This window comes from Haemaphysalis longicornis, unplaced genomic scaffold (genome assembly GCF_048455015.1).
Source record: "Haemaphysalis longicornis isolate Haplotype H1 unplaced genomic scaffold, Haemaphysalis longicornis Haplotype H1 scaffold_1, whole genome shotgun sequence".
NCBI classification, from domain to species: domain Eukaryota; kingdom Metazoa; phylum Arthropoda; class Arachnida; order Ixodida; family Ixodidae; genus Haemaphysalis; species Haemaphysalis longicornis.
The window spans coordinates 356,110,478-356,253,672 of NW_027526203.1; the positions used below are offsets into that span (position 1 = coordinate 356,110,478).

The 143,195-nt window shown below is 47.6% G+C and overlaps 4 protein-coding genes and 1 pseudogene across 11 annotated transcripts in view; 3 read left to right on the forward strand and 2 right to left on the reverse strand.

Annotated features, from left to right (window-relative positions):
• The first annotated feature begins 5,907 nt into the window (after nt 1-5,907).
• Nucleotides 5,908-9,097, forward strand: LOC144154955 (heterogeneous nuclear ribonucleoprotein A/B-like). Of its 5 annotated transcripts, none has more exons than XM_077686109.1 (7): nt 5,908-6,162; nt 7,261-7,319; nt 7,404-7,531; nt 7,593-7,745; nt 7,911-8,172; nt 8,266-8,379; nt 8,793-9,097. In XM_077686109.1, the coding sequence occupies exons 1-7, from the start codon at nt 5,981-5,983 to the stop codon at nt 8,876-8,878; spliced, it is 984 nt and encodes a 327-aa protein (XP_077542235.1). In that variant the 5' UTR covers nt 5,908-5,980; the 3' UTR covers nt 8,879-9,097. The 5 variants fall into 5 exon arrangements, with proteins under 5 accessions (XP_077542235.1, XP_077542236.1, XP_077542232.1 ...); XM_077686110.1 differs by having other exon boundaries at nt 8,281-8,379; XM_077686106.1 differs by having other exon boundaries at nt 5,909-6,162; nt 8,266-8,472.
• LOC144154956 (E3 ubiquitin-protein ligase RNF181-like) lies at nt 9,038-27,576 on the reverse strand. Of its 2 annotated transcripts, XM_077686111.1 has the most exons (6): nt 27,268-27,576; nt 27,124-27,174; nt 26,950-27,032; nt 25,485-25,594; nt 17,836-17,910; nt 9,038-9,148 (listed from the first exon to the last, which is right to left on the reverse strand). In XM_077686111.1, the coding sequence occupies exons 1-6, from the start codon at nt 27,345-27,347 to the stop codon at nt 9,089-9,091; spliced, it is 459 nt and encodes a 152-aa protein (XP_077542237.1). In that variant the 5' UTR covers nt 27,348-27,576; the 3' UTR covers nt 9,038-9,088. The 2 variants fall into 2 exon arrangements, with proteins under 2 accessions (XP_077542237.1, XP_077542238.1); XM_077686112.1 differs by lacking the exon at nt 17,836-17,910.
• Nucleotides 27,577-27,759: 183 nt separating this feature from the next.
• On the forward strand, nt 27,760-65,778 carry Jmjd5 (Jumonji domain containing 5). Of its 2 annotated transcripts, XM_077686103.1 has the most exons (9): nt 27,767-28,149; nt 28,223-28,395; nt 36,159-36,287; nt 39,344-39,507; nt 42,384-42,519; nt 47,782-47,832; nt 58,821-58,967; nt 60,703-60,795; nt 65,505-65,778. In XM_077686103.1, exons 1-9 carry the CDS (start codon nt 28,014-28,016, stop codon nt 65,667-65,669), a joined length of 1,194 nt encoding a protein of 397 aa, XP_077542229.1. In that variant the 5' UTR covers nt 27,767-28,013; the 3' UTR covers nt 65,670-65,778. The 2 variants fall into 2 exon arrangements, with proteins under 2 accessions (XP_077542230.1, XP_077542229.1); XM_077686104.1 differs by lacking the exons at nt 60,703-60,795; nt 65,505-65,778 and adding an exon at nt 60,288-60,443 and having other exon boundaries at nt 27,760-28,149.
• A 31,403-nt stretch (nt 65,779-97,181) lies between these two features.
• On the forward strand, nt 97,182-115,755 carry LOC144159990 (peptidyl-prolyl cis-trans isomerase-like; annotated as a pseudogene).
• Nucleotides 115,756-118,638: 2,883 nt separating this feature from the next.
• The window catches only part of LOC144154957 (tolloid-like protein 1), a 68,332-nt gene continuing 43,775 nt past the window's right edge, over nt 118,639-143,195 (reverse strand). For both annotated transcript variants that reach the window (XM_077686113.1, XM_077686114.1), the window contains 6 exons: nt 129,857-130,120; nt 127,146-127,271; nt 125,831-126,115; nt 123,597-123,734; nt 119,570-119,806; nt 118,639-118,803 (listed from right to left, as the gene is read on the reverse strand). In XM_077686113.1, the coding sequence (XP_077542239.1) occupies nt 118,700-118,803; nt 119,570-119,806; nt 123,597-123,734; nt 125,831-126,115; nt 127,146-127,271; nt 129,857-130,120 (1,154 nt within the window). In that variant the 3' untranslated portion in view covers nt 118,639-118,699. The remainder of the gene's footprint in view (nt 118,804-119,569; nt 119,807-123,596; nt 123,735-125,830; nt 126,116-127,145; nt 127,272-129,856; nt 130,121-143,195) is intronic.

Here is a 143,195-nt window from a genome sequence, read left to right on the forward strand (position 1 = left end):
TTTCGTACAATGCCATCTCGAGATAGGAACTCTTGGGGAAGATGCCTTTTCGTCGCACCTCGACCGTGTGAACAAAAGCCTCGAAGCGGTGACCGGAAATTGGCGTTGAAAGCGGTTCGGAGGCTGGTTTCAACAATGTTAAACTTGTTACAGCTGTTTAGGAGTCCGTGGGGAGGTATGTGCCACCTGCACATGTGTATAATCCCCTGAAGCGCTGCTTTTTTTTGGGGGGGGGAAGCGGGGCGGAAGGGGGGAGAGGGAGGGGGGGGGAGTGGAAAAGTCAGCGTGACTGCTTTGAAGGGCTGATTTTGTACATATAAATGCGAGGACAAACACAAAAAGCTGCAAAACTGCAGCTTGACGAGGTGTTTGCCCCTACGGTTGGCATGGCAGAGTAGGAACAGGAGTTTAAAGCATACACACAGGAAACAGACCGAAAAAAGTAAATCTCGCCTTAACATGTCGATATTACATACAAACATAAAAGAAAGCATTAAAAAGCACTATAGCTCACATTTTGTAAAAGAAACTTAATAAATGATATACATACACGCATATAGACACTCATAGATACATGCATGCATATAAAAATTACAGAACAAAACGGAGTACACAGGTACATAAAAAGAGAAATATTGGATATGTACGGAACCTTTGTACACACAGAAAAAAAGACAAAACTTGAAGAAAAAGCCATGTTATATACAGGTATGCATACACTCATCAATATCTGCACTACAGAAGTATCCACATAAATAAATACACACAATATTGGCAAAAGCAGTATACGGTACTTTTTATATGCTCCAGTGCACAGGGAATGAAGGCAATGCTGCTAAAACCCTTGAAAAATATTGGAAGTAATTTTGGCCAAACCCAGGTCGCCACGAGAGACAACGCTTGATATATTATTAGTTAAAAATGTTTTATGTTCAGCAGTAAACGTTTCTTTAAATCTCGCTTAGAAATTGTATTTTTAGCTATGCCACATTTGGCTAGTTAAAAGGCGGGCAATTCGGAATTGCAACCTATCATCGCCATAATTCGTTCTTGAAAAGGGCATGAACCATGTACTCCTTCCCCTTATTTCGTGCGGTACGTCCAACGGTTTTCTTTAAACTACATAGACTTAGATAAGCGGCACCGTTGTGTTGCAAGCTATTTTTATACTTTGTTAGAAGATTAAAGTTGTAGATACATTGGACAGGAAGCAGATTATACTGAAGAAATAGTTCGTTGGTGTGAGAGTCATAAGGTACAGTTGCAATATGTCGAATGGCCTTTTTCTGAAATAAATGCAGCTTATTAATATTTTTTGTGGAAGTGGTTAACCATACGAGGCTGCAGTAATTGATGTGAGCTGTGAATATAGCATGATAAAGAATAAGTTTAATATTAGATGGAACCACATGCCGGAACCTACAAAGCACCCCACACGCTTGAGATAAATTAGTGCAGATGTGATCGACATGAGCATCCCATTTTAAATGTTCATTTAAAACAATGCCTAATGTTTTTGTTTCACAAACGATACAAATCTTTTCAGATCCAATATACAAACTAAGGTTTCTGTCTACAGATCTTTGAGCTGGTGAAAATAACACTGCTTTAGTTTTCTTAGTATTTATTTCTAATGAGTTCACTTTAGTCCATTTGTGAAGCTTTTTGAGGGTTATATTTTCTAAATGCAAAAGCTGAGTAGTATCACACGATTGAAAGAAAATGCTGGTATCATCTGCGTAAATAATAAAGTGTGCAATGTCAGTAATTTCTACGATATCATTGATAAATATTGAACAGCATTGGCCCTAGAAGGCAGCCTTGCGGAACTCCAGCCCTTACTTCTTGGGAAGCAGTGGTGTTCCTTGATGGCTACGACCTGTTGCCGGTTACTTAAATACGATTGCAAAAGAGTAAAGGGAAGCCCCTGGAACCCATAATGTTGTAATTTTTCAAGCAATGTTCAATGACTAATTCTATCAAATGCTTTGTAAAAGTCTATAAATGTACCTAACGTTACCTTCTTTTCTTCAAATCCCTGGATTATTAATTCTTTTTGCGTTAGTTAAGCAAATTCCGTTGACATATGTTTATGAAAACTGAACTGTTTTGATATGATAGATATATACAGATATATATATATAATGATATAATACAGGGGCGTTGAGGTTGGGTACTTGGAAGTACAGCTGTAGTTGGGCAGGGTAGTGGAGAGGTCTGTGTGACCACGTCATGGTGTGACCTACACGTTTCAACCCTTTAAACGCAGCTGAAGCGCTGTTCTGGGTGGGGGGGAAACGGCGAGGAGCAGCGCACCCCGCACTTGTTTCGAAAACAGACCTGATACCACAGCAATTTTACAATGTAAATTTGGGCACAGAAAACATGTTGGTTCTCGTCATTTGGATTTCATTACTCCGCGTTATTGTAAACAAAGCACTGGCTTTAAAGGGCCGGGAAGGCTGGTCTACGGTCATCATGTCACCCCTAAAAAAGAAACATCAGGGTATAAAAGCGCGTGATCTGTTATAAGTTTGATTCCAAGTATATTTTTAACATAATTAATGAAGTGTGACGGTATATTGTATTGCACTGTTCACATGCTTGCTTTGTATTTAATTTATTGTTTGAGCCTGTATATTGTTATTAGCTTTGTATAATTTCTGGAAACATTATTATTTTCTATATGTAAACCACATTTCTAGTGTAACTTGACTAATCTCCCCGTGTACAATTGTTTTGTATACTTGCTAACTTAACCACTCCCTTCTGTAGCGCCCTCAGAGCATTGAAGGTATTGAAATAATTAAATAAATAAATAAAATTAGCCGAACTTCTCGCAAGAAATTCGAGCACACTCGCCCTGTTCCGTAGCCAAATTCTTTTTTTTTTGGGGGGGTGGGGGGGGAAATACCTTTCGTCAAAAGGCGAAGCATAGCAGGCGGTAACATCACTTTGACGTTCCAAAACAAGCTCTTAATGCGAGTTTTCCGTGTGACGAATATTCCGGCAACACAAGAATTCCTCGTATGAAATGACCTATGACGACTTGGCATTTCTGACCAGTTTACCTGTGACGAGTTGGCCTATGACAAGTGGACTTGTGACGAGTGGGCCTAGACCCTATGGAGCCAAGCCTCAAAATTTGTGCGTTCAGGCTTACGTTTTTCTGTCCCCATTGAATTCCAGTCTGACTCTACACAAACACTTCTGTCTCCAAATATGCAGAACTTCAACAAGGCCCTACCTTTCAAAGACAAATAATGAATTCACATGGTTGTTATTTTAGTAACCTGATAAAAACATGTAGTACCTCCTTTGTACAACACAACTTAAGCATGCAGTGTAGCAATGGGAACAAAAAACTTTATTCAATTAGGCCACTTATAACACTACGAGTGAACCAGGTACGATTGTGTTGACACATCCCAACATTGCAATCCATTCCTTTTCTCAAGATTCTACTCCACAGTTCTTGCCACCAGAATTGGAATTATCCCCTGCAGGGCTTCAACTGGAAATATGCACAGTGTGAAATCTGAGCGAAACTTTTTTCTTAGTTATTGAAGCATCTTTTCTGACCTACTATCGATTTCTCTAAAACAGTGTGGCACTTTGCTAAATCAAGGGACCTTTGCTGCATTAGGGGTGGCTCATTCACAAAAGACGATATGTGCTTAGTGGACACTGCCTTTTGTAGATGCAGTAGTGCAATGCTTAGTGCACAATCCGGTGAAGCCAGTTAAAAAGCCACTTACTGAGGAACATGACGTTCCACACTGACATACTCGATAGGTTGTAGGCACTGATAAAGCAATTTCTAGTTAAAAACTCTAAACAGTAACGCAATGACTGCAAAAACAAACTCTTGTTCTTCCCAGTTTTGAGCTTCTCAATTCTTCATTTGAAATAGGCAGTCTACAAAATAAATTCGCACTTGCTTCTGTTCAAAACAGCGAGTTTTGAACCCCACACGTGCGGCAGTAGGAGCTTGGTCACACCCATAAACAACTGAAAGCACGTCGCGGACATTAACCGCCGCGAGATCAGTTTTGTAAACACAAAGCCGACAACTGGCCAGCTCTTGTAGCACGGCGTAGAGCACACACACACACTAGACTCGGAACAAACAAAAAGAACACCGACAACACAAAGGACCAATTGACTCGAGAGCACATGTTCATGACAGCTGCATCGAGAGAAAAACGCTTTCTTTCAAGGGGGCATTAATTGTTAAATCTACTGGGTAAGTCACAGAAGTGACGTAGAACGCAAACGCCTCGAATTCAGCAAAATGAAGAAAAAATATGCTTCTTCCCGTGTACGCGGCTTTGATGTTCGGCTACAGACGCTGCCCGAGCCGCGCAACACTCGTACTACTTTCTGTGCTACGCGATGCGCAACGGCATGTAGCGGAATGATGGGCTTGGCTGAATGACTTTTATGTGCTTGAGAACTTGTACCACTTAGGGCACGTATGTATACTGAGAAGCGACCAACGCAACTTGCTTTTCCGCTGTCTAAACGCTGCTCGCTACACGTGAAAGACGCGTACCCGCACTCGTGCAGTTGTCAAACGGAGCGAAGCGGCTATTGTGCACGCATTTTCTCAGCAAAAAGAAAAAAATGCATTAACTACACGTATGTGAGGACCTGGCAGCGTAGTGGATCGTAATAGTAAAAGTTTGTTAGTGTCAATGCACTCGCGACGCGTCTTACAGCGTTGCCTTTGTGTCGGCGTGCCTACATCTGTCAACGCAGGTGTTGGAGGTGCTTGCCGGCTGCTCATGGCCGAGACAAAACGCGATGAGAAATCAACCGAGTTTTTATGCTGCGAAGGTTCGATTAAAGCGATTAAAGCCCCCATGCAGCGCATTAGTCGGCGCGACTTGAAAAGCTGCCGACGCTTTGGTTAGAACGCGACCTTCTAGTAACATTTGTTTTCAATGAGCTCTCAAGACTTTTAATACATCATCCATCACGTGGCGATTCAATCTTGGGCGGGAAGCGCAGTCGGGAGCGTGTCGCCGTCAAAAGTCGGCTGACAGTAGGGTACGCGATCAGGCTGCGTTCCCTCATTTCAAATGGCGGCGTGCTACCTTCCAAATTACGCAGTTCGAAGTGGTCGCGTATAAACTGCGCCATTTCACGCGATACGACAAAGCCGTATCACCTGCAGCCTTGTAAACCCATGAAAAGAAGGACTTATGTGCCCCGTGCTCACGCTTCTTTTGAATTAAAAGTGCCGGCGATCAAACGAAAAAAAAAAATCGGAAACGCCGCCCATGGTGCCAAGTGCACACAGTCGAACATTGCTCCGGACGCTCGTTTCTCATCGTTGAAAGTGTACGGCTACCTTGCCAAGTACTTTTACCTAGTTGCGTGCTATGAATTTTGCAATAAACAAGATGACCTCAGAGATTATTCAAGAATACTGTCGTAAATTCGGACGACTTTTTTTACTCGCCGGGTGATGCCGGCTTTTGTTGCTTGCGCAGCACGCGTACAGCGCAACATTTTGAGTTCGTCACGGCGTGAGAGTTCGAGGCACGCTTTAGGCGCTTTTACAACGCATGTTTCGCACTTTTAAAGTACAAAGTGACTCTTTTAGCATCCGCTGTCATCCGTCGGGTTACCGCAGCTAAGCGTGCTGAATATGAATCAGCGTGGTCTGGCAACTAATAATACAAGTATTCCGGGAGTTTTCTCTGCTGCCTATTTAAAACTCTAGCTCAAATTTCGAACAAATGTTCACAGACATAAATTTTGGTAATTTTTATTAGTCAATTTCGAACTGACTTTTGATAACACCAAAAAAAATAAAAAAAGTGCCGGTAGGACGCCAAAAATTTCAACCAATGAGCTTGGTCGCTGGTGTCACGTGACCAAGTACTATATATACGAGGGAGACCGGGCAAGACCCTTCTCTACCGTGCGGGCGTCGTCCAGTTCGTGTGCGTAGTACGTGAGATAGCTCAAAATGGCAGACGGAGATCAGCAAGGAAACTACACTGAGGGCGATTTTTCCGCTGATGGACAGTACGGCGATTATAATGAAGGCCAGTTCACAGACGGCCAGTACCAGCAAGAAGGTGAAGGCAATGGGCAGACTAACGAAGCCGCCCAAAATGGCTCCGACGGGAAGACGAATGAAGACGAGAGGTAAATATAGCACTTTGGCACATGCTCTCTGCTTTGTGGAATTTCTCGAGGCTTGTGATCACTGTTTTGGCGCCTAGAACATTGTAGTGATTTTGTGCGTGTTGTAAGATGTGCTAAGTAGATGCCTTTTCGAGCTTGTCATACATGGCGGCGGTCGCCCCCCTTTGTTCCCTCTTGAGCGTTAGCGCCATTTTGTTTCAATCCTCAGTAATCCTTCAGCCAACATTGCCATCCGTGCCTATAAGTCTACCCCGGTGGCGGCGGTTGGTGGCACGATCGTGGTTTGCGAAGTATTTCGTAAGTTTTGTGTGCTTTGCGTATTTTGTGGTCGAGTAAATGTCGTCGCCGGTATCGATCGGCATTCCCGCCCAGCACACCCCAGTGTACTTTGATTGATGCATGCGGTGCTGCAGCCCTGCTCTTGCTGATCTCGTGCTTGTTCGTTCATGAATTAACACATAGTGTTAAACTTAATGGATTCTTTGCAGATAATCGGTGCTGCTATCTGGAGGTGTCCCCGAGTAGTGTTAACGTAACGCTCCAATATCGGCCGGAGCGCGGGGGCCCGTGTCTACGGTGTAGGGCTCGCGCTGTGTCGCCCCTTTCGATGGATGCTAACGCTGCTTTCATTTCCGACAGGTGTGCCCAGCTCGTCACACCAGGAACTTGATGCGCAGCGCTGGCACAACGGTACATTTGCTGAGTTTCTCCAAACTAAGCAATGTAATCTGTGCTACATCTTCAATGACTTCAAGCGCCACTAGTTGTGCGCCAAGTGTTTTTCTCTCCCCTTCTCTCCCACATGGAGGATTTAGCCCAAGTAGCTCGTCCTTACCCCTAAGCAAGATAAAGAAGAGTAAAGCCCCACTTGCAGCGACCCAATCACTAACTGCAATGGCCACTCTTAAGTGTTTTCAATTTGCAGTTGCTGCCTTTTGTAAGCTTCCTTTGTTGCTGTAAAGTCTGCAGTGTAAGGCGAGTGTATGTATGGCTTGTGTGGTCTGCCAAGTGTAATTTTAAAGGTAACGTAAGTAGACCCATTTTCCTCATGCTACAGTCTTTGTTGTTCGTACGAGCTGGCAATATGTTGAAGCCTAGCAATTCTCTCTTTTCTAGGAAACTTTTTGTCGGAGGCATCAGCTGGGACACTGACAACAGTGAGTGGTGTCAAAGCTTCGTGCACCCGAGTCTGTTCGTTGCTTGCTAGTGTTGACGGTCCTTGTGTTGTGCGCTCTGTGCAGAGGACCTTCGAGAATACTTCTCGAAGTTTGGCGTCGTGGTCGATGTGAACATCAAGACAGACCCCACAACGGGCAAATCGCGAGGCTTCGGTTTCGTCACCTTCAATGCCAAAGATGCGATTGAAGCGGTAAGTAAACAATTCACTGCCCACTGTTCCATTTGTGTGATGCCTGTTCACATTCTCGCAGGTGCTCAAAGCAACACCACACACTGTGAAGGGCAAGCAGATCGACCCGAAGCCGGCGAAAGCGCGGCCTGGCATCAAAAAGATCTTTGTCGGCGGGCTGGAGTCTGACATGCCGGAGGCCGACATCAAGGCCTACTTCGAGAAGTTTGGACCCGTGAGTTGACACTTTTGCGTGCTGAAGTGTCGCTGTGCACAGCTGCAGTGCATTAAGCGCTGTCTGGCCTGCAAATCGCTGCAGCTGTGCAAAGCTTCCAGTGGTTTGTGCGAGCGCAGTTGCATGTGCTGCGATGTGCGTGGGTTGATTTTTGTGGTCGCGCAGGTGGAGAATGTGGAGCTGCCCTTTGACAAGGCAAAGAACCAGCGTCGCCAGTTCGCGTTTGTGACCTTTGAGCGCGAGGACTCTGTTGAGCTGGTGTGCCGGGAGCCCAAGCAGAAAATTGGCAACAAGGAGTGCGACATCAAGAAGGCGACCCCTAAGCCCGATGCCAGAGGCATGCGGGGCGGCTGGGGTGGTGGCTTTGGTGCTGCCGGTGGCCGTGGAGGACGCGGTGGTGGTCGAGGTGGCCGTGGACGTGGAGGAGGCAAGGCTGAGCATTTTTTGTTTGGGCCTCTCATTTTGAGGGGTGGTTGGTCTCGAGTGCAGGGAGAAGTTGATTTTGTTGTTTGACACGCAGGTTATCAAAACCAAGGCTGGGGCAACCAGGGCTACGGCGGTGGCGGCTACGGAGGCGGCGGCTACGGCCAAGGTTATGGTGGCGGCTATGGCCAGGGCTACGGTGGTGGCTATGGTAACTACGACTATGGCAGTGGCTATGGCGGAGGCTACGACTACTCCGGGTGGAACTATGGCGGCAACCAGGGGGGTTACGGAAGTGGATACGGTAGGTAGCTGGGGGAATTTGCCGGATGAGACTGTACATTTGCTATTTGTTGCCGCCAAGTTGCTTGTTTTCCCCTTTTGCTGTGTAGTTGAATAAATGTAGCCACCCCCTGTTGTTTTGCCGGCACTGGTGCCTTACTCGGTGGTGGTAGGAGTGCACAAGCAACTTGTGGTGTAGTCAGTGCTCCCTAGTGCTTCTCAAACCACTGTTGGGGCCAGTGTTAAAGCGCATCGGCAGTTGGGGTTATGTTTTCGCTAGGCGCTTGTTTTTAACGAGCTGGTGGTGGCCCCCGCGTTAATCTTACTTTCTGTTGTTTGCAGGCCAACAACAGAGTAACTACAACAAGACGCGCCGCGGTGGGGGCGGTGGCGCCGGTGGTGGAGGCTACCACCCCTACAGTCGTTAAGGGGGAACATGTAAAGCGTGATGACTGGACTCCATTGTGCCGTCTCATTACTACTACCCTCATCTTCCATGCCACAGCCAGATGATGGATTTTAAAAGCAGTAGCATCATTCCTCCCTTCTGCCTCCCCCTTCATCGAAGAAAGCAACAAAACCACTGATCTGTACATAGGACCACATTTCTTTCATTGTGCCAGTAAAAACTGATTTAGTCATCCAAACATGGAGTTGTGCAGTTCTTCAAGGGCCTCTTGGCGCTGCTTCATTCGTTCCTGCAAGGGAAAGAAAAGCGGCACGCGTTAGACTAGACCGCTGGTGTAAATAGCATCTGTTCGATGTGCCTTGATACGAGCTCCCACATATTACTGGGCGTATTGCCTCTCCCCTCCCCCCGCTGACTAGACCACAATTGTTTTGTGTTCTACTGCCATGCCGTTCTCTCCACTAGTCCCCGTGGCTGTAAACATGTGGGCCCTGTTGCTTCAAGGCACGTCGGATACCAGCGGTCCTGTAATGCATGCTCAACGGGCGGTTACTGGGCTTAGACATTGCTTGTTGATGGGCCCTGCGAGGGAAATTGTTTTGCGAGAGCTCAAGCAAACTGAACCGGTTCAAGCAGTGCTAACTAGCACTCGTGTCTGGGAAGAAATGCAAGTTTTGGGGTAGGGGTGGGCTGACTGGTTCCTCCAACTCTTCCACCTTGTGCGATTGACTTGGTGCTGCTGAATGCTGTTTGCGAGCTCTCTAGGTAGATCAGTTTGGTCTTGTTTTGACCAGTGGATGGTTTCTGCCCAGTAGAGAGTTTGTAAAAGTGGTTCAATTTAGGCGAGGTGAATCGGCAGCTAACCATTCGTGCAATCTGGGGTGCAAACTAGGTAGTTACCCTGCCTTGTGCACTTCACTTTGTTGGCCTAAGTACATACTGAGGCGTGTGAAGTCTAGTGGAATACTTGGGGGGGGCTCTTACATCTGCACTACCTTTATTAATAGTGTAAGCGGGTGTGCAATGGGGTTTTGCTGATAGCTGGTGCACAGAAGTGTCCAGGTCGCAGTCACACCAGCAAAGTGCCAGGTCAGTACGAAGTATGGCAACTAGTAGTGGTGCACAACACGCTTGTCTATATCAGTGTTGTGTACTTCTGCTTCAGCCAGAGTCATTCGGAGTGAGCGAAGCACTGCATGTCTGTTTCAGCAGGCCAATTTCTACATTTTTCCGGTATAGCCACTTCAAGTATAACTTGCTGCTCTAAAGAAGTGTTGTGCGCAACTTTCGTCTGCAATGGCGAGTTCTAGTTATGTGAAAACAGCCAAAAGTTTTTACAACTGCCACTCTGGTAAGGCTGGGAGTACTAAAGCTGCTGTGATGTAGACTATTCCCTCTGCACATTACAAAAGTATATACTGCTGTGCTACTACGCATGTGTACTTTTTTTTTCTCTCCATTTGTGATTAGTTCGCTGCATTTCAGTCAACCAAATCTTCAAACTTGAACAAGCAGTTTGTACGTGGCAAAAATGTGAATTGCGAAAAAGCTGCAGCTGCCCAACATTGCAGTCAAAGCTAATGAAAATGTTTCTGATACTTCTGAAGAAGTGAGGCAATCTGATTTTTAGGGGGGGGGGGTTAGCCTGGTGTGCCCATTAAACCACGAGATGGGTGTAGTAAATTGATCTACACCTGAGCAATAGCTATACATGAGAGAAATGCATGGCTACGTGTCTCGGGTGGCAATAACAAAGTGACTGGAAAGTTCACCACCTATAGGGCACCAAATGGTGAAACTTGGTTAGGAAGTTCTTCCACCATTTTTGTAGCCATGAGTCGCCGCATTGCTGCGGTCATGTCGCAAGGAAAGCGGAGCTGTTATGGCTCTATATCCAGGGAACCATACCTTCGACTATTGGGCCTCACTGAAGGAAGCTAAGGATTTAGCAGTGTGTGCTAAAATTATTATTTGGTGGCTGAGAAATGTTGCTGCAGGGGAACATGGGTGTCACAGTGCAGTAGCAGGCACATTCATTGAATCTTAAGTGAACCAGAACGATGTATTCAGTGGGGAGTGGTGCTGTTATCACTGAGAAGTGGCTTTTGCGGAGCGGACTTCATATTTCTATCTTGCTACACAACACGAAAAACTTTGGGAAAGCAAAACCGAGCTCTGGCTTGGTGCCATTGTACACAAAGTTGGGAATCTCTGCTCACAGTGAACCGTTTTTTTTTCCCCCCCAGCGATGAAACGGACTGCAACTGGGCTACTTGTGCTAACTGAACCCCTGGGGCCGAATTCTTTAAACACTGGCGTTGTTTTGAAGCGGCGCGGTGCTGGCACGCAAATACATGTATTCTTGGGTTGGGGTGTTGCCTGGAGGTGAGGGAAGCCAAGAAAATCACGTGGGGAGTCCCAGAGGGACAAGCAAAAGGATGGAGCAAAGCAACGCCATAAACGACTTGCTCTGACCAGCATCGTTTAGAGCGGCGCTTTGCTCCAGCCTCTTGCTTGTCCTGGGACTACCCACATGATTTTCTCGGCTTCCCTTACCTCCAGGCAAGAAACACCCCAACCCAAGAATACATGTATTAGCATGCCAGCACCACGCCGCTTCAAAACTACGGCAGTGTTTTAGAAAATTCGGCCCTTGGTGTTTCCATTGAAAGCGGCAGGTGCGATTTGTTCGTAACGCAACATAAAAAGCTCTCGCGCTATTACGAATGCCGCTCAAGACATGGCACAGCCGCTTACCACCCTTATTAGTATTCGCCTTTAACTCTTTGATTCCCCCCCTCTTTTTTTTTGCACTGCAGCTGTTAACTTTTTTGTTGCTGCAATAGAAACTTTTATATTCAGAACGGTACGAGCTTAAAGAGTACTGACACGAAATTTTTGTGTTCATTTTTTTTCCACTGCTATGCGTGCCTACCAGCCCGCTAATCATAGAATGACACATTAGGCAGTCGAGCGCAGCATAAATATTCATTTATGGCGTTTATTTGTGTGAGTTTCGACAAAACTAACGCCGAGCAGCCGCCATGATGGGAGGTATTGCGTGATGTTGCCATTCTTGCTGTACCGCTGCCATGCAGACAAAATCTCGGCTTTGAAATTTCGTGTCACTACTACTATGAAGGGGCCATGCAGACAAAACGCAAGTTCAATTCGTTCGAAAGTTGCCTCATTAGAATCGTAGTGACACCACTTTTAACATACGCTTCGCTCAAATAAGCTAAATAATTAGGAAAAAGGGGAATGACCATGCGACCTACTAGCTCGTTTCCCGCAACAGAACCTACGATGTCATGCGGCAGCTGTTCGGTTGGCTGAGGCCGCCAAATGCAAATTAGATGGGGCTTACAAGCTTGTCGAACGATACTACACTGGCCAATTGGTGTAAGCGACTGTCTTGCGTGACCATACTTGCTGTGCGAGCACCATGTTTCACGAAATGATTATTTTCTACCTTAATAAAAACTAGCCAGGTACAAATATGGTCAAAAAGCAAAGGCAGGAAATGGTCCTTCGCAGTAAGGTGACACCATGGGGCTTACAAGCTTGCCGAACGATACTACACTGGCCAATTGGTGTAAGCGACTGTCTTACGTGACCATACTTGCTGTGCGAGCACCATGTTTCACGAAATGATTATTTTCTACCTTAATAAAAACTAGCCAGGTACAAATATGGTCAAAAAGCAAAGGCAGGAAATGGTCCTTCGCAGTAAGGTGACACCATCTAGGTAGAATAAAAAGACTACGGAATCGGCTGCAGAGCGGTTCTTGTGATGTCATCGCAGATGTGAAAACACGATTTGGTGGGAGAATGAAAATGTTGGCTTAAATTGATTAATTTCTCGGTGAATAAAGCATCATTTGCTTCTGGACAAGCGCTGGGGGCACTATAAAATACTAAATCTTTTCAATAAAATGAACTTGTATTTTGTCTGGATGGCCCTTTAAGCTGACAGCCCTTAAAACTTTAAATTTGTAGATGACTTTGTTGGCATCAGCCAATTGCAAAAATTAGATTTGCAGCGCTACAAGTCGAGTGTGGGAAAGTAGCTGGTGATTTGCCACCCTTTCCGATGTTTTCCTTATTGTATAATTTGGTTGAAGTTTGCGTTAAAACTGGCATGGGTGCCATTCTGAATAGGCAGTTTTTGAAATTGTATGTTGTTTTCACGCTCGCTTTAAAGAGAAAAGTAATTTCAGTTGTACATCAATAGTCTTCCATAGAGCCACTAAATAAGCTAGTGCCTCTAGTCTTCCCCAAGTACCTCCTGGGCTTGGCGGACTAGACAGTTTGACACGGTAATCTGGTTAATTACGGGCAATTTCATAGTTACCTTAAATTTCACTGGTTTTGGAGGGAGTGAAAGTTTGTCTTGTGGACAAGTCCTGCTGTACTCAAAAAAGTACAATGACTTGTAAAGCTGGGAATTTTGAGCTTTTGTAACATAAGAAATTCTGCACTGGACAAGCCATAATGCTAAGTGCGAGCAAATATATGTCCCCACTTATTGCAGGTCACTCCACTCGTTGCTAGCACTGCCAGTATTAAAGTTAAAAACGGCCGTATGCTTACGCTGTTAGATATGCACACGTCCACCTAGAAGGATAGTATTTTGATGAACGCTTACTCTAAGCCGAATGTGCCTTTTCCAAGTAATGCGAGGGTTCACATTCGGAATGGCTTTCCTTTCTCATATTGATTGGAAGTAGTCCGAGGGCAGACTTCTAAGCTGTCTGTTTCAAAATGTCCAATTAGAGCGATCCCTCAGTGACTCCGAGCAAACAAAATGATATGACACAAAACAAGCATGGCTTGTTGGTTGGTTTCTGTGCATGTCGGAGGCCCCATAGTTAGAATTACATCACAATTGAAACAGACGTGAAAGGGGCATTTTTGGAACAGACAAAACAGAATTCTGCCTCCGGAAGATGTATCAGCCAAATGTGTAACTGCTGAGAAAACGTACCAATGGTCATACAGACATTACAGGGTACTGCTGTATTATAAAGTTTATTGCTTAGTCAGGTACTTCTGTGATCTTTTCAGAGTTTAGCAAACACGGTGAAGGGAAGGCCGTAGAGTAGCTGAAACCCCCTTAAACAAAGGGCAGCTGGCTAATAAAAACTGCTTGCAATGAAGCGTCGTGGGCTTGCAATGGCCTGCTACCATGGCTCTTGATAAAGCATTTTTTTCCCTGCTATGCAGTGCGATGCTCTGGAAGCATTGCAGACCGCGGGCAGACTAAATATGCCGAGTTGGCAGTACTCTGGTCAGCTGTGCTTGTGCTTGTATTTCGCACAAAACTGAAGGGCCTCAACAGACCTCCTCCGGATCTGCCCGCGTGGCAGACTGATAAGTTACAGCAGACAATAATCATTAAATATAGTAATAACTATCAGTAATTTATGTGTGTTCATCTTCTCAGGACTTGGGGAGCATATTTGTAGTTACTACTATGGGAAGTGTACGTCATTTGGTTGGAGAGGGAATAGGATTCAAGACCTTTTCTATTTTCCTTCCATCTACACAGTGAATGCAAAATAGTGGCCTTGTGGTGTCTTAGCTAGCAAATTGTAAGAGAAGGTGGAGGAAATGGCTAAGGCATCCTTGCTTCTCTGATAATAAAAGACCTGGAAAGCACCGTACACCACTTTTGAACATCTGACAGAAGGGAGCTGCTTGGCGGGCTCCTAAAAAACTAGAGGCCGAGAAGGGGGTGGCCTTTGGCGAGTGCCAGTGCTTGTAGCCCTGGCCATTCAGTAACTAATGACAACTGTTGCTCTCTGTCTCCAAATGACAATTTCACTCCCTGCACTGCAGTTAAAAGAAAGTGGACATTCTGAGGCAGCTTGGTAGATTTTTTGCACAGGCAAGCCAAATAAATGGCAATGAAGTAAAATGTTTGCTTCATCAAAGCGACAAGAATAGAGCTTGGTTGTTGTAATGGGTGACACTTCTGTACACTTAATATATTCACCCTCTACCTAGTGACCAATATGCAAATCCTGCATGACATGAGAGAAAGAAGCTCGTTTATTTGGCAAGGTGCATGCATTCCGTAATGGTCCACTTTTCTGATTGCTTTTGAGGAGTGCACAGCTTTACTGGAAGTTATGGCTCCACTAACAACACTTCAATGTGTATCTGTAATTCAGTGTAATGGTGGCGCCATCCACATGGAGAAATTCACAAAGGCTATCTTCATTCATTTATTGGGCCGACAATACAAAAATGTAACTCATCGGGACTGGGATAGCATTTGCTTACATCGCCGTACAATGTCAGATCGAAATCATACATTTCAGGACGCTGTCAAGCCGCAGAGGTGGCGTTGAAAGTAAACCAAGCATGAATTATCAATTGACACAAGACTGTCTGGCTGCAACCGGGTGCTCTGTTTACTTTTGGCAGCACCTGTACTGTAATACTTCCAGCTTTCCGCAATAAGAGAAGTACTGCACGCTTGATGCCGATACTTACCCCCGTATTCTGAGTCCCTCCTCCACTCGAGCCTCCGCTCGAGAGAACCCTTGAAAGCGAGTTTCGGTTTCATAAACTAACCTCCACTCGAGTGTCTCCTCCAACGGAGGAGCCGCTCGGCGATTTGGAGGAGCCGCTCATGATTTGGAGGAGCAACTCCAAGGTGTCGTCTGTGCTACCTTGAAGCAGCCCTCCAGTACTATTTTCAAAATGGCCGCCTACGCTCCTCTCGGTTCGAGCCGGCTGTGCTCGCTCGCCTCTTTTCCGGAGCATGTATCCCGCATTGACGAGGCATATAATGAAGGTTCAGGGGATTTCCGTACCCGCACCATGAATTTGCCATGTCAGCGCATAAGGTACTGGCTGAATACGCTTGAGCACTTCAGCAAGGGCGAATTCGTGTCGCGGTGCCTCTTTACCAAATCGATCATTGCTGGAGCTGCCGAGGTGGCTGCCGAGCCAAACGCCGAGCTGCCGAGCCAAACGCCAGCAACCGCGGCCACCCACTGCTCCCTGCGTTCCGGCTGCTGGTTACGTTGCGATGTTATGGCGCCGGGACATTTCCAGTTGTGATGGGTGCCTTCGTTAACGTTTCGCCGCCGACGATACGCGTCGTCAGGCGTTGGAACTCGTAATTCGAAGCGTCGTGATGTTTTCTGCGATGGCGGGCGAGCTCAGAGATATCTGTGCGGACTTGTCTTTATCCTCGCAATGACAAGGTTGTCGCTGTCATGTACCGAAAGTCATCGCTCCGTAATGAAGGTGTCACACTAACCTATGACACGGCTACCGTAAGCTGCTTACAGTGCGTATGAAGCAGACGATCGCCGTATGGAAGCGAGCGAGCGTGTCGTCTGCTCCAAAGCCCAGTTTTTCTTTTTTATTTTTCTTCGAGCCGCCTGCGCTGCGAGGCTCCGCCCCTCTCCAAGTGCCCGTCTAGCCCGTCGCTTTGTGCTCGCCTGCTACCTCGCGCTTGCGTGCAGTCGAAGGGGGACATTTCTACCGGGTTCACCGTGGTGCCTGTAAAATTACACACGCACTAATTTGTAATTTGAACATTATGTCGGCTTTGAGCTGCCGATAGTGTCGTGAACCGAAAAGAACAAATAATTAGGCGCTCACTGTGTCGGCAGTTCCGGTCTATGATATGCGCTCGTCACGCATGGAAGCAAACCGCCCTATACCTCCAGCCCTTCCGCTGACATATCGTTATCTTGGCTGTCATCCGGAGGGGGGGGCCCTGAAACTTGTAGTAATCGATAGGATCAGAAAGGACAGGAGACACAACGGGACACGTGGAGACATGGAGCAGCATACACAAAAACAAAACAGATTTATCGTCTGCTACCGAAGTGTGTGTGCAGTGTGGCCAGACCAGAAAACAGTTATTTCTAGTTGTGTCCACCTGGTTCATGTTATTTTCGTGCTCCTCTCAACCATACAAACTAATATTTCTTAAAATAGCTGTATAATTACTTAACAAAAAATAAAAACTTTAAAAAGTTATATTTCTTAGGCGTACTTTTATGTCTTGAATAAAAAAAATTGCCATAACCTCGCCCCCAGATGCCTTTCGCTGCTCCTCCGAAACTGCGATCTCGAGGGTCCCTCCAAACGAAGGATTTCCTCGGAGGGTCGACGTCACCACGTTTATGAAATGCCTGGAGACCTCGAGTGGAGGCGTTGCCCTATCCTCCACTCAACGGAGTGGAGGAAGCACTTCGAGGGGAGGAGGGATTCAGAATACGGGGGTTAGTAATGCACATCACTAGCAGAAATGTAATGTGTGCAACATTGCCATGTTATGAAGGCCTTGCAGTGTCTCGTAAATAGCTTTGTGTAGCACAGATACCAAGTCACACAGACAGAGTAAGAACAAGACGACATCAGGGGAAACTATGCCTGCTACGGCAGCCAGGTAATGTCACAACTGCTTGACCTAGGTGGAGCTAGCGGCATCTGTCACGGGAGAAGAAACTGCTGTGATCAGCATTTCACTGGGAAGCCCTGGAATAAATTGTGACTGGTACCCTCCCTTCACTGTCACAGCTACCAAGCTTTGTAGTCTGCGTTTATTTTTCACGGACATAATACCAGCGCTGGTAATCATCATTTCATAAGATGGAAGAGTCTTTTCTGAGCACTTCTGGTAGCACTTGCATGTGAAATCAACTAAGCGTACGGGCTAATGCATATTTTTGAAAGCCTACCCTATGCTAATCTAAAAGTATGCCCATAAGACGTGGTGGATTTTTCAGCACGTGGAGCAGGACGAAAAAGACGTTCAGAGCTGCATAGTACCCCTCCCACCCTTAAAAAAAAAAAAAAAAAAAGTTTTCTAGCTACTGCTAACTACTTTGGCTTTACACCATTTGGGTCCAAGTATCCTTGAGCTTATTTGCATACTAATCGTGTATATGATCAGTGCAAGTTGGCACAATTGTTTCACAAAGGGAACAGAAAGGCCACACTTGCCTTCTGGGCCTTCAGTGCCTCGTAATTTGGGTCATCTGTAGGCAGCTCATGTCGGCACACCGGGCAAGTGTTCACCTGGATGCAAGGGATGTAACACAGCAGAGATGTAAGCAGCTGATGCGAACTGGTATTGCGTACCAAGACACATTTTTATGCTTCCCCTCGCCAAGCAATACTGAGAAATCTTAACCAACTTGCTGCCAGCAGTTGAGTACCTACTTCGTGAATTGAAAATACTTGGAGAAGTAGTGTATCGCAAAGCTAACTCCCTTAAAAGGATCAAGACTACAGCACAGAAAAGCATCTATCTGTCCCCTTCATTGATCTTGTGTTTTTCTGCACTGGAGGCTTGATCACGTCGAACCAACTAGTCCAAACTTTAAACCTCCCTTGAAGGGAGCATGCATCCCACTCTACAGAGTGGTTGTTGAGTTTTAATTTTTCGTTGCAGAAGTGCATTGTTCATGCAGACTAACATAGAATATTGCCAAATTATTCACTGAGGCATCTGACAACTCAACCCAGCTTCATCAGCTGGGTTGGGCAATTTTTAGGACCTTGGTTCAATCCTGGCACAAAACTCTTAAAGAGACACTAAGGTATAGGAACAAGTTGTTCTCTATTGGTAAATTGCAGAGTTGTGAATGCAAATATACCACTTGCAGCAAAAGCAGCAGCTAGTCAGTAGCATTAAGGGGACACTGCAGTGATTTGTGAACACAGTGAGATTACTTGTGCAGATTGGAATCCTTAGGCCACGTTTCGACCACTCTGGGTGCGTTTACTCGAATTTATTTAGTACAAAAATCAATTCGAAGGCGCTGTTTACCTTTCATCGTCATCATCCCTACAGACCGATTTGGTGATGTCTCCTGTGATGCGCAGTATTTCTTCGAGTTGGCTGCACTGTGGTGCAGCTCGCCAAACTGCTGTAGTTTCTGATGGCCCTGCCACTGGCGGGCCGTTGGAAAATTGATCACAAAATGAGAACTGCCTCGACAAGCCCAGAGGAATGTAGCTTTATTTTGTTCATTTGTAGACTGTGTTCGACTTAGTAAAATTTATTAAGTCCAAATAACTCTGGACTACCACATATGTGATACGTATATTGGCTTAAATGTTGCGCTGACTTTGCTTCAGTGAAATTGTATGCTACATATGCGTGTGCGACTGGTATGCAAATCTAAGGTCAACAAAGTTAATCTAGGTAATAAGGAATTGAAATCACCTGAAGCTTTTATCTCAAAAAGCGTAAAACCCATGTACAACAAGCAGTTTTTACGCAAGGTGAACTTGTGGTCTGGAGGACAACCACACATCTGTGATCACTTTTACTGCCTGAAGGAATTCAGTCGCTGGTGGTCAGCTATTTGTGGGTGTGCTAGGGAAAAGCTTACTGCACAAGCTTTTTTCAAATGTGCTCAGCTAAGCAGCTTGGCATGCTGCAATCCCATTAATTAAATGGCAATGTGCAACATCAAGTGGTAGTCTTCCGCTTGGCAGCGATCTATCCACTCTTGTGGTTCAGTGGTAGTGCAATGTGACGGACGCATTGCACTATGCAGGTGAAATCCTTTTTTTTTTTTCACAGCTGATTTTTTAAATTTAAATAGTGCCCTCTATACCGCACTCATGATTTTGTGCGGCAACCTTCATTGCTCCACAAGCGAGTCTGCAGACTGCGTGCAGACAGACACTGACATGCTGGCAAGTTTTTGCCGCCGCCGGTATACCATTAGTCAGTGCGGTGACATGGGCACTGGCAGCTTTCAGACACAGTGCCAAATCAGCCGACTGTTGGCCTGGTGTGAACGGGCCTCTTACGACGCAGACGAGCCAGGTGAGCTCCAAAGGGGCAGGCGATTCGCCTCTCAGTTAAGTGTCTCTGACGATGTGGAAGTCGTTCACCCACTGCGCATGCCTTGGCTTGTCATTCGGTGGTGAATGGTACGATACTTGTTTGCCGTAAGTGGCGCTGACAGGCGTATCCGACCGATTCTGCAGTCGACAACATGGCAGAAGTGCTGTATGCTGATTCCCGAGATATCAAGAATGAGCAACCAAGGTTAACGTCAGATGACAAGCATATTGTTGCAGGGAACTGAAACCAAAACTAATCTGGACAACTTTAAAAGCAGCAAAAACAGATGCCACCAACTTTTCTTTTTATTTCTTTCCGACGTCAATAAATGTTATTTGCCACGAACTTTTCTTTCTATTTTTTTTTTTTCGACTTCAATAAATGTTATTCAACAACAACTACACTCCTACACACATGTTGTAAATAATGAAGTGTTCCCTTGAACAAAAAATGACATTTACACAACTGCAAGTGTGTATGTATTAACTATAAAAACTAGTTTTTATAGTTTTATGTCAAGCGTACTTTTGTCACTCCTGTAGTTGCGCACACAACAGGTGGCACATGGTATTTTTCTTTCCGCCTTTATACTGCTTTGCAGCTCAGATAAACTATGAAAAGTATGTTTATTTAGGCTGGTCTGCGGCATATACGCACACAAACAGAAGTTTAACAAACTCACTTCAGTGTTCTTTTGATGGAGAAATGCTAAAAGTGCTTTTTCGACAATTTTTTTTTGGTGGGAAGGGGGAAGTGTGCCCTGAATATTCTCCTGCCCTTCGATTTGCAACACCACAAATTAACGGTGGACTGGGATTGGCAGAGTTTGCCCAAACACTCTTCTAAAACAGTACATGTCAATGTAAAATAATTGCATGTGGGAGCCTCTGTTGGGCACACTTTTTTTTTTTTAAAGGCCAGAACTTCAACCCTCACACATAATTAATATTTTTTACTACAATTAAAATTTGTTTTAATTTCAGTCAAATGCTTCGTAGCACCGTACAAGTACAGTCACATAATTTATGTGGGTCAATGCGCGAGCTCGAGTGCTTTGTTGTTGTTGGTGTCTGATCTTGTGTGTTAAACGGTGGCGAAAGTCTCAGGATTACTGGTGCAATCGGCTAAAAGTCCTGCTCAGCTGTCAGCGAATGCTGGGAAATCACGTGGGTACTTTCTGCTCCTTGTCCTAGGTGGTAGCACCTCCCATTGCTTGAACGACTTTATAGGCGATCCCCCTTCACGATGTTTGACGTGCTCTGCCGAGTCACAGAAAGATGCGAGGGAGAAACGGCCAGCTTTAATTATTTATTTCTAAACACAAAAGTCATTGTTTGCCATGCTTTAATTATTTATTTCTAAACACAAAAGGCATTGTTTGCCATCAAACGAAACCGAACTAGATTTGAAGGAAACCTTTCGGTTAAAGCAAGAAGTGGTTCAGCCTTTAGTGACCGTTTAAAGGGACATAGAAGTGAGCTGTAGCACCAACATATGGAAGTCTAGAATCCATAGGCCATGTTGCGAGTTCTTTAGGTTGATTTACATGCATTTTTTACAACAAAATTGCATTCGAAAGGGCCGTTCGGCTCGTACCATCCTCGCCAATTTTCTGACGTCGGCTATGACGACACACTGGCAGGTCCAGAGCGATGAACATATGATTAAGCTGTGTGTTAACACGGCCTAAAGGGACCCAAAAGCTTTAGCGGACAGAGTGGTCCTAGAGCTATTTTTTTATTTACTAACCAATTTTAATGAAAATGCACAGTATTGTGGAGTTCTTTGTGCTGATTTAAAATCTGCAATTAGATTTTTCGCAAGTTGTATTATTTTTTTAGATAATGAATCATTAATTGCCATTATTTTGAGTCAATTACAAATTACAGAATGGCAATAACCTCGTGGCTAGGCAGCAAATGACTAAAGAATACAATGTTGGAAGAACTTTCTTGATGTAGCTATTTTTGCTCATTTTACAACGCACTGAAGTTCACTCCTCCCAAGCTCTGCCAGAATTGGACCACAGGTGGTGTCAATTGAATACAATAATAATTTTCCAAAGCTTCCATTTGAAAAATCTGTTTCCAACATTGTATTCTCCACACATTTAGGCATCAGAAACAAAACGAATTACAGTTGCACCCGCTGTAGGTGCCGAGACATCCGAGGGCGAAATGCTGGCTTCGCATTGCAAGAAAAGTGCCGTTTCACCATCGACTTCTGCGCGAACTGAGCTGTAGAGTGCACTCTAAAATGCTATTTACTATAAAATATGGTGCCTTTTGACGAGGAAATTAGCAGACTGATAGAAAAATGGCTATGGATGTCGAAAATGCCATTTTTCAGAAAACGGTTTTTTGACCGTTTTTTGGCCCAAAAGACCCATCTACGTGACGGATCATACATTTCTCTCTCAGTTCTTGATCGTTGACCAATGATGCCTTGTTTGTTGTGACAAAGAGAATACTAGATGTTTAGTATTTGAGAACTGGTGGTGGCTGAGCCATCACTCGGTGGGGTGTGTTGGCCTCAGAAATAAATGCCTAAAGCTGGCATTTCTCTCTCCCGTTTCCATTACATATTTTTGCGACGTTGAAGAGCACATCACAAAGTGCCCAGAGCAGGCCAGGACACTATTATCAATTTAACTCATCGCCGCCGTCTTCCCTAGTGCCGGCTCTCGTTGCGAAGATTGCAACTCAATAAGAAAGGACTTGGTACCGTGGTGCCTAGGCAAAGTTGGTTATTGAGCCCTGCCCTCTATAGGTGGGGCTTGATGACCCCGGTGCCACTTTCAAGGATGTGCTGCTGCCTGGAAGCAGCTGCTGAAATTAAATGTACAATTTCTCAAGCGGTTGTCGACAGTTTCACTTGAAGCTGATTGTGCTGCTTTATGTATGCGTTAGTGGTAAGCTGTTACGGTGGGCTCTTGCATTCATTTGCGTGCATGCTTGTTTTGATTGCACTTATACGTAAGGTGAAACATTTCAACGAAATTCAAGCTGAAGCAAAACCCACCGCCTGGGCTCAGGCATCCTATTTTGCAACGTTTGCTAGCTGAGATTTCTGTCCTTTAAAAACCGGGCCATCTCCACTAACGAGAAACCTGAGGAGGAGCGAAACATGCAGTGTACGAGTGTATTCAAAGATTGAAAGTCTCTCGCCGCACGGTGTGCAGTGTTTGTTTCAGAAAAACACTTTTACACTTTTGGCACTTCCTGCAAGAATAAGCTGCTGCTATTACTGCAGCGAGTGGTATATTTGTATTCACGACACACTAATCTACCAACACAGGCCAATTTGCTTTTGCATTGTAGAGTGTCTCTTTAAACATGCAGCCATTGAGTTATATGGCATGACCGGGGCACAATGTTTTTTTTCTGCTGCCCATTACAGAGAGACGCCCACTGTATAGTCAAATAATGGATTTTGTGGGCTAAACTGCACAATGCAGACAGCACTTTGACACGTTCCCTTCAGTGTCCCTCTAAATGATTTGAAAAATGTTTACTCAAGCTTAAAAAAAAAAAAACCTTGTCAGACATTTTATGTGAACAGCGTCCACCATTGGGGGCCGTGACAATCAACAGCAAGCACTTTTTTACTTTAGTCAACAGAAGCCACAGGCTAATTTTATATGTAAAGAACCTGCAACTGTTAACTTTTATGACTGACTACAGTGAAAATTAACTGATCCACAATACGTTAGTGACTATACCACATTTTCAATGCCTCTGTTCAGGCTTGAGAACCTTTCTGTGGTGTCGCCAGTTGGTGTGGGAAAAACAGTGGACATCCCAGTAGAAAAATGTTTATATAGACTAACGTATGGGTATCAGCTGGATGGTAACCCAACATCTTGAAAACAATAACTGCAACACGGAACAAACACGGGGAAGATTCAAATGAGGCCTCGTGTGTGTCTGCCCTGTGCTGCAGTTCTTTCTCTTGGAGCTTAATTTCGGCCAAATTTAGTAATGCTTTCTGTGCATTCTTTGCCATTGAGTTAGACCGAGGAGAGTTTGGTTGTTCTTTGTGGCAGTAGCCAGCAGTACACAGCCGCCACGATCATCGACGCAGCTGGCACTGTGCACAAGTTTGCTTCCTTCCAGCTCCGTTTAGCACCCAGGCGGCAATCTGGGCAAGGGGGCACCACTCGATAAATAAGGTCAACTGTGAGGTGGTGAATGTCATTCTCTGGACATGCTCACACTAAAATTTAGAGCCCTTTCACTGCTGTGAAGATGGAAGAACAGCGAAGCTATATTGGTGGATACAGCTGTATTGGGTTGTTTTTGGTGACTTACTATCCGGATCGATTGAAGGCACATACACAGAACTTCCTTAAGTGAATTCAGAATTAATTTTGATATGATTTGTTTCTGAATAGTTCTGGTGAAACAACACTTACAACTGCTTTCGGTAACCATACTCCCACTGTAGACGGCCAGGTATTGGCAGCAGACGGGAATTGTGTTAATGCTTGCAACTTCACTGTGCACTAATGAATTATGACAAGTAAATGAAACTTGGCATAATGATAGAGTTGTCTTAGCAGTTGAATTGTTTTAGGGCCAAGAAACCCGCATTATATAGAGATCTACAGAGCATTTTATACTAGCTCTGTAGCGAGCCCGTGCGATTTTGTCAATGCGACCTTACAGACGCACACAATTTTTGTTAGAACCTAGTGCAAGACAGCTTGCTGTAAAATGTTGTAAGGGGGAGGCTCGCCAGTAGCCATATCGCACAGGCTATCTGAAACAAGATGACGACAACCTATGGCAAATTTTGATTTTGATTGTAGGGTTTAACGCGCCGACGCAACGCAGGCGATGAGGCGCGCCGTAGTGGAGGGCTCCGGATTAATTTTGACCACCTGGGGATCTTTAACGTGCGCCGAAATCTCGTACACACGGGCGTTTTTGCTTTTCGCCTCCATCAGAAAAGCGGCCGCCGCGGCCGGGAATCGAACCCACGACCTCGTGCTCAGCAGCGCAACGCCTTAGCCACTGAGCAACCTATGGCACATACTTTACTCAACTAAGCCAATGTAGGCTTTGCACCCCTTGAGCAAACCTCAAAGACCTTTCTTGATATTTGCTTTTCCCACTCCCCAGCTTGTAAATGTGCTGTTGCTGCTATACAGGTGTTTGTAAACTTGATTTAGTGGTAAAATGAACCTCGTTTCTTACTTTAGTGCCCTTCTGAAGGTGCAGTTTGTAATGAGCAAACTTCTGTAGTCCAATTTCAAACTAACATACACACTGATTGTTTTTATTATTTTCTAGTGTAGCAGTTGGCAGTCTTGGCTGTATTTTCAGTTTAGATACGACATACCACAAGTTCTAGATACGGCATACCACATTGTATTTGTCTGTTAAGCACCCCTTAACTATGCCAGCATTTTACAAAATGACTGAAATTGTATTCTGTGTAGCTGCCCTGCAGGCATTGAAGTCAAAGGTGTAAAACCTGGAGGGGGGGGGGGGGGGGGTTAGATTGTGTTTAGAGACAAAACTTGTAATGTCTGAAAATGACCAACCCATTGTGAAAGCAGGAAGGTCTGAATATTCGAGAACACTGGTCTATGAGCAGCCAGTTTTGCCACAACCGGTTGCCATAATTAAAAAACCTGTGCAGCAGGCATTGTTGGTTTTGGTTTGCATAGGTGGTAAAAACCCTCCACCTCAGTTTTAGCCTCTACCAAAGATGACGTTTTTTTCAACTGAGGAGTATAATCAAGTAGCTGTTAGTCTTTTACAAGTATGCAACAAATACAGACCACTTGCAGCCATGGAAGTATGCAGTCATCGTGGAAGATGTGGCAGCAGGGCATCTCCGTCACAATTTCTTCATGCCCAAACTCCTTCAAACAGATTGGGCATTTTTTCTCTGAAAAAAAAAAAAAGTACTTCACTTTACCTATAGCAACTTATATGCAATGAACTGTATTGGGTTGCATATTTAATATGCAGAATGGTGGTGTTGTCATTGTAGCCATGCTAAATTTATTGCTACCAGTAACAGCCTACTGCCATGTTTTTCTTTCGATCAAGCCACTGTGGATACAGTCCATATGTGAGGATCACTCCATGTAAGTATTCAATGTGAGTAGAATTACTGTCTCGGTGTCATTTACACGCAAGAAAACTCTGGTCTGAACCGGGGTCCTTCGTAGGCACAGCAACTGGCTTGAAAAAGTCCTCCAAATGCGTCCAGTAGTTTTGTTTTGAAGTTATGGGACTGACAAGGCAGGAGGACAAGTTGACTGCACAAGTTTATATCCAAGAACAATGCCTATTGTGTTGCAGAATCGCAAGCTTGTTGCACACAAGTTCACAAAACGGGAGCAGAGGCCGTGAAGGTCCCAGAAACAGGAAATGAGCATGTGTGCAAATAAAAAGAGGAAACTCTAGCCCATAGCAAAGTCTCGCCTGAACGCAGTAGCAAATGCCCTGTGTGGCGTGCATGTTGTGTAGAAGTGGGATATCTCTTCATTTTGAACTACAATAAATGGTGAGTTGGCTCAAGCCTCCAGACATGATACTGCTACTGCAGCAAAAGGCGAAAAAAAGGACATGCTCTCGCAGTCCCATTATAGCTTTGAATGAAGCTTTAAATGAGACGTGGATGCTAGGGCTCATTTGTCGATCAATTTTGAGAGTTCGAAACTTCTTTTACCATACAGTAGTATTCTGGACAGGGAAATAAAAAGAGGCAAACTACATAATGGCTCCAGGTTGCGCATGCTGTTCGTACGGAACCTGGAGCCTACAACGTCGTTGGTATTTTCCGATATGGGTAATGCACGAGCTGAACGGGAGTGGAAGCAGTAGTTGCGCGGCTGCGGATAGCGGGGATACTGTACCCGAGAAGATTGAAGCCAAAAATGCCTTCATTATTGAAAAGATAAGTTCAAAAATTTGTTTCCCTAACTACTAGCAGGATCCACTTTAGTATAGGTATAATCTGGTTGTGGAAGTGATACGAGGTCTGGCGGGGTAAAAGGGGGAGAGGAGCGGGAAAGAGGCGTCACTTTCGGTTTCCTGCTCGCCAGGCTAGCGGGGAAGCCCACCGTTGTACGAACATTTTCTGTTCGCGACTTGGTGTCGCGCTGGCCGAATATTAATTCGCACCATCCTGCACGCTTTCAAGACGGCCCGGAAAGGGCGCCGCAAGTTTTTGTGTCCACGAACGGCGGTGCACGGTTGCAATGAAGCGTGTGCGTTAGGTGCCAGTTTGCTTACCAGGTTCATCTATGGGTGCTCGCTTGAGTGACTGCACGGCTTGCTTAGACGCTGGCGGCTTGTGCGACTCGTTGGGGAAAATCCTTGGGGAGAGAGAGAATACATACATCCCCGCATGATGATTGAGGAAGTAGGATCGCATTACCGTTCTGATATCCGCCAGGTTATGCTTACCTATGGTACTCCATGTCGAACGTGGCTCCCAATCCAGTGTCGATGAGCAACCTGTAAGGAGATGTGTCACCAGAGTGAGCCTTGATCATGCGTACTTCTGCAAGTCATGGTACTTGTACGTCCCAGCGTACAAATCAGCCGTACCGTGCCAAGTGAAGCGCGTGGTTTGGTTCTTCGCCGGGGCCTAGTGGCACGCAGTTGTGCTCATCGAAGTAAGATGCCATTTTTACAAGCTTGTGCTAGTCAGTCAGTCAATTTAGAACAGCGTTGACAGCTACACTAAGAACGTTGCGTCGGCGCGCGGAGAGAGCGTCTGCTGCGTCTGCTGCGCGCGGTGTGCCGATGTCGTTGGCGGCTGCCTATGCCACTTCTTCCTCGTTCGCATGACTTTGTAAGTTTAATGCACTAAGCGTTTTAAAACTTTCGTGGTGGATTGGTGTAAATCTTATTTTCAATTTGAGGCAAAACATGGCTTTTGTTACAGTTAGAGTGTTCCAGAGCTTTTTGATGTAGGTTGTACGTTACCATAGCTAGGTGGCACCACCGAGATCACAGAGAAATGAGAAAGCGGTCGGAGAAAGGCCAGATGAAGCCAGTGATGAAGCCAAGCAGTGGCTGCGGCTTCATGCGCGCAGGCGCGAAAAAAAGGAGTACCAGAAAACGTGATAACTTTACGTAAAGCGCCTAAAGTGCCTAAAGTGCCTAAAGTGCCCGTAGTGCGCTGCTCTAGGTGGTTCAAAGCTGGACCGCAAACTGCACATAGTGCAATGAGCCAAGAAAATTGGTCTTGCGGTGCACATTTTCAAGATGTGACTGACATCCGTGTCTAGTGATGCAGGTCGCGAGCTTCAGTCCATTAGGCGCGTTCAAATAATAGCTAATAACCAAGCATGACTAGCTTAGCCGAGAAGTATATTGGATTGCCTGTGACATTTGTCGCGAGTGACCTCGGCGATGACGAGGAGCCCGTAATGTATCTCTTACGGCAATGTGTTGATTTTGTCAATCATCCGCACAGCTGGGAAGGTGGGTTATTCATAACCAATGAATTTATTTGCTTCTCTGTGCTTGTTTGTATTCAGTTGCTGCTACCATGCAGATATGGAAACGTTGGCGGAAAACTTCGACACTGCCAGGGCGATTTGTGATATGTCTTGGGAAATGATCAACATTGGCCACTGGAAAGACGTACCGGTCTGCTGGAGGTATATGTACAGCTACGGCAGCTTGCTGAAGGCGCTCTGCGAACTTGGGCAGGAAAAACCGACTAAGGTACGTGCCTTAATTCGTCCCTGGGCCGTGTAGATTTCCCGAGCAGTCTGGTTTCCTCAGCAGTGTTCTAAGCAGTTTGAAACTGAAAGAAAAAACATAGGGAGCTTCCCTAGAGAACTCCTGAGCTGTCTGAAAGAGCAAGCAAGTCTCCACAAGCCCATGCATGCCTCTCATATAAAGCTATAATGGGGCTACAAGAACGTGTCCTTCCTTTTTCTTTACTTTTGTTGCAATAGCAGTAGCATCATAACGTCTGGAGGCTTGAGCGAATTCTCCGTGTATGTAGCTTGAAATGAAGAAAGGGAGGAGGATCTTGGAGATCTACTCGCCACCTGGTGTTTGAGTGATGACATGCAGGCGCAGTACGAAAAAAGGGGAGAGGGGCGGGAGGGAGAGGTCTGCCTGCGTGTGCATTGGACAGCTTGTTTCAAATTGGGATGTTGGTATGGTGCCGCAGCTTTAGAGAGGCCATGAAGACAAATGCAAGTTTGGTTCATTCGAAAGATTGCCTCATTAAAATAACACTGACACCACTTCTAACGCAAACTTCACTAGAATGAGCTGTATAGTTAGGAAAAAAGAGAATGGCTGTGCGACCCACTATACTCGGTGACAACTAAGAACGGCACCGGAAGTTGCCGCTGTGCCTTATTACTGTAGCCGGATGTTTCTCCGCGCGGCGCAAGTAGGGCGTTACTGAGAATACTTTGAACATGGCGTGAGCCGTTCCCGTGATTTTTTGGACTTAATATGCTTTAAATGACTCCAGTGACGACAAACTGCGTGAGACAAGGCAGACGATATCACGCATTCATAGCAAACCCCTTTCAAAACGCGCGCGCACTGACGTCACGGGTCCGGCGCTTTGGCGGAGTGATACACTACATGAGGTGGTGCCGTTCTTGAGTTGTAACCTAGTATAGCTCATTTCCTGCTATAGAACCTATGATGTATTATGGGGTCTTGTGCGATTGGCTGAGGCCGACAAAAGCAAACGTAAGTTAGGTAGGGCTTATAAGCTTGCAGAATGAGCCACGTGCGCTTAAATTTAGTGCGTATTTTTTTTATAACAGTAAGAATGTTGGGGTTAACAATGGAAGTTACAAACGCACACGTAAACATAAGAGCACCAGCGCGCACTATGCTTGTTATAGCTACACAGCAGTCTGGCACTTAGGGGTTGTCTCACATGATACTGACCACTTGGCATAGCGACATTGTCGTACGTGATGCTGTTTGTCGAGCATACCCAATGTTTCATGAAATGATTACTATTAGCCATTACAAAAATCAGCCAGGTGCAAATCCAATCGAAAACAAAGTGAGTGCGGACAGTGGGCCTGAGCGGTATTGTTGCAGCATCTAGAGGACGGACGGTACACAAAAACAGATTTTTGTCGTTTGCTGCAGACTTAGTCATTGTACTTACCATTCATTTCAAATACGTGTTTATTCACGTGCTCCGTCGTTACTTTTTGCTGTGCTAGTGGTAGTCATCGTCATATCTATGTATATCGTCGTCTTCCTGATGCATGACTGGCGGGCCCAGATCGTTTTGTCTGGAGGCTTTCATATTTGTACCAAAGTTGAACACATCAGCACACGCTATTGGCGGTAAGCACGACCACGGGCGGCGCTGTGAAGCGTGTCTCCGTGACGTTGACTTGGCAATTGTCACATTTGTTGTCTGCTTCACTTGGGCTCGTTCTCCCTGCTATTTCTTTGCGCTCGGTTGACTTTCGATGCTTGTCCGCACCAGATTTTATGTGTGCGTAACTTTGTATCATAATAAGACTTAAAACTGCATACACTATCTCAGGGTGTCATTTCAAGTACAGCTTTTGATACCGTTCCGGAAGAAACATTGCTGGCGCGTCCCCCCATTCCTTGCAAAGCCGGTCCTGTGCGGAGTGCAAAGAGTCGGAGCTATGCGTCAGCTTTTGTACTCAGCAATCTTTCGAACAAACAGAACAGGCAGCTGCTAATAACTGACAACAGTAAAAATGCAAGACCAAAACAAATTCCAGGCCATCGGGGCTGTCGGCTTTGGCAGAAGGCATTACGATTCCTGATAACCGTAAGTTAGATAAAACAGTTGCAACTTTGCCGAGCGCTCGAAAGTATTGTATCACGTCACTTTACATTGTCATGGCATGAAAGTATGCCGACATGCACTTTGGGCCGCAAGAAATTAGGTTGAGTTCCAAATAACCTAATGCGTGTATAGGCGCGTGCTGGTTTTATACCAGGCTTCTAACCAGTGCGGAGCCTTATTGAGCAAAACGAGTCACAGGTACGGTAAAAATACAGTAACAATATGTTTGTTCAGGCCTGGAGGCATATTTTGGTACATTTCCCACAGCCATATCTTCACATATTCAGAGATGGGACAGTAAAACTACACACAAGCGGAGGAGTAGGAGGAGGAGAAGAAAACTATTTAACAGGGAAATCGAGCCGGTTAGTGGGCAGGGTCCTCAGTCCAGGACAAAAGTAAAAGCAATGTTTTTCAATTTATGGAATGCCATCCCGAGTAGGCCAGGATTTGTTCTTTACGCCCTAAAGGTTGGGAAAACAATAAAGAGCTGCTTGCACATATTCTTGTTGTACTGGAAACTGGCACGTATACTAATTATTGTATTCATTAGCGTGTATATCAAGCCTTCAACACCGTAATCATGTCCTAACTGTGCAGATTGAAAGTCACTTCGTTATGCTAACGATGGTTACGATAGGAATTCGGGGCACAAAAGCCGCCTTCGAGTACTTTGGACGTTGTTTGTGCCGTTTCACAGTGGCGTAGTAAAAACCTTTTCATTGCATTTGCATGTAAATAAACAACGTGCGCTGTGGATATGAGCCTTCTTGCCCACTACCATAAGAAAAGCAAATTTGTGAAGAAGGTACTGTATGCCTTGCAGCCTGAAGAAAATATCCACACGAATGTTGTGAGCTTCGCAAACACTCCCAGTCTTCCCAATAAGACGTTTGTAGCGGTTCAGAAAAATAATCTGTCGGGCACAATAAAAACATTAATCTGATACAAATCAACAACAGAAATAGGAGACACTCATTTTATTTCCCGCTATGCAATGCGCGTGTAAGGGTCCGCTGCTTGGTGCATAGCATTAGACTGTTGAATCTTTATAATTGCATCTAAAAATACTTTAGGGAAGCCTATGCGTTTGGATACTTATCGAGTAGTTGTGAGCACTGAACCTCGCAAATAAGGTAGAAGGGACGAGTTACATACGATCATCTTACTGATGCTCTAAAGAAGGTTGTTCTCTCTTCTCATGTGTTGCAAACTTGTGCGGGATACATGTTGAAATTATTCAGAGGTGTCAGAATCTGGCAAAATAACTGAATTACTGGAAATATGCTTTTTAATGCAGTAGAGCATCAAAGCGGGCGATTTCTAGCAGAGGCACTGTTTCCCCTCACAAGCAGAGTGTAGCAGACGACAGCGACGCGAGTCCCTAAGCCGACGTCAGAGCCAGGGGGCGCCACTCAAACATCTCACCGCCAAGAACCGCCGGCAACCGGCTTCACGAACTGGGTGTCTGTAGCACGAGGTGTCTTGTGCTCACCCCTTGAGGCACGGACACACGTGAACTGTTTTCTTGGTATTTTTTTGCAAGCACCACGCGCAAGCCTGGATGCCGGCAGGTGCTCCTTGTGAGGTGCGTGCTCACGGGCGTGGTAAAGGGTGAAAGTAATTATGACTCGGGGGATTTCTGATGCCGCCACACACATTACGGCCAGCAACAGCAGCTCTGCTGTTAAAATGACAAATCAAAAAGGGCTTTTGCCATTAAAGAAAACAGGATATCTTGTTGAAAAATGCTGCCTACAAAGCTTGTGCTGGAATATGGTTTGATAAAAAAAGGTAAAGGAAGCATCACATTCAAGCAAATGCTGACAGAAAATTTACAAGGCACAAAGTATAGTTATTGCAAAAAGATAGTCTTTAACATGGTAAATAATTATAGCATGTGTAGCTTGATTTTCAGTGTGTTTGTGTTGGAACGGAAAGTTGGATATTATTTGTTCAAATTGGGATTTTATGAACTGACGCTATCCCTTGGCTGTGAGGTATGTCATTGTGGATGGCTGCAGATTGAAGGGACTCTGAAGGCAACCAGCAAGTTGGTTTGAAACGAAAGTCTGAGCTTTCCACAGCCATTTTACCGCCGATTTGGCGCCGAAAGATGCCTTTATTGCTGAGAGATCGCTAATCAAACAGCGCATTTCCCTCCCTAATTTCTTTTGCAGTGATTTCATGATGCAAACAGTGCCTGCAGCAGCTGCTGTTTGTGTCACAATAAACCAGAAACAAGCGAGGCAGCTGTGATGTATAGCGGTACGAAGCAACTGAATACAGCACCACCATGTACCGAGCGGTTTCGTCAGCTTCGGTCAAATCAGTCATGCTTTCCCGTACTCCCAGTTCCTTAGCTGCTCTGGACGATTAAGCAAAACGTTTTTTCGTGGAACCCATGGTCACTATTGGCGCTTTGGTGAAGAGAAGCTTATTGTCCTTTTTAGGCCGTGCGACTGTTAGCGTTGAACCAGCTGCTCGTGCGTGGCCCCCACACCCTCCTTCGCATAGTGGCACCGCCGCCCATGTGGACGAAGGGCGCCCTCCAGCAGCAGCCAGGGAAGAGGTTGCATACACCAGACGATGCATACATTTGAAAATACTGGCTTTAGCCAAAATAGGCGTTCCCATGTTTTTTAGTGCAGTGAAAGCACGCAGATAGTCACGATAAAAGTGGCTATGCCCACAGCACTGCACAAGGGCTGCACAATCATATGACCGAGTAGCGCACCAGGTATTGCACCGAAACCAAAAAGTTGGCCTTAGGGGTTGCTGCCTGCTCTGTCGGCTGGGCTTCCATGATATTGTTTCTAGCTTTCTTTTTGTTCTTCGACGTTCAGGCATGAAACTACAAAAACTTCCAGTAAAGTTTTTATAAACCTGCGAAGGCGTATCGTTAAAAAATTTGTCATGCACTTTTAACCACTTCCGGTGTAAGTTGCGCAGTATGGCCACTGGTGGTAATACCTGCCTTCATGTTTTCGCTATTTTCTACCCTATTTTAAAAAAAACCTTTGTGTAAAAGTGGTATATTTGTGTACTCAGTGATCTAATCTATCGATCTAGTAAAACTTGTATTTTGTCCTCAGTATCCCTTAATTTTGATCACCTAGGGACCTTTAGCGGCGTTGAAATGTTGGCACGCGGGCAAGTTATGTTTTTGTCTAAAATATTAATAAACAATTGAACATTTACCAGTTAGGCAGGGTGATTTACTATTATTGCAGAGATTTAATTTTTCTTTAATCTAGACAGCAGCTTGTTTTGGCTCAGATTTTGCATGGGGATCATATCCTGTGGTTTATTTAGTTTTGCGCCTAGATGGGCAGCACTACCTACCCGGATGTTTCTCAGTCAAATAAAAATCTGCTTTTGTCAACCTGGGCAGCTTTTGCAGCACCCATTTTGTCTGCTGTTTCCACATGGATTAGTTGTGCCCTCTGTTTCTACAAAGAAGAAATGCAACATGGGCCTTTGTGTCGATAAAGGCAATGACTGATCTGCTCAGAGCATCGCAAATGGGGAAAACCGATGCTGCAAAAACTAATAAAGGCACTTGGGGATGTAGCACATGGCTATGCAGCCATTCAGGTATTCAGATGTGGATCTGGTCCTGGGAACATTTGGAGATTGGAAAATTACTGATACACGGAAGTCTACTTTGAGGCTTGAATGCAAAAGTATATGGCAGTGGTATTAATTTGTACACTTTATGGTGCCACTGAGGCCTCTGACAGCAGTTGTCATCTTTACTGATCAATCCCCCTGCGTGGGTATGTGGGGTTGTCGGCGGGTTTTGTCGCAACGAAAGGCGAGTTGGTGAATTGGCTGTGAGCTTCTGAATGGCATTGTCATCGTCAGTGGTCAATCCCCTGGGTTCGGTTCTCATTCCAGCCATGGTTTTTTAGTTTTTAATGTTAAACACATGAAATTTGGGGGCCATCCAATGCTCACAAAGCCAGGTTGTTCATCTGGATACATTATGCTTTCACATTGATAATTTTTGGCTTAAGTTGGCATATGTTGCACTGCCTTGGTAAGGGGCGCTTGATTCCAACTATGCAGAGAAAAATGCATCCCTATTATTTCTGAAACATTATTTTTAACATTGGGCAGCGTCACAAAGGTGGGTGCGGAAGCAAGGGGTATGAAGCTTTTGTAAAACATTTGGTGTTGGGTCAGGCTCTCCCGAGATGTTTTGGCAGGGTCGTTAAAGGGTGTATATAAATCACTACTTATAATTACGGTTGTTTGTTTTTGGGTAAAACCTGACTTTGCCCCATTTTGACACCCTGAGCATGTTTCAGGAGAATTGGGCTAAATCCGATTTCCCCCCAAACGGATGCTTTCAAAGTATTAATCTGCACAATCGTGGGCTGACGGTCACCCGTTCTCAACCAGTACTTGCTGGAAGCAATCCCCACAAACACAGCTTTCGGACTCGTTGAGCATTGGCATGTCTCCACCACTCGCTACCCCAAACTGGCAGATGCTGCACTGGCATTGCTGTGCCCAGCTAATGGAAGCTGTGCTGTCGAGAGAACTTTGTCCCAGCTGAGGTACGTTCAACGATCGAACAGGTCTCGAACGGAGACTGACTTGTTGCGCATGCAGATGATAATGTATGTAAACAAGGATGTGTAAAAACTCGATGACCAGCTTTTTCTGAATCAAATTTTTCATTTCTTAGAAGTTATCAATACTCTTTAGTGTCATCAATACTGATTAATTTCCAAACAAACGCAAAATTTCCAAGAGTATTTGCTAGAAAAGCCTGATGTTCCTCCAATTACCAGCTTGAAACAGACACCAATTTTAATGCATTCAAGAAGCTCATGACACCTTCTGATAAAATAAACTGATGGTGCATTACATAGCGCATCAGTACATTTAACCCAGAAAAACCCAAATTTTGGAATGCTTTTACAAAAAAACCTGATTTCTCCTCGATTATTAGTCTGAAAAATAGCACCCGATTTTTACCCCCAGTTTAAGAAAAATATAAAACTCGAAAATGAACAACTTTACTGATTTCACTCTAGGATAAATAAAGCATAGTTAGTGCTGTTGAACATTGCAAAAAACAGGCCGACATCGCCAGAAGTACTGGCCTGTCTGAGCAGGCGGTCCGCTTGACCGTCAAGAACAAGGCTGCTGCCGAAAAACGGGACTATGGTGGGATTGAAAAACAGCGCTTTCGAACACACGAAGGGGCGCACCCGGAGGGCGAGTCTGCCCTACACACTGTTTTTTTATGTCTCTAAATTTTACGCATTTAAATCATATTGAGATTTCAGACTCCAGAAGTACATCCGAGTTGTGAGGCATGGCGTAGGGGAGGGCTCAGATTGATTTTGACCACCTGGGGATCTCAACGTGTGCCTGAATCTTGTACACTTTGGTGCTCTTGTTCTTTTTCCTCCATCACAAAAAAATGTTGCTGCCAGGAATTGAACCTGCAGCTTCATGCTCTGTAGTACGATGCCTTAGCCATTGAGCCTTCATGGGAGGTCGGAACTTTATGGGGGGCAAAGTGGGAGTGAGGAGATTTTGTTCTCGACGTTACTTAGTGTGCCTAAATTTAGGCTGTGTCTGCATGTTTCTGCTGCTATCATAGAATCTGAAATTAAATTGTGCTGTTTGTTGTTGTTTTTGTTCCCAGGACATTCTGTACACCATTGACATGGGCCTTATTTTAGGAGCTCCCATCCTGGATGGTGTTCTACCGAAGCTTGCGAGCAAGATCCATAAAGAATTGCCGGAGCTAGTGCCTTCGAAAATGCTCGAAAGAGTTAGTAATTTTTCTCTCACATTTTAAACCGCTCCTGATTTTGTGTGTGCATATACAGTAAAGTTCCATTTACTCAAAGTGGCTAAAGCAAAAAGTAAATTTCGAGTGATACCTGGGGGTGTTGGTGGGTTGGGGGTGGAATAAGTGGTCACATATTGTGAATGTATTTTACTTTTACGACAACTTGTTAGATTATCCCCTGAACATCTTTCAAGGTGAACGGCACACAGCAGGTTGTTGGCCCTCTGAGCGAGGAAGAGGGAACAAGAGAGCTGTAGGTGCAAAGCGAGAATTTTTTATTTTGACCAATTACACTTCTGGACAGAGATCTCCAACAAACAAGCCAGATGATCACAGGTAAAAGGTGAAGGAAGAAACTGAGGGGGACCAGAAAACCAACAAAATTCTTGCATTCTTGAATTTCCAAAGAGAACCCTTCCTACGTGTATTTGTGTATCAGAGTTTGGCTTTGACTGGGGTGCCCCTAGGAGCAATTTTTGTCCTCAGGTGCAGTTTGTTGCAATGTTGTAGCCAAAATTTATTTTTTCAGGGAGGATGTTGTTCCTTTGTTCAGCTTCTATCAGAACAGTAATCTTTCCAAACACCTTGCACTGTTTGACATTAATCCACGGACGGGTCCGAAAGTGGTGTTCCTCAGAATTTTCCATGACCAGACTTTGTGTTATCCGGGGAGCATGCCCACAAACTTTTCAGAATAAGTGGGGACGAATGTATGGCATCTAATAAGGGGTTAGTTTAGGATTTGACAAAAACTTTCAAGTGAATGGGGTTTTTGCTGTGTTTTTTATAACAGTTTTTTTACTGGGTTTTTACAACGACGAACTACTTTTCGTATGCCCTCCTTGGTGTTCTTGACTGATGTGTTTTTTTTTTATTTGCTGTATTCGTTCAGTGAACCTCTTATTCCCGATTCTGATTAGCTACCATGTATACAGTGAAACCTCGTTAAACCGTACCTGATGGGGACGCGAAAAAAGTATGTACTAACCGGCACTATGGTTTATCCGAATGCATTAGGTTAAAGGAGCCATGAAGAGAAAACACAAGTTTGGTTCATTCAAAAGATTGCCTCGTTAGAATCATACTGACACCACTTTTAACGTAAACTTCGCTCAAATAAGCTACATAATTAGGAAAAACGGGAATGGTCATGCGACCCACCAGCTCATTTCCCGCAACAGAACCTATGTCGTCACATGAGCTAAGCTCTGCGATTGGCGGAGGCTGGCAGCAGCAGACGCAAATTACGTAGAACTTACAAACTACACGAACGAGCGATTTGCGCTTAAATTTAGGGCACATTCTTTACAAAGCAATAAGAATGATGGGACAAACAGTGGAAGTTACGAAAGCACATGTAAACAGAGAAGTACTGATGCGTTCTGTTGCTCGTACTGCGCCCAGCATGCTTGGTTTAGCTGCACAGCACTACGGGGCTTGGGGTTGTCTCAGACGACACTGGCCGATTGACGCAAGCAACGGTGTCTTACGTGACCCCATTTGTCGAGCGAGCACTGTTTCAGGGAACGAATATTTTCTCCCAGAACAAAAACAATTAAGCCAGGTTTAAATGCGGGCAAAAACAAACCAAACGGTTGCCACGGTATGGTGGCGCCATCTAGGTTACGGAACGTAAAGAAACGCGGGAACAAACCAACACCGCTGTACAGGGTGGAGACAACCTTTGAACGGTCCCGTGCCGCCGCAATTGGGCCAATGGGCTCAACGCGTTATTCTTTTCGTTTCCCACGAGACCTAGCAACGCGAAACAGACAATATGATTCAAACTTCTTCAGTAAACCGCGTTGCGGCGATAATTTTAGCGCGGTTTTGATACAATGACTTGCTTCGGCGGCGAGCGAGCAACCCAAAATGGCGGCGCCAGCGTATACGTGTCTCTACCCTGTACGGCGGATGCGTGAATGAAGGTATTCTAGGCTGCAGAGCGGTCGGTTCCTGTGATGTCATTTGGGACCACGAAAACGCACGATTGAGCGGGAAAATCAAAATTTTAACCTAAACTGTTTAATTTCTCAGTGAATAAAGCACCGTTTGTATCCGGACAAGCGCTGGGGGCACTATAAAACACGAAATCTTTCGAATAAAACCAACTTGCATTTTCTCTTCATGGCTCCTTTAAAGGGAAACTGAGGTGGGGATTCGGCTTAACTGCGTATAAAAAGGAACTACAGCTTAAGCAGGTATGGTTTAACGAGGCTCCACTGTATAAATATGCACACACATGCACGTGCGTGCGTGCACACCCACACACACACACCCACACATTTTTCTATTCACTTCCCCTTTGATGTTATCCATGGGTAAACGTTTTGACATTTTTGTGCAAAATACTACTGGAGGCTTGGTATGTTGACCAGGGCTCATGCTGATGAAAGAGGGGAGATGAGAGGGTGCATCAGACTACACAAGCAGTGCCAGAGTGGGCGGGTGTAAGGATTTTATCATGTCGTGGGGAGTGTTTAAACATTTTGCATTGCAGTATGCTTGGAAGAGAACAAAGCTGTGCTTGCTCTTCATCCTTTTGGTTACACTGATTTACCTTTACATTTTCTTGTTCCAGTATAGCCTTGTCACGGATGTCATGTTTTTTGCCTCTGTTAATTAAGATAAGCTTGGATGGTTTAAAAATTTTGCGTGTGGGGGGTTGTCATCTTCAGACAAAGCTGACTGAAAAGGTTGAAAGTTCTCTTTGGATTGTATTTTTCGCAGCTGTAGGGGAAGATGGAGTGTGCTTTGTAAAACGGTTGTTTGGCTGAGGTGGTTAAAGGGAAGAGGGGGTCAACGTAGGTGCATACAAGAACATAAGGGCTGCAGGGTGCGTGGTCTGATTTACTCATTGAGAAAGCCTACTGCGGCAAAGACATTTAGCTGGCGCAATTGGGAACTGCAAGGTCTATTGTGGGGTGTTGCTTCAGACTTACAGGGGATAATTTTGTGGTGGTGCTTACTTACATACTTCCAGGTGCTATTTTGACAGTGGTCGCTGTCATGCATGATTCTTGTCGTCTCACTAGGTGGAGCGGGAGGAGGCTCATTCAGCGGACCTGAAGTTTCCTGTGGCACGTCTTGTTTGTCCGTCAGTGGAACACTTTATGACAGCGTACCTGAAAAAAGAGCTACCTGTAGTCATAACCAAAGCGATGGACTACTGGCCTGCATTGTCTACACACCCGTGGAGGTAAGGCAATGCTGCCATGTGTGGGCTAACGTACGGGATAGCAGAGGACCCCGGCTAGCTTTGCTAGAGAACGCTACGCGCCGTACACTAGCCCTGCGGAATCCGAAGACTCACGCACGGGTTCGAGTACTCACATGCGGTAGACAGGCTCCGGCAATCCAAAGTGAGGCTTTATTGCCTGGCAGATACAGTGCATACACCAGACAACACGACTATCGCTCGCGGGGAGACAGTGGCTCCTGTCGCTCGCTCAAGCCGCTGGGCTCAGACCTCGATATCCGTCATCACGGCCGCGGGAGCAGGGAGGCATCCCGAGGCGACCGATCAGGGCAGAATCTCTCGGCAGAGTCCGTGGAGCCAACTGGGTTCACCGTCATCGGGGCATTCGGCGTAGGCACAGCCGAGCCAACCGACTCCGACCAAATCGCCCAGTCGACCTCCTGCCGGAGCGCTCGTTCGTCCCGCAGGTCAGCTCGGAGGGGAGAGGAGGTCTTCCCCAGGTCGGGGAGAGGGTGGCGCTAAGGGAGGTGACAAACTGGTCCTCCTTCCCTCGCGCACACGTTCGCGGCAAGCCGGTTCGGCGCGTCGCGCGGGGCCATGAAGAGGACACGACCTACGTGACGCGCCGGCTACCCAAAATGGCGGCTCCCAGCTCGCGGAAACATGTGCAGGCGAGGCGTAGGGGAACACGGGCCCCCACACATGTGAACTGTGAGAGAAATTAGTCGAAAACAGGCCTCGTGGTGTTACAAAACGTTTAGCCTTGAGACAACAGAAAGGCCTGGTCATGACCTTATTTTTTTAGGTGTTACACAGTTCGATATAGCCGAAATTTTACGATATATAAAATTGCATTGTGAACTCCTCGAAAATGATCACTAAAGTGCTCACGGCCAAATAAATACTTAAGGTTCAGAAAGCGGCGCAAATTATTAGTACAGTGCTTGCAGGCCAATAAATGTGCACTTAGGCATTAACACAAACAATTTATTTGTTTTCATTTAAAAAACTGCAGCAGCATAGCCTGCTTCTGGCAAGGAGCCACTCGCTGCTCGCGCCATTCAATTCTGTGCACCAAGAAGGAGCACAAACTCTTTTGTTTTTGTTGGATCATCGGCCCTGACATGGTGACATGCGTACCAGCAAAGGAGTTCAAGGTTTATTGCAAACATCGGCATACACTTATTCACATCTGTCGCCATCACACATGACACACTACCACAGCAAGTTGGTGACATTGAGTGGTAGCTGGGGTTACAAGCTGTCAGGCAAGCTAAGCCTGCTCCCGTGTACGCTGCCGCGTTGAAATGGTACTCGCAGGGGGTGGGGGAAAGCTTGCTGCTTGCCTCGGAAGCGGGGCTCATCTGGGCTGCAGAGTTAAATATATTCACTGCATGCCCAATCAAGTTCAATATAATCATTTCAAAATACATGCATATTTTGCAAAAATTCATCCACAGTTTGATATAGGCCATAATTTGATATATCCGTGTTCAATATAACAAGGTTTGACTGCTTTAACGTTAAAGTTTTGTGAGTTAATGCATTTATAAAGTGCTGAAGGCCTCAGGAACTTCAGAAATTAGTTGCTTACAGTGAGTATGTTAAAAAAATGCAGCATTAATTGTAAAAATGATGATAGAAGTTTTGGTGAGCTCTTGGATGTACATTTGGAGCTGTGCTCTGTTTCTGTCTCGTGCATATTGTATGCCTACAATTTGGCAGAAACGGCTTTGAAAGAAGACTTTGAAAAGCTGTGACAGACATATACGTACTGATCGGTCCTCCATGTTTGACTCCAGTTTTCGCAAGAGTTTGATTGTTGTAGCTTGCGTCCTTATACTGCAAGTGCTCTTTGTCATAGGGAATTGGATCATTTCAATAGAGCAGTGCTTTACGGATCTAAGAGGGTCCGCCAGAGCATTTCAGGGGTCTGTGAAGCTCCTTCCGAACCCTCCCCCCCCATTCTTTTGTCCCTTTGGCAAACCTTGCTGGCAATGAGAAATTGTGGCTTTGCTGTGTGACATGTACTTTCTCTGTAGCAAATAGCATCTCCAACATTTGAGTTGTGCGGCAGATGAGAGCAATGTCATTCTCTACTGCAGTGGTTCTCAACCGTTAGTGGGCCTGGGAGCTTTTTAGTGTTCCTCTTGCAAACAATACCCTCTTGCACCTAGAAGTCACCGAAGCCTGCCTTTTGTGTGTCTGGCTTTCTTGCACAGCTGCTGTGTTGTGCAAGAGGGAATTGTTTGACAATGTGACACACATCAGTGTAACAGTCAGCCAGAAAAGGTTAGCATTGAATAAATGTATGGGCAGCATTAGCGCCAGTGAAAATTTATTGTTTGACAATGGGACACGGATCAGTCATATTCATCCCGTCACTTTTCCAACACTAAAAAGCTCCCAGGCCCACTAACGGTTGAGAACCACTGCAGCAGAGAATGACATTGCTCTCATCTGCCGCACAACTCAAATGTTGGAGATGCTATTTCACTTTGACAGTATAGGACATCAGGGGCCCTAGTCAGGCTTTAGCCTCGGCTCCCCTTTCTGTACAGAAAGAAACAATAAAGAAAGAAAGAAAAGCATCGGATGTCACTCAGCCTCACGGTTCCCCGGCAGGAGCGATGGCAGTGACTGTAATTGGTTGCAACTGATTGCTCTTGTCACCTTATACAGGCTGTCTAGAGCAGTGCTGGAAGCAAAAGTGGCTGGAATCGCTCGCTTTTGTCAGTTGTATCACCAGGTGGGAACGGCCTACCTGGCCCCCTCTGTGTGCGTGAGGCAATGCTTGATGGGGCTATGCCACAATGCACGAAGATGATATGCATGATTGGCTCAGCTAACTCCCTCTTCTTTCCTTTTCTTCCTAGCATAAGGCACCTTGTGAACATTGCAGGGGGACGTACAGTACCCGTGGAACTGGGGAGCAGATACACTGATGATGACTGGTCTCAGAAGCTGATGACGCTGGCTTCTTTTGTCCGCACCTACATTCTCAAGGAAGAGGTACGTGCGGTGGTCAAATTGCTGAATTACTTATCTTGGGGCCATGCCCTCTGATGCATGGGGCAGTTTTCTATGCGATATCGGGCCAACCTCTCTCTAGATTTCCTTTCCCCGACCTGATAAGAGGATGGGATCTTTGTCCACAGTGGCTGCGATAATGGCCACAAGTGCGGGGCATTCAAAACTACCTTGAGATGGCCAGAGTTCCTCCAGTATTTTTATTTGCATTCTGAGCAGTTTTACTGGAATGGAAATTTACTTCAGCAAAATCGCAAACAGCAGTGCTGGTTGTGTCTTTTTCTTTTTTGCTGCTGCATTTTTTAACATTGATCAGTGAATTTCTCAGTATACAACAAGTAGAAAATGAAGTTGATGTCTAAACGTCTTTCGCATTCTTGCAAAGCAAGCGATAACATAACAACTCCCCCTCCTTCACCGGCTGGAGGGGGGCGGCTGGCGGGGATAGTATTGATGTATCTGTTGCTGACGAAATCGCTTGCTGCTGCTGTTCTCCTGTGTGCCAGAGAGGTTCAGCTGCACCCTTGCATGCTTTTTTAGCGCTGGTTGCACAAGGCACGAATGTGTTTAGATTTGAGTTGAATGAGTGCAGGTTCTTTCCTTGCTGTATGAGCCGGCCCTACAAGACACGTTGACTGGAAACAAGTGTCTACCGATTTTGAGTGCCAGCACTGGTCTATCATTTCATATCACCAGAACAGGTGTTTGATAAAGGGGACAGTACCTACAAGCTCTCACCACTAATTACTGTGCTCTAGAAATTTGCATATCAACAGCAGCTGAGACATTCCATTGAGTCAAGAAAAGGCTCGGTTTTGCATGCTCAAATGTGCAAACAGAGCGTGCTCCCACTGAAGGGAGGACTACTTGTTGTCTGCTTGAGATTAGTGACAAAATGTGCACCAGGTGGACTTTTTTTTTTTTTTTTGTCTTCCATGGTTTTTAGTTGAAAGGTTTGCATTACGTGCCGTAAAGCACTTCTGCTTTGTCCGCTTTGAGTGAAGCGTAGTGACAGCCAGCATTTTTTGCAATGTTATCTAATGGCTCACTCACAACTGTTTCCAACAGTAGTTTCCTGTTCTAAAAAGGTTCTTTCTCTGGGTACAAGGTTCACCATATTGGTGAATTCTGAATTACTTTGGACCACCTGAGTTCAGTTAGTGGGTTATTTTGCAGCTGCAGTGGCACCGTGAAGTGTAACAATTAAAGTAGTATTTCTTTTTTGTTGACACTGTTGTTTCGTGTTAATTCAGACTCTGGGAGCCACAGGCTATTCTCAGAATTACCTAAGTTTGTATGATCATAAAATATGTATATATATATATATATATATATATATATATATATATATATATATATATATATATATATATATATATATATAGGGCATTTATAACATGCATAGATGGACATACAAAGCAGAGTTATGGTTCTTAGCCCCCTTTCACTGATTGTCAATATGTGAATGGGGATTTGATATTTTGAATGAATGAATGAAAAGTCTTTATTGTGGAATGGCTCTTTGGCCTAATAGGGGGGGAAGAAGGGTGTCGGAGAAGAGACAGAAACAAAGAAAGAAGAGAAAGAAGTGCGTACACACATGCGTGTACATGGTATACATTTGCAATCACATGTGGCGATCGATGCCTGCCTCGTGAGCGAACGCCCAGAGGGAGAGCAGGGTGTCGCGGCTGTTGTTGTTGGGGGTGGTCCATTGATGCAGAGTGCTGATGTGCGGTGGCAGGTACTGGGCACGGAGGTCCCGGTAGCCAGGGCACTCCCACAGCATGTGGGTCACTGTTGGGCACACTTCCATGGTGCATGTGGAGCAGCTCACTATGGGGCCCTGTTCGTGGTCGCCGTCGTCGCTGTCGTCGTCGGCAGCCCCGGGCCTGCATCGGTGGTGGGCCCGCCATTTGGCGAGCACGTCTGCTGTTAGTGCGGCCCCCGCACGTGTCTTGTGGATGAGGACCTGAGCCCCCCGTGGCAGTCCTCGGGGCAGTGGGTGGTGGTTGGTGGGGATGTGCTGCCAAAGGGCGCGCCTTCGCTCCCTCTTGGCTGCCAAAATTTTGGCTCTTGGGTCGGGGTCGTCTGGTGCGGGCGTAGTCTGGGTCACCAGGGCGGAGCGGTCGTCCATTAGCTCGCTCGCCAACGCCTGTGCGGCTCCATCGCCAATGCCACCGGCGTGACCTGGTACCCAGTCCACCCTCACCTCCACTCCATATTGCTGGTACAGCACTGTGCTTGCCATTTTGATCCTGTGAGCAAGCGTGCCATTCCGGGGGGGGGTGCGGCCAAGGATTTTTATGGCCTCTCTACTGTCTGTGTAGATCACCACAATCTCCCCTGTCTGCCTCAGTCCTCGACGGGCCTCCCCACAAACCCCGTCCACTGCACACAGGATGGCGGACAGTGAAATCTGGTCTGGGCTGGGTCGGTGCTCATGCACGTGGATTTGTCTGCATGTGCCGATTGGGGAGATCGCAGCTAGCCTGGCTCTGCGCGTGATGGGGTCCCAGGTGGCTGCCGTGAACACAGAGTTCCGGGTTCTGTCAGTACAGGCAGCTGCTGCTCTACGTTCCGCTTCATGATCCTGCTGATGGCACTTTTTGGAGAGTGGTTTGGGAAGCTTGAGGAGCACATCGAGCCAAGGCTCCAGCAGGCGTGGCAGTTTGGGTGCATCGGGGGGTAGTTCTTTTGTGAGGGTGAGGAGTCCTCTACCCGCAGTTGTATTTTGCCGTCGTAGTTCATGGCCTTCATTGTGTGCCTCGATAAAGGCTTTGAGGGGAGGGAGGCCGGAGTACCTGTAGAGTTCTTCAGTCCTCGTGTGACGCGGCAGGCCAGTTATTGCGCGGAGACATTCGAGATGGAGGACCTCCAGTTGTGCGTAGTGGGTTTGGTTCAATGTGAAGCAAGCTGCTCCGTAGCATGCCTTAGAGGTGAGGGTTGCCAGGCATAATGTCCTGATGGTGCGTGTGCCGGCCATGCTTATGCTTGTTTCATCCAGCGACTTGCCATGGCTGTTGAATTGTGGACATTAAGTGAGCACACAAAAAAGAGGACATGGGGACCAGCGCAAACGACTGATAATTTACTCAGCAATGTATAAGGGCTGTCATGAACCATCACATGGCTATCACATGAGCAAAGGTCCACACATGAGCAGCATACAAATCCCACAACCGAGATAAAACTCACATTGTGTTCCGCACGTCCATTTCTGCATTAGAGAGTGACAGAATGGTCACGTGCTCCCTTCAGTTTTTAAGTATATGAGAGCCTTGCACTATCCGCCCATTCAAGAATTGTAAATTGAATATCAGTGGTTTGTTGGCTCTGGCTAAAACGTGTAAGTACAAGATCGATGAAGTGTTTGGAGAGCAGGAATGTCGTCTTGAAAGGCTGGATTCCCTGTTTCGGTTGGCTAACTGCAAGTGAAAGGCTAGTCAGAGGGGCAGAGTCAGAGGAGAATAAGACACCAACCAACCAAAAGAAAAAGAAAACTTGTGTTACCTCTAATGTGCACTGCTTGTCACATAAGCTCAAAAAGTGGCCACCAAATAAGATGTGTCCTTTTGATTCCCGGCGCAGCACAAAATGGGAAGCGGATGTTGGGCAGCTAACAAGAAGCTTGATGACCGTACTGAGGGCCATAGGGATAAGTGCTTGATACGTCACATGCTACACTTTGTCAAAAGGAACACTGTGTAATATCCCTTTTACGTGTGGGCTGCAGTTTGTCAGTCACACTGGCAGCGACAGAACCTTTAAACTGAGGAAGCACCTGTGAAGCTCAAAAAAAAAAAAAAAAAATGACTTGTTTGTAATTTATTTTAGCTTTGTTCGGCTGCGCGAGCTGCATTGCAACAAGAGGATTCTTTTTTAAAACCAAATTGGAATGCGAAAGTGTTTGAGGATCATGGCAATTTTCAGAGCCAATGGGTTTATGTATTGCCTGCCTTTTTACAAACAATGCCTCTTGCAGCATCTGTGTTACAAGAAGGTGTGGAGTTTAACATTTTCTTTCTATGAATGACGAGCTGCTGTGCTTGCACCTCACTTATGAAAAAAGGTTTTTGGTGGCACAGTTGTTGGAAGACCTGTGCATTGAGCTGGTTGCTTATCTCAGAACTCTACATGAAATGTCACTGACCCCACTGTCCTTGAAATTTTTGCTGTACTTAACAGTGCAATGGGAAAAAAAAATACAGTATGTTTTAAAATTAATTTCTATGTACTCAGCTTTGAATGGATACCAAGTGCAGGGTAAATGCAAAAGCGCTTAACCTGCACACTAAGTGATCCGAAATACAGTCGAGTCCACTTATAACGATACCGTTTATAAGAATATATCGGATATAACGATGAACAGCTATGGCACCGTCAACTTTTGTATTCTTTCTGTGGTAAAATAAACCACTTATTACAATGTTCCAGTGCCACTATATCGGATATAACGATCGAATCCGGTGATATTGTGCACCAAAAGTGCAACAGTGACGACTCTAATGATGCGGTTGCGCAGCCTACTCTGGTAGTGTCTTCGTAGGAGGCCCAATGCGTGACACAGTCCCTCGGGGACTTCGTTTCCGCCAAGGACATTTACCTCAGCTAGGTGAAGCACCTGTAGATGCTCTTGGAAAAGATTTGCGCTAGCTTCACATGCGGCAAACAACGGTGACCGACTGTGGCTTCTTTTCCGCAAATTAGTAGTACCACCACCTTGCTGGCATGCGAATAAAATGTTTTGAGCTCTGCTCCGTCTTTTTATTTTGCAACCCGCTTATAACAATTATCGGTTGTAACGATGGGATTTCCTTGGCACTTGGATATTGTTATAAGTGGACTAGACTGTAATAAAAGTTAATTCATTACAGCATTTTATTGCACCTTGTATTTATTTGTGTTTAAAAGCTTTCTTTCTTTTTTGCGTGGTTGTGTGACTGCTTGAGGGTTATTTTTTTTTTTTTTGTGGTTAAATATATATAGTGACCTTGTTCAGTTACCTTTCTGTGTGATGGAAGGAAACTCAAGGAAAATGTCAATTCACTTTGTGCGTCACTATTTGTTTCACTTAATTTCCTTTAGTATTGCATGAAAGTAAGCTGAAATGCTTCAGAATTGCTGGAGTCTGCTCAGTGACCCTGATTTCCAATATTTTCCCATGACTGTGAGTTTTTCTGTCACGGGATCCTGTTGTCCAGCTCTTGTTGAAACCGCAGCACGTACTATCATTTTTTGCAGGGCCCAGATGTGGGTGTCGGTTACATGGCCCAGCATCAACTGTTCAACCAGGTACTGTTGCCTGTTGGCTTTCTCTTCTGTCCGCTTTCATAATAACCAGGCTCTTTGTTTATTCGATGGGTGCGTGCGCACATGTGTGCATGAGCATTAGCAGTACAAGTGTATCACTCTCCCCTTCTGTGCCCTTTGAGAGGCATCATGCTGCTTGGGTTGTCAGGTAGATAGGTAATCAGCAAATGTTAAAAATAAACCAGTGAATTCTTTCTTGCATTTTGTGGCGCCCCTATGGGGACCGGGCGGCCGTTGTATGGCACCACCGTCGCTTCAGCCAACAGCGCCGCTCGTGGCGAACCGCTCGTCAGTGGAATGCCAGCAGCGGCAGCATAGCGTAGTTGTGCATGGCTTTCTGTCGTTGTACTGCGGCGTGGTTTGCAAAGCGTAGATAACTGCGAGGGCTTTTTTCAGGTCGGTAAATCTTGAAAGCGGAGGCGACCTCTACAAGGCATGCCGTGTATGTGATTTACGCGCAAACTCAGTAATTACATATAGCAGACGACGTGCAATACGCCAAGCTGGAAGTCAAGCTGGAAATGCAAGTCCGTTTCTTCGTGCAAATTTTCCGTACCTGCATGCAGTTTTGCGTGTAAAGGAATATATTTCAACTGAATTATCCTTCAAAGCCGGTGTGTGCAGCCGATCCAGGAATGCTGCGATGCTGGCCTTGGCAGTTGATGACGGAACGGCGTCGTGAACAAGCGAAAGACAAAATTGGGGGTTAGCCCAAAACAGAAGTTGTGATAGACAACGCTCCGTAACTTCATTAACTATGGTAGAAACGTGTTTAATTTCACAGATATACATTTACTAGAGCCATTAGGAATCGTTTACAGAATAAATACCGCAAGATAATAGAACGTTATTGCTTGTCATGGCACAGCATTTCTTTATAAGACTTGCAATGGTTGCTGGCTAGTTGGTTAATGGTTTTTCAAAAAACAATACCTGCGTGGCTGAAGGACGAGAGACAGGAGGGTGCCAAAAACCTGCCCTCAGCTTCACAACTAAATGCTGGGGTCGAGGTTTACAAGCTGCCACCTACACTTAAAAAGTCATGCTCTCCTCCGTCTAGCGACGATGATGGTTTATCGCAAAGCTTTCTCGTGTGGGTTTCTTTAGTTGCCTTCTCAATTTAAACTTTGCCTAGTTGAGCTTTGAATTTGGCCAGCACGCAGTTTGGTCTGTTGATCGCAGCGTGTTTTACTTTGACCCTTTCCCGTTTTATGTCGCACAAAGAAAGCTTCGCGTTCAACCATCGTCGTTGTTACACTGAGGGCTGGATGATTTTTCTGTTTAATTTTGCGCATTCACGCACCCCTCTCCAAATCCAAACTGCTTCCAGTGTGTCGGAAATGCGTCTGTGACTCATGCTGACGCACCTCTATTTGAGGCAACTGGACGCCCATTTTTGGTCTCATTACAAGGCATTACCCGGGTTGCGTTGAGGTACTCAGTAAAGAATGCTTACGCATAAAAAATACTGCCACGTTTTTTAACTATCGGTGCCAGCCTTTATTCCACATAGGGGGTAAAGCGGGAAGGGGAGGAGGGATGGTCTGTAGCTTGGGCTGTTGGGTGGTTGAATATCTTTGGCTCTTTGCAAAATGACCACTACAAATGTGGGAGTTCCCCTTCAGCTCTCAGGCTCCCATGCTGTCACTCACGAAAACCGAAGGCACAAAGCTCACGGTTACAGAAAAAAAAAATTGTAAACTGCCGCGATGTTTCCACAGCCACACGGCAATGGATCTCGCACATGAGTGCCTTTCTCTTCAAAGAACACGTATAGAGGTATCCCCCCGTTAATGCTGGCGTGGAAACCGTTGTCACTGACACCAGTGAAGATAATTTAAAGTGGTGGAAACTAGTACTACTAATAATAGTTTTATTCCCAGTCAGATAGTGCAGAGCCAGGCGCAGAGCGCGGCAAAAACCGCTCATGTCAATGTAGCCCATTTCCAACCTTAGAAGCGTCCATTAAGTTTACGTAGCCATTACGGCATCTAAGAACCCAACACATCTGTCTAGACTTCGCTTCTCGGCATATATCCGCACACAACACCACCAAAACATTCAAAGCACCGAAGCAGACACGGCAAAAACAACAGAAAGCTGCGTAGTCCAATGCACCGGCTCATTCCACTAACGAGGGGAGTGCCGAGTGGTGGCGCCACCCGTCCAGCTGCCCGGTCCCTATACCAGTAATCTGGGTGTCATGAAAGGACAGCAAACCATGTGCACACTGAACAGGGAGCAGGCACATTTGCCCCTTGCCTGACATCACAAACATTTCATGTTTTAAAGGAACATTGACACAGCATCTCGTCTGTCCTGTGCACACTGTACTGCATAATGAAGGTATGCAGTAGATGACATTGGTAGTGCATTTGTGGATTTAGTGGCATGCTGAGTAGTACAGGTGCTCTTAGGTTTCCAGTGTTCAGTCCTGGTACAAAAGACTGTTAGCTTCTAAGCCCTCGGTTTGCGCATAACATTTTGTGAAGAGTTTTGCTAAAGCTGAAGTTAGGGAAATTTCACCATATTCAAAAAATGTCTTGCCAAAACATGCAGCTGATGTCTCATTTTATATTATGTAATAGAATAAGTACCGCGTAATTTTGTGTCAGTATTTAATAAAATTCAAGTTTATAAAATTTTGGGTCAGTGTTTATTAAAATTAGTTTACTGGCCTCATCCTTTTTCTTGTTTTTAGATTGGTGTTAGGTTAACATTGTAGCAGTGCAATTTTTGTAGTCGCAATCTTCCTGAAACTTTTGGTTTGATGTGATGGCTAAAATGCAAGTATCGTATTTAAGTAGGGCAATCTGTTAACCTAATCGTGACAGGAAATGGCAAATCAATGAATAGCATGTTTTTGCTTGCAAATTTCACTAACTACAAAATGCTGGAATGGATTAAGAAACATGAATGCAGTAAGCGCAAATGAAGTATATATTGACAGCTGTCACATATCCCGAGTGTCAAAAAAACTTAAATTGTGTTCTATCAACAATATTGCAATTACTGTATTTATTTCTACTAAATTCACATGTTGCTGAACCAAAGTGGGCCACATTCAAATTTTTGTATGCGCGTGTGTGAGTACATGATCAATTTTCGAGCAGATGTTTTACCTAAAATTTGCAAATGGTTAGTACCGGTGATTGAGCCCACATGCCACTCTGTTCAAAGCAACAACAGTGCTGCTTTATGTACTTAGTTTTATACGATTTTAAGATATTTTTCTGGTGGGAAAATTTTTTTTCTGACCTGGACACAGGGCTTTTTTTATTGATCAGTACAGAAAGAACAGCCAATTGCTAAATTAACCTATAGGGTTGTTGTGTTGAGGGGGGTGGGTACAACCGGTCCTTTCATGAGCCCAACACGAGAAATAATTCCCAGAAGGTACACTGACATCCTGGCACATTACCGCTTGGCACAAAGAACCTTTCCACCTCCACATTTTAACATGTCTCGCGAAGACACAGTCATCTACAGACAGCTCCAGACGAACACATTTCCACATGGTACATTACTACATTCAATACGTCCGACGTTATACACATACAGTTGTAAATTGCGCATAGAGCCATGCACTCTCTTCCACATGGTGGGGGAGTGCCGCCACACACCATCCCTTGCCCCAAACCCAAATCCCTCATTTGAGCAGTTGGTTGACCAGCTCCAACCCGTATCACCAGCAACGTCTGGTAGACTGGGCGAGACAGGCTGCCAAGACCCAGGGCTTCCTGGACTTAAGGAGGTCCCCAACCCAACAACATTGACTGCTCCATTAAACGTTTATTCCTCCTCCTCCTGCCCTAGCTCCTGCTTGTATTTGCAGGCTGTGCTTGCAGGCCCTTTGGATAGGTCAAACTTGTACATGCAAGCAATGCTTGTCAAGGTTCGTTTCCTTGCCATATGATTAATGGGTGAGAGCTGTGTGCCATGTTTCTGAAAGGACAGCTCCAGAGAAAGCTGTGTGACCAAGATGCGTAGTCGTGCTGCTGACCGCTGTGCTTGTTCGCCCAGCACAAAAAAGTGCTTCCCGCACCCTAGTTTTACGTTGTACGGTAAAAGTATCAGTTGATTTTATTTCCTTAGTACCTATATTGACTTCGCTGACTCTTCTCCCGCCTTCAAGTGGCCTTAGATTTTCCTACTAGCGTACCAGTCAGCGAAACGTCGCTTGTGCGCTTGTGCAGCGCTCGTGTGGAGCGACCTGGACTCGGAGCTTGATACAGTGTACAAAACTAACAAAGTAAAGAAACGCCCATTCTTCCATTCACAAACGTGTCGTGGCATAGTTTCAACCGAGTGAACGAATTGCGACGACCCGTCGGCGGCCGGCGGACTAAACGCTGTACCATAAACTTTGGGCCGACTAACTTTGTCGGAAGGTCGGCGAGCCGTGCAGTAGCGCAGTCAAGCCAAGTCATCTCCTCCTGATGTCACACGAAAACGCCACAGAAAATGGGCGAGGATGCAGAGAGGAGGACAGCATTTTCGAATTGATTTTTCTACTAAATAAATTTGCGTAAACGCACTCAGAGTGGTCAAAACATGGCCTATGGACTCCGGACTACAACTTGCACTAGTAATCCCGCGATGTTTATAAATCACTTCAGTGTCCCTTTAATGCTGCCATAGCACTAGACTGATCTCACTGTCATGTACTATCGAGACTGGCCCTCTTTGTGCCCCCGTTGGCCCTTACTCTGCCTTTGTTTCACGAGGACAGGTCTCCACTGCGTACTCTCAGTCATGCACGCGGCCAGCCACTTGCTTTCATTCACTTCTTGGCTGGCTTACCCGGTTGGAAGGTTCACTTGGCGCTTCAAGCACCCCACAACCTCGTCATGGAGAGGTCGATTGTCAGTGTTTGAAGTTCTTCTATGATAAAAACTGTGCATTATATTGTTAAACCAAGGAGGTCTAAAAACAACTTCTGGAGTGGAAGTGGTGCCACACTGTTAAAGCCGGCAGCCGCCATTTTGCTCCAGGCAGAAAACGTGAAAGCGGCCACTTGGGGCCACGCAGCAGTGATGGCATTGTAGGGGTTCTCTGCTTCTCTCGTGTTAAAACGCTTCTGAACACTATGGTGATCTTGAGTATTGCTTTCGGCTGCACGAATCGTGCGATGCAGCAGGCAAGGATAATTTTTTATGGGTATGTATACGCGACTTCTGGGGAAGCCTTTTGCCTGTTGTCGGCGCAGTAGTGCCACACATATCAGAATTCATGATTCTGAAAGTGCATGGTTGCGCATTCTGCGATGATTGCTGCACTGAGCCGCTATCCAGTGACCTGCCAGCAGCTGTGAAAACAAATGGTATTGCCCTGAAAACATGTCCTAAACATCGGACACAACATCGTTACATGCAAATAGTGAGCGCGCTTTATGGCAAAAATGTTGACAGTAGCCTTTTAACACACATTAATTGCTCAGTTGGGGCCTCATCGTTGCACTGCGATCCACTCAATAATCAAATTTACGCTTTGCCAAAGAAGATCGCCAACATGTATATAAAGATCTGGCTTCGCTAATTTTCTAAAGAAATCAACCAGAAAACATGCATAGCGGGGTACAAACTTACCCCCGTATTCAGAAACCTAACTTAAGTAGAACTTTTCCCTTCGGACATTTTTCGGCGCCTTCATGCGTTTTTTGAGAACCAAACTTACGCTCAAAGGGCGCCTTTTCGCAAACTTATCAGACAGAAAAGTAAGCGCTATTTAAGTTAGCTCCCGACCTACCTTAACCCTTTGAGGGTCGAATTTTCTCGTCAATTGCGACCCCCCAGGGAGGAGGAGGAGGAAAAAACGTTTATTGCTCCCATTGAACGGGAAGAAAGGAGCGCGGGATGGTTGTCGGTCATCCATGGTGGGTGGCGTCCCTAGTCCGGGATGCCATGGCCAGCTGCAGCTCGAATGGCCCTGGTCACCAGGCCACGCTGGTTTTCCAGGACATCGCTACTCAGCAGGACCTCCCACTGCTCCTGTGTCGGTGCGATGACTTCAGGTAGTTCGGTGACGCCTTTACACTCCCACACCATGTGGTACAGGGTGTTGGGCGTCCCAGAGCAGAAGTTGCAGTCGTAGCTGAAGAGCGTGGGGTGTATTTTGGACAGCTGTAGACAAATTCATTTCCGCACGCCACCCCCCAGGGTCGATTTTTTTTATTGCTGATTTAAATTCTTCAGGTGAATCTATTTCGAGAAAAAATATTCGTAATTTTTTTAGGGTGACCATAAAGTGACGAAAAAATCGTTTGTGTTGTTACATACATGTGGTTTATTCATGAGTAACACAACAAAAATTCTGAATAAAAACGACAGAGTAACAAGCCGGCACCTTTTGAGTGAATTGAAATCAGATAGACATCAGTTTCGTGGGCACAAAAAGCGGGAAGCGCCCCGAGGACGATACCAAAACCAGCCGCTGCGCCCGCGCGCGCGGCCGGATGCGCGAGCGATAGGCGGTGCACCGCTCCTAAAAAATACAAGCCTCATCAGTTTCGCAGGCACCCTTGGTCTGTGGCAGGTGCAAGAAGCAAGAGGCGCCCGGTGGGCGTAAGGGGCCATAGGTGGGCGATACCCAGCGCGCCCCCTCGTTACCGGATGCGCAAGCGATAGCCGGCACGCCGCTGAAGTAAATCATAAAAAAAAAATAAAAAGAGCCATCGGCGCAAGAAAATAATTGTACGTGTTTCTGCAGTGTGGCAGCACATGCCAAGGAAGAGAAGTTGGCGAAAAAGGCGCATTTTCTAAACATACAAGCAATGAAGTACATGTACGCTATTGACCATTTTGAAGGTATTTGCAGAGGACGTACATGTATATCTGTGACCCTGAAAGGGTTAAGTGCGTCTTTTCCCAACCAACATTGCAGACTACTGCGATAGCTTGGCTGAGATGTTCGATTTCGCGCGTCATACGCAAGAAATTGATAAGGCTGTAAACAATAAAGCGCTTTCCGCGAGCAACAACAATCCGCGCACACGCCTGCCACCCTGACGCGGCCGTGCGCACACCGCACACCTCACACCGGCCCGCCGGCCCAGCCGGCGCACGATGCGGCCAGCGCCGGCACCATGGTGCTGCCTGTGCTCGTAGAACGACGCTGGCAGGTGCAGCTACAGTTTGCTGCCGCTTGCCCGAATAGAACTAATTGCGCAAACCAAGTTACGCATGCGAGAAAGGGGATGATGCTGTGGTGAAAATTCACGCAATATATAATCATGCGCGGTAGTAGCGCAAGCGGCGATCAGTATACTGCCGTGATGTTAAGCCTAAACTTCCCTGCTGGTACCGGCTGCGGACGGAGCTGGCTGATCCGAGCGCTTCGAAGCTGGCGCCACGGAAGTGTTCTTTTCCTATTGGCGCAAAGGTCAAGTCCTGCCCACACGCCGTGTACGGATTGGCGCATCGCGCGCTAGCCTCGTTTGCAGGAGCCTAGCGTGCCTCGAAAAGGGTGCCTTTGATAAGTACGCCTTAATTAAAAGGAAGGTTTGTGAAGCGCAAAGTGTCCTTTTCTAATTCTGGTCCTTTTCTGACACTTACGAAAGGCTTCCTTATGGCATAAGTTAAGTATGCTTTCTGAATACGGGGGTTAGATTAGACGAGTTTTTATAAATCTGTAAATGACAGATGCGAACCATAGCAGCAGCAAGCCGGCCAACTGGTCTGACTTTGTATTGTTTTGTATTTTTCTGTTTAGTTTTTAAGGGCCCGTGTTTTATTTAGATACCTCATGAACTGTATTATGATATCAGGCAGCTTGTTCGGCTGGGCCCAAAAACATGGGTTTGATTCCCGGCCGTGGCGGCTGCTTTTCTGATGGAGGTGAAAAGCGAAAAGGCCCATGTTTTTGAGATTTCAGCGCACTTTAAATATCCCCAGGTGGTCAAAATTAATCTGGAGCCTCGCGCTATGCTGCACCTCATCGCCTGTGTAGCGTCGGCGCGCTAAACCCAGAATCAATCAAATCAGTCAATGATATTAGGCAGGTCTGTGTAGGATTGCATATGCTTTTTTGGTATTGTATAAGCCTGGCAATGGCGAAGCCAGGGGGGTTACACCACTTCCCCAATAAGAAAACCTAAAAGGAAAAAGCCTCCAGGCACACATCATTTTATTTTATTTTTCCTATCTAATTTTCTTATTTTATTTTTGTATATAGTATACCAATGCGAAGCACAAACAGTGTGGATGAAAGAGAGGCCGAAATGTGGAGGAGACAGAGGGAGGAGTGCACTGCACCTTAAATTTCAGGGAGTGTTCTGACACCGACCCCCCCCCGCCTCCCCCCTCTGCTATGCCACTGAGGCCAGAGATCAAATAAAAATTTGTTTACCGCTTTATTCTTTTGCAGTGCACCTCACAAAGGGAATGTTGCAAGTGAATACGCACATACGCGAACTTCAGCTCATATATTATTACGTAAACTGCCCTGTGTGCTACATCACGTTTGTACAACATAACAAAAATATCTGGCCAAAAGTAATTTTACCAACTGTCCTGTTCCATGCGGAAATGCCTTCGCGAATGCTCACTGGTTGCATTGCCAGCGCTCAAGCTCGACTCGCTCTTGCCTGGAGCAAGTTGGCTGCCAACTGGTTTCTCCAGCTTCACCCGCTCTCGTGGGCATGCATAGGGGACCTCCACTCCAGAAGCTTTTTTTAAACCTCCTTGGTTTAAACTGTGTCATGTACTGCTGTGTAGGCTGCAGCTGTTTAGTGCTGACTACTTTTCACATTCCTCCTGTTGTCCAGTGCCTGCCATGTCGGTTTAGCTCTTGCTCTGTTGGTCACCGTAGCGTTCACTTCCCCCGTTTGGGCAGCTGTAACACTAGGTTGTAATTGTTACAGATGGCTAACCCTATGGTTTAAAAATGCTGCATGGTTAGGTAGCCAACAAGGACGTTTGTTTCTTCTGAGCTCTGTAATGCATAGTAGTAGACTTGTAATGTTCAACAACTCCAATTTTTCATAAATTCCTTAAGTCCCATTCTAGTTTACTTGTAGGCCAGCAAGAGGGAGTGGGGCTAGAGATAGCTGAATTCACAGGGGTTCAGAGAGCTTGGGGCCATTGCAAACTTGCCAGTAAACTCAAATCACTATGTATAGTTCATTTTGCAAGTTCATTTCACATAGTTCATTTCACAAGCTGCATGCTGCACTGTGGAGGCTACACAGCTATAAGATAATTTGCGTCTGACTCACCCTGGTATGCTACAGAGGCCAGCTGAAGAAAAGTGATACATGTAATAGGCATTGGAGCCTTAAAAGGGCCTTTTGATCGCCCCGCTGCGCAGGTGGAACCTCCGTGGTGCTCTGGTCTCCGTAGACTGTCACGTACGGATTAGCTGTGTAGCCCTCGCAGTGCCGCACGCAGCTTGTGAAATGAGCTATAGCACACCCTTGAATGCCGACCTTTTTCTCTTGATTCGGACTTGTGGAAATTCCTTTGGAATATTGGTGTTTTCAGCTTTGAACTGAATATGGTCAATCCTGCACATAACCCAGGCTTCACTTTTCCCCTGGGGAGGTTGGTCCCATGGGCCACAGTGTGCAGCTGCTAACATTGCTACATTCTCTTCAGGACTGTTGGGCCTTCTGGGAGAGTAGCTGAACCGTTATTTCCATTTTTAGCTTTTGGGAAATTATTACTATTCACTTGGGGTGCATCAGCTAGCATCAGGGTGTCGGAACGAAATGTTTTTCGTTCCGGTTTCTGTTTCGTTCCATAAATAAAAGTTCCGTTCCGTTTCAGCTCCGGAACAAAAAAAGAATAATGGTTCGTAACGGTTCATAACGGTTCGGGTTGGTGCAAAAAAAATTTAGATAGATTTGTGAAATTGTTGAAAAGATTGAGAATTATGAAATCTTGTTAAAAAAGGTGAAGTCATGCCTTAATATGTTATTGAAAAATATAATTTCTGAGGAACTCGTACAGTTGTGATGTTATTGCTAAAAGTTTAAAATGGTCTCTCTCATAGAACACTGTAAAACTAGTAGCAATGGATTAACATCAGTACCTTCAGCAACCCCCCCCCCCCCCCCCCCCTCCGCCCCGATATATATCCAGACAAAGGCATAACAGCACGAAAATTGGTGAATATTAATGGCGCACATCCGCATTGGAAGCGTATTATAAGAAGCGTGCCTGAAACTGTTGCTTCCGCTGCTTATGAAATGTTTTCCGCTGCACTCTTGCAACACTTGCGTACAAGTGCAACATGAGTTGTAGCTGTTTGCATTGAGTGCGGCTGTAATCTGCTGTTCGCGCTGGTAGTGGTGTATGTTCACACAAAAGGTTGTATTTTTTCCTCATTGTTTTTAGGTCTTGTTTTAGAATATTATTGTTTATTGTACATGTATCACACCCCCTAAACAATGGGGCTAATGTAGGTATTTGATTAAACTAACCAAATAAATAAATAAATAAGGCCGTGACGTCTACATCGCAGCCAGATGACCGCAGCAATCACGCGTGGAGCTCAGCACTGCGCCTATCGGAACGAACGGAGAGAGTGCGGGAGCAGGCAGGAAGCCTTCCGAAGGAGAGTGGGCGCCAGAAAGATGAAAGACGATGTTATGCCAGAGAATCAACGCAATTTTTCACCTCGCTGAATGGAAATGGAAATGACTGCTGAAATACTTGAAATTGCCACTCAAACCGAAAACCGAAACGAAATTTTTCTGGTTTCCCTCCGGAACGAAATAATTAATATTGTTATGTTTTCGTTTTCGTTCCAGCCAAAAATATCGGTTTTTTCATTTTTCGTTTCCGGTTTTCATTTCGTTCCGACACCCTGGCTAGCATGACTAAATGTAAAAATTTGCCTAAACTTGAGCACAAAATGAGGCAAATTAACGAGGTTGGTATTTGTGTCTGCGAAGAAAACACTTTCTCAGTTGAGTTGCTTGCAAACACTTTGTTTTCCTTGTGCTAACTATGACGTCTTTATTTGTTCAGATACCAGAGCTGCAGGATGACATATGCATACCAACATATTGCTGCCTCGCGGATGAGGATGAGGAGCCTGATATCAATCTCTGGTTTGGACCTGAAGGGACAGTTTCCCCTTTGCACACCGATCCAAAGAACAATCTCCTAGCTCAGGTAAAAATCCTGTTTTGAGTGATTGCCTCATCATGGAAGGGAAATAGGATTAGTGTTTGGATAAAAGAAAAAGCCTCACTACCTGGAATCTGGATGCGTTGCCATCAATGGAAACCCAAAGAATAAAAATTGTGCTAAGCATTATTTAGTCTGCAATACCATGCTAATAGAAGCTGTTAAGAATGCAGATGTAATACAAAATTTCCTATAAAAGGAGCCAGCGTAACAACTGTTTGTGCAGTGTGGTCCAGTGTTAAAGGGAACAGGCGGGTGTGGGGCCACTGCGCTCCACAAAGCTCTAGCGTTGAGAAGTGGCAGAGCTTGGAGACAGCTGGCACATGTGCACTGGCCCCATCGGGCAAAAGCAGCTGCCTGTCATCTGCTGTTCTGGGTCGCCAAGTCCGCTCAGTCTGTGACAGCTGGGAAATGTCGCACTCGAAGGCTGAAATAAAAGAAAAAAATACTCTCAATTATACCTTGAAAACAAGTGCACTTTCTTGCAGTATTCTTTGTTTCGCGATACTTGGTACTCAATAAGCTAGACCTTATTTTGTCTGCAACTGGCCAAGCATAGTCATTTTTGCCTTGCCCTTTTTGCCTTACTAGTCTTGGACTTGGACTTGGACTCAGCCACGATGTGAATACCTATTTGAAATTTTGTAGATCTTCCTAAGATGAGGTTGCATATACATATTTTGGTTCCACTATGTGACAAAGCCAGATAAAATACAAAAAAAAAAAAAAAACTCACTGTCTGTCTTCACATAAATAAAGTTCGCCTTTTGAAATGGTGTGTGCATTGTTACTCTTACATCAGTAGGACTAAATGTTGCACCTGTAGCGTACGAGGCTGCAGGTGTGTGTGCGTGGTACGTCTGTTTGATTGTGGGTCATCTGCTACCACACACCAAAATGCTTCCCAAGTATTTAAGTTGCAACTTTTTTTTACCTTAACCTCTTTGGAAAGTAACACCAGTTGTTACACTTTACAAGCTAAAATAAAATCGCCATGTTTATATCTGTGTTTTTTGCCAGTGCTGTAGGCTTACCGGTGCCAGCAACAAGGTCTAAAAAGCGTGTGACCTAGGAGTTTCAGCAGTATGCCCAACAGCAATTTCAAACTGGTATCTACAATGTGGCTGTGCCCAGGCTAATAGTGTGACAAAAGGGGCAAGGCCTAAAATGTGATGCATGGCCATTTGCAGACAATATGAGGGCTAGCTTATTGAGTACTGTCTGTCAACAAATAAAGATAACAGCAAGAAAGTGCACTGGTTTTCAAGCAAAAACGTGAGTGTGTTATTTTTATTATTATTTCAGCCTTCAAGTGCGAGATTTCCCAGCTCACCTAGTGTGGTCAGTGCACATGTGCCGGCATTTTGTGGGGTGGGGCAGCAACGCACTTGCCTGTTCCCTTCAACAGTGGACTACACTGTGCAGTGCTTTCTCAAGCCACTATGATCAGACAATTCGGCATTGTTTAGCAGAATGGTGAGTTTTTAAGGGGTTTCTGTTTTTCCTAGCTGCTTCCTGTAAATTACACATACCATCATAAATCTTACTGTCACTCGTGTATCCTAACCATCGCTTAGTTTGTGCATGAGTTCAGACATCATTGACTGAACAACAGTGGAATGTGCTTATGTAATACAGGCCTAATACTTGCAAGAAGGGTGCGTGTTGGGACCTGTTGTAGTTAGGTGCCAATTTGGTGATGTTCTGTTTGCCTGCCCAGGTGTTTGGGGAGAAGTACGTCCGACTCTACACCGAAGCACAGACTCAGTTTTTGTACGCCTATGAAGAACAGCTGCTTGAAAACACAAGCCAGGCAAGTGCTTTCATAACGCACATAGTGCTTTACATAACTGGGGTACCCACTGTTAGAAAGAAGGGGGGAGTGTGCAGCTTGACTTTCTCTGCAGCCTCTTCGAATGGGAACCATCACTATGTGATGTCATGCACACGTAATGGCATTGCATCAGCATATGTGACTAAGAGGGGCACTGTTACACTACGGCAGGGGAGCTCCAAAGTTGTTTCAGTGCTTGGCACTGTGCAATGCAGAAGTTGGGCCAGTTGGTTCACAGCAAAGAAGTGAAAAACAGCACCCAAGACAGGGTGGAGTAACTTACTGATTGTGTTGCTGCACTGCAAGATACAGGGTGTTGCAACATTAAATTAGCCACCTGGAAACCTTTCTTTAAGTAGACTGCTCACTCACTTGGTGGAACCTGTAGACGCCAGGATAAAACACTTCAAAAAACACGTTAAAAGTGACGGGCAGTGCCAACATTCAGAAAAGCTGCCAAATTAGCGGCTGCTAGAGCACTGAGCATTTTGGCGGCAATTGCCTACAGTTTCTCTCAGGTTGTTTACAGATGTAAGGCAGGTTTATAAGCAAGGCAACCAAACATAATGCCTACTTTTGTAATTTTTCTGTGCTGTAGTATTAATAAAATAGTTTTGAGTTGTAGTTCTTTTTTAGTGGGAGTGAGGTGCATATTAAAAAGGACGTGGTCCTGGGTTATAACATAGACTGAGGGAATTCCCTGTTTTACGGCATGGACTTAGGACACAGGTATAGTTTTGTTTTGCCGATGTGCACCTTGCGCCTTGCACAGAGTGTTAGCCGAGGGACTTCACAATGAGGGAATTCACTTTCCACAGGGAAAAGATTTTGTGGGTGTCTAAAGTAGCCCGTAGCTTCCCACTACGGTGCACATAGCTCAGGTGTAGTTGCAGCTTGTAAAGCCCCCCAAATTTTTTAACATTGCTGAGGTACAAGAGCAAACTGACAAAGTCCTTGTTCTACCTTCAGGCAAGAACTAGAAAGGGGTGGCATGTGCTTTGTGTTGTCTTGCAGTTTTTTTAATTTTTTCTTACTCTTTACGGTTCTAGTCCAGAGTAATATGCAGTGTGCTACCCAAGAAATCGCCGAGTGCTTTATCGCTTGGTATTATATATGGTTTGTTAAGTTGCGTTTTCTTATACCATCATGGTTGCTTTCTACAGGCTTACAGCATGTTTCTGTTATCATGAACTGAGATATAAAAACAGCTGGTGTGTGACTGAAGCACAAAGCCAGAAGTATTTGTTTTGAAGCCTTGTTGTGTAGCAATAGTTTTTGTGTGATGTCCACTTAACTGTGTATTTATAATTTTATGGCCAACATTGCAACTGGAAAGCTGTACTAACTTGTCTAAAACAGCCCATCAGCTGTTTGCATTGTGCTTTGGCTTGATAAGACAATTTTTTCAGAACAAAAAACAAAAAAAGAAATCAAAATGGGAAAAAAGCATTGTGGAATGAGACCCATGCACTCGGGCACGCAGCAGTGCCAGGTCTCACTATAACAATCCTTTGAGGTTAAGCCTTTTCGGCAAAACCTTCAGGGCCAAACATCTGGCCAAACCTGTTAGTCCAGCAGCATTAGGCAAATGGGCAGGCAGGGCAACGGTGGTGTAATGGCTGCCACTCTGGCTCATATGTCGCATACTGTGCTACTTATCAAGTCAACCGAGCACAGCAGCTGCTTTTCAGTAGCCATGCAGCTTTCACATATAAGTAGAAATCTTGCTTTTCACGTGGAAGGCTGTGCTTGGTGCCAACTCTGCATGGGCGGCAATAGCAGGGCCTTACCAATTTTAGGGTCACACTGGGGGAGCCAGCAGTGAGTTTCATTGTTCGACAGGTCGCAGGAAAAACTGCAGTTGGGGTGCACAGTTTTGTTTCCACTGCGTAGTTTTTGGTGTTTTATGCATTTCCTTGTGTTCCCAGAAGAAAGTGCCACTTAAAATGTTACTCTGCCAACAGTTTGGTTGGGTGTTTGAACTTAATGTGAAACTTTCCACCTGCCATTAGGGCTGAGACACCCTAGACATAATACGGAGGAACACTGTCTTTGAAAGCAGAATGTCTAGTTTTTATGAGAATGTCGTTGTCGTATGGGTGCATTAGTAAAAACAAACCTATGGCAGGAATAATCAAATACAAGTGGAACCCTGATAATACGGTGTAGACCGTTTCTAACGTATGTTGTGGGAGCCACGAAAACCCGCATATAAGTGGTACCATACTATAAACAAAGCATGCGCGAATCCAACCTTACATTGCAACCTACCTTTCAATCATTATTCGTTCATCATCATGCATCCGAACACCACTTAAAGAACAAAGGGACAGTCTTTATTTCATCTTTTTTTTTTTTTTTTTTTTTTTTTCCACATCATACGCTGCTGCACGGTCTTGCAAACGGCAAGCACGGATTTTATACTTTGTGTTTGTTTCAAAGGATCTGCGTTTTTTAGCGTCTAGAAGAGCGGATGCCGCAAGTAAGGCTTGTGCCGGGCTGGCTTTTTCCCTCCCTGCAACGTGATAAGGCACTCCCTCCTTGCAACAGGATAAGGCCAGTTATTCGGAGTGCAGAATTGTTTTATTGCCTCATGCATCTGCGTAATTAGCAGTGATCCCTATCCCTAACCATATCAGCAATCTCAGTACCTGATCTGCTTAAACCAACCATGTTCCCCTAGATTGAAGGGATCTTCATTGTGCAAATTGTAAAAATTCCATCCAGTGCCCATTTAGAACTTCTCTTGCATAAAGGGCATGTTATCCGCCAAGAGAGGGAAGCTCTCTGGTGAAAATTATGAATGACAACTTATCATGAGGTATAGAAGTTCTTCAACTAAATCCCTTGACAGAAGATGCAAGAGTGAAATTGAGCACATGCAACACTTATAGAAATGTGTTTCTTGTTTCCACTTTGTGTGTCATTCTTCTTCGTGTAGTTATGTTCTTGCTACAAGTGTTGGCATGAAATTGTGTTTTTAACCAGGTATGCAATTACACATGCACTAAGTGCTCAAGGTGCCCAGACCAGGTAAAGTGGTTCATACGTGCCAGGTTTCCCAAATTTTCTGGGAGTCTCCCGAATTTTGGTGGTTTTTTACGATTGTACGTTCAACTCAAAAATCTCCTGAATACGCTTCCGTGTTTGGCTAAACTTTCATCCCAGTCTGTCCACATTGCGCCCAAGCTACAATTCAATCTTGCACCTTCTAGCCACTGCAGTGCACCCCTTGACATCGTTAACAGTAAAGAGCTTAAAAGGCTTAGTGGGCCGTGCGCGCAAGTTGGACTGGTCAGTACCACAGAAACGATGAATGCAAGTGGCAGCTCACCGTAGTAAAAAAAAATTGCGCCCAGTTCAGAGCATCCATGTCTGACACCACCGTCACTCGCGATCTTTCGGGGAAGTGTCGTAGGAGCAAACATTTTTGCGCTTCACAGTATTCCCAGGACTTCCTGAAAAAGGTGGCGTCAGCAACGTCGAAGATTTATCAACTGACAAGTGGTGTAGCTTTTTAGTAGTTTGTACGAGACAGTTCAGTTCCTGCTATGTTGTAACTAATACCCCTGTCACACGGCAGATCTAATGATATTTAGAGCAAATGTCATTCGCTCTAAATGTCATTAATTCGGCGCTACACGAGAATACCGAATGGCATTTGAGGCGAATGACATTTAGCGGTTAACTGAGGTCCCGGACCTCAGTTAGTGGCCAAATGAGTAGCCTCGACAGCAGTAGCGCGTCGTTAGACAGGAAAATTCAGTAATAAACCAAGGAATACTGTTGCTAAAGACTGTTAGTAAACTTATATTTTCTTTTTTTTTTGTTCTTGTTCAAATAAAGAAAGACAAACAAGTACTAACAAAAAAGAGAATCTCTTCCCCAGTGCGCGCGCTGCCTTAATACGGATTTTTAGCAGACTTGTCTTCGCTTGTGATGTCTATTGATGTCACCTAAATCGGTGGTTTTCTTTTTTTTTTTTAAATAATTGTTTTTTACATTTTCTAAAAAACATTACGTGTGAAAACATTCTAGATGCACTTTGAATGTAATTTTGCGGTTTGGCGAGCTCGCTAATCGTCACCGCTATCACAATCAAATGACATTGCCAATGACATTTGTTTCGCTGTGTAGACCCGCATGGCCGAGCCGAATGTCATTAACAGCTAATGTCATTCAGTTTGAATGACATTAGATTTGCCGTGTGACAGGGGTATAAATTAATAATGCGTGTAAATTATTCCATTCTGTTGCTACTAATTTTATAGCCCTCCACTGCCCCCCAATCAGATCTCCCTAATGCCATCCCGGTGAATGTGGCAGGTATGGTGGTTGGTCACTTTTGTGTGTATTGCCGGAATTAGCAGCTGCACCTAACAATATTTGAATTTTTATTTGACCACATGCTTTCCTAACTTATAATAAAAATTATATCTCGTGGGTTCGATATCTACCGCAATTCTTTACAGGAATGAATGAGCAACAACGTTAATTCCAGTAACTGTAACTGTAACCAGTTACCTACTGAAACTTGTAACTGTAACAGAAATATTTTTTGGCATGGGTAACTTGTAACGCAGTTACTTTTTTCTGGTAATCTCTCTATGACTGGTGCATGGTTGCCTGCACCATTCAGTGAGATGCAAAGCGTGCCAAGTGCTCATGAAGATCTTGCCTTCATGCAGGTGGATGTTGAGAATCCAGACCTTGAGAAGTTTCCTCTATTCGAAAAGGCAGAGTACACCGAGTGTGTGTTGAGGGCTGGCGAAATGCTGTTTATTCCACCGCACTGTTGGCACTTTGTTCGTTCTCTCTCGCCAAGCCTGTCTGTCAGCTTCTGGTGGAAATGATGTCTCTGTCAAGGTGTGTCGTCTGTTTTGGACTGGTGCATGTGTTGTCATGTGCCTCACCATTGTGACACTGATCATTGCTGAAATAAAGGTGTTTTAAGTTATTGTAGCTGCAGAATGAAGCTGTTTATACTTCATCAGAAGCAGCAGTTAAAAATGAGGTATTGCCGTGATACCTCAGTTGGGGAAAGGGGGAGGTATCTTTCATTACTACCACTTCATTTGTATTTGTCACAGTACCATTTTGTTGCTGACAAATACTTTTTTTTAGCTTCTATGATTAGCATTAATCCTGCTTGTGTGGACCCTTCCTGCTTATTTAAAAACTGCACTGTCTTCACTGCTCTTTTGCCAGGTTTGTGCTTTGATGGTGGGCACAGAAATTTGAGGTCTCAGTGACTTATGTCGACAGTTTACAATGAGTGCCGCCTGCTAATTTCTTTTTTCTTTTTAGGGGAGGGAGTGGGAGTGTGTGTTGGTTATTGTTAAGAATGGCAAAAGAAAACAACTAACGGGCAGCACAAAAATAACTCCAAGAGATCACGGAGACAACATGCAGCTTTGCTTTATTCAAAAGGCTGGGCAGTTTGCAGCTCACTATAGTAGTTTTGTTTGGCAGGAAACGCTTGCTTTCTAACCCTAATAAGTGTCGAAATTTCCTTGGGAGGGGGAACAGACAAAAGAGAGAGATAGAAAAAAAGAGTGATGTTATTAAAATGAAAAAAAAAAAAAAACACAGGTTAATCTGATAGTGTACACTCTGGCCTGCTACTCTGGTTTGGGGAAAGAAAAAAAAAGTGTGGGTAGAAAATGGGGATGAAGATGAGGGAAAGATGAGGATATGAGTATACAGGACATAATATAAACAGTTCGTGTAGGTCAGCCCAGCTATATGGGACCTGATATTGGCATCCTTGTTCTTTAAATCATGCTATAAGCTACAATATAGCTGCTAACCCGCTGATTTGCAAAAATGTCGGCTTAGCCTTGAATGTCCTGTGTGCATGTGGCAAGTTTGGCCGGGGAGCCAGCATGAAGTCCTCAGATAAACCCAATTGTCTAAACGAGCCAATGATGGGACTCCACTTTTGCAGATTTGCCAGTATGGGTAGTCTTGGATAACATGTGGAATGGTCTCCGGAACATGACACATTTCACAGTCTGGGTTACTCGCACTTCCGGCAATGTGCCGGCAGCGACGGCTAAAGACTGCAGTCGGTGAAACAGCATTGCGTGGCTTTGTTGTGTACTACGGGGCAACGGAAACCCGCAGTCAGGGTCAGGTCAGTTGTCGTTGCACCATAGAGAACAGTAGAAAGGAGAATGCATATGTCCAATCATGCAAGTGGCAGACATGACGACTGTATCTGCTGAAGCCTTCTTTGCCTCCGCATCAGCCCTATCATTACCAGCTAGTCCACAGTGGTGTGGTACCAGCTGTATAGTGAGAGCATGGCATTGTTGCAGTGCAAAAGAGGTTTAGTTCTGTCACCTCCACAGCTAATGCATGATATGGCCCTTGTCTCAATTTAATCGAGGACCTAAAGTGCTGGCTTCGCATCACGAAACGGCCCATGCTTCAGGTGGGTAATAAGAGATCAAACAGATTGCCTTGCAGGTGTAACCAATTGGTAGCAGTGGAGCTTGTCTTGCAAGTCTGAGACATCAGGTAATGCACAAGCTTGGAATTTCCCCAGCCATTGTTGACCCAGACTCAGTCGCAGAGCCATCAGTATAGTATAATTCATAGTTTAGGCATATGTGTTCATCAACAAGAGAGGCAACTGAGTAAAGCACGTTGTTGGGCTAGTTGGTGTTCCATGATAACAATAAAACTGCGCAAAAGGACGGGACGGAAGAAGAGGACAACAAACCAGGCGCAGACTCACAACTAAATTTATTCAGAAACAGCCTACGCACCTATATACCCTTCCGTGCACATGCGCACAGTCGCATGCGTTTAATCACAAGGACGCGTTTAAAAATTCATACTCACTACAATACAAAGATAGTGACGCTTCGCTAACGCATTTATCACCATTTTTTCGTATATGAAAGGCCTCTATTAGTTCCCTTGCCACCTTTTCCTTGCTCCGGCCCAGCACTGTGGTTTTTTCCAGTTGCGGCTTGCAGGACTTGTTTTCACATTTCTTGCAGTGGTGCGGAAGGTGCGAGCCAGTTCCATTCTTTATTGACAACTGGTGCTCTCTTAGCCGGTCGTTCACACATCGGCCAGTTTGGCCAATGTAAACCTTCCCGCATACAAGCGGAATCATGTATACAACCCCAGTTGCGCAACCCACATACGGTGTGGTATGTCCCTTCAGGCAGTCTTTTTTGTTGTCCGGTCCTCTCAGGATTTTGGGGCACAAACTAGCCAACTTCCGGGGGGCTTGAAGGTGAAGGGCAGGGCCGCATACACGACGGACACCCCTAAGCGCAAGAGACCGGTGGTTGTACCCTATGTTCACAGGGTGGCACACAACCTCAAAAATGTAGCCAACAGGCACAGAGTGCCGGTTGTATTCTCTGCCCCCCGGAAGTTGGCTAGTTTGTGCCCCAAAATCCTGAGAGGACCGGACAACAAAAAAGACTGCCTGAAGGGACATACCACACCGTATGTGGGTTGCGCAACTGGGGTTGTATACATGATTCCGCTTGTATGCGGGAAGGTTTACATTGGCCAAACTGGCCGATGTGTGAACGACCGGCTAAGAGAGCACCAGTTGTCAATAAAGAATGGAACTGGCTCGCACCTTCCGCACCACTGCAAGAAATGTGAAAACAAGTCCTGCAAGCCGCAACTGGAAAAAACCACAGTGCTGGGCCGGAGCAAGGAAAAGGTGGCAAGGGAACTAATAGAGGCCTTTCATATACGAAAAAATGGTGATAAATGCGTTAGCGAAGCGTCACTATCTTTGTATTGTAGTGAGTATGAATTTTTAAACGCGTCCTTGTGATTAAACGCATGCGACTGTGCGCATGTGCACGGAAGGGTATATAGGTGCGTAGGCTGTTTCTGAATAAATTTAGTTGTGAGTCTGCGCCTGGTTTGTTGTCCTCTTCTTCCGTCCCGTCCTTTTGCGCAGTTTTATTGTTATAAGAGAGGCAACTGTTTAAGAGCCATTGAGGACAAACAGGACTTCTTGACCATGCCCAAGAGGGAATGGCAGAACAATGGCAGAACAACAAAGGCAGAACCCATGGAGGATTCTGTGAAATCACCATTGGCGCAAAACCTAAAGGAATAGTGTGTTTGTGACAAGGAACAGCTGCCAAAAAACTGGTTCCTGAACATGAAGAACTGAGAAGGGGTGGTGTGGTTAGACCCCTTAGGCAGTTTTGAACAGGTTCACTCATAAAAAGTGCCTTGGCAACCATACCCAGAGTAGAGGCACATCGTGAAAGGGCCAAGCGTATTTTTGGGGTCTGTGCTCGTAGATTTTCCAATGTTTGTCGGCACGAAACGCTCAAATTCAAGATGGTTGGTAGGATATCCCCAAAAAAGATTGCGGTATATTTTGAAGGGGGCTCTCAGATGGGCTTCATCTTATTTCTGTCATGAAACGAAAAACTTGCATAAAGCTAATATGTAGTAATAAACTTAGTCCTTAGCTCGGCAATATGCTTCACCCATTACAGCCCACAGTAACCCCTAGAAGTATTAGTGCTTACATTATTAAAGTGCCATTAAGAGTGTTCGGCTATTTGAACATTGTCTTTCTGGTGAACAGTGAATTTTGCTAAATCTAAACTCTGGACTTGACATCGCAAGTACCAAATCATTTAGACTCACAACTGGTCACATTATACCAGAAGGTCAGATGCATACAGCGTTGGGGTACACGGAGAATCTGACTACTGCAAGCATCCCATCCACAGGGCCGATTAGAGCAATATTAAGCAGGGTAGGGCCCAGTTCTCATTGTGTAGCACTGTGACTGACCTGGTGGCACCTGGGACACAATTCTCTAAAAAAGGGGCATCGTTGTGAAACAACGCGGTAGCACTATACGAATGCATGTACTCTCAGGTTGGGGCGCCGCTTTGAGGGCTGGAGGAAGAGCAAAAACCCCTGAGGGTAGCACTGTAACAAGGGTGCAAAGCGACACGCAATACGATGAGGGGAAGTGCGTGTCACTTTGCGCCCTTGTTACCGTGCTTCCCTTAAGGGTTTTTGCTCTTCCCCCAGCCCTCATAGCGGCGCCCCAGCCTGAGAGCACATGCATTTGCGAAGCACTACCACGTCGTTTCACGACGACGGCCTGGGCCTCTCGTTTTGGAGTATTGATCCCCTGGTCTCGCCAGCAGCTGTGGCCATAAAAATTGTGCGGCCTGTAAGGCAACTCCCGACTCAACTCCCTAGTGTATAGAGAATACAGCGCATTGATGATTTATAGATGGTTTTTTTTTTGTGCCTTGCAGGTGGCACCAGATCGATGACGCTGTTTAGTGAATGTCATTCATAAGGGCAGCGTATCTGGATAAATGTTATTTATCTTGAGAGACGATTCGATTTGGGTTAGTGTCATTCTTTCCATCACCTTTCCTATACAGCTTGCCGAGACGATGGGTCTACAAGAGGAAAACTCCAAGGGTTTTTTTCTGGCATCAGTAAGGCAACATTTTGTCATAATTTCCAACCAAAAACCCACGTACAGGTGAATCATGATAAAAAGGCTTTGTCACCTTTGCCAGCAAGGTTTCTCAAAAAGCAGTACAAGGTACCATCAGGCCGTGCAGTAGGTGAACAGCGGAAAACTGAAAGAGTGGCATAACGTTCTTGCATTGTGAATGAAAATTGGGGAATGCGGTGTAAGGGGCTTGTGTGGGTTTCCAGATGAGGAGAACCGATCCCAACGCTCTCTTCCTCGCTTTTCTAAATGGCATATTTTTCGCTAGGTGTGATGAAATTTTGATAGATCTTCTGCTACATCTAAACGATGCCAAAGCTCTTGTTAGATATAATAGCACAAAAAACCCTGAAAGAATAGTGAGTGAGGAGAACTTCAGTTATAACATCGAAATGTTAGTTAGACCAGGGGTGCTATTCCAGACGGCCAAAGATGGAGTGCAACTTGGTAGACACGAGCTCTAGCGACGCCCACGTAACGTAATGATAATATTTCGAACTGGAGCTCAAGTGGTTGAAAAATGCAATTCATGCTATTTGCTGATTATTGGGGTGATGTAACTGGCCCCGGGCAGTGCGTTTCAAGGAGGCGCGACTAGGGCGTGGTGCAGTTTTCACTGTGTTCTCTTGCTCCACTGCTGCACTGGTGGCTACTGGGGGCAAGCAAATCCAACTACTTTACTTTATCGCGCTTTTGTTTTATTAATCTGTATTTCACTACAGAGTTCATTTATTTTTTATTTTAGGCATTCATATGAGCTTATTGATTGAAACTTGCTGGCCTAAGAAACAGTTGCTGCCCATTTCTGCCGTCGGTGGCAGACAATGCAATCACATGACTAAGGTCGACTGGCAAAAAAATAAACCGCGTAGGATAGGTCAGGGTAGGGCGGGGGTAGGGTCTGCCTCTGCAGGCGATAATGTTGGGTTATGTTCCTGTCGGGTGACTGTCCTCGTGCAGCTCCATAGCCTGGGGGGGTGGTAAAAGCGGGTGGGCGTATTCGTTGCCCTCCATAGAAGCGTGAGCTGGCGTCCAGATGAGCTGAATGGAGCCGGTTGGGGAGTGGTTTTTTAACACTCAGTGCAGCTTGGGACACTCACCCCGACTGGTAATTCCGGCACGCTTGTTGGGAATCGGTGACTACCTTCCGAACCCCTGGTTGAGTGAGAGCCAAGGCGATGGCTGCCTCTTCTGCTGCCATCATGTCTTAAGTTGGAATTGCGAATCACTTGCATTGCAGACGATATTTTTGTCCCTTCCCTTTCCTGCCCCCAAGGACATGTCTATAAAGTGTCAGTGCAATGCCACGCGTATACAGGCGGTATTTCTCCGTGTTATTTCACTGCTACGGCTGATTTCTGACAGGTCTCGCAGTGTCCATACTTCGGTGTCCACAAATTTCGTGCGTCCACCATATCAATTGAGGCCGTCATCACATTCAAGGCTGCATATCCCGATCCGCACTCCGCATTTCCATTCACCTGCTCCCAGAGATTCAGATTTATTTATTTATTTATTTATTTATTTATTTAGTATTTATTTATTTATTTATTTATTTTACGCTCACAGCATACGGCATTGTAGAGGAGAGGGGCTTACGTAGAAGAAAAAAAAAAGTCAAGAGCACAGGACAAGTGTTCAGTGATTGTACACACACCAAATACAATTATGTTTGAAAGAAAAAAAAAACAAGTGGTAAAGCAAGCGCAATAAACACAGCCATAAACGCAATCAGACCCAGAGGAAAACAAAAACAAAGGTAAATGCACTTCATTCGCAGTAAAAAGCAACATACTATATCTACACAGAAATAAGGGATCGATACAAGCATACAATACACTGTAAAAAGAAACAGTACAACACGAAGAAAAAACACTACTTACTACACTGTGTAGGACAAAAAACCTTACAAATTTTAATTTGACAGTGCTCCCTGGAAACAGTAAGGGTTAGTAATGCAACCTAATGAAGCAGGCAGGCGGTTCCACTCACAGCATGTTTTCGGTAAAAAAATAATGAGACGTCTCGACACATCGCCTGGACCATTTTTTTTGCACTAGTACTCTTTGAGGGGAATATGAGGCCGCTGATACCGCTGCCCGCGCACTTACACCCCAGGCATTCTCGAAAGAAAACATCGACCCGGACTAGGCGCTGCTCTAACGCTATACCATGACATCTTGCACCATTATTGCGTCTCACGCCATACACTTCACCTCCTCTACCTCAATCAATGATTTGTATGCGGGGTAAAGTGGTCTCTTCTTCCTTAGAAGAGACCAGTTTACCCTGCATACAAATCAACATCTTGAGGGGCAGCGAAGAATACAAATATACGAGGAAGGAAGCACAAAATGGTGCTGATTTGCTCATGCATACATCTTCTGCGCTGCCCCTCAAGAAGTTCAACCAGTATACAACTTGCACAAATGTTGATTTTTCTAAAACGCAATACTTTCCTAGCAGAGAAAAATTTGTTTCACTGCCACATTTGTCCACCTCGGTCTCGAGTACTTCTCTCAGTCGGCGCTTGTATACCCTCGGAACCTCACCCTTCCCAATTTCCCCTCAGCAACCTCAAGGCTTCAAGGCTGTTCAAGCACGTATCAAGGCTGTTGATACGTGCTTCCCTTTCCTTACCTCCCCTTCATCCCCACTGATTGTGCGTAATTCTTTTCCTCCTATTGTTCCGAGGCCCTTGGAGACGCCACTATTAACGCACACTTCGCTCAAATAAGCTACATAATTAGGAAAAAAGGGTATGGCCATGCGACCCACTAGCTCATTTCCTGCAACAGAAACTATGATGTCATATGCCCAGCTCTGTGATTGGCTGAGGCCAACAAAAGCAAATGCAAATTAGGCAGGGCTTATAAGCTTGCTGAATGAGCTTTTTGCACTTAAATTTCGGGTACATTCTTTTTACAGCAGTAAGAATGGTGGGGTAAACAGTGGAAGTTATGAAAGTACACGTGAACATGGAAGTAGTGCTGTTGGTACTGCGCGCACTGTGCTCGTTTTAGCTGCACAGCAGTGCAGCACTTTGGTGATATCTGAGTCGACACGGGCCATTGGCGTAAGCGTTGGTGTCTTTCTTACGTGACCATATTGGCCGAGCGAACGCCGTGTTTCACGAAACGATGATTTTCTACCTTAACAAAAACAGGCCAGGTGCAAATACGGTCAAACAAACAAAGCAAAGGCAGAAAACGGCCCGATGATGATGATTAGCGGCTTCCCCTTTGTAACGGGGTGGCGTTGCACAGCGGCCTTAGTCGTAATGCCACTGTACAATCACCTCGCCAAAAAATACAAATAAAAATACCTTTATGAAATTTTTGTGCTAGTCTGACTTCTTTGTTTGCATGTCTTCCCAGATTGTACTCTGCTCTTTTCCCGCCAACACTGTAACCTTCTTTTACTAACCTCTACTGCTGTCTAATTCACTTTTCCGTTAACCTTAAAGGGACACTGAAGTGATATGTAAACATTGCGGGATTACTAGCGCAAATTGTAGTCCGGAGTCCCCAGGCCATGTTTCGACCACTCTGAGTGCGTTTACGCGATTTTATTTAGTAGAAAAATTAATTCGAAAATGCTGTCCTCCTCTCTTTATGCTCGCCCATTTTCTGTGGAGTTTTCGTGTGACGTCGGGAGGAGCCGAGCTCGCAATTGGCTGCGCTACTGCACGGCTCCCCGGACTTCAGACAGAGTAAGTCGGCCCAGCGTTTCGTCCGCCGGCCGCCGACGGGTCGTCGCAATTCGTTCGCTCAGTTGAAACGAAGCCAGGACACGTTTGTGAATGGAAGAATGTGCCTTTCTTTACTTGGTTAGTTTGTACACTGTATCCAGCTCCAAGTCAAGGTCGCTTCACACAAGCGCTGCACAAGAGCACATGCGATGCTTCGCTGACTGGTACGCCAGTAGGAAAATATAAGGCCTCTTGAAGGCGGGAGAAAAGTCAGCGAAGTCTATAGAGGTACTAAGGAAATAAAATCAACTGATATTTTTACCGTACAGCGTAAAGCTAGGGTGCGGGAAGCACTTTTTTGCGTTGGGCGAACAAGCACAGCGGCTGCAGCAGCACGACTACGCATCTACGAACACTTTTTCGTCTAAGAAATGCAATTGCTAGACGTGAGATATTGTGGAAACTTGGGGGATGCTTACTGCACGAGCGCAAAACAACGAATAGTCACCTAAGCAGCTTGGAATGCTAAAACTAAATAAAAGTGTAAACTGGTTATACATTATATACCTTATATTTCCAAATTCGGCTGCGCTTGCCGGTGGCTGAGGAGACCGAAAATTTGAGAGACAAAACCAGAAACTGGCAAGGGCGCAATTTTTCTATGTTTGCCCGTGCCACTATCTGCAACCTTTTTTTTGTTAGCCAAAGTGTGGTACGTGCTGCAAGTGTTGTGTATGTCACGTGCTAATGTCCAAAAAATCCACAGAGTATTTGCGGTCTTTATTTGGTCTTCCAGTTGGGAAAGAACCAGTCGCTCTAACATTTTTCGCCCAGTCAAAAAGGGGGGTCTTGGTCTTTGTCATTTATTTTTACGACAAGTAGTCGCAAGGTTTTGTTTTGTGCGGGATCAAAAAGACGCCTTCTTGCGCACTGTAATTCAAGTGCGGTCGAAAAATGTGCTGCCTGACTTTGTTTTGTCTTCAAGTGATATTGTCTGCAGGGGGGTGAAAGGATATTTGCGAGAAGTGGCTCTGTCTGTTGAATTTTTGAAGGTACGGTTTTCTTTCGACTACCTGTGTAGTGCTTCCAGGAAGTGCCTGTACAAAGATTTAGTGGATGTTTATTTACCTGTGCCACTGTATAGGTCATGATACGATGCGGGCACAGGGCTTGATGTTTTAAGGAGGGTTAAAAGTATGCCTGTGAAGCCTGCAATGAAGTTCTTTTTTTTAAACTACGCAATGAAACCCTTCCCGTAGATACTTGGTTAGCAGAAAGAGGTATTTTTGTGCCGTGGACAACCGACCGCAGACTGTGCAAAAAGCCGGAAACTATTAATCACGTCTTCATCGACTGTTGGGACCGAGTGTTTCACTGGGCCGTCCTCCAACGTACTTTAAAGAAAGACTTACCCATAACGCCGCGTGGAATTCGGTTCCTACCTGAAAAAAATGAGGGCGGTGGGCCGTACGATTTGATCATGCTCCTCAGCCTTCATAGTATATTGAGGACGAGAATGGCGGTGAGGAATGCGGATATAAATGCCCGGCCTGTCAGGGAAAATTTCATTGAAAGCGTACAGTATATACGGGAAGTGTTTCGTGCTGAGGATGATCCCCCTGAGTGGTTGCCTGTGCTTGACGATTTAGTGTGTCTTAGAAAGTTTTAAAGCCACGTAGTCAGCCAAGTAGGGTTGACGGATCATTACATGACATGATGTGTGATGTGCTGTAGAAATGTCAAAGCAGGCAATAAAAAAAAAAAGCCTGTGGCTGAGTGGTTTGGAGCGCTAGCTATGTCAGCGCAAGTATTTTGCAAGTCACAAGTTCGAATCCCCGCTAGTACGTTCTTTTTTTTTTTTTTTATAAGTTAACTTTTTCGTTTTCCGCCGATGTTTTCTATACTGAGTTCACCTTTTTTTGGGCCGCAACGTTCATTGCTCCACGAACTAGTTCACAGAACGCACGCAGGCTGGCACTGGCACGCTAGCGAGTTCTCGTTAGCGTGCTGTTGCCATAAGCACCGATTGCTTGCGGGCAGTGGGCACCGGCCAGAATCAACAGACCCTTGGCCTGGTGCGAACACGCTTTTTACGATACAGGCATGAGTGAGGCAAGCTCCAAATATAGGGGAAAAGCGCATGGCATTTGAGCGTCTGCGGGGACGCGGAGGGCGTTCATGCACTGCGTAGGCCTCGGCTAGTGAATGCTACGATTCCAAGCCGTCCTGGGAGGCTTATCTTATGCATTTTACCGCCGACAACATGGCAGAAGCGCGGTACAATGATTACTGAGATATTGAGAATGCCCATCCAACAATGCCATTGGTTGTGTTTTACAGAACCGAAACCGAAACTTGTTTGATTGCTAACCTTGAACATCGTCCAATAAGGGTTCCCCCTCCTCCCAACGTCACAGCCTTAGTTGGTGCGGCCGCCGCAAACCGCGCATGGTAGTTTTCTTCTTTCGCGCTTTGTAAAATAATTACCCATTTGACAACCGGATAAACGATGAAAAGTGTGCTAATTTGATCCAGTCTACGCAGTGCAAGCAAAAACGGAAGCTTGAAAAATTCACTTCAGTGTCCCTTTAAAGCCAAGGGTTTCCGGAAGCTGGATGGCTCCCTCACTGAGGACTGGACGGATACTTTTGCACTCCGTTAAAATATGTCGCATGGTTTCTGGCTCCCTGCCGCAGCCTGTGCACACTTCCTCCTGTACCGGCTCACGGATAAGCGTTTTTGTCCGCAAGCAACCTGCCCTGGCTTCAAAAAGCAATGCACTCCCTTTGGTATTATGGAAGAATTTTTCCCTTGTGATCTCCTGCTTACCGATCCTGTAGATATCTAAGGACTTCTTTGCGTCCATCCTTTTTCCAGGTCGCTGTCTATTATTCTTTCACTTAATTTTTTATTACCTTGGTCGTTTCCCCTGCACTTCCAGGTTTCATATGCTTTGTCCTGAGCCTTCTGGTTCTTCTCCTCCACTGTGTGTCCACGCTTTTCATGTAAAGATACCGTAATACTTTGGCCGCCCATCTCTGGTAATCAATATTTCTACATCATTTTTCAAAACACATTCTGCTCTGTGCTTCTCTCACTTCAAAGGAGGCCCATCCCATGTCTCCCTGCACTGCCTCATTTGTTGTTTCAAAGGAGGCCCATCCCATGTCTCCCTGCACTGCCTCATTTGTTGTTTTACTGTGTGCTCCTAATGCCAATCTGCCCGGCGTGGTATGGTGGCGCCATCTAGGAGGACTGACGGCTGTGGGTATGTGTCTGACTCGGACGATTCTCTGCACGCGGCTGCCGTGTTGACAGCGCCGGCGTGAAAGGCAGGCAACACACAAAGGCAACCTACGCCAGCCTCCAAGGGGGTTTATTCCCAAAACCACCCCAGCGCTCCCGTCTTCTAGGTCGTCGAAGGGTCCCGCGTTGCTCGAGCTGCGGAGTCGTTCGCTACCGATGGACGATGGTCGGTCCAGGCTGGAGGGGAAGTTCCGGGTCGCTCCACCTCCGCACGCCGTAATGTCCCCGCTCGGAGCGGCCGGTGGAAGCCACCCGAGAGAGAGAGATGGTGGTTCGGGTGAAAAGGAAAGGAAGTGCACTGGGGATATTATTGAGCCCATCTGGGGGCTCACCTGCATACAACCCAGTGCGGGGGGGGGGGGGGGGGGGATGAAAGATTAGACAGGAGAAAATTAGGTAAGAGAGATAGGTTACGCTAGAGAGGGAAAGCGTGGAGCCTCTACGCAAAACTAGGCGAAGCACCCGCTCGCCGAAGTGACTCCCGAGCTCCCCGCTTCCAAGCGCGCCGGTGGCGCCATCTCACGAGGCGAAAGCGAACCCCCCATTGCCACCCCATTGCGCAACCCGCGTGGGTCTCGGAACACTGCCGCGTGCCGAGTCGCGATCGCGAATTTTCTTGAAGGCCTGTTCCCGTGACATCATTGCAGACGAGAAGAATCAAAATTTTAACTTAGGATAATTTCTCAGTGAATAATGCATATCGTCTCCTTCCGGACAAGCCATTAAAAAACGCGAAGCCTTTCGAATGAACCAAACTTGTGTTTTGTTTGCATGGCCCCTTTAAAGGGGCCATGCAGACAGAACACGTTTGGTTCATTCGAAAGGTTGCCTCGTTAGAATCATAGTGACACCACTATTTAAATATATAGAAATAAAAACCAGAACGCAAGTGTAACACGCACACACACAGCTGGCTGGCGCCGCATCTTTTCAAAGTGCAACGAGTTGTGCCGCGCCTCCGCCAGATGGCGCCACGGGTCCCGCGACCGAGAGAAGACGCTGTGAAACATCCCCCTCGCGAGGGGCACGATCAAATGCAGAGCATTTCCGGGGGCGCACGACGTTAAGTAGTTTGCGTTACGTTAATGTTGTTGCACTTGTGGCAACTGCTGACGAGAGAGCGCTCGCCAGCAGTAATTTGAATGAGTCAACGATATAAGGCGCGTTCGTAGCGTCCCATTCTGTGTCGGCTTTGTGGCGCAGTGGGTAGAGCACCATGTACATTGCGTTCCGCCCGCAGGGTCGAGGGATCGAAACCGGGCGCCGGATAGTATTTTTTTTATATTAGTAGGGAGGGGTGCGGACTACGGACGTCAACGCGGGTGACATCGTGAGTTACTGAAATGCTCTGCATTTAAAAAAGGGAATGTCCATGCGACCCACTATACCAGGCCAGGATGAATTCACAACGGAATTTGCATTGCACAACCCAAGGGTGAAAACAATCCGAGGTTTTGACGCACTCACGAGGGAAAGTGCCACCTGGGTGCTCCTAGAAGCATTCTGACCTGGAACCCAAGGGACAAGCGTTGGAGATTGCATATCGTGGAGAATGGTGGGACATACGGACTTGATGTCCCATGCTAAAGTCAACCGACGGTAGGCTGGGGGGGGGGGGCTTGGAGCAAGTGGATGGCAGCAAAGCTGTCAGTGAATATATCTATATGAGAAAGAGGTGGCGAATGTGTTGTGTGGAGAGAATCAGGACCTAGTTGTATTGATTGCAGTCAATTCCATGGCAATAAGTGGTAGGGCTGAGTCAGTAATATAAGTGGCATTCCTCTGTACACCACATTCAGTCAATCGGGAGTTGTAGTATGGTCATTGTACAAAGAACATTTTTCTGCTATGTCCACTGCTGTGGGACATGTAATTCATGACCATGATTATGTGAGAGGTGTATTGACGATGTCCTCCTATGGGGAGATTGTTGTGGCGAAGCAGGTTGCCCTGGAGCACAGAGACAGCTAATATTGCCAGTATATTTAGAACATAGGTTATCCGTAATTTCAGTGTAATATAACAAACGAATTCAGCATAGACTAAAACTCCTAGTGGTTGCAAATTTGTTCTCAGCCTGCCAAGGCTCTCTTGATATGATAATTTAAAGTGCATGAATTAAAAACTAACTGAAATGTCTTTGAGGCGCATGCATGGTCTCCTTCTAAGAAGAAGCTTCGGAAGTTTTAGCGCCCTCACTCCAGGTACATACACTGGTACATCAGAACTCATTTCCCGCAACAGAACCTATGATGTCATATATTCCCAGCTGTGCGATTGGCTGAGGCCAGCAAAAGCAAACGCAAATTAGACAGCGCTTATAAGCTTGCTTACAGCAGTAAGAATGGTGGGGTAAACAATAAAAAATTACGAAAATGCATGTAAACATTGAAGCGCCGATTCGCACTGTTGTTGGTACTGGACGGGTTTTTTAGATTTTTAGATTAGGTCCTCATCTAAAAACGTTGGGTTTACCGCGCCGACGCAAAGTAGGCGATGAGGCGCGCCGTAGTGGGGGGCTCCGGATTAATTTTGACCACCTGGGGATCTTTATCGTGCGCTGAAATCCCGTGCACACGGGCGTTTTTGCTTTTCGCCTCCATCAGAAAAGCGGCCGCCGCGGCCGGGAATCGAACCCGCGACCTTATGCTCAGCAGCACAACGACTTAGCCGCACCGCGGCGTGTTCACTGGAAGAACCGCTCTTCTGACTGTATGGCAGACGTCACCAAAACACACGATTTGACGGGAGAATCAAAATTTCAACCTAAAATGACTAATTTCTCAGTGAACACGGCATCGTTTGCTTCCGGACAAGCGCCGGGGCACTATAAAACACTAAGTCTTTCAGATAAAAAAACCTTGTATTTTGTCTGCATGGCCCTTTAAGCCCCTTTAGGGTAACCCTAACGTCGAGCCTAACGAAGTGCCAAGTTACGTCAAACTCGTACGTCAAGCTGCGGGTCCCGGATGATAACATATTAGACTATGAATGCGTAACGTTGAGCCTAATGCCGGGCCACCGCATACCCGGTGGGGACATCATGCTGGCGCTTACCCGAGTTCGCAGCCAATGGGATGAGAATTGCACGCCTCAGCCAATGGGGTTGTGTTTTTGGCGCCTGGTGCCACCGTAGTCACGCTATCGCCGCCGACGCGGTGGACAATGCCGACGCTGGATTTTCGCAGGACGGGCCTTTCAAGGCTGCCGTCTCACAAAAGCAGGGGAAAGCACGCCGAAGTCATAGTGTGAATGTGTAATCAGATGTGAAGTATGACTTTCAGTTTGAAGGGGATGATTAGCTGTACTATTCAGTGCACGCAGGTTAGGTGGCATTGCCATCGCTTCGTTTCATTTCAAAGGGCAAAGCCCTTAGTAAATATTATCGTCTCAATATTACTTCGGGAGCACGACACAGTAAATGATGCTCTGCGCTGTAGCGTCGACAGGCCTTGTCCATGCTGCGCTTCTGAGCCTGCACCTTGCTCTGTCCACCACCGTTACTGGCAGCATGTTACTGGAAGTACTCCCGCTAAAATCCCGCTACAGTGCGGCCCCCACCCCACGTAATATGAACCCTGCCTTCCATCAGGAACGACGCCTTGCTCGGGCCAAGGCCTTACACAAGGACCACGCTTCGCACCCCACTACCCTGTACGTCGACGCAGCGGAATATCCCGACCGTGCAGCCTGCGTCGCCGTAGTGGTCAACTCCCTAGGAGACTCTGTTGCTTCGTGCTCGGTCTCCACGCCTCACCCTGAAGCCGGTGAAGAAGTCGCCATTGCTCTGGCCCTTACAGCTACCCCGGCCACCGCAATAATCTCCGACTCGCAGACGGCTCTGCGGAACTTTGCGACGGGTCGTGTATCCCCCATCACCGCACGCATCCTGCAGACAGCACGGACTCTGCCTGCACATTGCCCACGCCTGATATGGACACCGGCCCATTCGTCCCTTCCGGGTAACGAGCTGGCTAAAGAGGTAGCCCGAGATTTCTGCTGCCGGGATGCCTCGGATGCTGCCTCTCCACCTCGGGCGGGAAGGCGGTATCGAATGGTCACCTATGGGGGCATTACGCAGCACTACCGCATTAATCGGACGCACTTCCCCGGGATTCCGAGTCACTAGATCCAACGCGTCAGTAGATCCAACGAGTCATTACATCCATTCGTGGATCTACTGTAGTGACGCGTTGGATCTAGTGAGTCGGTTGAATCTACTGACCCGTTGGATCTAGCGACGCGTTGGATATGACTCGGATGGATGTACCGACCATTTGGATCTTATGACTCATTGGATCTAGTGACTCGGTGGGGCGGGAGGGAGGGGAGGGTAGTTAGGGCAGGGACATTTTTGTCCCCGCCGCCTTCCATTTTGCCTTTACAAAATGAACAAAAGGGCGCCCCTCAGCTTCCTGCTTGGGTGGCGGATATGCTTTCTAGCGCTGCACGTCTTTATTTATTCTTTTTCCACAGCTTGTGGTGAGTTCGTAAGTGCACACAACACTTTAAAAAAAAAAGAGGCAACGTCTTTTGAGACTAACCACGCTGCGAGCACTCGGCTATCAGTCAGGGAGTAAGGAAAGTGTACAAAAATTAGGAAAAATGGGCGTGGCGACCTTTGCAGATTAGTCACGGGAAAGTGCGCCTGCTACCGTGACGTTCATGTGAAAGGTACAGGTGACGGTGGTTGCGGGGGGACCGCGGGATGGGGATATTTTGTGCACAGGTTCTCCGAAAGCCTGACTTTGGGTGGGGGAGGGGGGGGGGGGTGCCTTACTGTTAATTTTAGTTCGCCGTGGCAGCCGCTAGGAGGACCGGTGCTGGAAAGATCCATTTAACCGCAGGAGTCATTGTCGGTTTTCTCTCTCTTTTTTTACATTTTGAGATATAATAAATTATAATTTTCACAACTTAGGTTAGTTTTCGGTGTCAGAACTTTTTTCTGTTCGCTAGGTTGTGTTAGATTCGTTAACGTTAGGCTACTTTAGTGGAAGGCGAAGCAGTGCCAGACTACGGCGCCTAGTATATTCTAGGCACTACAGCCCTACGGGGCGTTTTTCATCAAAACAATGCCTGTGGGCGTCCCTTTAATGGGGGACTTATAAAACCGTTGGACGGCATAGAGAGAGAGAGAGAGAGAGAGAGAGAGAAATACTTTATTTATGGCCAGCAGGGAGTGCGAGGTCGGGCTGCGCAGAGCCTCCACATCCCACGCACGTTCACGACGTCTTCGGGACTAGGCCCCGCCGGCGTCGGCGTGAGCGGTGCGCAAAAGGTACTCGGGAGTTCGTCCCTTTCCCCCCCGTCTGCGACTCGCTCCGCTTCTGCCTGGCGAGAGCAGCCTCGAGCTGCTGGACGGCTAGAGTTTGTGCGTCCAGGTCCGTCGAATATACGGCACTCGTTATGGTGTCCGGCAGCCGGCCGTAGAGGTCGGCAGCTTCCACGGGGTGCACTGCACAGTCCCACAGGATGTGGGCCAGAGTTGCGCGATGTTGCCCGCACACACTACACACGTCACTGGCGTACACGTCCGGGCACACGTGACGCGCGAGCGCCGGCGTGATCACTGACATGTGTTTGTAGTTGGTGTAGTAGCACCGTAGCACTGCCTGCTGTCGTGTTAGTTCCGGGTGGGGCGCCGGAGCGGTGCGCCGGCCGAGCCGGTACCACTCCAGCACCTCCCCGTACGTGAGGAGGGGCTCCGGGTCCCACTCCACGTCGTCGTTGTCGTCTTCGTCGTCGTTGTCTTCGCGTTGGCCCCCCTCTGTCGCGGAGCTCGGCAGGGGGGAAGAGACCGCTGCCGCGCGGTTGGTCAGTCCTCGCGCGGCTGCGTCCGCCGTCTCGTTGCGGTTGGGGAGACCGTCGCCCACGTTGCCTCTGATGTTGGTGTGCGCCGGGAACCACCGAAGGTGGGTGGCCGGCACCGATCCACTGATCACCGCACTGCACTTCACCGCGCGCACTGCACTTTCACATACGTTGTTCTTGGCGTAGTTCGCGATGGCCGACCGCGAGTCACTGAGCACTGTGGTGCATTGCGGATCCGTCAGCGCCAGCGCGATCGCCGTCTTTTCCGCCTGGCGGGCGGACGGCACGCGGACGCTGCTGGCGCTGTATATCTCTCCCGTGGTGGCGCGGACCGCCACCGCTACGTAGGCGTCGGGTCGGTCGGTGTACCGGGTGGCGTCCACGTACAGGGCGCCCGTGTCGTTGGCGTGCGTTGCGGCGAGAGCGCGGGACCTCGCCTCTCTGCGACCGCGGTTGCGGTCGGGATGGACGTTGCGGGGCAGCGGGATGATCTGGAGTCGCCCCATCACCTCCGGCTGGAGCTGCTGCCGCTGCTGTTGCTGCGCTGTCTCGTTCTGCTGCGACGACGTGCCCGCCAGCCCGAGGCGTTCCAGGATACGCATGCCCGAGCTCGTGGTGGCGAGGCGCTCGAGTTGCGCCGTTCGTTGGGCCTCGCTGATCTCCTCGAGGGTGTTGTGCACCCCGAGCTCGAGCAGCCGGGCCGTGCTGGTGCTATTCAGCAAGCCCAGGGCCGTCCTGGACGCCTTGCGGATGGCCGCGTTGATGCGGTCCCTCTCCTGGCGCAGCCAGAAGTGGAACGCCCCGACGTAGGCGACGTGGCTCATCGCGAAGGACTGGAGCAGGCGGAGGAGGCTGGCCTCCTTCATTCCGTTGTGCCGCGTCGACACCCTCCGGATGAGTCGGGCCGCCGCGCCGATCTTGGTGACGAGGCGGTCCACCGCGGTCTTGTTGATTCTGCTGGCCTCGATGTGCATGCCGAGGATCCGGAGAGTGGCGACCCTGGGGGTGACTGTGCCGTCCCTCGTTCGTATGTGGATGTTGGCCGATTCTTCTGCCTCTTTCTTGCGGTACCTGCCCGGCGGTGGGACGATCAGCAGCTCCGACTTCTGCGGCGAGCACCGCAGTCCCGTGCCGATGAGCTGGTCTTCGATGGCGTTCACCGCTGTCTGCAACGCGTCCTCGATGTGGCCGTTGCTGCCCCCGGGGACCCACAGCGTGATGTCATCCGCGTAGATGGTGTGGCAGACCTGCGGGATCTCCGAGAGCCTGCGTGCCACGCCGATCAGGACTAGGTTGAAGAGCAGCGGTGATATCACCGAGCCCTGGGGGGTTCCCGTGCTCCCTAGCTTCTTGGGCGGCAGCTGTAGGTCGCCCGCGTGTATTGTGATGGTTCGTTTCGAAAGAAAGTCCCGAATATATTCATAGGACCTTCTGCCCATGCCGAGGCTGCTGACCTGCGCGAGGATGGCGGAGTGCTTGACTTTGTCAAACGCACTCTGCAGGTCCAGCCCCAGCGCGGCCCTGTTGTCGTGGGTGCGTACGGACGCGTCCAGAATGCCATGTTGTAACTGAATCATTGCGTCTTGTGTGCTCAGTCTCTCCCGGAAGCCGAGCATGGTGTCCGGGTAGAGTCTCTCCGATTCTGGGTATCGTTGCCACCTGTCGTTCAATATGTGTTCTAGGATCTTCCCCACGCATGACGTTAGGGAGATTGGGCGCAGGTTCTCTATGCTCGGTGGTTTGCCCGGCTTTGGAATGAGTACCGTCTTCGCCGTCTTCCAATGCTTCGGTAGTGTTCCCGAACGCCAACAGCGGTTGAAGTATGTCGTCAAGGACGCGATGGCTCCGTCGCCGAGGTTTCGTAGGGCCTTGTTCGTTATCCCGTCCGGTCCGGCCGCCGACTTGCAATTGATGCTCTGGAGCACAGCCCGGACCTCCCACTCCGCGATTTTGCGGTCGAGAGCCGGGTTGTCCACGCCCGCGTATCCGCCGTGTCGTTCAACGGGGGTGCTTGGGAGGTACTTGGTATCTATGCGGTTTCTCGTCTCTTCTTCTCCCAGCGCTTTGGTGGCCGCGTGTATGACCTGCGCGAGGCGGTGTTGCTGTTAGCCCTTGGTGCCGGTCTCGTCCAGGAGGTGCTTCCACGTTCTCCCCTTGTGGAGTTGGCCGTCCGCTTCGTTGCACACCGCGTGCCAGCGTTGGGTGCAGAGCTCCCTGCTGTACTTCTCGATTTCGCGGCCGAGCGTCGCTATTCTCTTGCGGAGGCGGTGGTTGTTGCGCCTTCCCCGCCACCTCTTCTGCATCGACCGGCGGGCTTCCAGCATGTGCACCAGGCGGTTGTCCATGCCGGGCAGTCCTCGTCTACCTCGTGTTCCGTCGTCGCGTCCTTCGCTAGGCGAACGACGTCGCTGGTCCAGTTCTCGATGTCTGTGATGTCTCGTGCGGGCCCTTCTCCTTCGACTCGCGCGCGGAAGAGATTCCAATCCGTAATCTTTTGTCGGCGGCGATCGCGCTCATCTCGGTGTCGTGCGGACGTCGGCAGCTCGATCTCTATCACGAAGTGGTCGCTGCCCAGGTTCTGGCCCGTGTTTCGCCATTTTACGCCTCCTTTGGTTGTGTTGGCCGCGCGGACGAACGTGAGGTCCGGGTTCGTGTCCCTGGTCACCGACGTGCCGATTCGGGTGGGAGCCGAGGGGTCCGTGTGTAAGGTGAACCCCGCGTCGGCCGCCTCGTCTAGTAGTTCCCTGCCCTTGAGCGTTGTGCGGGTGTATCCGAGCTCCTTGTGAGGAGCGTTAAAGTCTCCACAGATCGCTATCGTGTCTCTCGGTGCCGCCGCCAGCGTCTTGTGCAGCATGGTGCGGAACTTTTGCTGGCGGTGCGCGGGATTGCTGTATACGTTCATCAGGAGGATGGATTCCTTCTTCTTCTTTCCCAGCACCACCTCGGTCGCTCGCGCAGTATTCCAGCGCGCTCCGTCCGAGGAGGTCCTCGTGCTTCACGAACGGGATCCCCTTCCAGGTGCAGACGCCTTGCGCCGCTCCCTTTCCGCAGGCTCGCGCGCTCGGAGGGCTCGCGTGCGCCCTGTAGCCCGAGAGGGACGGGGCGTCCTCCGCGTGCGTCTCTTGCACCATGATGACGTCCGGGTGCTTCTCGGCACTCTGGATGATTTGGATATAGACACAGCCTCATATAAATGCACTCGACTTCCTTGAAACGATTTTTCGTGTAATTATTTGTTGAGAATCGTTCCTCGATGACGTTTTATTCTCTTTTTTTTTGGTATCTCCGATTGCACTGGAAAAAACATGTATTAATACTGCAAAGTCTGCATGCAGACTTCAGACGTGGCCTACATCGTCTTCTTGACCCCAACCGCGGCCGGAGACCCGCTAGACGTTCCCGGTACGCCGGACTCCTGATCTCTTTCTCTGAAGCAGGGGCTTCATACGCGCTGCCCGCGGACCGCACGTGGCCCTCGGACCTTTTGATTCGAACCTACTTATTACAAATGTTCTTGTTCGCAATTCTGCATTATTTTAGGCCAGGTGATTGTTATGCGGCATTGTCAAAAACGACTGTTTATTTGTTGAATATTTGGTGGAATATTTGAACCTTTCGGAAGCTTCGCTTTAAAAAAGCAGAAAGCCAAAACGAACAACTTCAGCTGTGGTGCGCACAGTTGGTAGCAATTAAAATGCGAAAACTTCGTATAAAAGCTGAACATCTGTCCTGTTCAGCTGTTAGACAGCGAAGCTGTTAGATACTAATGAAAATGATGTTACGAAAGGCGTTACAAAAGCGCTTTGAATTGCAATTTAGCAATACAGTTGACTCATATTAATACGAACTCCATGAGGACCGCAAAAAGCTTCGAAATAACACAGCTTTCAAATAAGCAGAATCCCGCCATGGTGGCTCAGTGGCCAATGCATTGTGATGCTGGGCCGAAGGACGCGGGTTCGATTCCCGGCCACGGCAGCCGCTTTTCCGATGGAAGCGAAAACGCCGGTGTGTTCGAGATTTCGGCGCACGTTAAATATTTCCATGTGGTCTAATTTATTCCGGAGCACTCCACTACGGCACGCCTCATCGCCTGTGAAGCGTCGGCGCGTTAAACCTCACAATCAATCAATCAATCAATCAATCAATCAATCAATCAATCAATCAATCAACCAACCAGTCAGTCAGTCAGTCAGTCAGTCAGTCAGTCAATCAGTCAGTCAATCAGTCAATCAATCAATCAAACAAAAAGAAAGTACCATGAAAGCATTGCCATGACTACGCTACACGTCTTCTTTCTTGATTTTGGACGGAACCTCGACTTTCCTCGCAAATTCAAGCGCACGACATTGTTTTTCCTGAGCGTTAAGACTCATCGCTATAGTTGGAGCTTGAAGCGTCCAGCACGCAATCTGCTTACACGGAGTTGTGTGCAGCAAAGAACGTACAAAGAACGTAGGGATGCGTACGTTGGCGCGAGTTTCAACGGAACTGGCTGTGCGCGGCCGCAGTTGCCTGGGCGCCGACATAACACGGTACACGGTGGTGTTTTGGCGCCGAAAAATATGAATTTCATCGAGAAATGACGGCCACAGGTATGTTTTTATTCAAAACAGCTTCCAATTAACCGACATAATTGGTTTTGGCTTCGAATTATCGGGCAATTTTTCCATTGAATTGCACTTATAATTGCCGAGACCAGCTAGAACATCACTTCAAGTTAACCGAAAATTCTGATTAGGCTTCTTTTAACTATGGAGAGTAGATTTTATCTTGTTTGCGAGCGTATTGATCGGACGTAGTTCGAACGAGCCGAAGGAACACAGTACGATTGTTATTTGCGATTTAAGCTATTTCTCAGTTCAATATAGTAATCAAATTTGAAATGGCTGCAGTTTTATTCTAACAGAAAAACATGAGGCTGCCTGTTTTACGTTGTTTTCGAGACGATAATAGAATGTCTTAGGAGTAGCGGCTTTATGTTCGTTCTATCAAAACTGCGACTGGTAAAATACCCATAATATCGCCTAAGCTAAAAACTCCCCACGACCATGTAGCCGCCTCAGAAGTCAGAGTTCATTTATATGTTTCGGGGTCTCCTAACGAAAACAAGAGTTAAAGCCATTTTCTGTAACCATTCTCATCCCGTAGATGTTCACATCTTTACAAAAAAAGAGAATTCCTCAACGCTTACCATTTCACTGTGGACCACCTAATTACGACCAGTAAATGAACTCGCCGTGATGAAAGATCTGTCAGGCGGCACCATAATTTTACCTGAGATGTCTATGCTGGATTTAAAGCTACAGCAGTTTCCCAAATAATTTGGGGCTTTGTCGCAAAGCGTAATCTGCAGAACGATCCTGCTGACATAACAGGGCAAAGTAAAAATGCACACGAGTGAGCGACTTACAGCTGCACTGTAAAAAAATAACTTCATTGCCACCTACTCGCAAAAAAAATGGGGTATAACAAATAGTTGAATAAAGGAAGACCAGGTGCAGCTTTCCGGCTTACTGCAATTTTTGCAGGTGTGATTACTATAAAGTTATTGAGCGCAGTACAATGACTTTTCCACAGCCAATGATAGGGAAAAGCTTGCTTTGTGCGCAGTTTCAAGTTTATAACTTTGTTCTCCAAGGCTTCATGGCCTTTGAAATGTCCCTTTGAAATGTATGAGTAGTAACTTTTGATATTTAATGACACGCAAACTATTCAGATTTTCAAATCCAAGTCCACTCGTTGGTCAGTGCGAAATATCTTTTTTTTCTTGTGAATTAACTAGGTTCCCGTCCAGTTATATTTTTCAACAGGGAAGCTGGGGAGGAATCAATAATAACAGAGGGATTGTTCGTTGATATTCCGTCTTGCACGCCAACTGGAGGTTAGGGTGGCTTTGCACTTTCCGACTTCTCATTGCCAAAGTAAAATGAGGGCCATGAAGACGAAGTTTGCAGTATGACCACGAAAGTTATGCGCGCATATTTTCATTTGTGCAAGATGGTAAAACAGGGGAAAGCATCCGTATTGACGACCTGGGAACAAATCCCTGTTCGGCAAATCCGATTCGCTCTTTCCAGCGAAGCCAGTGACACCGCGCGGAATTTGTCCAAAGCCGGGATACGGTGATCGGCGGACCGGTATACGTCGCTCCGGTGGCATCCGTGCGGCTTCGCAGAAGCGAAAGGAAAATAGATATCGCAAGTACAGTAATCGACAATGCCGTCTAAATAATCAGAAAATATAGGCTGAACGAGCGTTCATATTATCTCAACTTTCTTGAGGCTATAGAAGCAGCGGGTAAATGTGGAAGGGTTTTGGGACTTACCGGTGTCTGTTGCGGAGAAAAACGGAAGCCTTCCGGAACCACCCGTGCGTACGTGGTGCCTACATATTATTTACTGAATTACGTCTGCCACATTTAATAGTTCTTTGCTATGAGGGCGCCGATTTTGTAGGCTCTTTGTATCACCATGTGATCGTCTTTTCGGTAGCTATTTACATTCATTACCGCATAATGTGTCAACCGATCTTGGCTCATGTGTTGATAAATTGCCTCAATTCTACTTTCAAACATATAAGCAGCAGAGGCTGTCCAATTCGCTTGCTTTTATTTTCAATAAAGAAAGAAATAAAAACTTTTTGCACGCGAAGGCGAGAAGCAAATGTCGGGATGCGTTTATTGATTAATGCTGAATATACAAATAATTATGTCGAAGCAAGATGTTTTAGCAATGACAAAAAAGTAACTGGTTCTGATAGTTCAAATGCGATTCTTCAATGCATTTGGTAGCCCCCGTTTTCGTTTTGGTAGTAAGCATTGACGCACTTTAAAATCTTACCGGCAGTCAAATCAACATAACGTTATTTTAGCCAGACGATTTCTCTTAAAATAATTACTACAAGCCAAAAGCACACCTGTAAATTACTGCCTGTATTTTCATGTACGCTTCAATATCACACGTAGGTTTATAATTTTGTTTTATATATAATGCTAACACGTACGTTCGTTTGTGTACAACTTGAAACGACGTAACAGGAGCCTCTTTTTCACGGTTTGACTGCCCAAAGTGACAACTAGGTTTTACGATACCCAAGAAAAACACCGTAATACGCACATATCGCCCGAGCATGGTGTGCATGGGCTTCTGCTTAGTGTGCAGACAGGGAAATGAACACGTTTAAATTAAAACGTGCACTGCGATGACGCACACTGCAATTATATCCCAAAACTTAGCGTTGTACCTTATGTATCAGGTTGTTTGCCCAAGGAGGCGGGATTGTACTGAAACCACTTCAGTGTGGCCTGAGCCTTGCGCAGCGGATTGCCTCGCAGGCAGCAGTTTTAAAGACGATAGTCTTTCTTGGGCTACTTAAACCCAGAAATTTTGGTCTGTCTGTATGTCTGTCTGTCCGTCCGTCTGTCTGTCTGTCTGTGACTCGATTCAGCCACCCGGCCAAAGTAAAACAATGCCTGCGCAATAGTCTTATATACTCACAGCTAAATCTACCCGTCTCAGTCCGGTGTAATGTTCATACGTGTCAACATTGTTGCAGAAGAACAAAACATTACGCAAATATAAGACAACAAATTAATAAAGAAGTGATGTTTGCAGTGTTCCTTTTTAAAAAATCATACATGCTTGACTTTGGCGAAATTAAATACTTCATCAACTCCAGAAAAAAAAATTCACTTCGCCGTCGCCTGCTGTCGCCCGCACCACTATAGCTTCTTGCGGCATTTTAAGGAATCAACTGCCAACATTTACGAAAGGTTCCACTACATAGGTTCCACGTTCTGCTTGCAACGCACGTGGAGTAGGGAAACGCGGTTCTATAAACGTTGAAGTAGGGCGCCTCGATTCACGCGCGTCTGCGCCGTACGGCAGCGTTGGCATTTGGAGCAGTGGAACGCGGGAAATTTAAAATGATTTAAGCAAACCTTTGGCGTCTTTACCTTGGGAGGAGCGCGACGCAAGAGGAACAACAGGAGAGGTGAGCGGGAAAGCGAAGGGAGGCATTTACTGGGCAAAAGTCGATAAAGACTATCGTCTTTTGACGACATTTACAACGAAAGAAGCAGATACGCGGCAAAGTTTTTACACCGCAGCAAACACCCTGAAACGAATCGAATGTTGTCTCGCAATCTGCAACGTATGCATGTTTGTTTATCAAGAAAGTAGCTGTTTCAAGCGGAACTACGGGGTTTTAGGCCGCTATTGATGCTGGAGCACATGCTTCTACGAAGTATGCTACTAGAGTGTACTAGAAGAAAGAAGACTTCTAGTACACTATAATACTACGAAGGCCCAATCACCGTCTCGTCCGCCATTGCCGTTTTCCGCAGCACCACCTGTAGGGGCTGGAAAGAGCGGATAGAGCAGAGCACCGTACACAAAAATACCGGAATACTGAAATATACGTCCACTCGCGGAGAAGGATTTTTCACCTTCCCCCTCGCGTCTCTTATCCCTCGGTCGCCCACGTCGTCCGCTTCGGCACGTTCTTGGAAAACTGTGCATTGAGCTCCTGAATGGGTTGCCTTAGCTAGCGGACGCTGCAGCGCGCATTAATTTAAGCGACACGAATGGTAGCGGTGGCCCGATCCAGTCTAACAGTTCTAGGCGAGCTCCCCCCGAAGCCGGCACCATGCACGCCCCTTCCGCCGTTCCCATGTGCCGAGAGAAATTCGGGGAGGGACAGGTGGCTGACCCTTAGGGCGAACGTCCATCGGGATTCGGAATGTAACATTTGAGGAACCAAAAAAAAAGGATAACACATTCGTTTTGGGGGTATTTTTACAAGGCCTTTTCGGTGCATGAACATACGATTACACGCACAGTTAAGCACCCGCATGTTCCAGTGCTGGTCGATTTCGGTACAAACAGACGTAGGTGATCCAGGAATTGATGATAAAAAAAAAAACAGTGAAAAGTTGCAATCAATTACAGATTTTTTTTATGTTAATAATATTTTCTTTATCCCGGCATAATCATAAGTGCACTGAATTTCTTCGAAACGAATTCTCCAGTAATTGTGTATTAAAGAGGGTTCCTCAGTCGTGTTGTATTGATTTGTCTTTGGGCAGTGTCTCAAAGATTTATTTTTCTTAAAACGTGGTCTGTTCTCTTATTGTAATATTTACGCATAATTATGAATCCACATATTTTTAAACGATTGAAATTGTAAAGAATTTACTAAGGATCGTTCCTCAATCCTCTTTCATTTATTTACCTTTCTTGTAAATGTTCTTTGAATAGCAGCGCTAACGACTGAAACGAATTACTGAAATTGTGAATTTGTGACGACTTAGTTATACCCTCTGTTTATTTTTAATTGCGAAATGAATGCATATATAATTCACGGTTGAGACCTAATTGTGGCCTGTACAAAATCAGTACCACTTCAATGGTGAAAAAATCTTGCATTCAATTCGTTCTTTCTTTCACACTTAGGTATTTAGAGAGTGCAAGTACGTCAACCGGTTATTCGTGGATGCTAGTAAACAAAAACAAACCGATGAACACAACGACCCCCCAATCCCGAGAAATACAAGCACGCGCAGCTCCGCCCTTTGGATGTAATGGCTCGTTGGATATAGTGACGCGTTGGATCTAGGGACTCGGATGGATCTCTTGACTCATTGGATAAATTGACGCGTTCGATATAGTGACTCGGTTGGATCTTCTGACTCGGGCATCACGTGACCTAGTGGATCTCCTGACTCGTTGGATCTAATGACCCGTTGGATCTAGTGACCATAAGCGCTTCCCCGGCCCCGCTCCCACTTACTGCGACACGTGCACGTGGTGCGGCGCGCCTTTCGCTTCCCTCCACCACATAGTGGGCGCGTGCCCCTCGAAACCCCCCTCCATCCTACTCTGTCCCTGCCCCTTACCACAGTAGAGCAATGGGAGGCTACGCTGCTCAGCTCCGACGCACAAGTGCAAGAGTGTGTGATCCAGCTGGCCGAACTCGCTGCGAGGGCCCACGGGCTCCTGGCCGTCGACTAGGGGACTGTAGTGTGCCGGTGCTCCCAGCCGGCGCCTCTTTCTAAACAGCTTCGGATAAATAACCACCACCACCACCACCACTGCTCATGTGAAAAGCCCCACTTTACTACCAAGTCATTCGCCGCACTAATTAGTTGTCTTTCGCCTCTCTCTCCCACCGCCGCCTTTCTCCCTGGAGTCCATTTCTGGTGCCCACCTTTTGGTAAGGCAATTTTCCATTGACAAATTATTTCCCAGTACCACAGAAGCCACTGATAATAAGTTCACCCCGTACAACGAAGGAAAAACACTTCGCTCTATAAATTACCGCAGTGCACCAAACTACGTTTCCGTATTTTCCTCCCGCTATTGCAGTATGCCATACAAATGAGCGACATGCACCTACACAAAACGGCCTCTGGACCGGCACTCGATTGCGCTGTATGCATAAGGCGAGCAGATTCAATGGGCAACTTGAATGGTCAGGCGGTGCTGCACATGCGAATTTCATGATTCACTGATTGATTTATTGTATAGGGTTTAACGCGCCGCTGCAACGCGGCCGATGAGGCGCGCCGTAGTAGAGGGCTCCGGATTAATTTTGACCACCTGGGGATCTTTAACGCCCGCTGAAATCTCGTACACGCGGGCGTTTTTGCTTTTCGCCTCCATCAGTTTATCCAGCAAAATATCGCTGCCTTCTCATGCCAGCGTTTCGCAAGAGGCCTATAATTTGAAACATACACGCCTGCGATGGGAAGGTATAGCAGTTGACCCATCTGCCGTAGATTTTTACGAGGCCACGTGGCGGATCATCATCGAGTGCGGCGAAGAAAGGAGTTGTTAAAGCTGGGCTACGCACTTTCACTTCGAGCTTGCCCTGAAGCGCCGATATTTTGCTAGGTAACAGATCTCGCAGGAGAGAAGGCCATGCAAACAACATGAACGCAAGCTGGTTTATTGAGCAGCAAAACCAGGCGCGGATCCGAGGTGTAGGCCACTCGGCTGTCATGTCACTCTCTTGCGGCTTAACAGGGATCCTGTGCCTTTGGCCACGGGATGTGTGTGGGTCTGGATCTGAAGCACCTCATGGTCGACGACCTCGATTTCCCCTGGAAAAAGCGGATGCGAAGAATCAAAGTCCGGAGGAAGTGTTACGGTACGCACATGGAGGCTGTCAAGAGTGAGGTTTTACGTACACAGACACCAGGCGCGCTAGTCAGTCGATCTGCCGCCTATTCGCCGGGGTCCATGTTGCACGGACTAAACGGAACAGATCGGACAAGATTTCGCAGCGGGCAAGGAGCCCCCTCCCTCGTTTCTGCTTAAGCAGGGGGTGTATGTAGCTTACTCGCTGTCTAACGCCACGTTGAAGAGCTGCAGGCCACTGCCGCGCTGTAGCGCAAGTTTTAACCGTTTATAGGTCTTTATAGGTCTGCTAGAAAATCTTCAGGTGACCCGGCTGCCGCACCGTAAACCCACTTGGCGCAAAAGCAAAGTGTTCCGGACTGCAGATACTATACAGTTCATGGTACATCCCGCGTCTGTAGCTCCGCGTCGATGGCGTTTACCCTCGACCTCGCAAACAGGGAAGCTGTCTTCCGCAGCGTGGAAACGCACTGAACCTCGGGCGGGCTCACAAGCTGGGAGGCCCCACCCGTGATTGGCCGAGGCCCGATTGCGTACGACACAGCGTGCAAGTTTCGCACTCGACTCGCTCTACTATACTATAGTACTAGCGGCAGGTTCTCCCTATAGAGTTCCTGTATATAGCTCCCCTAAGGGAGCAGAGTTGCGCGTCCATCCACCACCGTGAGTTCCAAAGTCCTTCCTGCGGGAAAGCCACCGTTGAGCCGCCGCACCGGTTGCAGCGGCGGGCGAAGTCGGCGCGTGCGTGCGTGTGCTGCCGGCTGCGCCGACCGCTGTGCCGGGCAGCCGCAGCCGCTGACCTGCGCTCAACTTGAAAAGGAGTTCGGCGCGCAGCACCGAAAGCGGGCTTTCCCGCCACGGAGGAACCGGAGGCGCGGCGGCTCGTGGAAATCAGATCGCCCTGTTTCCATTTGCCCGCGTAGTTTTTTTTTTTTATCATTCCTGCAGCTAGAAAGAAACCGCCTAACACCAGCGATTGCAAAGCGAAATAACGTATTTGAACTATAAGCCGGAAACGGGGACCTACGGCCGGAGCACGAGTCTGCACGTCCATTTAATGCTATGGTACCCACGACGAAACGGTAAAAACATGAGCGTCGTTATATGTGGCGAGTAGTCGACACATCAAAGCATAAGGTTGAGTTTTTGTTTGCTCCTTGTGGCAGAAACCGCCCAGCAGTCGTCTTCATTGTTGTAGAGGCAGGCTTGTTCTAAACATTTCGTGAGTACAGTTCGTGTAAATAAGTATGGCCTTGTAATTGTTGAATGAGGATTCGCTTCAGATCTGCTCGTTGTATCACGAAACCTTGACTTAAATGTCTCTTCTAAAACACTTATGAATTTAGCTAGAAAATCTGTAAGCCATTGCGCATATATACGTTCATGCTAACTGTTGTTGCTCGGGCGCCTTCTGGACGGTGATGAAGTTTTCGGTCCGCGAATAGAGGGTTTTAAATCGCCGCTCCAAGGGAAAAGACCGCATCCAGGAGCTGCAGCTGGCAAGCATTCGCCAGCTCAAGAAATGAGCGAAATTGTCCTGCGGGAACACCATCGATACCACAGGCTGTAAAAAAATGATATGTAGTGGATTCTAGCTCCGTTTTCTGGAAAGCGGTCCGAATTTGCTTAAGCGCTTCTATGCTTGCGTGCAGCTTCGGTGAAAAGCGCTGAACACGTCTCTACTAGGACACGCTTGCTGCGACAATTTTTGAGGCTTTGCTGCCCTCAGGATTTCGATCGTCAGCCGGAGCTCTGTGGAATCTGCGGACCGGGGGGGGCTGGCGACGGGCGATTACGCTATTGTGCTTGCGAACGAAATGGGGCACCTTACCTGCGCCGTCGACGCGTCTTCGGACCCTCTGCAGTCTCGGCCCTGCGTGCCCGCGCCCTTAGAGCTGCCCGTCTGATCCTGCGCATCTTTTTCTCGAGGCGTTTCAGGCGGCGCTTGAGCCGCGCCAGGAACGTCGTCGGATCCTCTGCATCAACCCAGCGATCAATGGAGCCGAACAGGACCGTGAGCAGTAGCAGGAACAGGTCGTACGCCGACATGCTTGAACACGCCTTGAGAAGGGCCCTTCTCCCGAAAATTCGCTCTACGAACAAAGCTCCTTCCGCTGGCTCGTGCCGCGCTGGCGTTCGAGGGTTGCACGCGTGTCAGATTTACGATGAGGATAATTATGGCTCTCAACGTATCGGCACCTGCTGGTAAGCAAAGTTATGTTTAGTCAACTGAAAAGCGACAGAAAAAGAACAGTTACATCGCAAACAGGATCACAAATAGTAAACAGGACGGTGAAGCGCACACGCAGATAAAACGAACCAGAGGTAATAGCACCTATAGCTATAGATACACGATTCAAGAGGAGTAAATGGTATTGCGCAGGTACCCGTGTCCCAGCTCTCTGCCCCCAAATGGCGCTGGAACGATGAAGGTTTAAAGAGCAACACGATCTGCGCGATGACCATCGATGAGAAGGGCACATCCCGAGAATAAAACTTTATTACAGGCTACTGATGTTGGAAGGGAGAAAAAGAGAAACACCAATAAAGCAGAAAGGGCTTAAATTAAGCAGTAATTGTGTGCCCCTTAGCAATCAAAGCGGGCCCATAAACATAGGTGCTATTACCTCTGGTTCGTGTTATCTGCGTGTGCGCTTCACCGTCCTCTTTACTATTTGTGATCCTGTTTGCGGTGTAACTGTTCTATTTCTGTCGCTTTTCAGTTGACTATATATATATATATATATATATATATAAACATAACTTTGCTTGCCAGCAGGTGCCGATACGTTGAGAGCCATAATTATCCTCATCGTAAATCTGACACGCGTGCAACCCTCGAACGCCAGCGCGGCACGAGCCAGCGGAAGGAGCTTTGTTCGTAGAGCGAATTCTCGGGAGAAGGGCCCTCCTCGAGGCGTGTTCAAGCATGTCGGCGTACGACCTGTTCCTGCTACTGCTCACGGTCCTGTTCGGCTCCATTGATCGCTGGGTTGACGCAGAGGATCCGACGACGTTCCTGGCGCGGCTCAAGCGCCGCCTGAAACGCCTCGAGAAAAAGATGCGCAGGATCAGACGGGCAGCTCTAAGGGCGCGGGCAAGCAGGGCCGAGACTGCAGAGGGTCCGAAGACGCGTCGACGGCGCAGGTAAGGTGCCCGATTTTGTTCGCAAGCACAATAGCGTAATCGCCCGTCGCCAGCCCCCACCGGTCCGCAGATTCCACAGAGCTCCAGCTGACGATCGAAATCCTGAGGGCAGCAAAGCCTCAAAAATTGTCGCAGCAAGCGTGTCCTAGTAGAGACGTGTTCAGCGCTTTTCACCGACGCTGCACGCAAGCATAGAAGCGCTTAAGCAAATTCGGACAGCTTTCCAGAAAACGGAGCTAGAATCCACTACATATCATTTTTTTACAGCCTGTGGTATCGATGGTGTTCCCGCAGGACAATTTCGCTCATTTCTTGAGCTTCCAGCAATGTAGCTCCTGGATGCGGTCGTTTCCCTTGGAGGGGCGATTTAAAACCCTCTATGCGCGGACCGAAAACTTCATCGCCGTCCAGAAAGCGCCCGATCAACAACAGTTAGCATGAACGTATATATGCGCAATCGTTTACAGATTTTCTAGCTAAATTCATAAGTGTTTTAGAAGAGACATTTAAGTCAAGATTCCGTGATACAACGAGCAGATCTGTGGCAAATCCTCATTCAACAATTACAAGGCCATACTTATTTACACGAACTGTAACTCACGACATGTTTAGAACAAGCCTGCCTCTACAACAATGAAGACGACTGATGAGTGGTTTGTGCCACAAGGAGCAAACAAAAACTCAACCTTGTGCTTTGATGTGTCGACTACACGCAAAATACAATGACGTTCATGTTTTTACCGTTTCGTCGTGGGTACCATAGCATTAAATGGACGTGCAGACTTGCGCTCCGGCCGTAGGTCTTCGTTTCCGGCTTATAGTCCATTTCTGCCTGGTGCGCCAAATGGGGGATGCAGATTAACGCAACCAAAACAAAAAGTATCTCTATAACACAGAAAAAACAGCCCCTATGCTTTAATTACGATCTAGAAGGTCATATTTTAACTCAGACGGACAGTGTGAAATACCTAGGTGTAACAATTGCTAAAAACTTAAAGCGGAATATACATGTAAACAATATCTGCGCTAAAGCATTGAGACAACTAGGATTTTTGCGACGAAAATTATCAGCGGCCCCTCCTAAAGCAAAACTAGCAGCGTACTCAACACTAGTACGTCCCAGTCTTGAATACGCGAGCGTAGTATTGAACCCTCACCAGGCATACCTCATTGATAAGATAGAACACATACAAAATATGGCCCTCCGCTTCATTTACTCGAAATACTCACGGTATGATAGCATAACCGCACTCCGCAACCAAGCTTGCCTACCAACATTAAAATGCCGCAGACAGGTATAATCCTTAAAGTTCCTTTATCCTCTTTATCACAGTGCTATAAACATAGACAAAAACTCGTATATCCGGCCTCCTATCATTCACGTAGAACCAGCCATAGCTGTAATATCAGGCCTTTTGTTCCTTGTAGTAACACTTTCAAATTTTCCTATTTTCCAGTAACCCTAGAAACATGGAATAAATTACCTAGTGAAGTTGTTGAAGCGCGTTCTGTGGACATGTTTGTTGCTAAGGTTGAAATATTGTACAACTCTAAATATTAATGGCAGTGTGTTAACCTGTGAAATATAAACATACATCGCCATTATTAGCCCTTGTATGCTAACACCTTTGGAGAGATTTGTTAAAGTGCCGTATTTTTTGCACTGTACCACTCCTGTATGAGAATGAATGAATTTATTGACAAGGAAAAGGAAAGGAAAGACCACCAGCAGGCGTAAATTGTCACACCTAGGGGTGGACACCGGAACGTGTATGAGCCTTTAATTAGGCTTTCAGTATGAATAAATAAAAATAAATAAAAATAATACCAGAAACGCCCGTGTGTACGAGGTTTCGGCAAACGTTAAAGATCCCCAGGGTGTCAAAATTAATCCGGAGCCCTCCACTACGGCGCGCCTCATCGCCTGCGTTGCATCGGCGGTGTTAAACCCTAAAATAAATAAATCAATATAGTTCAAATACGTTATTTCGCTTCGCAATCGCTGGTGTTAGGCGGTTTCTTTCTAGCTGCAGGAATGATAAAAAAAAAAAAAAAAAACTACGCGGGCTAATGGAAACAGGGCGAACCAGAGTTCCTGTATAAGCTTCGCCAGAGTTGTGCGTCTGATTTCCACGAGCCGCCGCGCCTCCGGTTCCTCCGTGGCGGGAAAGCCCGCTTTCGGTGCTGCGCGCCGAACTCCTTTTCAAGTTGAGCGCAGGTCAGCGGCTGCGGCTGCCCGGCACAGCGGTCGGCGCAGCCGGCAGCACACGCACGCACGCGCCGACTTCGCCCGCCGCTGCAACCGGTGCGGCGGCTCAACGGTGGCTTTCCCGCAGGAAGGACTTTGGAACTCACGGTGGTGGATGGACGCGCAACTCTGCTCCCTTAGGGGAGCTATATACAGGAACTCTATAGGGAGAACCTGCCGCTAGTACTATAGTATAGTAGAGCGAGTCGGGTGCGAAACTTGCACGCTGTGTCGTACGCAATCGGGCCTCGGCCAATCACGGGTGGGGCCTCCCAGCTTGTGAGCCCGCCCGAGGTTCAGTGCGTTTCCACGCTGCGGAAGACAGCTTCCCTGTTTGCGAGGTCGAGGGTAAACGCCATCGACGCGGAGCTACAGACGCGGGATGTACCATGAACTGTATAGTATCTGCAGTCCGGAACACTTTGCTTTTGCGCCAAGTGGGTTTACGGTGCGGCAGCCGGGTCACCTGAAGATTTTCTAGCAGACCTATAAAGACCTATAAACGGTTAAAACTTGCGCTACAGCGCGGCAGTGGCCTGCAGCTCTTCAACGTGGCGTTAGACAGCGAGTAAGCTACATACACCCCCTGCTTAAGCAGAAACGAGGGAGGGGGCTCCTTGCCCGCTGCGAAATCTTGTCCGATCTGTTCCGTTTAGTCCGTGCAACATGGACCCCGGCGAATAGGCGGCAGATCGACTGACTAGCGCGCCTGGTGTCTGTGTACGTAAAACCTCACTCTTGACAGCCTCCATGTGCGTACCGTAACACTTCCTCCGGACTTTGATTCTTCGCATCCGCTTTTTCCAGGGGAAATCGAGGTCGTCGACCATGAGGTGCTTCAGATCCAGACCCACACACATCCCGTGGCCAAAGGCACAGGATCCCTGTTAAGCCGCAAGAGAGTGACATGACAGCCGAGTGGCCTACACCTCGGATCCGCGCCTGGTTTTGCTGCTCAATAAACCAGCTTGCGTTCATGTTGTTTGCATGGCCTTCTCTCCTGCGAGATCTGTTACCTAGCAAAATATCGGCGCTTCAGGGCAAGCTCGAAGTGAAAGTGCGTAGCCCAGCTTTAACAACTCCTTTCTTCGCCGCACTCGAGTGATTATAATCCGCCACGTGGCCTAGTGAAAATCTACGGCAGAAGGGTCAACTGCTATACCTTCCCATCGCAGGCGTGTATGTTTCATATTATAGGCCTCTTGCGAAACGCTGGCATGAGAAGGCAGCGAAATTTTGCTGGATAAGTTGGGCGCATCGTACAAAGAAACACAATTATCTGAAATTTCTTGTAACGTGAAAGCAGTTCACTGTGCCATAAAGTTCTGCGTTTGAGAAAAATCGAGCATTATCGCCGCTCCGACTATTGTAAATTTAGGTTTATCCGAAAAAGCCCAATTTAGGGCTCCTTACACAGGGGCTATATTGTATACGCGTACGTCTACTAATCTCCCTTTGATATTTTTTAGAGTAACCTTGTTCCGGGTGTTGCATGCAGTATCTTTCGACTAAGCTCAATGAGGCAAGTGCCAAACCACAAAACAGTTAAATGCCCTCTAAAATAAGTTAAGTGGTTTCACTCTGCACATGTGATGTGTTGGGAACGGCGTCTTGGGAACACTGTCCATACCTGGATCGAACTCGTAGACAAACAAAACCAGCGCAGGCGTTTTCCACACGACAAACACGTGGAGAACACAGGGAGACCATGTAGTATGTTGGATGTTGAGCAGAGTTGCGTGTCCATCCGCCATCTTGAGTTCTAAGTCTCGCAGGAAAGCCAACCATCGCGCATGTTAGAGCCGCCGCGCCGGTTGCAACGGCTTGGCGAAGTCGGTGCGGGAGTGTGATACCGTCTAGAGGCGCCGGCCTGCGCACAACTTGAAGAAAAGAAATTCCGGGAAGCTTGCACTCACGGGCAAGACTTGAATGGCGAAGCTGTTGTAGGTGATCATTGACGGCCAAAAAGTTAGTGTCGTTGTGATGTCGTCGTTGACGTCAGCGGCATGGCATTTCAATGACTTTATGTTTGCGCAAGGACAGAGTGAGCTCGGCGTTTTGGTCGACGTTTTTTTTCACACGCCACTCTGCAAGCGCGACTTCTTTGCATGCCGAACCTCTCGAAGCGCGGCCTTTTCCTCTGCTGGGCGAACTATCCGTGGCCGGGCCATGTGAAGTCAATGATCACCTGCAGGAGCTTCGACATTCAAGTCGCGGTTCTGCTACGGCGCAGAGCGCGTGCGCACAGCGACACGGGGACGAACGAACTAAGGGCGTACGCCATGCCGTGTCTTTCTCGTTCCGAGCGTGTGATGCCCCGATACGGCGAACGGCGGAGTTTTTTTCTGGCCAGTGTTGGCCAATCTCCCTAAGCTGGTATGATTAGCTTGACGAACGTGCGCTCGAGGCGCGCGTGCACGACCTCTCGGCCTTTGCTTGGTATTTTTAACTGCGGACACCATACATAAACGATTCGCTCAACAGCTTCGCTGTTAAAAGGAGTTCGGTGCGCTGCTCTGAAAGCGGGCTTTCCCGTCACGGAGGAACGGACGGCGCGGCGGCTCGTGGAAATCAGACGCGCAACTCTGGCGAAGCTTATACAGGAACTCTGGGTTCCCATTAGGTGATGATGATTATGATTAGCGGCCCCCCTTTGTAACGGGGTGGCGTTTCACAGCGGCCTTAATTAGTCGTAACGCCACTGTTCAATCACCTCGCGAAAAAATACAAAAAATAAAATAAAAATACCTTTATGCAATTTTTGTGCTAATATGACTTCTTTGTTCGCATATGTCTTCCCAGATTGTTCTCTGCTCTTTTACCACCGACACTCTAACCTGCTTTTACTAACTTCTACTGCTGTCCAATTCACTTTTTCGTTAATCTTAAAGCAAGGGCTTCCGGAAGCTGGATGGCTCCCTCACTGAGGACTGGACGGATACTTTTGCACTCCGTTACAATATGTCGCATGGTTTCTGGCTCCCTGCCGCAGCCTGCGCGCAGTTCTTCCTGTACCGGCTCGCGGATAAGCGTTTTTATGCGCGAGCAACCCGCCCGGGCTTCAAAAAGCAATTCACGCCCTTTGGTATTATTGAAGAATTATTTCCTTGTGATCTGCTTCCCGATCCTGCAGATATCTAAGGACTTCTTCGTATCCATCCTCTTTTTCCAGGTCGTTGTCTATTATTCTTTCACTTAATTTTTTATTGCCTTGGTCGTTTCCCCTGCACTTCCAGGTTTCATATGCTTTGTCCTGAGCCTTCTGGTTCTTCTCCTCCACTGTGTGTCCACGCTTTTCATGTAAAGATACCGTAACACTTTGGCCGCCCATCTCTGGTCATCAATATTTCTAAGTCGTTCTTGAAGACATATTTTGCTCTGTGCTTCTCTCACTTCAAATGAGGCCCATCCCATGTCTCCCTGCACTGCCTCATTTGTTGTTTTACTGTGTGCTCCTAATACCAATCGACCTACCGCCCTCTGATTTACTTCTAGCCCTGATTGAATATCTGATTTGACACATAATACTGCGTTTGAAAAGGTGAGTGCTGGTACCATTACACCCTTCGAGATTCCTCTCACTACTTCATATCTGTTATATTCCCACAGTGCTCTATGCTTCATGATAGAGGCGTTTATTTTGCCTTTCATTATTAAATGTTCCCAGACCCGTCGGCGGCCTCTGTTGGTCGGTCTGGAAACCGCCGGCGAGGCGGTTCCCAGGCACACCGATAGAGGGCGCAGTGGTCTCGCAGGGGCGGGTTTCCTTCACGCCGGTGTCGTTCAGCTGCCGATTACTTGGCGCGAACCGTAGACTATGTTCTGCGAAGGCGCTGCTGTTCTCGGGAGAGCGCCCGTTGACGTTCGAACCGGCACAAGAGGACCACATGTGCTCCGCTGTTTCAGCAGATTTCACGCTGGGTGGAACTGGGTTTAATTTTTTTTCTTGTCACGGAGCAGCTGCTTTTGCATTGCTGCTGTTCTCACAACAGCTATCAATTTAGAGCCGCTGGGTGCAATCGTCGCCTCTTCGGAACCCTAGCGCTCGCGGAATAGTAATTATCGATGACAGGAGGTAGCAGGTGCCGGTCAGTGGCTCGTGGTTCGACTGAAGAGGTGACGACGTGCATTGTCAGGTCAAGAGTAGCCGCTGCAAGCAGGACATGGGTCAATTTTGGGCGATTGGCAGTCAACCGTGCTGGCTTGGTGATATCGCAGCACGAAGGTTCCGCGGTGGCTAGTTGCTTCTGATGCCTTCTGTGTGTTTGCTGCGCTGTGGTTTGTTTTGCTATGCGCCTTCCTTTATTTTCAGTATTTTATTTTTCTCTTGCGGTGGAAGGGGCTCTTGATTGATTGATTGATTGATTGATTGATTGATTGATTGATTGATTGATTGATTGATTGATTGATTGATTGATTGATTGATTGATTGATTGATTGATTGATTGATTGATTGATTGATTGATTGATTGATTGATTGATTGATTGATTGATTGATTGATTGATTGATTGATTGATTGATTGATTGATTGATTGATTGATTGATTGATTGATTGATTGATTGATTGATTGATTGATTGATTGATTGATTGATTGATTGATTGATTGATTGATTGATTGATTGATTGATTGATTGATTGATTGATTGATTGATTGATTGATTGATTGATTGATTGATTGATCGATCGATCGATCGATCGATCGATCGATCGATCGATCGATCGATTGATTGATCGATTGTGTTGTTTAGCGCGCTGAAGGTACGCCTAGGCTATGAGGCGTGCCAAAGTGGAGGGCTTCGGATTAATTTTTGAACATCTGGGGATATTTAACGTGCTCCGAAATCTAGACGCACGGGCGTTTTCGCTTTTCGCCTCCATCAGAAAAGCGGCCAACGCGGCCGGAATCGAAACCGCAGCACAACGCCTTAGCCACTAAGCCACCGCGGCGGGTAACGGCTTTTTGAACATACCGAACTATCGGTAGAAGTGTCCTGTGTAGAAGTGTCCTGTGCGCGGACGTAGTTAGAAATGTCACCAGTCACACCGATGCTGGTGCTGATTGACTAGTGTTCAGTAGGTGGAGCTTCAGCAACCAGAGAAAAGTAAAAGGTCATAGGGCCTTTATATTCTTATTTAATACGGCTTATATTGCCCCTTAAAAACGCCTTCCCAGCAATGCACTTGCGTTTAGAGGTGAAGCCGACTTTAAAAATGTCGGTGTAAGCTTGGACTTTGTAAGCTGGCTCTCCCTCATTAACTGTAGCGCAGTGAAGCATATAGGATTGGAGAAAACTGCTCTGGTGTAATCGGAAGTATCCCGACACTAATAACACGATAGTTAGCCGCCAAGACGACTCTACCATTGCGCCGAGTGTCATTTACTTCTGATGATTAGTTCACAGTGAAGTTGTAAACGTTACAGAATTACAGTCTGCTGTCATATACATGACCATCTACGGAGGGAGTATGCGTGTACAGTAAACGGCTGTAACTGCTGTTTTACCGAAAGTATCCGGAAACAAATTGTGTGACAGTTAGCCGCTAGGACGACTCTAACATTACGCGCAAGAAAGAAGCCGAAGCTAAACTGAGTCTTTGTAAAGACAACCCACAGCTCCGCTGGCCAGTTCTCTGGGTCGGATCCTTTTCTTTTCACGAGTGCTATGCACTGGGCCTCCTCGATTATCAGTCCGGGACCGTCCACGGACTCCGATACTCTATTTTCTCATATATTCCTGCAAAGCCTCCAGTCCGAGGGCAGTCCTCGGACTGCCCGTGGACTATCCAGGACTGGCTAATCGAGGATGCCTAGTGGCTCAACCGTGCAGCCTGCTTGGGTTAGGAAGAATGCATCGGGCATATGAGTCGTAGTTGATCCAGGGCCCGTCTGAGACAGCGGTGCCGCGATGCACAAACGTAGATGCATGAACATTTTAACCTTGTTGCGTTCTTTGCTCAGTCATGTAAACAGGGCAAATATACAGTTTGAAAACCTATCTCAACGGCTGTCGGCGTCGCCATTAGTTCCAGGACGCGTATTTCCAAACGCTTCGGTGCACAGAGCCCCCACGTGACATGTCTGTTCGAGTTATGGAGAGCGGCAATTCAGCGTGGTAATTGGCTGCGCCCCAAACCTAAAGTGACCTAAAACCTACCAAATCAACATTATTAACAAAAACAACGCGTTGATTTGAGAAGTGTCCTTCATTTGATGTTTTTTCTACATTTCAATTTTTTCTAAAAAAATTGAAATGTAGAAAAAAAATCAAATAAAAAAAGTACCAAATAGACCTGGTGGGGCTTGAACCCAAGCCGTCAGCGTTCTAGTACTCATCACTCTACATCCAGGCCACGGAGCTCGAACGTTGGGCTGGTATTAGCAGGCGCTCAAAAGGATAGCGTGCGCAGTGACATCGCACATGTCACGTGGGTGCTCTGTGCAGCGGAGCGTTTGGAAACGCATTCCAGGACGAGAGGCACTATCGCAAGAAAGGAAGAAGCCACAACGACGCTCAACTCACAACTAATTTTATTGGAAACGCAACATACAAACAAATACCAAACACACGTGCCCACACATCGAGACGTCGTGCTTGGATTACAACCGTAGACTAAAAACTGCGAACTGCGCACAAACAAAGAAGGCGTTGAAACTGATTATTAATTTGTGAAGTGGTTCAAATAGTTTGCAACCGGCAGAACCACTGGTGAGCTCCGTGCAGAAGTACAAGCATCGGCCGCCATTTTGTGCAAAGCAGGCGTTGAAACTAAATCTGAATTCTTGGGTAGCCTGCGAAATACTCAATCGACAACTGAATTAAGGAATAGAATCTTCTTTTTCACCTGGCAGGTGCCGCATAAGCGTTATAGTCTTCTTACGTAATTTGCAGCGAATCAAGCATGCACGCAGCTGATCTTTCCTGTGCGAAGCGTATCTTGCCGAACCCTGGCTGGTTTAGTTAGTGCGAAAGCATTAGTTGACACGGCAGGTCAAAAATCCGGCGTCCTCGAACATATTCCTCAGGGAAGCCCCTGTAGACAAGCCTAAATATTTGAAAAGTAAGTATGGCAAATTTCGCTCTCGGACCAGAGGCCTCCGAAATGCGAGACGAACACGCATCTTCAGCTCGGTGCCTATGGCTGACTGAGGGCTGACCTAGCGAATGCGTCGTGGTCTTCGACTTGAAGACGTGTGCTGGAGACACGTACACAGACCTACATGAGCGATTTGGGCAAGCTAATTACAGGTGTAGCAATTAGGCGAGCAGCAAAGTTCGTCCCCACTAGGTGCTCTCTAAGTTGCTTGGCGATGCGAACGCGGGTATGCACCGAGTAACAGCAATGGAGAGAGGAAGAGAAAGACGCAAAAGAAAAAAGGACGCTGATGATGGTGATAATGGGAGGGCGCGTTCAAAATTTGGACACTGATCCGTTCAAAATCACTACATCACAAAGAGTGCTTTGCTGTCCTGGTAATATTTAGTCTCCTTCGCCGTTCCATATATATATATATATATATATATATCGAAATTTACGAAACTCTAACAAGCATCCGTAAACTGGCATATTTCACTTATGTACTCCCCCAGCTGGAATTCGCATCTTCAGTCTGGTCCCCTTACCAAGATTACCTAATCACAATGATAGAGTCCGTACAAAACAGAGCAGCCCGGTTTATATCTCGCAATTATAGCAGTCAATACAGCGTAACAGCATTAAAACAAGAACATTCAATTTCGCCATTGCACGTTCGTCGCTCAGTTGCACTCTTATGTTTGCTACATAAATATATTCACAGCACAAGACTGTCTACGCTACCCTTAACAGCACCATTGCGCATGTCCAGACGCCTGCACAATCACCTTAGCTTCACTCGCATCTACGGCAAAACGAAGGCATTCAACTTATCTGCGCTTCCAATGGCCATATCATTGTGGAACGATCTTCCCGACTGCATCGCATCTGACAGATCGTTTCATTTCGCGAACACCTGTGTAACCATTTTTCATCGCACTAATGTCGCGTTAGCTTCACTGATGTTTGCAGCTGCAGCGGTGCCCACTTGCCTAGTTTCACGCTTCTCCTTGGTTCTCTTTAGTTTTTGTTGTACTCACCGTGGTCTGGCAATTAATGTTGGTACGTTCCTTCGTACGACTGGCAGTATGTGTTTTTGGATAATGCGTGTGTATGTTGTACACCTGATCCTTCCGATTTTTTTTTACCGTGCTTTACCTCTGATGTACCTAAGTTATTGCTCTCAAAGTTTTTGCCGCTCAGTCGCACTGCCGTTGCTGCTCACTTGAATTCTATACCTTGGCCTTCCAATGTTTTTGCTGTGTTTCTTTCATGTACCCTGAATTGTTATCCGAGCTTTCTGCATATCGGCAAACCTTCGCGTTATTACATTTGTTTGAGTGTCAGTTACTACTCATCTTTTGTCACGATATTGTGTTACTTTCTGTGTATTCCTTGTTGTTGTTGACCGCCCTATTACTCTTTGAAGTTTGTACCCCCTTACTCAATGCTCTCATTGAGCATATATATATATATATATATATATATATATATATATATATATATATATATAATGACGGCATTGGGACAGGAACCGAAGGCGTCGTTGGGACGATACGCGCCATGGAGGCCAACTCCTGTTTTACAAGGTCGCGCAAATGAGGGCCGTCTGGGCGAATGTTATCCCGTGAGGAAGCAGGTGGGTCACGCAGCTGCAGCTCTGCACGGATGATACTGCGTATGAGGGTGCGCAAATCCACGTCTCCTGGCAGCTCATTGGCGCCAGCATCCTGGTGCAGACGAATAGAGTGTAGCTCGTCCAAGCGTTGGCACGTTGTTCGCATATCGCTGACGCTCGCAGGATTTTGGACTGCGAGAACGTTGAATGCGAAAGGAGCGATGCCCTTCAGGAGGTGGCGAACTTTGTCGGCTTCTGGCATCGCAGCATCCACTCGGCTACAGAGAGCAAGGACGTCCTCAATGTGCGAGGCGTACGTCTCTTCAAGGTGTTGGATCCGGGAAGCTAGCTTCCTTTTGGCAATGTCCGAACGGGTGCTTGGAGTCCCGAAAATCTTCCGAATCTCTTCCTACAGTTGATCCAATCAGTGATACGGCCGCCCTGGTTTAGGAACCACGTTTTTTCCACCTCTCTCAGGTAGAAACCAACGTTGTAGAGCTTGAAGGAGTCGTCCCATTGGTTAAATGCATTCACCCTCGTGAACTGGTCCAACCAGTCATCCACGTCCTCGCCGCGGAGCCCGGCGAAAAACGGTGGGTCGCGCTGGTGGCTGGTGATCGTAAATATCGGAGCCGCAGCAGGGGCTGGGCCAGCGGTTTGGCTCGCGGCTTCACGCTGCATGGCCTTTGGTGGTAAACGGCGCCCGGAACGGAGCTCCAGGGGTGCAATGGGCAGACGTAGAGGACGGGATCAAGGTAGACCTCCACCACTTGTAAGAGCCTTGCAGGACAGCCGCTACACGACGTTTATTAGGTGTAGCAGCCCTCGCGGAACACACACTCAGCTGACGGCGAAGAGAAGGACATGAGCCCCGAAATGTAAGATGATGATGAGGATGACTATCAGAGGAAGATGAGGTATGGGATAGTGGCCACTGGGTAACTGTAGTAGCGGTCAATGTCCCAAAGGGTGGGCGCACGACTAACTGCTCACTATATATATATATATAGTGAGCAGTTAGTCGTGCGCCCACCCTTTGGGACATATATATATATATATATATATATATATATATTTGAAGAATTTGTTTTCGGTACAGAATGAAATTAATGTGCGATCACAGCCCCGCCGAGTGGCTTAACCGGACGGAAAGCAAAATCTTTTTGTCCATAATTACTTGCATACAATTTTTGGACGCAATATGCATCGCATGGTTTCTGATTTATGACAGTGAAAATAGCTTGCTCCATGTAATAGTTTCGTTACGGATGTTCGCACAGCTGCTTAACGTTGCAAACGGCTATTTTCTGTATTTACGCAATTTACGGCACGCCCCATCAAATGTTCGCCAACTAGCATATCAAACCTTCGTTCCCCCTCAACTGGAATTCGCTTCGTCCATTTGGTCACCATTTCAAAAATATTTAATTGACATGATTGAATCCATCCAAAATCGAGCTGATCGCTTCATAACTCGAAATTATAACCGGCATTCTAGCATCACACAAATTAAACGCCAATGCTGTCTCCAGCCATTGCACACACGTCGCTATATCGCAATCATATGCCTTTTCCATAAGTACATTTATGCTTAGACAACACCACCGTTTAATCTTCAACGCCCATCTATTACGTCACGTCGACTGTTCAACCACTACAGCTTTTCACGAATTTACGGTGCCACACATGCTTTTAACTCATCTGCCCTCCCAAGTGCTATACGCCTTTGGAACGATCTTCCCGATCATATCGCATCTGTGTCATGCCGTGTAACCTTTAGGCGCCTTGTGTCTGACTATTATGCTTCGGAACTTTTCGCAGACAGTTAGTCTGTTTGTATTTCTTACTAGTTATTTTTTCTCGCCTTCGGCAAGTGTCTGATATTTCAAAGTGTATTGACGGGCTTATCGTGTCCTATATGATCCTGTTCATTTTAAGTGCGAATGCACTTTATAAGCGACCCCAAACCATCCACCGCCGGCGTCGGCGGCGGCGTCGGCGTCCGCAGTGCTCCTCTATATTAAAAAAAAATTCCCCCGCATTTCCCCGAGGGGGAGAATGTGAAAGTGCGAATGCACGGTTGTCGGCCCGCTTGCGGCGCTTGCGCTCGGCCCCGGCAGCCCACCGCCTCGCCGCCTTCTCTTCCATCTCTTCCATCGGGTTTGTAGTATCACGTGTACACCACGCAGTTATCAAGCCGCTATAACGCCGCTGAGTCGCCAACGCACGCCGCTGACGACGTAGTTTGAATGCGTTAAAGATATAAGGCACGTTACTGACATTATCAGCGTCGCGTCCGTGGCTTATTCGGTAGAGCGTCGGGCTGCGGCCCGCAAAGTCCTCGGATCGAAACCTGGCGCCGGATGCTGTTTCTTCTTTAAAGAGCACTGCGGACGCCGCCGCCGCCGCCGACGCCGGCGGTGGATGGTTTGGGGTCGCTTATAAAGAGCGAATCGCAAAGTCCTCGGATCGAAACCTGGCGCCGGATGCTGTTTCTTCTTTAAAGAGCACTGCGGACGCCGCCGCCGCCGCCGCCGACGCCGGCGGTGGATGGTTTGGGGTCGCTTATAAAGAGCGAATGCTCTTTATAAGCGACCCCAGCTGATTAGTTGATTAGTTCAGGATGGTAAGCGAGCTGATTAGTTCAGGATGGTAAGAGCACCGGTTCTGTAGGGGGCGTCCGCTAGTCCGGGATGCCCTGGTCCTTGCTGGCTGCTCGTGCCCTCTCTATTTGTGTGCGCTGGGTCGAGAGGTCCGAGCTTAGACAGCCGGTTCACCCATTGCTCGTACGAATGCGCTTTAGAGAAAACGACGTCGTTAGCGGGGCACTAAAAATTTATATTTTTATTATGAGTAATGGACATGTGCACTTCTTTTTTTTAAATATTGATTGACATTTGCCAAGCATCACACCAAAGGGCAACCTTCTGTAGCTAATTTAACGCAAATTGGCCTTTCGGAGGTTCTATATCAAAGTGTAAATAATGCAGTCGGCGACATAGAAGCCGATATTGTTGCGTAGCGGCAGGACGAGTGAGACAAACCGTGGTAGATGATGCAATGATTTAATGGGTGTCCCCCAGAACACGAGCACAGGGCTATTCGCCGAATTACGCCATCTCGTTTTTCGAGGGTCCTTCGTGGCGCTGTGCGCCATTGCCAATTTTTTTAGTGTTGGACGAGAAGCGGTATAAGTTAGCAGAGAGCGAGCAGCATCCCGAGAGGGAACAAGACGAAGGATGAGCCATCGAGCGCGGTTGTCCATGTTTTGTTACATAAGGGAAGGCGTCCCCGAACCGGACTTCGTCGCCTCCGTCATGTGAGGTAGCGTGGTGAGGAGCGGCAAGCAAAGGTTGCTTGCTGCCTTGGTGATGGCGACAAGAAACCGAAGGCAAACTTTACTGATTTACTGCATGGCGAGAGAATACCCCTGCGGGCGAGATTACAGCAGAACTCGACAGGGCGACAGCATAGATTCGCTGTTGCAAAGCGAATGCGAACAATCCACCGAGAGGGCGAGTTTTATTAACAATAGCCGTAACGGCTGCGCGGATTTCACAATGCTTCTTTGCGCATGGCCCGAAAATAGTGCAGACACATACAACGCCAGATGATTGTCAATTATTGTCAGATATTATTGCAAACCCCCCTCTCCCCCCCAACCTGATTTTCAGTCCGGCCCTCCGCCGTGTCGGCTTCATGCAACTAGGCCCTGCGCCTCAAAAGGCTGCCGACCCCTGACCTGAACTATTGCAGAATAAAACAGGGGAGGTGCAGCTACCCATTAGCGGTCCAACCTCACTTCACATCCCCCGTCCACCTCCTATCCCATTTTATACATTCAAACCATCTGCAAAGGCTGAAATCAAGCGAACTTTTCGGATTCGGTTACAAATGGGGGTGTAACCGTATCATCGAAGCGCTCCAACATTCCTCACGAACAGAACGCCGAGCCCTAGCCCCGGGGGCTCGTGCTTACAATTAAATTCGCGATTTCCTTACCGATCGCACTGCAGTCCTTCAGATCAACGACCTGCGCTCTGACATAATACACTTACCCTCAATAGGGACCCCGCAGGGCGCTGTCCTGTCACCACTGTTATTCAATATAGCGATGATTAATCTCCCCCAGCAGTTGAATAACATACCATCCCTTCATCGCAGTCTTTATGCCGACGACATCACCTTGTGGACGACCGGGGGCAGTGATGGGCACATTGAGGATACCCTTCAACAGGGAGCAGATGTCGTCGCTGCCTACGCTCGTGGCATTGGACTTGAATGCTCACCGGGAAAAACGGAGCTACTAATCCTTCCTGCTAAACGTATCAGCAGAGACACTTCTCCTCCGGACGTTACAATCCGAGTTCACGAACAACCCGTTCTCCAGGTGCAATGCCTGAAGATCTTAGGCCTATACATACAGAGCAACCGTGCTAACACCACGTTCATAGCACACCTCACTTATCAGGTCAATCGAATTATCAATCTCATACGTCGTATAGCTGCCCGAAATCAGGGGCTCAAAGAGGCGGAGCGCCTTCGGCTGATACAGGCTTTCATTATTAGTCGCATCACTTACTCTCTTCCCTACTTGTTCCCTTCGCCCACCGAATTAGCTAAAATTAATTGTCTAATTAGAAAAATTTTAAAACAGCACTGCAGGTACCTCAGAACACATCCACTGCCCGCCTTGAATCACTTGGGGTCTTTAACACCGCCGAAGGGTTGATTGAGGCGCATCTCTTGAGTCAGCTCACTCGTCTCACAGCCACGCTCTCAGGCAGAATGCTACTCCGACGGCTGCGCCTTGACAGCCCATTCCTTATCGACGCGCCCATTCCCCTTCCCAGCCACATTCATGAGCTACTAACGGTGAGACCCGTACCGCGCAATATGCACCCGACGTTTCATCGAGCGCGCAGGGAGCACAGGGCGAGGACGTAGCGGTACCCAATCACCCCCTCCACCGTCTACGTCGACGCTGCGAGATACAGGAGCCGTGAAGCTTGTGCGGTAGCGGTCATTAATGGCCCTGACGCCCCTCCGCTTGCTTCCCTTACTCTGTACACTCACTCCCCGGCGACCTCGGAAGAGGTGGCAGTAGCCCTAGCCTTCACCCCCAGGCCGCCCCCCTCCATCGTAATCTCCGATTCCAAAACGGCCGTTCAAAATTTCGCCAAAGGAATGATCTCGCCTGTGGCCCTCAAAATCCTTCTTCAAAATTCTCCCACCACCCCAGTCGAGCTGGTATGGACTCCGGCCCATACGGGTGTGGGGGGGAACGAGGCAGCACACAGGGCCGCTCGAGAGCTGACCGTCCGAGCTGGTCCTGGCCTTGAGCCCTGCCACGGAGCCCTATCAGCCCGCGACAGACTTGTTACCTTCAACGACATAACCTCGCACTACCGCCTCTCCCGCCGCCAACTACCCCCAGCCGCTCCGACCTTCTCCAACGAAGAGGAACGCCTATGGCGACTCACCCAGACACGCGTACTCCACTGCCGATATCGACTTCACCTAATCTATACCCTTCTTTGTACCCCACCCCTTTGTGCCCCGACTGCGGGTCCCTCGATACCCAAGACCACTGCATGTGGCAGTGCCCCCAAAACCCATTTCCCCTTTCACAGACGGAGAGCACTGGGCGAAGGCGTTGTGCAGCTCGGACCGTGAGGTCCAGGCTAAGGTCATCCAGCGAGCTGCAATGGTCACCAACCGGTTACCACCGCCGGTCACCCGCCACCCAGACTAGCCCCATGGGGCTCAAATAAAGTTTCTCTCTCTCTCTCTCTCTCTCTCTCTCTCTCTCTCTCTCTCTCTCTCTCTCTCTCTCTCTCTCTCTCTCTCTCTCTCTCTCTCTCTCTCTCTCTCTCTCTCTCTCCCGAGTTCGGGAGGCCGGTAGTAGCGGCGCTCGTTGAGTCCGAGAGAGAGGGGAGAGAGATCTCGGCTGCGACGTCCGTTTCACTGGGACATGTCTCTACATGAAGATCAGTTGGCTTCGCGTTTCGCAGCCGCCGAGTTTTAGTCACCAACAGCGAGGAGCCCACGCGCAGGCCGTTCGTTCATCGGCAAGCTGTAATCTGTCCGAGCAGGCTTTCTTACACATCACCGGAGCACTCCGCAACTTGCAGCACGAGCGAAAAGGTTAGCGGCGCCCTGAATCGTAACAGTCTCTTTAACCCGCCGCTTAGAAGAGCATGACGCGGGCTTCCATCAGCGAAGATTTCATAAGCCAAGCGCACCGACGGGTAAACCCCAAGTTTTCCTCGACGTCGCAGCCGGCGGAGAGCAACTGGGCCCATTGTGATGGAGTTGCGCGCCGACGTTGCGTCCAGGACGGCTGAGATCTGTCGGGTGCTGTGCCCAGAGGAGAAAATGTTCAGCTCCCTTGAGGACTTCACTTCTGACAGAGTCATCTCGAACTTCGTGTGCAAGGACGGTTTCACGAACCACAGCGGGACCGGAGGCAAGCCCACCCACTGCGACAAGTTCGAGGACGAGAACTTCCAGCTGGAGCACAGGGGCCAAGAAATCCTGTCAACGGCGAAAGCCGGTAAAAATTGGGCCGCGTCGTGATGGAGCTGCCCGCCGACGTGGTTCCCGGAACGACGGATAATTTCCGGGCGTCCTCCCCGGCGGAAAAAAGGGTTCGGCTCCCAGAGCTCCACTTTCCCCGGGCTCCCAGAGCTCCACTTGCACTTCATGGGCGGCTTCACGAAGCACAAGGAGACTGGAGGCAAGTCTATTTGCGGCAACAACTTCAAGGACGAGAGCTTCGAGCTGAAGCACCCAAGCCCGCGAATTCTGTCCATGGCGAACGCTGGCGCATATATAACGGACGGGGCGCACTTCTTCCTGGCCACGGGCAAGACCAGTTGGCTGGATGGCAGTCACGTGGAGTTAGGCACCGTCGTCGAAGCCATGGACGTCGTCAAGGTCCAAGCCTATGACTCGCAGTCCAGAAAGACGTCCAATATCGCCATCGGCGACTCGCGGGTAGCTGTGAGGAGGACTCGATCGGCTCAAGAACTGTGCGCATACAGCCACACTGCTTTTGGTTTTTTTTTTTTTTTTGCAATTACCCGTTGACTATAGTTCTGAACTTTTATTTTTTTGTTTGCTGTTTCGCTACGTTTATTATTTCGTCTGTTATTATGTTGAGTTAACAAGAATGCGACGATAATTGGAACCCTAAAAAAATTTCCTGAGCGAACCGCTGCTCGGTTCGCGCTCAAACTTCACACGAAGGTCGCATTTTGTAGTCATTTTGTTTGACACCGGGAACGACGGCACTTACCTGTTTATTCTTAAAATAAATAAAAACTATCTTTGCCTATGGGAAAATGGTGGCCGATTTGGACGTGCAAGCCAGTGCAAGTTGATCTTGGAACGGCAGTGCCACCTGGGGTAGGCAGAGCCAAACGGACGATGGGGATTCACGGTAGGAAGGAGCCAAATGAGGTAGTAGACGATCAGAAAATCTCTTTTGTTCCTAGTCTACGATGATCACAAATAGTTGTATAACAGCTGATACCAATCATAATAAAATATTCCCACGGTTCTTCGTTGCCAATAAACGTTGGATTTGTTTTCTCACCTGCTTTCACATCTTCGGATCGTCTGCTACCTCATTCTGATGGTCTGCTACCCACCAAACATATTTTTCTCGTAGCATGCAGCTGCGTTTTTCAAGTAAAACTTCGCCACCTTTTCATAACAGTTTTTCGCAGCGGGTCATATGTTGGAACGTGTACACGCTTGCGATGGAAGGGCAGCGTTAAGATGGGCTCCTATCAATTTTCACGAGTCTACGTGAGGACTGACGATTGTGGACTGTGAGGAAAGGGCTTGTTAAAGGGACACTGAAGTGATATGTAAACATTGCGGGATTACTTGCGCAAATTGTAGTCCGGAGTCCCCAGGCCATGTTTCGACCACCCTGGGCGCGTTTACGCGATTTTATTTAGTAGAAAAATTAATTAGAAAATGCTGTCCTCCTCTCTTTACGCTCGCCCATTTTCTGCGGCGTTTTCGTGTGACGTCAGGAGGGGATAAGCTGGCAATTGGGTGCGCTACTGCACGGCTCCCCGGCCTTCCGCGACCGAGTCAGTCGGCCCAGCGTTTCGTCCGCCGGCCGCCGACGGGTCGTCTCAATCCGTTCGCTCAGTTGAAACGAAGCCAGGACACTTTTGTGAATGGTAGAGTTTGCCTTTCTTTACTTGGTTAGTTTGTACACTGTATCTAGCTCCAAGTCAAGGTCGCTTAACACAAGCGCTGCACAAGCGCACATGCGACGCTTCGCTGACTGGTATGCCAGTAGGAAAATATAAGGCCTCTTGAAGGCGTGAGAAGAGTCAGCGAAGTCAATATAGGTACTAAGGAAATAAAATCAATTGATATTTTTACCGTACAGCGTAAAACTAGGGTGCGGGAAGCACTTTTTTGCGCTGGGCGAACAAGCACAGCGGTCAGCAGCACGACTACGCATCTGCGAACGCTTTTCCGTCTACGAAATGCAATTGCTAGACGTGAGCTATTGTGGAAACTCGGGCGACGCTAACTGCACGAGCGCAATACAACAAATAGTCACCTAAGCTGCTTGAAATGCCAAAACTAAAGAAAAAGTGTATCTGGTTGTACAATATATACCCTATACAGTCGAACACGGATATATCGAACTCCAAGGGGATCGCGAAATAGTTCGATATATGAAAAATTCGATATAAAAATATGGGCTCTGAGACTTCCCCTATGGCTCGCGATGGTCATCTCCGAGAGAAACAGTGATCTCCGAAAGGTGCGGGACAACTCCCTCTTCCCTTTCCCGAGACGACATTGGGGGAAGACAGACCCAGAGAGAGAGAGAAAAAACCTTTTTCGGCAAACCGGAGAACGTACGCAGCCGCAAAAAAAAAAAAAAAAAAAAGAGGACGTGCGCAGTCGGGGCATACCTACCTCGCACTGTCACATTTTCCAATCGTTCGGGCTTGTGTGCCTAGAGAGATTTAGCATACCGGGCTCCGTCCGCTAACGCTACGGCGGCCGGTAGCGGGGCCCGACTGGGCAAGCGCAAATTTGTTCCGGTAAGGGGGATTAGTTCCGCGAGCCAGTCTCCGCCATGCCCGCGCGTTCCTCCACATCCTCCTCAACCTCAATCGGGGGTGCAACGACCGCCGAAGAGTACCTTCCAGCTCGCGCGGCGTTCGATATACCCAATGTTGGGAAAAATACGGTTCGAATTCCTATACTTTTACACAGAATTTTCAAGGGGATAATTTATGAGTTCGATATAGACAATAATTCGATATACCCGTGTTCGATATATCCGTGTTCGACTGTATTACCATTGCCAGCAGAGTCCGCTCCGTGGCCGAGCGGTCTGGGTTGCTAGGTATGTCACCGCTAGTATTTTGCAAGTCACGAGTTCGAATCCCCGCGGGTACGTGCTTTTTTTTTTTTTTTTTTTTTGTAAGTTAACTTTTTCGTTTTCCGCCGATGTTTTCTATATTGAGTTCACCTTTTTTTGGGCCGCAACGTTCACTGCTCCACGAACTAGTCCGTAGAACTCGCGCAGCCTGGCACTGGCGTGCTAGCGAGTTCTCGTTGGCGTGCTGTTGCCATAAGCACCGACTGCTTGCAGGCAGTGGGCACAGGCCAGAATGAACAGACCCTTGGCCTGGTGCGAACACGCTTTTTACGATACAGGCATGAGGGAGGCAAGCTCCAAATATGGGGGAAAAGCGCATGACATTTGGGCGTCTGCGGGTACGCGGAGGGCGTTCATGCACTGCGTAGGTTTCGGCTAGTGAATGCTACGATTCCAATCCGTCCTAGGAGGCTTATCTTTATGCATTTTTACAGCTGACAACATGGCAGAAGCGCGGTACGATGATTACTGAGTTATTGAGAATGCCCATCCAACAACGCCAACGGTTGTGTTTTACAGAACCGAAAACGAAACTTGTTTGGTTGCTCACCTTGGGCATCGTCCAATCACGGTGTCCGCTCCTCCTAACGTCACAGCTTTAGTTGGTGCGGCCGCCGCAAACCGCGCATGGTAGTTTTTCTTCTTTCGCGCTTTGTAAAATAATTACCGATTTGTCAACCGAATAAACGATGAAAAGTGTGCTAATTTGAGCCAGTCTACGCAGTGCAAGCAAAAACGCGAGCTAGACAAATTCACTTCAGTGTCCCTTTAAGCTTGAGCTACGCTCTCGAACGCCCACCTTGCAGACATTAATAATCTACAGCATGGTAACGAAGATCGCAGAGGAAAAGGGCTATGCACACAACATGAAAACAAGCTCGTTTAATAAACTGCAAAATAAGGTGCGGATTCGGGGTAAGCCAGGCGGCTAACACGTCACTTGCTTGCCGGTTAGCAGGAAACCCGCGCCGCTGACCGTGGGATTTGTGTGGAACTGGATCTTCATCTCGTCGTCGAGGAACTCGATCGTCCCTGGAAAAACGGACGCATCGAATCGCCCTTGAAAAATCAAGCCGGTGGAAGAGTCGCGGCACGCACGTCGTGGCTGATTTGTCTTCTAAAAGGTTGTAGCTGTCAAAGGTCGCTAAAAGGTTCTAAAAGGTGGCTGTCAAAAGAGGTCTTTTTTCAGAGGCTGCCGAGTAGGCTGGCTTTACGAGTACGCTAGCCAAGCATGACACGCAGCACATACGCTGTGGTCCGCAGACTAAATGTGACTCATGGGCCAAACTTTGGTGTCCTTTTCAGCGTCAATGCATACATGGCAAAAGCAAGAAAGCCCACTTTGAAACCTTACTTGTTAAGCGGGCATTTTGACAATCCCGTTGTTCAGCTTCACCACAATGCACTCGAGAGACCAATCCAGGCCGGGAAGAAAGCGAATTCGACGAATTACAGCAACGGGCGTACAATTCGACTAAAAAATGTGGTCTGCTCTGTTGCAGTGCATAATGCAGAAGCTCATGCTTGCATTGCGTGGTGATATATGATGCGAAACGAGCTTTTAATGAGATTGTTTGCTAGACATTGTCATTCGCCGAAATTTCATTGTTGGTTGCATAGACGGGTCAATCGAGTGGGCTGTCGTGAAATTGAACCACAAGATTGTCTTGGAGTGCAGGGGTATCTAGCTTACTTTTCGTCTAAGATCACGTCAGCCGATCGCAGGCATCAACTACGCCGTAACAGAAGTATGCAACCCTTCAGGTCCTCGGTAACGCGAAGACCGCTGGCGACTCACTTGTTGCACCGTACGCCTGCTTGCCGCAGAATCGGAGCGTGCCGAACTGTAGGTAGTCCTTGGAACATCCCGGATCTTGCTCCAGCTCGAAGGCGTCCATCTTCACCTCGAGCGCGCACACGCGGAAGTTGTGCTTCCGCAGCGTGTACACGCAGTGGATGCCACCAGGGTAGCCGCCGCGCCGGAACCCTGGGCTCATCAGCTGGAAGACCTCGCCCGTGATCAGCTGGTCGCAGGCTGCAGTACGGCACGGCATATATGGCACGTCTTTGTACGGGGTAGCGTGCCTCTCAGTCCGCGCAGCTGACTCGATGGCACGCAGGTCACTCTCATGAGAATGTCATTATACCAGCCTATCAGCCCTTCACTGCGGTACTTCATTGCGTCACTTTTAATCGTGAAGCCTGCCTTACAGGCGTCTTTAACAGGATAAGCAAAATGACCGAGAACTGTTGCCTCGCGCATTATGTGTTCAGTGAAGGCTGTTGACCTACTTATACCACTGCCAGGTTTTCTTCTCGCTGTGATAATACCAGCTGCGTGCTTCCGGTTACTTCAAGGTGGGTGGTTACAGCGACGCCACACCCAATTCGGCACACGCACACTCAGAGAGACAGCTTTGTACATGGAATTATCCCACCGGGTCACTGGCCCTTTCGCCATGGTAAGAGCGCTTCGCGGCGATTGGGGGACACACGGAGAGAACGATCGACACTCCACCGAGCTCGGTAAACCTCCTCCTTCCTCTCCCCCCCCCCCCCCCCTTCGTGCTTAGAAACATCGTGAAAGCAACTCGGTCACCAGCACAAAGCGGTACAAATTTAAAAGACTTTTCTTTCTTTTTGTTTCTGTTGTTTCAGAGTTTTAAGAAAGTATAGGTTGAAGTTACCTTCATGTCATTCTCTCTCGTGCTGAAGCATTTGGGTGGTTATCCGGATAGAGAACAACCCTTGCAGTAATTTCAACAACTAATCAAAGCCACCATCTTCCCAATTAAAATATCATGCTTAGTTATTCAAGCTTAAGAGATAGATAGTTGACATTGTATCTTTTTTGATGTGCGCGTGCGTCTTGCGCTAGCTGTTAGTTACTACGCGCTACTTTGAGCCTTACACTACTGTCATACTGACTCTTCCCCTTCGATACAAATAGCATATTTTCTTACCGTGCACCTCTCTCCCCATTTATCCCATCCTTGTTTTTTTTTTTCTGTCACTTGTTCGGCGCACCCAGAAGTCGTTGAAGCATTCGTTCCAGTGGAAGGAGTGAAGTCCGTTAAATGGGCATCGATGGATGATGATCTTTTTCTTCACCCATTTTATAGGTTCTTCCGATTTTGTTTAATAGTATTTTGAAGTACGGGATCACAGAGGAAACTGCCAATGAATGTTAAGACAGCATCGCAGTAAAAGGAGAGCATTTAGCTTTTAAGTGCGAATGCACTTTATAAGCGACCCCAAACCATCCACCGCCGGCGGCGGCGGCGGCGGCGGCGGCGTCCGCAGTGCTCCTCTATATTTAAAAAAGAAACAGCATCCGGCGCCAGGTTTCGATCCGAGGACTCTGCGGCCGCAGCGCGACGCTCTACCGACCAAGCCACGGACGCGACGGTGATATCAGTGTTAGTGACGCGCCTTATATCTTTAACGCATTCAAACTACGTCGTCAGCGGCGTGCGTTGGCGACTCAGCGGCGTTATAGCGGCTTGATAACTGCGTGGTGTACACGTGATACTACAAACCCGATGGAAGAGATGGAAGAGAAGGCGGCGAGGCGGTGGGCTGCGGGGGCCGAGCGCAAGCGCCGCAAGCGGGCCGACAACCGTGCATTCGCACTTTCACATTCTCCCCCTCGGGGAAATGCGGGGGAATTTTTTTGGTCAATGCCGTGCTAGGCTATGCCCAATCAGAATGCTCATTTATTATTGCGCCAGCGGAGACAGAGTCGCCAAGGTAAGGATGTTTGTTAGCTCACACCGACGAACACATGAGCAAGCGCAATTACAAAACGAACCTTTATAATTAACAGGTCGGGGTTATTTTCCCTACAGTAAGTACGTAATCCCTGCCACACCTACCAAAGTCTCGGGATCGTTCACTCTTTGTCGCGGCTTGCATGTGCCCAGCATACGTTAACTTAGCGCCTTATGGCATGTAGTTCGCGTGCCTGGAGCTGTGAAAGCGGATGATTTCTGGTTTTAGAGCTATAAGCAAAATTATACTTTTTCGGAGCAACAAACGAAACCGTTTTTCTGACGAGGCTTCATTCTCCCCCTTGTAGCGTATCAAAATTAGTTACTTAAAAAATGTAACGGGAAAACTTCAGTAGTTTAATTGATTGATTGTGGGGTTTAACGCGCCGACGCAACGCAGGCGATGAGGCACGCCGTAGTGGAGGGCTCCGGATTAATTTTGACCACCTGGGGATCTTTATCGTGCGCCGAAATCTCGTACACACGGGCGTTTTTGCTTTTCGCCTCCATCAGAAAAGCGGCCGCCGCGGCCGGGAATCGAACCCGCGACCTCGTGCTCAGCAGCGCAACGCCTTAGCCACTGAGCCACCGCGGCGGGTACTTCAGTAGTTTAGCTAACTGCTTTGTCAGTTAGCCATTGTGTTGGGGTGTAGGCAGAAGGCCAGAACAACACGGGCCGAACAGCAGCAATAGACCACTTTGTTTTGAATTCAGCACATAGACCACACCTGTATTTGTGTTCGCCTGACTAAATGACACCACGTGGTGGGTTTTTAAATATAGGATCTTCCACTATGAAACTGAGGTAGGCTGTCTTGTAAGCAACTAATGTTTTGCTCAATGGCCACAACGAACTATGCTAATATCTATGTTCGTTACTTTTTTACAAATGTAACTCAAATAGACCACCTTTTCCCAATAGGGGGTGTATTTGAGGCGGTTGTAGCTCTTCTCTAGATATAATTTTTTGTAGATGCCAACTTCGTCCATCATCTTCCTAAAACATGTGGAAACTGGTGCCAGCCGTCCGCTCTTTTTGCAGGCTTCAAAGAATGCGAGGAGCATAGTTCTTTCACCGCAGATATATGTTTCAAACGGGATCACACGTGACCCAGCCGTGTGGTCTTTACCATGCGACTAACAAGCGCCCGTGCTAAGAAGTGGCATAACATAACAGGTGACAGGCAATAAAAATATTTTTTTTTACAGGGAAGCTGGTAGCCTTTCGTAGGTCGGAAAATTTCGTGTGGTAAACAAAAAAACCCGGGCAGGACCCAGCAGTTAACGCCCATGACGCCGAGCGCATGCGTCAGGATAATAAAGACGCGCAGCATAGAGCTCAGTCTTCGTGCAAAGAAAAAAAAACCACAAATCAAGCACCGAAACCACATGATGGTTGATAAGGCGGCGGTGAACCCCCCCCCCCCCCCCCCCCTTTCTGTGTTCTGGTAAAGATTAAGTTTGCAGCATCTCTCGGAATGGGCGGGGGTTGACGTCATTCGAGGGCTAGCGCATGAGTCAGGCTCGGCAGGACCCAGCAGTGCGTCAGGACCCAGCATTTGCCGCCAGAGAAGCCCAGTGCAAGCGACAAGCCCGCCGAGACAACGAGGAACATTTCATACCCTCCCCCATCAGCGTGTGTACTGGTTTGCAACAGCTGCGCTGGACATCCACTTTCGCAGGGCAGGATGGTATCCATTTTTTTTTTGCTCTTCCGCCAACCTGATGTAAGCAGTCTTCAGTAAAATTTGGAGAGGTGTGCATGGATAACAGCTGGATTAAGCGTGTAGAATTAAAAGAAAGCAATTAATTTGAAATCTGGCGCTAAAAGATGCCGTCATAATGACCTCCGTTGGCCCTGTGACGGTCGCTGGGTGAGATCCGCACTGCACTGAGCTTATTGAACGCATATTGGTGACTTTCACAACCACTGGACTTTGGAAACACAGCCTGAACAACGTTTCAATCACACGTAAAGTTATACGAACGCGCTTTTCGGGCATTTTAAATGTGGCGGCACAAAAGTTACGCAGTTGTACGATTGACGGCGCTCACCTTCGCCAGGCAGGGGCGTCGCCAGGCAGCCGCTGGAGACCTGCTTGACATCGATGCGGAAGCCTGGGCGCTCGTACACGCCGTCCGTGTGCAACTTGAGCTCGATCGAATCGCGGCCCCGAGGAAAGTCCACTATGACTGCGTGGAGTGCAAGCCGCCGAAGGGTTCGTTTCGGCCGTCGCACTGCGTCACTCCTGAGGTCAAGCTAATAGGGTTAAAATTCAATGCACAAGAGAAACGACCCCCACCGTCTTCTCTCGGCTTGGTTACATCGGCTATGATGAGGCATTCGATCGCATGTGTGCAGAGTGGTATTTAGCCAGCTGTAAATATGTATATCCCAAATAAATCGCGCCCGAAGAAAAACCAAGTGTACGGCATCCATGAAATATGCTAGCGTTAAAATTTGCTGCAATGAGGTAACACCGAACAACATTGCCAGACTGTGAGACGGCAATGGGCACGGTATTCGTGAGGATGTCGCAAAGTGTGTTTGGCCCTATTGCCCTGAACCTTAGAAAGAATTTAGGCTTCAAAATCCATTACCTAGCGAAATAAAGCGATAGGTAAGCTGCAATAAGTCACGCCAAAATAAGAATGCAACCAATTCATTTCACTCGCATTACGAAGGACATTAACGCCCGAGCTCTGACTTCAACTCGCAGGGAATCTTTCGTGAGAAGGCTGCATAGTGCCTTGAAGGACGAAAAAATATGCTCGGTGTCAGGCCAACCTGCAGAAGTCAGTTTAAACCATGATTTCTACTCAGCAAAGAAAAGTATATTCAGGGAAGAAGTTCGGGTGGTATTCGCTCTACGCCGTTCTCGTTTGCGTACACAAAATTTTTACCGTTTGTTGCAATCTTTCGCAAGGCCACCTGCCGGGACATCATTTTAATTAGCTGACAAGGGTTTCTCAAAAATTCTTGAATTTGAACGGGTTCTTCGTTAGAAACAAAGCTACAAAGGGAGCACTGGTGAAAGCTGTGCCAGCATAATGCAGAAAAAATAAAATAAAATAAGACTGCTCAGAACTGTAGTTTCGCCATAATTCAAGAAAGGCGGCAGCTCTACAGCGACGCCCCTTTTCGTCATTTGTTTGCGACTAGAGTCTTCGAAGGTTTGGCGGTCGATTGGGCGCACTTTCAGCGAAGGTTGGACGCTCTTTTAGCGAAGGTTCTGACGCACTTCCGACGCAGTTTTGGTATTAGAAAGCTTCCCCGCTTCTCTCACCTTTCTTTAGGAAGGGATGGTTTATTTTTCATCTTCACCACACTGCACTCGAGTGGCCAATTCATGCCGCGAACGAACCAAACTCGGCGAGTGACAGTAATGTGATCTGCGTGGTGGCATCGGGCAATGCAGAACGCCGTGCTTGCATCTCGCGATGCCACAGCGCCGACTAAACTTCAAGTCGTATGCTTGACATCGTCATTCGCCGAGATTTCATCGTTGGCTGCATGGGATGGTCGATCGAGTGTGTTGCGGGGAAGCTGAACCACGGTGTTGCCGTGGGTGCGCAGCGTGATGAAAGACCGTCTAGCCAATCAAGCAAGGGCGGTGCTGCCGCCAATTGGAGAAGGTGTATAAAAACCCGCTGGAGTCCCCCAGCGAGGCGGTCAGTAACGTACGCTGGAGGCTTTACAGCGCTTAGCCGATTGCCAGCAGGCTTTTGCCGGTGGTTGTCGTATGTAATATAGGCCCGGGGAGCAAACAGGGCCGATACTCTCGCGTTCACCCGCACAAATCTCTTGATTGTCCTTATATAAGACAACTAAAAACGCATGACGAAACAAAAACTGCAACATATCTTGCAAATATTAGCTGTGAGATGTTTAAAAGGTGAAATTTGCGGCTTTTAGAAAGCATGCGCTCGCCGGAAGTTTTCCCATACATTTATTTTTGCATTTACACATCTTTGCCTTAATGTTTGGTTCAGAAAAAACTCATTGACAAGCTCCGTTAATCCTGTTACACCACTCGCAAGTTGTGACATCACAGCTCGTATGCAGTGCGAAAAAATGCACGTTGCGACGATACCCCTTTTCACGCGTATAGAATTTTCTCCGTCAACAAGCAACTGATGCTGTCGCGAGTGGTGTATTTCATTTGTATTTACGGCACTGCTGTACTATACCGATAGAGGTCAGCTTGCGCTTGTCTATTTAGGGATAAAAATGGCCCATTCGCCGGCGAAATTCGATGGGCGCGTGAGGTGTCCGTCCGCGCACTCACTCGTCTGCCCGTCTCGGCGGCCGCAGTAGCGCGTGCCCTGGATGTCGAGGTAGTCGGCGGGGCAGTGGCCGCTCCGCTGCACGCCAACGTCGAAGCGGCCGAACGTGAGCTGCGCCCGGCAAACGCTGGGGCTGGCCCGGTGTATCCAGTAGCGGCAGTCCAGGTTGGCCGGGTACGCGAACGGGTGCCGCGGGCTCTCCAGCACGCCGCCGTCGTAGTGCAGCCGGCCGCAGCTCGACGGCTGTGCGGGAACCCCTTCGCCGCCGGGGCGTCCCACGGCCGGACCTGCGCCCCATATCGCTCGGTTCCTTTTTGCGCACTCCCTGTTATCCGCAGTTTCTATGTCAAGTGACATCCACATATGTGCTTAAGTGCAGTGCGTCCTGTAGTGGAGCACTGCTGCGGGTCCTATCAGTTTCCAGCTCTGGTGGGGGGCGAAGTAATTGCGCAAAGACTTTGTAAGCTAAAAAAAAGCCGACTCCAGCGGTGAGTCCAAGGGCGGAGAGCATTAGGGGATTTCTAATGACTCGGAATCAGTACTACCCATGGCTACAGGGCGTGCGCTCATCTATACCCGGGCCTTTTCTGAACATGCTGCATGGTGCTGACGCCCACCCCCGGTTCCCGAAAGGTTAATCTTTGTCAGGCCCTGGTATAGATGAACTGCAAACAGCTGCCTTGGTTCGATTGATCGAGTCAATTCCATTCGTTTTATTTCAGCAGCTTAATTGTGCTGGAATAACAAAAATAGCCTCTATCTACTACCGCGAGTGCCCGCTAAGTAGCAAGCACTGGTAGAATGAGACAAAATTATCCGTCTTGATAATTAACAGCGCCATAATGCGTCCAGATAGTGGCGCATCAATCCCGGGGGCAATGGCTACGCCATGCTCTTTCGCTCTTTTTACGGCGATGCTATGGGTCTGATTCATGTTTCGTCACAGCGCCTACATTTTGACGTAGAATCGGATTGCAAGAACTCTCGCGTACTAATACGTTTGTTTTATGCTGCCCAGGTTATCTCGGGACTAGTGAATGGTAGACGCCTTGCTCATGCTCTTGGGCCAGTGAGGAAAATCAAACAAACAAAAAACAAACAAACAAATAAATATAATCATGAAAGGCGCGAATAGACATTCCACGAAGGACGCCACTGCTGACAGCGTGCAGTGCGGTTGTATGAATCCACAGTTGAACAGTTAAACCACAGTAAGCGTTCACCATCGCGATGTTGCACAGTTGCCACAGGAAGATAGGTAACTCAGAACTTGGGTGAAAATAAAAAAGCACGCCGTGGGCGTGCTTGATCACTCACCGAGCGGTGCCCGCGTGCAGCCAATGTCGCTCTGTGTGATCTTGATCTCGAAGCCCTTCCGGGTGGTGGTGAAGTCGGAGGTGAACACCAGGCGCAGCTCGTCGGCCTCTCGCGGGAAATGAAGCACTGCGCAGGACGAAACTAAGCGACTTCAGAGAGCGACGGGCGATAGTGGTCCTTCCAGCGTATTCCTCCCTCATTCTGAGACGAAGTCGTGATACGGCATCTAGCAACGTTTCTACGCGAAAAACAGGTTGCACTTCCCCTCTGCCCCTGTTTACCTGTGAATGGAATTGTACAGTACGCAGGATGTGTGATTTCGTTGGTGTTTGTGCTGGAAGAAGGAAAACTTGAAGATAAGTTTTGTGTTTGCATGTCTAACTCCGCACTTTCACTAGGAGGAGTACCGCAGGTGTTTTCGTGGCGCACAGACGGAGGGACGGACAACACAAAGGGCGCTTTCTGTTGACATTTTTACAACTACGATCACGATGAGGATGCTATAACGCACATACGCACGGACTCATCTTTGCATGGAGCAAGGTATACATTATATCCCACGGTCAAATAAACAGCAGAATGCGATCTTCCGCGAAATTTGAGCCCCGACGAATGACTAAGGCCAACCTTGATGCAGCGAAAAACCGGCGAGGTAGTGGCGAACGGCGCCCGGCGACGGCTTCCCAGCCATCAGCGTCGTACAAATAAAGCCGTTCCACTCAATCTGAAAGCTGTCGGAAGTGCAGAGCAGTGATTCGTCATAATGGGCTGTACCGCCGTTATCCGCTTACTGCTACCACCCCATGTAATTCAAATTTCCCACCTTCGCAGTGCTCTTGCGCCCTCTGCCTGAAACTGCGCCAGCGGGAGTTCTGTTCTCTTTGTGCTTTTCTCTCCGCACGTGCCGGCGTTGCACGGTCCCATTTTTCGTTTACTATCGTAAAAACTAACCCAACGGGCGTCCTTAGCCGAAGGAACGCGGGCGCTGCCGGTTAATTACGTATATTTTTCCTCAAATGTACCTATAGTTTTCTTTGCGCTAAACAACGGGTAGATGTATACGACAAGCGCCAGCGTTTCACGAGTTTTAAACGCTTATGACTACATAAACCGCTTGGCTTTCGAAGCCTCTGGGATACTCCGCGAACAACAGCATTACCCCGGGACGCCGCCTTGGTCTCTATATACTTGGGTCGAGCCAACTCTATGGGTCGAGCGAGCGAGCTAGGACGACAAGGCGAGCGCATCAAGTGCTCTGCACTTAAAAAGGGTATTCGTTGGTGATCTGTCCCAGAAGAGCCACTCTCCGTGCATCGAAAACCCGGTGAAGCAGTGCTGAACGACACCGTCGGCGTCAAAGAAAACAGCTGTTCACCGGGTATCCATCCAGGCAGATATCGGGCGGTGGGCGTTCGCTGCCGGCCACCCCACGAGCAATCACTGCTGTCCATTTTTGCGGACGTGAGGAGGAAGAAAGCCGCGCTACCCGGGAAAAAGAAGCGCTGGGAGCACACGCCCGGAGTGCACTGCGAAGGCAGAAAACCGTGATTGGATGCAGTCTTGTGCTGCAGCTCTATAGTAGGTAGGTAGGCCTGGTTGCTTCTGGCGGCAGCGTACGCCGCCTTCTCCCCGCCCCCCTCCCTCTGGCCTACGTAGTGGCAGATCGCTGCTGAGTAGGTATTTGTTCGAAGCCCAAGGCCGGGCGTTCTTCGCCTCTTCGCCAGTTTTTCGCTGCATGGAGGTTGGCCGCTAAACAGAGGACTCTTTTCGTGGGGGCATTCCAAACAAGGAGGTTGATTCCAAAGTACTGTATAGCAGAATTTCCCAAGCAGTGTTTTGCCACATCAGGTACTGATGATCAACCAATGAAAAAAAAAAAAGGGTTATTGCCTTTTTGGAAGCAATTGGTAAGCGCATCAATGGCAGGGGATGTGTGTATTCCTTTACAGACAAATGAATTGCCCCGCTCTTCACTGGATAAGGCGCATTCTACCTCCTGAGGTTAGGGTTCACGATTCCCCTCAGTGATATACCCCTGTTTCTGATGAAGGTATGGATCATAATACCGTTCCTGAATAGGGACAACGTGGGTCATTGCCTCGACTAACGTAGCAAAACCGAAATGACCCACCACTTCTCCGTTCGTCCGACCGCCTGTCTGTGTGTCGCAGCACAGAAAGACGTGGAAACACTAAGCCGTGGAAGGCATCTCAGAACCCCATTACATTACTAAGCTCGGTGCACGGCGCAGCCAGCTCACGCAGGTGTGCGTAAGTGAATCCACTGTCAGAAGTGTCAGACGGCTGAACGGTGATTTTATGTTGCGTGGATCACGTGTGCACCATGTGTGCGCAAATCATTTATTGGGAGAGACACGGAGTCAACTGCGTGTGCGTACTCGCGACCTAGCACCTCCGTTTCTCCGCACTGACTTCATCCGCTCTACCGCACCGATGCTCCAGCCTAAAGATGCTATCGCTGTACTCCTGTTCTTTGTTAGACTTTGCAACTTTTGTGGCTGTCTGGCGATGTTGTACATCACGTGACAGCAACTGCAATTTGGCCCACTAGTGCACAGCCGCAGGAACATCCCACCTGCCCTACACTACAGGTTGCGCACCCATGGTATCCCAGCTGGTAAGCCCGTACGCGTCCTGCCCGATGGTGTTTAGCGATACACGGTGAGGGGTTTGCGGGCTCGGGCTACTCGCCTCGGGAGCTGGACGACCGGAAGCCGCAGAGACGCTCCCCCGTGCTCTCGATGAGAAGGGCGTCGGCTGCACAGTCGGGAGCGTCTTCGACGTCGAAGTCGACCAGGTCCAAACGCAGCTGGCACACGCTGGGCCGTGACCTCCTCAACCGGTACACACAGCGGGCTCCCGCCGGGTAGTCGCCCGGGAAGCCCGGCGATCGCACGATCTCCACGTCTCGCGACACCGTGCGGTCGCAACTGCCAGGAGCCCCCGCAGACCCCGCTGCAGCAAATGCCATCATGTTGAAGCTCAGGGCCTGATTTTGCACTGGCAGTCTGGGTGCGCTACAAGGGTCACTCTCGTGGCGAATCTCGAAGGGTTTTGCGCGAGGCGCAGCAAGGTCAATGTGAACAGCACGGTAGGTCTGCACTGAAGTGCACCATGAGGAGTCTGCTGCGCTAGCCGATTGTTCTGTTTCTACTGCGCCAATTTAGATGGGTTATGTTAAACTTTGCGGTGCGCGAACACATTCATACTCCGACACCTTTTCATGCGTACAAGGGGCTCCGTGTGGTTAAACTAACATGATTTTTTTCTCTCGAATACTTCAATCAGAAAAAATGAAATAAAAACAACTACCCCTCTGTCTCAACGACAGCGATAGGGAAACGCGAAGCTTCCAAAATCAAGTCCAACACTAAACGAACCAACCCAGAAGTGAACGGACCCTATTTATTTATGATGACTAGTATGGTGGTAACGCAGTGTGTGTATGGTAAGGCGGTGTAATGTGGGCCCGCTGGGGTGGTGCAATCGTATAGACGTCGGCTACATAACGCGACAGACCCAGGTTCGATTGCGACCGTGGTAGGCTATTTAATTTTTTTCATTTCACTTGCGCTCATAATCATCGTCAGAGAAAAATGGACTTCCTGCAGTGCGTTTTGGGTGGACTACAGGCGACATCAGTGAGAGGCTGAAAGCTTCGCTTTAAGAAGTCGACCGGCGATGCTCACATTGAGTTTTCTAAGACAGTGGCATTACAATGTTTTGCACAACACTTTGTACCAGTGGCGGGATCCCAATCTCGCATCGCCGACAGGCTGTGCGCCGTTCTCGAAGTCTTTTGTATTCAATTTGTAGTTACCTCTATACTCGCGCGATTACGCTAATCACAATTTCGCGAAATATGCAGCAGCCATAACAAATAAGCAGCCCTGGGGCCACTTCTTTTTTGATATAATATAATAGTGACTTGCCTCCCAATATCTCCTCTTACATTCGTCTCTTCAAAGATGATTTATTTATTGTCCAATCACTAACACTTTTGTCACTTCGGCTCTTCAGGTTGATTTTAGCCGCATACAGCTGTGGTGTAAAGGGTCAAATAGTGTCACTAAACTAATTAGTGACTCTAGGGCCGAACACATGCGCGAAGAGCGACGCCTTTCCGCACGCATTTTTTCCCTCTCCAAAACCGGTTCTGCCAGCTGGTGGACCGGTTTCAAGAGAGGAAAAACGTGAGTGGAAAGGCGTCGCTCTACCACAGTGTATTTGGCCCTTGACACTTTGCTCATGCTTCGAAACGTTTCTGAAACAAACCTAATATCCTGCAATAGTCGCCGTAATTACCACTTACAAATTACACCATTAATAATCGTTCGATCGACGCTGCCGATTTGTTAAAATACCTTGGTGTGCATATCTCACGCGACTTGGTCTAAACGTAATAATTGTGTAATTAATGTATCTACTGTTTGCTTACATATCTCCGCCGTAATATCACCTTAACGTCATTTTATTAAACTACGCGCATACTTAACTTTCGTTCAGCCCAAATTTGAATTCGCTAAGGCCATTTTTGATCCTGAGCTATAGCTTGACTAACGTTCTTGAATCCGTCCAGAATCGCGCAACAATATGTGTACTTTCCGAGTGCTCTCGTTATTCAAACATCTCCGCCGATCTAAGCACAGCTTCAACTTTCCACTCATGTTTCCCGGCGCAGGGCAGCTCATATTTGTCTTTATCAAAAGTTTTTTTTTTTTCATTCTTGACCCATCGTTAATCAGCACACCAGAAGATTCCATTGCATTTTTCGCACAGGCCATCCTAATGCAGTGTATCCTGCACAGACTCGCTCCACTAAATTTCTCCAATCGCTTTTTTCTGTGTGCCGCTAGAGACCGGAATGACTTGCCTGCTGCTACAAATCGACTGTATGTGTGCGCGCGTGTTTACGCGATGCGTGGTCTTCGACAGCGCACAGTGCATCTGCGCGCCTTGTTGCTTTCCGCCTAGCATTGATGATGGGAGGAGAAATAGGCTTGCAGCGATAACGTGACTTCAAAAATAACGCGCGGCCAGAACCTTGTGGGACGGCCGCTGACAGCGGCGGCGACTCACTCATCGCCTCTCCGGCTCCGCAGGAGTGCTTTTATTGGTGTTAGTTCGATTCGGGGGTCTGTTGCACCCCTCCTTTACCTCCCTTTCTCCGGCACAGCATACAGCGGCTTCTGCGGACGTATCACGATACCTGCGGAGGGTGTTTTTGAGTGTTTGTATTTATTGGTGACGTGCGAAACGCGCTGAAAGGCTCTGGTTCGTAGGGACTTCTGGTTATAAATTCTCGCTTTTCGGCGAGCCGAGTTGGCTCGACCCGGGCTCTTGTTCAGAGCGTTGCTCTGCCCTATCAACTGCCATGCTGTAAGCGCGCCAGGGCGCTGCTCCTGTGTCATCGCTGTTCTCTTCTAGCCATGCATTAAATCAGTTAAATTTAATTGTAGGCTCTTCGTCGTTCTAAACGGAGGCTGCTCGCCGCTCGTTCACCACGCTTTCACTACATGAAGGAGGCGACAGCGCTCGATTTTGGGACGGCTTCGTCAATGTAATGCTGCCCAAGCCACCGTCATCACTGATTAGGAGCGTTTTAGACAAACTATTGAAGAAGCACGCTCATATTCGCGAGAACCAGCATTTTAATATGCCGTATGTACGCCCTCAACAAAGAAAGAAATAAACAAATAACTAAAAATGAACGAAAAGGAAAGCGAATTCGCTCGCGTCAAGCCGGGATTCGAAGAAGCGATACATGGGATAGCAGTCAGCTGGGGCCAAGACAACAAGAAACGAATGCGTTTCACCTACCCCTTATTTTTGGACATTTTAGTAATGCATAATCAATTTTGCTTTCACCTGCTCAGTTTATTTTAAAAGGCCGTTACCAGGTGGCGCCGGCGCTGCTTTTGTCTTTTTTTTAGAGCTTTTGGGAGTTTCCGATGCTTTCCGCGTGCCCTCTCGACCACGTCGGTTGGTTTCATCGCAGCGCAGATGAATGATTATCATACGCTGCGATAAAACGAGTTCCTGGACCAGCGTATGCTTTGACCCGAAAAAATGTCTTCTGGCGCAGGACAATACGCAATTGGAGCAATGAGGTCGGCATTGCACGATGTCCCAGCAGTTTGAGGCTCAATCTTGCCTTGTATTATTTGTCAGATTGGCTTCTTTGAACGCAGCGATTTGTGGGGTAGGTAAATTGTGGCAAAGCAGGCACACAGAAAGTTTTGCAAGTAAATTGCTTAAGTTCGCACGAACATAAATCATTGCGCTTTTCACGCTCATGCAGATACACATACGATCGCTACGCGGCTGGCTCAAGCAGCAGCCGACCCTGACTTCGAATTCGATCGAGGTGTCGTGTGTTCAAACCCGGCTCATTTCGACTTTTTTTGGCTAACGTCTTACCGTGCCACTTTTCCGTGCAGTAACTTGGTTCGTCGAAAGATTTTCCAATGGTCTCTGCAAAACCTCGCGGATCATTAATTGACCTAGATGGCTGAAAGCTCGCAGAAATGAGTAGGAAACAAGCAAAACTTGCAATGCAATTTAAGGCAGCAAAGCACACTGTGAAACCTCTCCACAATGTTTCCACATTCTGTATGATGTACGTGTGTATCTTTTTCCCACAATGCATTCGAACAACCGATTGCTGCATCTAAGGGAGAAAATTTGTTGGATAGCAAAAGGAAACGTTTATTATCTATAGTTAAAGAACGTAGTCTGTGCTGTGATGTGACACGACGCAAAATGACATTATTGCACTGCGTAATGTCACAGCGCAGACCTCATTTTTCGGACGACATCGTATACAGAGCCTCGTAATTGACTTACTTCGCCTCTTTCACCTAGAGCTATGAATGCTATTTCAGGCGTGTTGTGGTGCAGCAGACACACGTGAATGTTAAGGCCGTAAGAAATGCAGCACAGACCGAATCATTTTAGTGGGTTGTTTTGTCACTCAAGGCCACCTAATCGCGTGAGGCCGGCTAGCTTCAGTACGAGACATTATTAAACAAACTTTGTCAAGTTCCGTACGATTTCCGCGTCTAATGTCTTCTTCCTTGACGGAGTTTGTGAGGTTGAAGAAAAAAAATTAAATACACCTAAGTTCTTAAAATGTCTTTTATTTATTTATTTATTTATTTATTTATTTATTTATTTATTTATTTATTTATTTATTTATTGGTACCTTCAGGGTAATACATTACAGAGGGGAGTGGGTTTAAGGGGGAAAAAGCATGAGAACAGGCAGGTATTTAAAAAAATTACCAAGCTGGCTCGACCAATGTAGAAGAACATACTCGACACATTTCTACAGACATATTAATTTGTACACGTACATACATTTCGGGAGTAATACAGTAATTTAAATACATTTCACGCGTAAGAAATTGCACGTGCACAAAACAAGACTTATTCAAGTAACACTACACAATGCAGAGCGAAACAAATTGACATCGTTAATTTCTACAATGCCTCGTGGAAGGTGGTTCCAGTCATTGGACGTACGCGGGATGAAAGAATTAAAAAAAAAAGCTTTAGTAATACAACTGAGGACGCCGACTTTGCGCGTGTGAGGTTTGTTCCTGTACCACGACCATACTATCACCCCCCCCCCCCCCCCCCGACCTCACCCCTCCTACCCCCAAACTTCCTAGGACTACCCATCGAATAATAAAACTTCCATCTTCAATTTAGTATTCCCACTTAATTATTTACCCTTCAAAACACTAAGTTGGCTTTTCGGCATGCTGAACAAAAATTATACGCTTAGAATGTGAAAAAAACTTTGAACAGAAATTTCGTACTTGGGGCATTCTCCTTTAGTACGTATCATTCATAGTCGCATCGTCTTCGCTGCACTTTCTTTTCTGGCGAACACAGTTCGTGCCACTCGTGCCGACAGCGTCAGACAACGGCTTTTTATTGTTTTCCGGGCAGAATATTTACCTTTGTCTTTTTTAAGTGCGAATGCACTTTATAAGCGACCCTGAATTCCGGTGACCGCCGTCCGTCCACATAGCAACAGCTGCGGGTGCGCGCGCTCCTCGTCTTCCTTGGCAACGGGGGGAGATGGGCGCGCGCTGCCTGGCCGCTGACATGGCACATACCCACGTGGGGGATTGGCCAGGAATCTCCTCGTCTTCCTTGGCAACGGGGGGAGATGGGCGCGCGCTGCCTGGCCGCTGACATGGCACATACCCACGTGGGGGATTGGCCAGGAATCGGGCGTGAGAAGGGCTAATGCACCCGCTTAAAGGAGTACTGACACGAAATTTCAAAGCTGAGATCCGCTCTAGCAATCAAGTACAACGACAACACAAATAGGTGTCTGTGAATAAATGCATCTTTCTTTCTTTGTAGTGGTGTGTGTGTGTGTGATCTCTCTTTCGCGAACATTACCGAACCGCGCAAATTCAACTCATGCATTCGCACTTTCACATTCTTCCCCTCGGGGAAATGCGGGGAAATTTTTTATTCTGCTCTTACCTCGCCTCTCATCGACGCCATCATTAAACATGCTTCGTCATGCTTAGTAAGTGCTGTTAAATACTGCTTGGCTATAGTCGATTTGACTATGACTCCGCAGCGATGCCGTAGACAGCCGGCGCATGGGACGCACAGACATTCAGTGAGGTGGTTCAATAACTTTCCTGACATTAGGGTCTAGATACTGGGGCGCAGCACACCTGACTCCCTGCTGCACCCGCTTCTGCGTGGTCGCGTTAGAAACGCTAGAGGCAATTTTTTGTCCTTTTTTTTGTGTGTGTTCGCGAGGGGTAAAGGATGCTGCACCACAAGCAGGCTGCTCGAGCACTAGCCTGAATTTATAAAGGTACTTCAGCACCACAGGATACCCATCTGTAAAAGGAGTACAAGTGCCTGTGGTCGAGTGCGTACCTTTGAAATTACGCGCTTGGAAAGCTACCTTCACTTATTGTGATCCCCTCGAACCCTCCCTGGTGAGGGCGGGAGATTTTCGGGCTGATGCAGTGTGGCGGCAGTCCTGCACAGGCGGAATCAGAGTTCGTGAACGTTGATCGTAGCATTGAAAGTGACCGTCGGGTTCTTGCCCTACCGGGAAGCAACGGCTGCCAATACGGTCAAGATGGTAGAAGTGAATCCCCGGCTAAACGTTCTGCCCTGAGGCTTCGGCCCTGACAGGGACTACAACCCTTGGGACCTATCCGTGGTACGCGGGTTTACAACGTGGCAGTAGGAGGTCTTTGGTACCGAAAGCATCCCCCGGACAGAGGGTACAAGCGCCCCCTGTAATTTTATAGGATAAAGGGCTTGGAAGCTTCAGAGCAACCAGCCTTGTGTTCTCTACAGCAACGCTGGGTACTCAACAGTAAAGTGGGTACAAGCACCGCCTGTCAAATGTGACTCTGACTGGGTATAAAGAGTTTGGAAACACACTCGATTTCCACCATAAGCAGCCTGTGTAGCTAATATAACAGGTATACTTTGGTACCGCAGAGCACCAACCAGAAATATGGAAGCGCACCCCACTCATGCGATCCCGTTTTTGCTAAGTTAGCCGACTTTGTCGGTAAATTCTTGCCATGTGCACATGTGCATATATATGCAGTTCAGTTGATTCTACTAAGCCCAAATATTCAGTAAGAAGCTACAGTTCTCACTACATAGTTACTCGCATAGGTTCTGCCACCGAAGCCCTCTCACGTTACACCGACAGCCCGCCGCGGTGGCTGACTGGCAAGGCTGCTGGGCTCAAGGACGCGAGCTCGATCCGGGCAAGGTCGGCCGTTTTTCTTGTGGAAGCGAAAAATGAAGACGCCCGGCCGTGTGTCGAAATTTCTGCGCACATTAAAGGAATACCCCCAAGTGGTCGTAATGATTCCAATACGGCGCGCCCCATAGCCCAGCAGTCACTTCGGCACAAAAACCCTCAAAATGTGATTTTAATTTTACGTTACGTCGACGGCCTTATCTTCAACATTCGCATACGCTTTGTACCCTTTCTCTCAGACACCATGTAGTTGAAATTTCAAAGTTGCTTATATATGTATACTCACGAGACACATATTTGCCTGCAGCGATTGTTTTGATAGAAATTAAATAAAATTAATATCCTGGGAAAAAACTAACTTCACTCTGGAGTAAACTTTGCCCCGAAATTAGGGGCTTCCTCCAAGTTATTTCGAATAAATTCAGTGTAATGCGTGTATACAGGGCGCAATTAAGAGGAGCATGTCTATATTTGCTTGTAGCCTAACAGGCATGACATGCATACCTCGTAAACCAGATGCTTTGAAGGACTTCAAAATTGCAAGAGCACTTTTTTGTAAATGTTGCCGGTACATAATGGTGTTCACCATGAAAATTTGCAAATTGACTAGTCCATTTGGCTCGGAAACTGCTACCACACAAATTTCATGAACTGTAGAGGATTCCTCCGCTAAGAGGCCAAGCAGCGCAAACCCGCTTCGCATGGGCTCCCTTCATCAAAGTTGTTTCACGCCGAAATACTGCCCGGCACTAGCTGAAAACCCTCCCATCGGATCCGTAATGTCATCCGACACGCCTGGACACCACCCAAGGTCAGTTCGGTCCCCTCACGGGACCACAGCCAACATCTGAAGACCGGACCACGCCACGGCGGCTGCTAGGCCCTCTCAGGCCTAGGAAGCCAAAGAACAGCCACGCCGGCCTCTGGCGCTGCTCTCCGCGCCAGCTGCGCTCCGTATCATCGCCTCCTGTATTTTTAAAATGCCAAACGCATCAGCCCGAACGTGCCAACCAAGCCTTCTCCTTCTACTCCTTCTACTAGTCTCTCCCCCAATCGGTAGCCTTCCCAGCGCTTCAATCATGTGACCAGTTCAGCTTGGGGCGACGCGTGGTGAAGAGCGGCAACGTTGGCAAAACATGCTCCGCAGCGGCTCTGAGCTTTCTAGCGCTGGCGCGAGCGCCATTTCTTTGACAATCTCAAACATCGGTTGCCTTGGCAACCAGGCACAAGCCACTCTCGAAGTCAGTTACGGTTGCGTGATCCCAGTTCAGCTCGGCGCCCCACCTCGCGACATGTGGGCACTGCAGGCGTACCACTCACTCCCATTGGGAAGCGCGCGATGCGTTTGGCATTGTAATAATACAGGAGGCGATGTCCGTATGCAGCCAAACCCAGCAACCATGAGCCCCGCTGCCGAAGAAACAATGAAATTCGACCCACTCAGCGGCCGAACTCTCCCAAAACATGGCGACAAATCCTACGAGAGCACCAGTCACAGAAGCAGCCGCCACCACCTGCAGCACAAGCGGGACTTACAAGTAAGCAAATACCACTACTTCGTATCCCGCCTGCACCCAAACTCCCTGAAAGCGACTATAAGATCGTCTTTCGCCCGCGCTCGGGACTCCAAATCGCGGCATGACCCGACAGACAACTCATGCGCAGCATCCAACAAGCTAGCGGGATCCCAGAACGCCGATTATACGCTCAAGTCATCACGCAACCACAAGCTCAGCAAAATCTCGTCCCTGTGAGCACACCAGACGAAGACTGCGTAGAAGCTCTACGGCGTATCACGACCCTGAAGCTTGGAACCACCACCTTCGAGGTCACCGCATATCTGAAACCACCGCCCGGTACTGTTCGAGGGATTATACATGGCATTGACACCGGAACCACACCGGACCAACTGCGCGAAGCCATCGTCACAGCTGGACCAACCATCCTAGATGCAAGAATTCTCGGCGCCTCGACCACAGCAGTCATCACATTTGAAGGCCCACACGTGCCCTTCTACGTAAGGGCGTATGACATGCTCACACGCTGCAAACCTTATAGGCGAACGTACCAGTGCTGCTCCCTGTGTGGTGCTCTCGGGCACCGACAGGACGTGTGCCCCAATCCACAAGTGGACATATGCAAACAGTGTCATGCAAAGAACCCTGTGCCGGACCACACGTGTAAGCCAAAGTGTCAGCTTTGCGGACTAGAGCATCCAACAGCCAGCAAGGACTGTAAACGCAAACTTAGACATCCACCACCACCCCTCCGAGTGCGTGAACGTGAACTGAAACTTCAGGACAACCAATATCATCGATACCAACCTGTGCAGCACCACCTGCATCCTACTGCCCTGGAAACCCGCCACCAACAACCACAGGTGAGCTGGTCGGCTGTTGCCGCTTATCCACCCACTGCTGACACAGTTTCCCCCTCTCCCTCTACGCGAAACACCCCAACTCCCCACCCTCTCCAATCACGATGCACAAAATGAAGCAATAAGGCAAGAAAACGCTCCGCTCAAAGCCTTAATGGAAGAGAAGTCAAAGCAGTTCATTCTGGAGCAACAAATAGCTGAACTCCGAGCCTAAATGCAACGTCAAGCCACATCACCGGAAATAACCAGGACTTTTGATAATACCAACACAGTAATTACCACAGCTCCAACCTCTGAAAACACGAGCGCCTCAACCACGTACGGCACAACCGCCATACCCTCCCACAAACACGACTCTACTGTCATCATTCGAAGATCTTAAACGATTCATTCACGCCGCGGTTCAGAAGTTCCAGACCAAATACCAAAAACTTGACGAGGGGCTCACGGTCTTAGAGGCAAACAAGAGCAAGCGGCTCAAGACACCTAAACACAGCCCTCTATCACAGAGCCCAAAAGGCCCGGCCGAATCTAGCTGGGACGATGGCGAGTCTTCAATGCTCTCTACATAACGCGGGTTAGACCCCCGCCCGAAACAACATGGTCATGGCAATGGAATCGTTGTTCATTCCGAAATAAGAAGAGTTCATTGCTACAATTTTCACAGCAATGTTTTCCGGACATCATAGCCCTGCAGGAAGTAGACGTCAATCAGGTTGCCCTTGGAGACTACAGTGCTTTTTGCGCAACCCCACAGGCCCGTACGGCAATACTGGTGCGAAACACACGGACTGCCAGCTACACGCACTCTCAACAACCATAGATTACGCATTCGTGGAGCTCCTTCCGTCCAATAAGAAACAGCCAAGCAGCCTTTACCTCCTTAATATCTACAGTCCACCCTCTGGGCATCTACCGGGAATTAACTCCTTGATGAAAGAAGCCACCATACGGGCCAAAGGAAACCAGCTGGCAATAGTAGGGGACTTAAATGCGCCTCATACGTCTTGGGGTTATGCCCGTAACACCCGCAAAGGTACCCTGTTACAGGAAGCAATCCAGCAAAGTTGTCTAACCCTCTGAAACCAACCTCATACACCCACAAGAATTGGCAATAGTGTTTCCCGAGACACCTCACCAGACTTAACGCTCACGCGCAATATAACAGATTTTTCATGGCGCTGTCTCACAGAAACTCTTGGCAGCGACCATTACACAATAGAACTCCAGATTCGAAATCGGTCACGTGGGAACCAAAGACTGGGTACATCTCGCATAACAGACTGGAAGAAATTCCGAGAAGAAACACCGGATAATCCAATCCGAAATCTAGAAGAGTGGACCAAGGAGCTGCTAGGCCTGCTCAAAAAGCACACCAGAGAGCATCCGCTGACGCAAGATTACTCCGCTGTTGACACCCACCTCCAGCACCTTTGGGATGCCCGTCAAGGACTGATAAAACGCTGGAAAAATAGAAAAACAAACCGCAAGGTTATACTCCGCATTGCAAAGCTAACTAAAGAAGCAGGAGAATCCGCGAACCACATAAGCCGACAAAACTGGGCGCAATTTTGCGATAAACTACAGGGGACACTTGGTACACGCAAAACATGGAATCTCCTGAGGACTCTCATGGGTACTCAAGAAACAAAAACTGCCATCAGCCACGAAATTCGAAGACTTATCCATAACTACCGCGGTACTGAACAGGACTTACTTAATGAAATCATGGTACCCCTAAAGGCTACGACGATGCACAACATATCCGTGCAACCTACATATACTGGTAACCCTAACCAAGATCTGGATGCCCCCTTCACCATACAGGAAATAGATGCGGTAACAAGAAACTTCACTTGGAACACCGCCCCCGGTCGTGATCAAGTACCCAACAAATTACTACGCAACCTCGACCCGCTAACACTAGATCAACTCTTGGACTACATCAATAGCCAGTGGACAACAGGCATCTTACCGCCGCCGTGAAAACATGCCGACGTCACTCTAATTCCCAAGGCAGGCAAACCATTAGTCCCGAAGAATCTCCGGCCCATTTCGCGGATATCATGCGTAAGTAAACTGCTGTAGCACTTAGTACACAACCGCCTTTCAACGTACATAGAAGACAACGATTACTTCCCTCACACAATGTACGGTTTCCAACCACATCTGTTCACACAGGACGTACTGTTGCGGCTGAAAGAAGAGGTAATTCAACGGCTTTCAAATCAGCACACACACTCTATATTGGCAATTGACATTAAAGGAGCATTTGACCACGTCTCGCATTGAGGCATATTGCAAGGCTTGAACTCCATAAATTGCGGGGAAAGATTATACGAATACGTCAAAACCTTCCTCACCGACCGCACCGATTGGACACCTACGATCTGATACATTCCCAGTATGCCCAAAAGGAACACCACAAGGCTCGGTAATCTCGCCATTGCTTTTTAATCTGGCCATGAAAGACCTGCCTCTCCAGCTCCTAAACATCCCCAACTTACGGCACGCCATTTATGCCGATGACCCCTGTTACGAATCGGCCAACGCCGCCGTATTTTCCCGCATCACTCACGGCTGGGCAGCGAAGCCACCACGTGCGCCTTTCTGCCGTCAGGCGCCAGCGTGTCGGTGAATCATACTTTCGTGTCTCGACATGCCGGGCCAGACGCCTCGCTTTGCAACGCGCCTCGGGCGGTTGCCAGCGGCACGCCCAGGCATACTTCACGGGTGTGCGCCCCACAGCCGTCAGGTGAGTCATACATTCACGCCTCGACATGCCCGGCCCAGTCGTCTCGCTTTCAACGCGCTTCAAACTTCGACGGTTGCCGGCCCGGCGAGGCATGTCTCAGCATGTTTCAAGGACACTCTTTCCCCTCTCTCGGACTCAACGTGCGCCGAGGCTACCGATGACTCACGAACTGTGGAAAGAGCGTTGTGTGTGTCTGTGACGTTCGTGGCGTGTTGCTACTTGTTGGCGTTTTGACCGTTGCGGCTTTTGGGTATAAAATAGAAGCCGCCCAAGCGCTGAAATTCATTCCTGTCTGAGCAGCGAATCCATGCGGTCGCTCTGCTCGAGTCCTGTATTGTAACCTCGCCCGTCGGGGCATTGTTTTTTTTTGGCTTCGGCTCACCTTTCGCTATGAAGTAAACAGTTACGTTAGCCTACTGCTTCTGGACTTCTTCACGGCTGCAACAGCGGCTGGCCGCTCGCATCATACACGCTACCACTTTCCCAAAGACGCTCAGGGCTGAAAGAAAAGGATACTATCCGCGTAATACAGGCTATTGTCATCAGTCGAATTGCTTACGGAACACCCTATCTAAGTCTGAAACCCGCCGAAATTGCCAAGCTTAATGTTATGATAAGACAAGCATTCAAAACAGCACTCGGCCTCCCCCCGAAAACCTCGACGAAGACGCTCCTCCAATTAGGAATATCTAGCACACGGGAAGAAATATGTGAGGCACATCAGACTTCCCAATTTCGCCGACTACGCCTGGTCACTGCAGGCCGCTTCACTTTGTCTCAACTTGGCTACCCCGGTAGCGGGTTCGATTCTCGGCCGCGGCGGCCGCTTTTCTGATGGAGGCGAAGAGCAAAAACGCTCGTGTGTACGAGATTTCGGCGCACGTTAAAGATCCCTAGGTGGTCAAAATTAATCCGGAGCCCTCCACTACGGCGCGCCTCATCGCCAGCGTTGTGTCGGCGCGTTAAACGCCACAATCAATCAATCAATCAATCAATCAATCAACTTGCCTTCCCCATTCCTTCTCAGCAGGACCAGAAGACGCGCATCCCACCCATCATCCGATGAACATACGGACAGCACCCATCCACCGTAATATGCACCCCGAATACAACAAAGCAAGACGGCAGG

Bases quoted from the DNA above. Each gene is read 5' to 3' on its own strand.
- LOC144154955 (XM_077686106.1), top strand. From the start codon at position 5,981: ATGGCAGACGGAGATCAGCAAGGAAACTACACTGAGGGCGATTTTTCC. The intron at 7,532-7,592 runs GTAAGTAAACAA...ACATTCTCGCAG, and splicing joins CCAAAGATGCGATTGAAGCG to GTGCTCAAAGCAACACCACA. The intron at 7,746-7,910 runs GTGAGTTGACAC...GTGGTCGCGCAG, and splicing joins ACTTCGAGAAGTTTGGACCC to GTGGAGAATGTGGAGCTGCC.
- LOC144154956 (XM_077686111.1), bottom strand. From the start codon at position 27,347: ATGGCATCTTACTTCGATGAGCACAACTGCGTGCCACTAGGCCCCGGC. The intron at 25,595-26,949 runs GTAAGCAAACTG...TTTTTTTTTCAG, and splicing joins AGCACCCATAGATGAACCTG to AGAAAAAATGCCCAATCTGT. The intron at 9,149-17,835 runs GCAAGTGTGGCC...TTTCCCTTGCAG, and splicing joins AGGCACTGAAGGCCCAGAAG to GAACGAATGAAGCAGCGCCA.
- Jmjd5 (XM_077686103.1), top strand. From the start codon at position 28,014: ATGACTAGCTTAGCCGAGAAGTATATTGGATTGCCTGTGACATTTGTC. The intron at 42,520-47,781 runs GTACGTGCGGTG...CATTTTTTGCAG, and splicing joins CCTACATTCTCAAGGAAGAG to GGCCCAGATGTGGGTGTCGG. The intron at 60,796-65,504 runs GCAAGTGCTTTC...GCCTTCATGCAG, and splicing joins TGCTTGAAAACACAAGCCAG to GTGGATGTTGAGAATCCAGA.